This window comes from Enhydra lutris, unplaced genomic scaffold (assembly GCF_002288905.1).
Source record: "Enhydra lutris kenyoni isolate GAN:26980312 unplaced genomic scaffold, ASM228890v2 scaffoldscaffold1, whole genome shotgun sequence".
Classification (NCBI taxonomy): Eukaryota; Metazoa; Chordata; class Mammalia; order Carnivora; family Mustelidae; genus Enhydra; species Enhydra lutris.
Window position 1 is genome coordinate 23,386,153 of NW_019154085.1, and position 144,179 is coordinate 23,530,331.

Genomic DNA, 144,179 nt, shown 5'->3' on the forward strand with positions numbered 1-144,179 from the left:
TATTAAAAATTCAGTTTATACTTTTATACTTAGCTTTACCATGGCTTTTTCTCCTCTATATTCTTTTTATGTACAAAGAAAAGTAGTATGTAAATCAAGCTATTTCTGTTAATTAATGAAAAACTATACTTGTTCTAAAAGTAGTCTTCTCATGGATTATTTACATTCTAAGTCCCATGACACTAAAGTATGTGGTGCATTTTTCTTCTTTATGAATGTATATTAGATTTTAAATGACTTGAATAACCCAGATATAAAAATATTAAAACTATAAGAGATATATTAACATAGGGTAGACATTACAAAATGACAGGGAGCCTCTCTCTCTCCATATGTGTGTGTATTCACACATACATACACTTACACACACACACACACACACACACACACACACACACACACACACACACCAGACTGTATGTTTGTGTTCCTTCAAATTCATAGGTTGAAACCTAACCACTAATGTGATGGTACTGGGAGATAGGGACTTTGAGAAGTGATTAGGTCACAAGGTTGGAGCCCTTGTGAATTGGGTTAGTGGTCTTATAAGAGACCCCAGAAAGCTCTCTGCACCTTCTGCCATATGAGGAAACAATGAGAGATGAACCAGTAAGTGGGTTTTCAACAGACACCAAATCTGCTGGCACCTTTATCTTGGGTCTTCATAGCCTCTATAACTATGAGAAATAATATTTGTTGTTTAAGCCACTCAGCCTATGATATTCAGTTACAACAGTCCGAATGGACTAACACACACAATTTTTTCTTACTCTTTTAACTATTCTAAAAGTTTATAATTTCTTTCCTTAATAAATTCAACCATGAAGCAATGTTGTTCCATTATAACTTTCAAAATTAGCATCTGCTGCCTGGAAAGAAAACCAATTATATGTTGAGTTTATGTCCTATCTGCCCCCAAATTTAGGTCTGCTGAATAAATATTTATGTTTTCATTTGCTTTGGACAGCTGCTAAAATGCACAATTTTCTGGAAAGCTACATCTTATCATTCATAAAATAATCCCACTTTGAAAAATCACTTTGTTATTAAACTAAGCTAATGTCAAATAGAATCATATTTATTATGGATCATCATAGAATAAATAGCATTACCTAACAATAAAAATAAAAACTATCATTTTCAAGTATTTATAATTTTTGCTGCATTGTGCTAGGGACTTCATACACATTATATCACTTAATCTTTATACTAGTTCTGTGAGGTAGGTGTTATTTTCCTATTCTATAATTTAGTGCACTCTGGCAAATAAGATGAATAATTCGCCCAGGGTTACACAGATCATAAATGTCTGAGCTATATTTTTTTATCTTAAGTCTGCCTGACCTCAAATTTAAATCTCCACTTTTACAGAGCATCTCCTCATTAAGTTTCCTAGAGCAGAGTCTGCTGGCTATTTACCAAAACCACTTCTAAGCCTACAGCTTGAAAATATTTCCCTTGGAGTTGGGTACATCAATGAATTAAATTCTAGCCAAAAGAATGTGGGCAAAAATAATGTGTCATTTCCAGGCTTAGCTCACAGAAACTTGCCACATGCAACCTTCCATTTTATTTTCACCCATCTGGCTGCAGTCATCCACTAGCCTGCAGTGAGAATCAAATGAAACTGGTAGGACCCTAGACAAAAGTTCAACCAGAAACATCTGCACTGAACTGTTAGAGAATGAGAAATAAGCCCTAGTGGGTTAGGCAAACGTAATATAAGGATTATATGTTCTATTCCTTGGTATTAGCCAATAACCTTTTATCAATGATAGTTAACTAAATCAAAATGTGATTTTGATGCATTTTAAATTGAAATTTTCAATTAAAAGTTAAAATTATTTCTCTAATAGTCTAAATTTGTCCTGACAACATTTAGTGAAAGTATGACCTCTTCTACTCGGAAACACAGATTTTAAGTAAAAATGCTAACTCGAAGACAGAAAAATCTAAAAGAATTGCATTTTTATCACTTCAAAAGCAAGCGGCATCCAAATGTAGTTTTTAAGTGATGTCTAGGTACTTTCTTTTAGCAAATGCAGGTGTCAGGATAATAAATGAATCATTTATCTGATGCACCTAATACTTTAAAGGAATCTGTGCAAGCCCCCAAAGGAAAGAGAAAGCAACAGCATACTCAGAAGTATTTCATCATTTGAAGATGATATAACAATGCTGACAAGTACAAAAGGTAACTACTTTGTTCTGTCATGCTGTGTTGTAGAAAACACAAAGCATTATGTGACCTTTAGAGAAATAGCCGAAAAGTAACTTGCTTTGTGGTGCTTAACGTGGGTATTTTTTGAATATTTGAAGGTCTTGATTTTTGTCAGTTGTGGCCAGTTATGTCTTGTGAGATCTCAGGCATCTGAGAGAAGAATGCAGATACAGTAAACAATTTTAAGGGGACAGACTGAAATTCACTGCTTATGGAAAACAGACTTGTTGTAAGCATCTATGTATATGCAGGCTCCTTGGAAATTTCCATCCATTAAATATTAGCTCCAAAACTGACCTATATGTGTATGTATCGGCCATGATTGGCATTATATCATATGGAGACTGTCTCCTAATCATTACTTGTTTTTTACTCCTATTTCAAGGACTACTCTAACACTCTTCCCTGACTGACTAGAGACTTCTACTGCAACTAACCCAAATTCTATCAAACTTCAGGAGAGGGCATAGTCCTGAGACTGGAAGATAGTACATATAAGAGATAAGTTGCTATTAAGTCTTATTTTTAAATATATATCAGTACTTCCAGAAAAAACAGTTATATTTTTATCACTGCTAATTCCTTAATCAAATAAATAACAGAAAATTTTAGCCCTTTAGATTAGCATTCCTTAAAGTAAATTCACATATAATATGTATTGGAATTACCTGAATATAAATAAATATTTAATCTTCAGAGTAAGCATTAAAAAGATATGCCAAAAAGAAAACTATAGAGACTATATAATAGACTAGTAATAGGAATAAGGACAATAATAATACGGCATAAGTAATAATCCTTTGTTTCTGACCCAAGAGTCTCATTTCTTCTGACACCATCTATGATACAGTAGCAAGCTATTTATTAGCATGTAAGCATGGTAAAATCAAATCCCAGACCAAACATACATTATTATTACATAGAAATCAAATTTTGTTAATTTCAGTGTCACTAAAATGACTGATTAATATGTAAGTACAAACTTTTACACATAATTTACTTATGGGCTTATGCATTGTGCTATAATTTGACAGTCACATTTCATGGGTCCATTATCTAGAGAATTTTTTTAAAATTTCTGATTCATTGGCCAAAGTGATCTAAAGAGAAGCTCATTTACAATATATACACATGTCAAATCATGTTGTACACCTTAAATTTTACAATGTTATATGTCAATTATAAATCAATAAGGCTGGAAAAAAATAAATGCAAAGAGGTTAAGCTCTTACATTTGAAGGCATAAGGTTCTTTATATACTTAATCAAATAATCAGAGTCCACAAACTGGAATGCTATTAAAGAACCCAAGCCTATCATAAATTCAATCTCTTAAATGGTATATGGAGTCTAGAAGCATCTCTATCTATTCAGAATACATATATAGCTATCTTAGCAGGTAATGATCCTAATTTCAGCATTCTAGAACATTTTCTTTGGTAGTCTTTATAAAAGGCTCTTAAAATTCACAAATGGCAATTATATCATCTTCCCTCAAGCACTTTCTCGTGCTTTAAAAAATGAGTATATTTCTGAAATTTTTCCAGTATTGCTTTCATTGCATCTCCAAATTTCTTCTTCGTCATCTGCCAATTCCAATAATCAACCGCTTCCGCACTCTGAAGCTGCCAAGAACCTCTGAAAAACTATTTTTGAATTGAAGTGACAATTATTTTATTTTCTAATATCCTTAGACCTTGCATCTTTGCTTATTATGCTTTCTCATATATTCTGAAATTCTAGTTTCTTCTTCCAGAATATTTCCCTAAAAGTAGAAGCTAGGAGCCATCTACATAAAACTTTGCTCATAGTATTTTGTCAATCTCTTTGGAAATGATCATGAAAAGTAATTACCTAAAAATTCTGATACCCAAGCATGACAAGTCCAAAGCAAACAACTGCTGATTTTTAAAAATCTCAGAGTGAAAATATACAAGAATAGTGATATGTACTATACCATTTCATGACATATTGTTACAATTTCTCTTTTATTATAACTCTTATATTCATTTGATATACACTTTTTATAAAAATGCTTTTATAAATACTACTAAGGTCTTAAGAGCAATGAGGTTAAATTCTACTGATATTATTACTGGTCAACATTCAAGTATCTTAGTCTGGGGTCACAAAAGATTAAAACTTCAACACGCTTCTTTAATTTTGTATAAAAATTATTACACAGTGTTCTGTGGTTTATCATCATAAGTCATCACTGTTAGAATTACTTGTAAATAATTTATTTTAAATAAATTTGTGTTCTTCATTCCTAATATGCAGTGTTACAATGGGAGAAACTATACCTAGCGTTGGAGTCAGACAAACATGTATTTAAATAATGCTGCTACTGTTTTCTAGGTAGGTAAGCTTAGGTAAATTATTGTCCTCTAAATATCCTCATTTCTTCATTGATAGCATGTGAATAAAAATTCCTACAATGCAGGATGTTTTTCATATTTTTTTTAAAGATTTTATTTATTTGAAAGACAGCGATCACAAGTAGACAGAGAGGCAGGCAGAGAGAGAGGAGGAAGCAGGCTCCCTGCTGAGCAGAGACCCCGATTTGGGGCTCGATCCCAGCACCCTGGGATCATGACCTGAGCCAAAGGCAGAGGCTTTACCCCACTGAGCCACCCAGGCGCTCCTGTTTTTCATATTCTAATGAAATATTCTATGTAAAGCATCTATCACAGAGACTGACATATAATATGCATTCCAAAAACAGCAGAGAAAACTATTGCTACTGATAACACAAACTAATTATTAGGTGAGTTAGAAGTTGTTGATATATGCAATAAGGGCTTCATTTTCACTAGAACTTACCTGATCCTAATGAAGTAATTTATTAAATTTACACCTTTAGAATACTTTAAATGCTTAATTAACAATGAAATATCCCAAGAATTCACTATCAATTATCAGCATGTAGCATGTATTTATAGAAACACTTAAGTGTAACATTAAATAAACATTTAACATTTCTATTATTAGAAACATTTTACACCTGAAAAGACATAACACAAATTATTTCCATTCATTTTGCTCTCAAATGTATTTACTTACATAACACTTAACTACTAGATATGACACAAAAGCAAAATCATTTAGCTATAGGTATGATGATCATACAATTACTCTCATCTAATAGATCTGGATAATGATAAATTTGAGTACTTTCCAATACAACTATTGTGTAATATAAATAAAACTGAAGTGTACAAAGGTCTACATATTTATGTAAGCTGTAGAAGTAATAAACTGGTTTGACAAGGTACAGAAGCAGAAAAGTTTATCGTATTTTTTTTAATTTTCAACCATTTATTTTTTAATCAAAATTTCAATTAACATATAGTATATTATTAGTTTCAGAGGTAAAGTTCAGTGATTTCATCAGTTGCATATAACACCCAGTGCTCATTACATCATGTGCTTTCCTTAATGCCCACCACCCAGTCACCATATGCTCCCCATCCAACCCCCCTCCAACAACCTTCAGTTTGTTTCCTCTGATGGTTTGTCATCCTCTCTGACTTCATTTATTTTAGAAAAGTCTATGGTTTTGAAATATTTTAAAGACTAAGACCTTAGTGATCTTATGATTTCACATCTTCTGGTCCTAACTCATAAGTAGGATTTGAGTAAAATGTTTTTCATAATCAATGATACTATCTGTTAAGTTTGAAATATATATATAATTAAAATATATTATAAAATATAAAATATTATACAAAATATAATTAGAAAAATTATAGTAGAAACAAATTTCAGATAATATTATGATGGGTATTCATCCTTTCCGATGGCTGAGCAATAGTCCACTGTATATATGTATCACATGGATGGAACTGGAGGGGACTATGCTGAGTAAAATAAGTCAAGCAGAAAAAGACAATTATCGTATGGTTTCACTCATATGTGGAACATAGGAATAGCACGGAGGGTCACAGAGGAAGGGTGGGAAAACTGAAGAGGGAGAAATCAGAGAGGGAGATAAACCATGAGAGACTATAGACTCCGGGAAACAATATGAGAGTTTCAGAGGGGAAGAGTTTCACAGGATGGGGTAACCAGGGGATGGGTATTAAGGAGGGCACGTGTTGTGATGAGCACTGGGTGTTACATACAACTAATGAATCACTGAACACTATATCAAAAACTAGTGATGTACTAAACAGTAGCTACACGAACAAAATAAAAAAATAATATTACAGCATGGTAGGAACAAAATGAACTATCAGACTATGAAACTCCTTAATAGGAGACCACATAATTACCAGTAGGTAGAATAGCAGAATTGAAAAAAATTCAATTTTTTAGATTATATTTAATCTGATTGAAAAGCCTAAAATCATGTCAGTCTTCAATATTTTAAAAGTGGGACATTTGCTAACAAGTCATGACATTCATTCATATTCCACTAGTGAAATATCTATCTGGAAAAATAATATCTGGAAGAAGCAGACAGTCATTAGTCATAGCAGTTCAAATGCCTATTAATTAATAGAGAATTGAGGTAAAATTATTTTCCAAGTATATATGGAAAAATCAGGAGTATCAAATGACCTTATTATTTTGATGACTATTTGATTTATAGCCAATGAAATCATAATAAAATACCAAGAAGGAAACATTAAATGCAATGAAATGACCATATATCAATGATTAGTCCAGTTTCTTGTTAATGGTAAGGCTCAACAGATACTTTTAAAAGGGAAGAAAGCAGTTCTTCTTCCTCCAAATTAAATATTTCTACCTGCAAATACATTTAAAAAGTTTTACTTAATATAGATGTACAGAACCAAAGATGTCACATTAGTGTTAACTTTTTTTTTTTTATTTTGGGTATCTTCTCAAACAATTTTAGGTCCCTGCAAACAGTGTACTTTTTCTCTGAAAGCTGGTGAACATTCTATACTGGGCTTCTAAAGGCAACACTTTGTGGGAGGTAAAATACCTTCTCCCCTAAACACAAAATGTTCATGAGAATCAAATAACCTTACCTAAAGTTTAAGTATAGTGTTTAGGGAATAACGGATACTTAAGATACCCAAAGGAGGAGCCATATAGTTTTACTATTTCTCCCGTAACTACTACAAGAATTTAACATAAATTTATTTATTTATTTATTTATTTATTTTTTAAAGATTTTATTTATTTATTTGACAGAGATCACAAGTAGACAGAGAGGCAGGCAGAGAGAGAGAGAGAGAGAGGGAAGCAGGCTCCCTGCTGAGCAGAGAGCCTGATGCGGGACTCGATCCCAGGACCCTGAGATCATGACCTGAGCCGAAGGCAGCGGCTTAACCCACTGAGCCACCCAGGCGCCCCCCGAATTTAACATAAATTTAAAGCATAATGAAATTTTGTGATTATCTACACAACAACGATTTGGAATTTATAACTGTGTTCCTAACTCCGGCAACCCACCTTTTTATGTTAGTCACCATTCTCGCATCTCTTTCAGACCTGGTTTCTACAACACTACGAGGCACCTTTTTTTTTTTTTTTTTTTAAATGGCCTCATGCCCAGTGTGGAGTCCAGTGTGGGGCTTGAACTCACAACCCTGAGATCACGACCTGAGCTGGGATTGAGAGTTGGACACTTAACCAACTGAGCCTCCCAGGCGCCCCTAAGTAGAGACCCAATTTTTCCTTCAAACTTACTTAGTTCTTCCTAATGCCTACAAGGGATAGTCAGAGTGAAGAGGAAGACATTTGAATGAGTCTGCAACTTACATAATGGAACAAGTGAGGTTACTGTATTTGAAGATTTAGGGCTTGTATCAATTAAAGTAGTTTGGCTATAAATGTGGCTTAAAAAATAAGGGATTTAATTTCTTGCATGTAGAAGGTCCAGAGATAGAGATAATCCAGGGTTAGCTCAGGGGATCAACAAGGTCATGGAGAATCCAGTGTTTTCTGTCTTTCCACTTCACCTTTTTTGGGTTGTCACGAATGTCTTCACCTGGGACCACAGGATGAACTGCCGCAATTCCAGGCATCACGTGGTGACATGATGTCTAACCGAAAAGATGAATCTTCCCCTGTTTATCCCTTTTCCTTACTGAGGAACCTTCATCTTGAAGCCTATCATATTTGCCCTTCCACTGGCCAGTATTCTATCCCATTTTCATAACTGAATTAAGCACTAAGATGGGAAATGAAGTTGATTTAAAGTAATTATGGTTCTCCCCTCAGGAATGGGGGACAACTCAACTAAATGTTACTCTGCTAGTAAGAAATAAGTAAAAGAAGTCATTGTTGAAACACCCCATGGGGTATTTACCCCATGGGGTAATTTCTACCCCATGCCTTTGGAGTCAGAAAAATTTTGACTTAAATCCCCACTTTGTATCTTACAAACTTTTTGACTTTATACAATTATTTCATCTCTTTTGAGAGATAAATATAGATATAGAAGTATAATAGATTCAGATACCAGCACCTGGGTGGCTCAGTCAGTTAAGAACTGCCTTCAGCTCAAGTCATGATCCTAGAGTCCTGAGATGGAGCCCCATGTGGACTCCCTGCTCACTGGGGAGCCTGCTTCTCCCTCTCCCTCTGCCCCTCCCCCTGCTTCTGTACTTTCTCTCTCTCTCAAATAATCTTTAAAAAATCTTTAAAATCTTTAAAAAAACAGATACAGATACAAATACAGATAAAATATATTTTTTAAACAGGTCTGTACTGTCAGAAATACAGAGACAATTTATGTGGAAGTACCTAGCTCAGAGCCTGATATATGATGTAGGCCAACAAATATTATTTTAGTCTGTTTCCTTCATCTTAATGCCCTCATTTCCTTCCTTTCTGTAAACAAAGCCCAGTAGCTTTCCAAGACACATGACCTAAATTTGATTCTGTCTCCAAAATTTTCAAGTCCAAAGGTGGTTTACTTGGTATTTACTTTAATATTCCATTCTATGTATACTCCTGTATCTAAATATCAGGGTTATCAAATAGTAGCTTATTTGAACAGTAGGTCATGTACCATGATTCATACATGAACACACACGTACACACGTACTTTTTATTAGATAATAAGTTCTGTAAATCAAACCAGCACATAAACATCATCAATTATTTCAGGAAAGAAAAAAAAAAAGCAATCCCCTAGTTAGAGATAAAAGGTTCCTTATGAACTCTCTACATTTTCAGTCACATCCTTTGCCTATCTCTGACATTTATTCTTTAATCACACTAGATTAATTGTCCACTATACTTTCCAGTATAATTTACAGCTCCTTTAAGTCTGTGGTAAACTCCTCTATCTTGACCACTCCTCACCACTCTTCATTTGAATAATTCTTGTTCATCTTCATGACTCATTTCAGAAAACATCTCCCCCCAAAAATCTTCCCAGCTTCAAAGGTGGGCTAAATGTTCCTCTTATTTTTTGTTCATTCCAAGGCACCTCCTGCATACCACTTATCATAAAATATTGAAAGTAGCTTTTTTACATCTACCTTCTTCACCAGATTCTTTGACATGTTCCTGATTCAACACCTGGTTCAGAAGTAATTACTCAATAAATGTGTATTGTATGAAATGAATTTTGTTTTGTATATTCAGTATTTGAAATGGAATACTGAAGCCAAAGCACCTTACATAAATTGTTTTAAAAAATAATTATCTAAAGCATTAAATATAGCATTAAAATAATTATCTTAAAAAGATCTTCATATAAAAATACAGTAATATTTCTTAAGTACTTACCATGATCCAAATATCATGCTAAGTGCTTTATACACATTTCCCTATATAATCACCCAAACAATCCCAAGAAGTAGGAATGTATTTTCTGTCATTTTAAACATGAGGATACTAAGGCACAGAGAAGTTAACTTTTCCAAGATCACACAGCTAGCAACCCCTAAACATAGACCCTAATGTTCATATTTTAGTTATTATATCCTAGAACAGGCATTCTCTGTATGTAACCTGAATTGTTATCCATTCTTAATTGGAAATGGTTTCAGAAAGCTTTAAGACAGCTAAACTTCATAGGAATTAAAAAAAAAAATTTTCTATAGACATGAAAGACAACAGCATTTCATTCCAACTTTTTTCTCCCTTTACTGAAATCCATGTTTGTTCACCATCAATAGCACCTGTATTGATCTTCTGCACTGAAATTGTGGAATACAGTTGACCCTTGAACAGTGTGGGGGCTTGGGAACTGACCCCCACTGCAGTCAAAAATCTGCTTATAACTTTTGACTCTTGGCAAGTTTAACCTGTAATAGCCTCCTGTTGACCAGAAGCCTTACTGGTCTCTTCTACTGGTTGGATGCTTATGCTTAGGGAAAGGACTTCTCTGAGTCTTAAGTATATTTTCTGTAAAATAACTGGGGAAAATGATCATTCTGAGAGCTCTTCCTGCAAACAATTCCAAGTCTCATATATAATAGAAACAGAGCAAACATTAAAATGCATTTAATATTATAATAACCAAAATAATCTGCAACTTCACTGGAATGTGCTGAATTTATATGCTGATTAATAAAAATTACCCAGAGGTTCTGAGTATATCAAGTGTTGTAGTAACTGATGTGCTATCCTAGCTGGTAAATATATTAAAATCCTTTAGTCCTGACTTGTTTTTTTTAAAGATTTTATTTATTTATTTGACAGACAGAGATCACAAGTAGGCAGAGAAGCAGGCGGCGGGGGGCGGTAGGCTCCCTGCTGAGCAGAGAACCCGATGTGGGGCTCGATTCCAGGACCCTGAGATCATGACCTGAGCCGAAAGCAGAGGCTTTAAACCACTGAGCCACCCAGGCACCCCTAGTCCTGACTTTTTAATGTAGATTGATATAGTCTAATAGTGGAGCCAGAGCCAAATATTTTTAGTCTTGATCTTTGTATGCCAAGCTGTTTGATCCTACTGGTGGGCAATTCCTATTAGGTATTGGACAAATGAGTGGAAGAATGTATAAATAATTGCAATGGATTAAATCTCACTGAAGTATGTTTGCATGATTTTCATAAATTTAATATAAGACAAGTTGAGCAAAGGCTTTAATTTCAGGCCCCCAATCACTGCATATTATACTGTCTGTATAATATTGATTTAAAAATCTAAGAATAACTAAATGTGAATCACAATTTAAAACTGAAAATTGCCAAATCTTCCTAAATTTCATTAAGAAAAAATGTAAAGTTCTTAGTTTTAGTTTGTTCTACAGCACAGGGCTTATTTTTCCCTTATTAAACATTTCAAAATGCTATTAATGGAACTTTTTAGGAAGACTTGAGGACAATGTGAAGGAAATGATATTGTCGTATCTTGAATTAGAAAAGCTTAAACATGCATTATCACCTTTGCTCAAAAACTATTTGCAGTCACCACATCATTATATTCAATCAACAAAATGTTTTGCAGTTCAATGTTTTGCCAATTGATGAAAAGTTAACAGAAAAAATATCGAATTAAGGGAAATAGACTGTTTACTATATATCCACCACGTCACTGTTATCAATAGCTTTCCAATGCTTAGTATCCGGGGATTATTTGCTGTGTGTTGAGTGGTAAATTCAATCTAGTAAAAATAGTCTGTGCAAACTCCCCCTTGTTAGCATAAGAGTAACTACAATCCAAGGTCAGTTCTTTTCTTTCATTCTCTTCTTTCTTCTTCTCTCTCCAGCCATGGCAATAGAGCTCAGTTATTTCTGCATGGATGCAAGGTGAATGAGGCTGTCGCTTCTCCTTGCAGTGCTATTTATTACAGGTCACTGACAGAATACAGCTATTTTTTAAATGAAAAAAAAGTTATATAGCATTATCTCACTTACTCAGGTATTTGAAAAGAAAGTGCAGGGTGTTATTTATTTATACAGAAATCTGCTAACCAAGAAGCATCATCTTGCTTTGAAGGGCCTCCTGCTGACAAACTGAACAGCCCTGTTATTAGAAGAATTAAAACACTGCACCCTGTATGAAGGAAAATATAACACAATCCTACAGTGAAGAGCTGTTTCAATTTCTGACCTGTATAAATACACTAATACATTACTCCAAAGCGGAAAACTTAGGAAAGAAAACTTCAAAGTGCATCATTACTTGGGAATATCTATATAGTTTTTGTTGTCCTCCGCTATTATATATATGGTATGTAACATATATATACATCATACACACACAATTTGTTTAATGGATAGTTTTTGGTGACAATATCACTGGCCAATTTTGATCATAAATCAGTCTAGCATAATAAATCAATTGATAAGCAACGGATTCTCTATATATAAACCTCTCAGTTTATAATTTTCAAGGAATAAATAGAGAACATATCTAGAAAGATAATCTGAGAAAACATAATTCTCATCATTGCCTCTGATCTCAACCAAAGATAGGGTGTCAATTAGTTCTTCCTCCATAATACCCTCACTGCAAATTCTATTTAGGAATGAATGTTATTTCTCAATTACAAATTATATACCTTCACCTCAGAATTTCCCAAGACCCACCTAAAGATCTCAGGAAATAACTGGACATTTAATAGTGTCAGGGCTATTAAATATGCTTCAACATTTGCATACTTGTAAAAACTATAGAGCATAGATAATGCGCCAAGAGAATTGCAGTGATGCAGGAAACCACCACGAATCAAAATATTTGTATAAAAATAAACCATTTCTGGCACTACAAACCCCTATCAGGTACAATTTTAATCCTTGTTATGAAGGACAACTTCAGTAATCCACTTAGACTTAATTTCTAAATAGGTTAGAGAATAGAGAGCTCAAACTGTTAATTGATCTTTTGCATAGCTGAACTAAAGGAACATGAGGGAGAATTGGTAAAAAGGAATAATAACTGTTCTGAGGTAATAATATCTGCTAGCCCAGCCTCTAACTCCACATCAAACTCCTGCTGGAGAAACAGTGATCAGGGTAGAAGGTGGGGGATAAATGTGAGGTCTTAGGACATGAATAGTTGCACGTCAGGCAATAATCCTAGAGAAGATAGCTTTCACAACTTCTGGGACTATTCCAAATAGGGATCACAGTCAAAGGGACAGCTGCTTATAACCTCCTCTGAAAATAGTTATTTGGGACCTACCACTGCTGCCACTCTTGTGTGTTCCCAGAATCATATGCACTGGTGTTCTTAATCAAGATGTCTGGTGGAGAAGAATTAAAAACCTGCAAAACCTACACTACTTTTCTAAACGAACTTTATTTCTCAAAGAGCTTGCTATTTTTCTTCTTAGCAATATAATGTATGATAGATCATTCATCCCTAATTTTTTAAAAAAGGACAATAAATCCTACTTAATTGGAATAATTTAAAATATTAGAAATGTGAGAAATATGATTTAATCTATGAGTTATAAGGAGTCTGATGTAATGTAAATATACCAAAATTTAATTGCATAATACATACACCTTTCCAACTCTCTTTTTGGAAAAAATTACAAATCATCATGTTCTTTTTTAGAAACATATTGATGGTGATAGTGTACTTGATGATATTAAAGCTACTCCTGAAATGATAAAGGGTAAACAAAACGGCTATTTGAAATTGTCCTCACTGAAATCTGAGGGAAATAATTAATTTTAAAAATCAATAACTTTCTGCTTATATTCATTTCAAGCAGATATTTCCATAGACAACCCACTTTATTCAGTTTATATGTGAAAACTAAATAAGGGTACAAAATAGTTTGAAATAAAATAAAATTAAACAATATCAAAGCTAAAAATCCAAAGTGCTACACACAAATTAAGACCATATATCAAATCACGATGGAGGGAAATAAGTAACACAATTAGCACCTTTGTAAATTCCTCCAAATGTAAGGTCAGTAAGCGGAATATTTGACATTGGGTGGTAGGGGCTGGTGCAGGGTGTTAACTCTTAAACACAAAGAACAAATTCCATAATATTTTAAAATTATATGAGTTTTAAATAAGCAAATCAAAATTAGTAACAAAACTAAAAACTCTCTCTCATGGAAAAAGGCACTCTCTAGACTGGTTCTTAAGGAGGATATTGACTGGCAGTGAAAGATTAAGACTGCTTTGTAAGAACAGAATGAGTTGGTTCCTGATTCATGGATGCAATTAGAACCACTCAGGGGTGGCAGACAATAGGATCTAAAAGGAAAGCCAGCATGGAGGGAGATAAAGGAAGGAGACTGGCTGAATGTTATGTGGTGGTCATTTCATTTCTAGCAGTCTAATTTGCCCTGTTCAATATCCCTGCTTCCCTCATAAACTCAGCACATTGTCTTTTTTAAAAACTCCGGCCTTGAATATTAATTACACTCATTTCTATTACCTTGTGACCCTGTTGGTAGAATAGGACTAATCCAAATTACACCACCAAATACCTGGTTAAGGGTTACCATAGTAACTACTATCGTCATTTGTGAAATGCATTTACCTGCTCATAGTATCTTTGTTTAAAATACATCAGGACATCTTCATTGGATAAATATGTTTTTAAATTATTTGTATTCAAATATGCAGAAAACAAATCTGTCCTCTAAATATATGATCAACTATAGGTTAAAGAGAATGTAATATTAATGATGGATAATAACAAAAGGAATGGAGGAAAATCAGCAATACTGGCTGGGGTTATGGTTTAATATTCCAGTTTACTGGTTTGCATTTAAGTAAAAAGCATAGTCATAGATACAGGAGATCTTGGTCATAGTAATAGTCAACACCTGTACCTAATAAACAATTGCTATGTTAAAATGTCTTTATTTCAAGGGTATAACTCTGATAGAAAACAAATCATACATCTATACTACCCATATTATTATGAAGCACCACCTGTCAGCTGAATAAGATAACATGTAATGGAGCTTGTAAGCTAAATTTCTACCTACCCCTCACTCCAAAGAGAAATAAAAATAGTTATCTCTTTACTTTTATTTTTTGTTGCAATGGGAAATTCACAACATGCTTGAAAATTTTCAAGTAGGTAAATAGGAGAGATAACTATTTTCCTGATTGAACTCCCTGGCTGTGGGAAGTCTGCGGTATTGCAAGAAAGCAGTCAACTGTAGAAGAGCAAAACCTGCCCTTCCCATTAGTGATAGTTTTTCTCAACACATAAGGTTTTGAGGTCTTCCAGTGTTAATCAGTGAGTAAGCATTATTAGTACAACCCTGTGAATTAAACACCTTATTATGACATGCGTAGCACTTACCTGATTCCTTAATTATCTAAATAAATGTGTCCAAACTATGATAGAGGGAAAACATTTAATAATCACAACTTACAGACTTTCTTCTATGTGGTAAAATATGTTTAGTATTTTTCTATAGATCTTGAAGATTTTGCTCCAGCCTGCAAAATTTTTTTTCCAAAAATACATTCAGTCATACATTATACTAGTTCTGCCCTATCTTGAAAAGTTTAAATGCCTATAAAATGTAACATAAAAAGTTATCTCATGAATTTGATTAAAAACCATTTTCTCTTGAAAGCGCTTTAAAAAACAATAAGGACGAAAGGACAGAGGATTTGAGTTTGCCAGGTAAACATAAATCTTTGAAACAAAACTGTCTCTGTAAGCTTTTTTTTTAATACCAAAACTATAAAAACAGAATATGAAAGAAAAATGATTTGAGAAAACTGTCCCTCAGAGAGAGCCAAATGCTTTCCCAAATAGTCTATTTATAGTACACATGCCTGTCCATATATACAAAGAGTCTGCAAACCAATATTGCATACCTGTTTATAAACATAGGGCACAGAATTTAAACTATGAGAAAGTGTCAGAAAGTCCATGGTCTTCCCAGATTTAATATTTTGTAACTTTAATTTTTTGCTTTTAACTGCCTTAGGTATCATTCTACTGTTAATACCAGGACAGTATATTATATAGTTATCATTTATTGAGCATTTACTGTATGGTTGATACTGTTTTAAATATGCTGTCTCATTTAATCCTCACAACATGAGGCTGGTACTAGTATTAGTATCTAGCTTTCTAAGCTATCCAAAGCTTAGAAAGTTTAAGTGATTAACCCATCTTTATATGGTTAGGGCTCAAATTCAGGCCATTTATTTCTTAAGTTCCTCTACTGAACCTCAGCAATGTTTTACTTACTATTATCATTTTGAAAAGTGGGCTAAACTGATCAGTCTAGTTGAAATATTATAAGTATGCTTATAAAATTATGAGATTATTAGAAATTATGTGTATTACAATTAGAAATAATATGACAATAGAAAAGTAGCATATATTATTAATATATTTGACCTTGTTTCTAAGTCTGACATATTCGCATATACACCTGGTTAGGAAATAACTATTATGGACAGCAAGTAAAATAATTATAAATGGCCTAAAATAGCTAACAAACTAATCCATATTGTCAAGATCCTTCTTAGAAGTTTTATTTTCATATATAAAATGTCACGATTTGGACAATATGAAACTAAGAGGAACTGAGGCATCACAAATCCATCACCTGCACAGGTGTGTACCATTTGGTAAACTACTTAATCTCTCTAATCTTTCATTTCCTTTCCTGTAAAATGAGGAAAGCAATGTCTATGTTGTAAAATTTAGGTGAGATATTGTATGAAAAATGCTTAACTTCCTGACATATAGGCCTTTAATAAAGGGTAAATATTATGATTCCTTGGTTTTTTACCAATGAAGAGTTAATTGTGTTTTTCTTTAAAAAAAAAAAAATACACCAATTAAGAAAAGCATACTAAACTGTGAAAAGAAAAAAGTAAAATTTTGGACATCTTGAGTTGGAGACACTATGGTATATATGTATGGTATATATGGTTTATGGTATATATGCTATATATATATGGTCTATCCAAGTGAGGATATTCAGCAGAAAGTAAGAACAGGAGGACTGGGAGCTGCTGGGAAAAGGTAAGAGCTCAGAGCAGTCTACACAGTGGTGAGACCAGGGAAGTGAATAAGACACTAGACAAAAGTTAATTAAGAGGACCACAGCTAGATAGAAGCTTTAGAAAAACTTATTTTTGCTCAGTGTGTTGTCTTCACTCATTGTCTCTTTTTTTTTTTTTAATTTTTAAAAGACTTTATTTATTTGGCAGAGAAAGAGACAGTGAGAGAAGGAACAAAAGCAAGGGAGTGGGAGAGGGAGAAGCAGGTTTCCCACTGAGCAGGGAGCCCAATGCGATGCTAGGCGATGTGGCTCAATCCCAGGACCCTGGGATCATGACCTGAGCCGTAGGCAGATGCTTAACAACTGAGCCACTCCAGCATCCCTCATTGTCTCTTTAAAGATAGGTAACCAAAATCTAAGTCTAAAGTGTTCTCAATAATATTTAAGTCTATTATTAAATACTGTCCCTGCTGAGGAGTGGGTTTGTGATTTTGGCCAATTATATAATGAGTCTCAGTTTCCTTATCTACAAAATGGGAGTTCATAGCACATGCCTTGCAAGTTTTAGGGAACACTGAAATTAATGCATTGAGAGTACCAGCAGTCACAGTGCTCAGTGCACAGGAGGCATTATAATGGATACAGATGGCCGCCAGTGAAAAGAGGTGGTAAATCAGAACACTGTAAGGCAGAAGGTAGTATACGACAGGAATGCAATTTTCCTATCAGGGAAGCCTAAAAGAATGTTAAAAGAATGGCACACAAAAAAGTGAAAATTGTAGTTAGCGTGTTTCTTACAGGGTAGATATAAAAGTAGTAGTAAAAGAGATTGAAGTGTCAAAGGCCTTGAAGTAAAATATTTCCCAAGCTAATAAAGATCTACTTTCTTATTTGTAACTAAGTGAGGCACTCACACATAACTTCATCTTTTCACCACCTTTTGATTTTCGGTCCCTTTAGGAAAATGCTTATCTGTCGCTGCTATTTCTCCACACTGTATCCTCCACTCACACCTGGAGGTGCAGATTTCTAACTCCCTGCTCTGTCCATGCCCCACCACCTGCTTACACATTTCTCCCTCTGCTCTGGTTAGACACAGTCTTGTAAATACCTAGTGGCATAAAACCAGGAGCATAATGAAATACATATAATTGTAAGTTTGTAGACTTTTATTCCACATTGTACAATTTTTAAAATGGAGAATTATTTGTGGTAGTACATTGCTCAGAGGTATGAGTATCTAATATAGAGACTGTTGGGAAAAAACAAAAGCAAAGTATCTTATATATAAGAAAATAAATCTTTAAAAGATCCTTCATAGATCCATCCATCTATGAAGGGTAGTAGGATGGTAAAAAAGCGTTACCGTGGGATTCCTAGCCACAGAGACATGGAGTTTGGGTTTCATTGGTTCTATTTGTCGGTGACCCGGAAAGGATTTCTGGGCACAGTGTAGTTGTATTTGACCTCACCCTATGGGTGGAAAAGGCCCTCAGAAGTCACTGAACCCAAACCTCACCCCCCAACATCATGACCAGTTGTTCCTCAGCTGCCTCGTTCATTCCTTATCATAGAAGGTTAAATCAGAGCTCACCACCCCTCACATGAAGAAACTCACTACCTCCCAGGACAGACCATTCCAACACTGGGAAGCTCTAACTGTGAGAAACTCCTTGACGGTGTTCAATCGAAATCTGATGCCTTACAATTTCAAACAGCTGTTAATGTTTCTGTTCTCCAAGGCTACAGAGAACAGTGCTAATCCCTGTTCTATGTAACGGCCCTCTAACTTTTGAAGATGGTTATCACGCTCCCTTCCCAAGCCTCCTCTTTTCCATACTTCGCATCTCCTTCTTTCTTTAATCACTCTTCAAGGGAAATGGTACTCCATTATTCTGTTGTAACACAGTTTTCTTTGCAAAAAACAAATAAATAAATTACATGTCCAAATCTAAATTACCAAGAGTATCATAACGAAGTTGATACTCACAATTTCTTTCATGATACTACATTTTAACTATGTAAATATAAAATGTTAAATTGGATATTTTCTTCTCCTTACCTACCAGAAATGAAGACAGTATGTGTGGTGCCTCCAAGGAACACTCCCATGTCTTAAGTGACTTAATACACACATGGGATAGATGACACCTTGACAGATAACTATTCATTCTGGTTAATAATACAAGTATGTAATATGGTTATTATCGCATAAATTGTAGCAGTCACAAATTCAAACAGTTGTGATTCTTGAGCACCCCAATTTATAGACACATAATGCCACATCATCATCCACATCCATTCTCAGGAAAATTCATAGTACCCATTTTATTTGAGTCCCTTGGCCTGCCTCCCTCATGTGATTTTTATCCTAGGTGAATTCAGTATGTAGACAAATGACATCCTGTCTATCATTTTTCAAGCCCTTTCTTTTCAAATTGCGAGTCAAATAAGAAAGAACCTATGCTATTATACACTTAAGATGGAACGATGCTTTCTTCAAACTGGCTAATACTTAATTGTGGCAAAGTTAGTATGATACTATTCATATACTACTTTTTAAGATTTTATTTATTTATTTGACAGAGATCACAAGCAGTCAGAGAGGCAGGCAGAGAGAGAGAGAGTGGGAAGCAGGCTCCCTGCTGAGCAGAGAGCCCGATGCGGGACTCGATCCCAGGACCCTGGGATCATGACCTGAGCCGAAGGCAGAGGCTTTAACCCACTGAGCCACCCAGGTGCCCCCATATACTACTATTTTTTAAAAATTTATGGCGAAACTTTTATAATGTGTAAGCGTAATAGGGAAACTATTAGTGACCATAATGGCAGAAAGGCACATCAGAATGGATCACAGCAAATGCCTGAACAGAAACAGGCAGGTCCATGATTGTGCCAAGTATTAATTCCTTAGTTGATCAGGAAACTCTGAGAAGGGGGTGGGGGCGGTTCTGGGAAAGCCAATCAAGAAAGAATGTATTTCAATATTTTAACAATCAGTAAAACTGTAAGGAACATAGCACTTGAATAATAGTCCTAGTAGTGGTAAATACTTTCCTGCTCATACTCTTAAAGGACACAAGGATTCACAGGATTTTGAAAATACCAAAGAAAAGTCTTCACAGTCTTAGTTGAAATTAAGAATAAACATTATTTTTCATATATGTGAGTAGGAAGCATTGAAAGCATTTGATCTTGACTTGGTATGAAATCAAAGATGTCTTTAGTTTAAAACCTTCATGTGCTATATCAGCACATATACAATTACTACAGACTTTAATCAAGAGAGAAGCTGTCTGACAAAAATTAACCTTGAAATAACCACTGGAAATATGATGAGATGAACAATTCATGAATATGAGAATTATTCTCTATAGTGAGCTTGATTATGGGAGAATGTAGTCTTGAACCATGACAAAGTTCTAGCAGATATATAAATAACATTATAACCTTCAGACACCTTATAATTCACTGTGCTAGAAAAGACTTAGAAATGTTTGAGATAGTCCCAAATTATGGATATAATTGTACAGACTCCTGGCTTTTCCCTTATTTGTGCTTCTATCAAGTGTAACGCATTTTGTGACTTTTTTTTTTTTCATACAAATTAGCCTCATTCGGAAATTTTACTAAAATTTATTTTCTTTTGCATGATGGCACTATTTTTGCAAAAAACAAAGTTTGGGTTTCTTGCTTCTTTTGTTTTATAACCACTTCCTGATAATTACAGTGGATACTATCATGTTGGCTTATATAGCAGGTGAATGACTAGTTCCAGAACACGAGTTTCACACATGCCAGATTCAAATCACAAAATCACATAAAATAATGGGATTTCTGAGTCACTCACATGTAGTCAAAATCCTTGAATACCCAAAACTGACTGTATATGCCCTTGAAACAAAGGTAATTTGGATGTCTTGACATATTTTATTCTTTGCAGACCTAGAACAATTGAAATGTTTTTGTTTCCTTTTTTTTTTTTTCATTTATAAATCTACCTTCACAGTGCTCCTTCTGCCAGTGAGAAATATGGTACTTACAGAAATTTATTTTTATAGAGTCTATAAATATTGAGTGAAAGCTGTTAAAACTGTGGGAGACAAACTTCATCTGCACCTTTCAAAGAGTGACTGAATCAGTTTGTAGGAGTGCAATAGCATGTATCAGATCTAAATTTGCTAAACAAAATTAGCTGCGTGCCATTGTTTGTCTTATCTCTTTCTCTGGCTCATGGTGTGCTAATTCTGGCCACAAGCAATACAGTAAGCACAGAAATAACTAATGCCCCTTTCACCAACAGTTGCATAAAATGTTTTGTCTAGTTCAATTTATCTTAGAGCTTTTTATACTTTCAAATTTCATCCTGTACTTAAAGAAAAAAAAAAAAAGGCCACTAAAAAATGATACTGGAACACCAATCTCTTCAGTTTCTGTTAATTCTAAGTACACTTTTAGAGGTTTCGATGTATCACCAGGAATAATGGGCTGCTAAATTTGAAGTTTAAACAACTGGGAAATATTATTAACTGCTCAGTTGATATTTTTACGTAGTAAACCTGTAACTTGAAGTGCCAATCCTGTTATTGCTACTTAAATGTGTTAATATATTAGTTAAAATATTGCCATATATCTGAACTGAGTACTGATTTTAATTTAGATGCACTGTTTCATTCACAGCTAGTAATAATGTCTACTGTAGTTAAAATGGCCACATTTAACTTAGCCAGAGGGTAAAAGTCAACGACAGATTGTTATCCATGCTAAATAACAAATGATTAAAAATTCAATGAGCTATATGTTTCGAGGGGTAGGGCCTTAGTGATATAACTTTTACATACCAAAACTACAAGATTCCTTTAAATCACACATTATAAACTATAGAACTGTCCAAGGGACAGTATTACATGACCCATACTTTAAAATATGATATCAAGAAAATAGATATATACCTGGATTTGGCATGGTCATATTTAGAGAAAATATTCTGAAAATTGCCTGTATGTAGCACATATTTTCACCAAAAGACATACTGAAGTGCTTTACAGTGTGGTTTTACTCCAGTTTTTTTTTTCTTGAAACAATGTGTTCCTCTTCATTAACAGTGGACAACAACTACATACAGTAGAAAAAAATAATTAAAATTACACCCAAAGTTCTTAGTAAAAGAGGAATGACGTTATTTCTTAAAATATATAATTTTTAAATACAGGAAGAGTTATCATAAAGTTGTTTTGTTTTGTTTCAGCTTCAGAGAACTTCTCTTGAATTGGTGCATTCCAAGGCTCTGTTCTTATTTGCATTTTTATTTCTGAATTGTTTTAAAAGAAGTTCCCAAAATCGTATAAGTGCAAGACCCAAAACCTTGGATATACCTCTGCTTTGAAGCTTTTTCAATAAGACAAAGCTTACATGATTGTTTCCTTTAATATACAAAATACAAAGAACTACAGAGAATCCATCGGAGGAGGAGAAATACAATATAACCTAAAGGATTTATTGGACAGGTTTCTTCACATGACTGCAGGGAAAGCAAAAAGAACTGCTGACCTGAGGGCAGAAGGACTTGGTGCGCTAAACATCCTTTTCTCACACAGTGCGGTAAGTACAGTGGAGGGGCCGTGCCTTTCAGAGGCATCCCTAGCTTCTGTCACTTAAGCAGAAGGCAGAGCCAACTGGTCCTCAGGACAGGGCAGACATGTAATCACACCAGACTAATGCACCAGTCAGGCTTCACCCTCACATACTACTTCTTTATATCTCTATTTCCTCATCTACAAAGTAGGAACAATAATCCCTGACTCAAACTCTTCTCATGAATTCTTAGAGGGAAAACAATCAAGAAAGTTACAGGAGAATTCAGACAGAAGTGCTAACGTCTCCACGTCCAAGTCTCTCATTAACAGATTACTCTGCAGACTGTTAGATAATTTCGAAAGTTATATTAACTCTTTCAAGCCATTATAAACTAAGGTACAATTAGGGTGCTGCAGTGACCTAGAAAGGTTGACCTTCTTAGAACCTGGTAATTGAAGAAGAAATGTCTGGACAAGCATCTTTCACTCATAGAATCTGACCCTATAAATACTATAATCATTTCACCAATTTTCAGAATGCAGAGTAGATCATCTTAAAGAACAGCTGAGAGAATCCCAGTCACCTTTCAGTTTAGTTATGCTGAAGAGCTTTCTTCATAGGACACCTTTTAAATGGTAGGCACAGGTCTATTTGTCTATTTTAGGATACTAAGAAATCTCAGTTATAAGAAAGTTGTATTATCACATATATCTAGGTATAGAAAATATCACATTTGGTCTGGAACCCTTTTTTCATGAAATACTTATTAGCATCTCTCTGGAGGCAAATGTGCCTCCCAAAGGTTTGGAAAACTACTTAGTAACATATTTTTTATATTTTGTTTTACTGGCCTCATCTATCCTTCCTTAAAAGAAAGGAGAAAGTTGACACCTTAGTCTCCTTAAAGGTCCTCCTGTTCCTAACACTGTCCTGAAATATATTGAGGAATCAGTACATGCTTATTGCTTAAAAACTTATTAAAATTTTTAAACAGGAGATAAGAAATAGCAATGTAATGACATAAAAATAGTGGGCCACTAAAAGTTACATTTAAGAATGGTATTCACATATATTTAACTCACCAAAAATAAAGCCAACAGAAATACTTTGTACCACATTATGAACAGACTCTAAAAATGGGAATGGGGGCAAATGATATATTCTTGGAAACAATCCATTGAAAGAAATATCCTAGGATGCTCAAGAAAGCAACTAAAGAAATTCCCAGCATAAACATGTCTAATATCTATTATTAAGAATTCTATAATTATGTTTTTAGAACAGCTTATTTTGTGTACTATATGGTTTAATTACAAATAATAGCCACCCATGAATGAGCTTAAAATTGTTTCAGCAAATGTATGTTATTTTTTCACTTAAAAAGTATTTTTAAAGAGCTTACTATATATGTGGCACTGCATTTGTCTCTGCAGGGCATAAAAACTCCCGCTCTTAAAAAGTTAAAACTATGCTGTGGCTTAAGAGTAAAGGCCAGATATGGATAAGGATTATAGGCTAATCAGTGAAAAGAAAATGTAATGAAGAGGTATGATTTAAGGTAGAATTGAAAAGATTCAACTGTTTGAACAGGCAGAGTCACAGTGAGCCATGAATTCCAGGGAAGAGGCAAAGAAAACGCAGAGACAAGAAGCAAGGCACAGTTACGGAATACTGACTAGGTCAGTGTGGTTCTTAGACTACATCTTAAGAAAACTCTTAAGAATGGATTTTTAAAAATCTGAACACTATCTTAGTAGGCTTTGAACTTTACAGTAGGAATCCATTGAAGACTTCCAAATAGAAAGTAGGCTAATAAAAATATATTATAGATAGCCATCTGGCAATGAAATCTTGGAGGTGAGAGGACATCAGCAAGGGGACCAGTACAGAGGGTCTTGAAATAGCCCTGCTCTGAAGTTTGTTTGTTTTTTTTTAATTTTATTTATTTATTTATTTGACAGAGAGAGATATCACAAGTAGGCGGAGAGGCAGGCAGAGAGAGAGAGAGGAAGAAGCAGGCTCCCCGCTGAGCAGAGAGCCCGATGTGGGGCTCAATCCCAGGACCCTGGGATCATGACCTGAGCCGAAGGCAGAGGCTTTAACCCACTGAGCCACCCAGGCGCCCCTGCTCTGAAGTTTTTAAACACTAGATGAGGTTAACAAAAATCTTCGGGAGTAAACATTTATAAGCTATGTAATCGAATTCCCTTTTAAAAACACCAAAATGTGTTTAACAGCTTTAGTTCTAGACAACATGAAAGGACAAAAGGAACTCCTGAAAATGGAAAGTGTGTGACTAAAAGAAATACTGTTCTGTTTTATTTTTATTTGGTTTTCATAGGTCCCTATAGAAAAAAACTCATATTCTCATATTCTCTAATCCTATAGGGAAGAATACAAAATAATGACAAAGACAGATTTTAGTAAAAGGAGAGTTGGCCTAAAGCAAAATTGTCACTACCATCCATGACCTCAATTAGGCACTCCCCTGCTAGTGATGGCAACCATCCTGAAATAGAGAATTGTACTACTTATTATTGAAGCTCTAACTACACTAGATATAGTTACAGAACCTGGAGAGTCTATTGCCACTTTTTTCAGTCCTAACCAGCCTAACCATGAGATATCCTTAGCAGACCATCGATAACCAGGAGATGCATCTAGTTAAAGCAGGTTTAGAATCCCCATTTGTATCCTTAAGGCTTAAAACCTCAATGTTCACCTATACAGGATGTATATGGGACAAGACATTAGTAAAGGTCAGAAGAGTAGTAAAAATGGAGGTGAAACTGATTATTTACAAGTCTGATCATTGTGGGAAATACACGAGTGCTTATTGCACCATTCATTGTGTTTTCTTTAAACACCTTTACACTATGTTTAAAATGAAACATATATAAACATTCATACAGCCTTGATACCTATCACTCTAACTTCCTAGATTCAGAAACTAAGTCTTGCATATTCTTGCCGGTGTTTAGTATGCTTCACTAACCCCTACAATATTGGGAATAACATGATTAACAGTAATGACCCCGAGCTATTTCTCACGGGAGAGGTTTAATGATGTCGCATAGGAAGTCCCATGGCGTGTCTATGTTAATATTTTACAGGGGGTTCATTTTCATCTCAGATTCCTAACAGGAAGTGACTCTTCCTGTCAAAACAAGTTTCCAACCTCCCTTCTGTCTCTATGGCCCCTGAGAATGCTGATCAAATCCCAGAAAGCTTTGGCACTTAATGGAAAGACAGAGACAATCAGAAAGCGTTAAGGCGAAATCAACAACACTGCAAAGTAACAAGGTCCACAGGCAGCATCTTATAGAAGGAGGCAAATGTGCCACAGAAATACATTTATAAAGTCTTAGTACTTAAAGCTTAGCTTATATACTTAATCAAAGAATATAACTGCAATCTTAGCAGAGATCTGAAGAAAGAAGGCCCAACAAAGACAGTGGAAAAAATAAAGATCCTTGGGTCCAAGGAAGGGCCTGGAAGAATCTGAAGTATCCCCAGGATTTTCTGGTTAAGGGTCCCCACCAACTAACTGGTGGTGAAGAACTCATTGTCTATTCCTTATAAGCCATTTTATTTAAACTTGTATATTACTTAACACAGAACAAAGATATAACCATTCTCTACTTATTGGTCATCTTTATAAAGTCCCAGGTAAAAGAAAACCTTGAAGGTGCTACTATATACAGATAACAGTGCAGATGCTCTGATGTGACTTTCAGAATCAACACTCCCTCGATTCTTTTTTTAATCTTAATGTGTGGCAAGCTATAAATGCAATCAGTGATTATTTCCTAAATATAAATTAAGGATGATGATGATCCCACGGTCTTCCCCTTGAAAAGAACTTCTCAGTATGATAGTTAGGCCAATAATTCTGATCCATTTGTTTTCATTTCAACTTTGCAATTCTCTTTTAAAGCAAAACTACCTTGTATTTGTGTATTTTTTTAAGTGTCCACAACTTGAATTTTCAAGTACTTCTGTGTGTGTGTTAAGGAAAATGATACTGGTGTCAGAAGCTGCCAGCTAACTTACATCATCTCACTTCTGCATGCTTACAGTTTCCTCACTTAAAAAATGATCAGACTGCACTAGATAGTTTCTAACTAGTGCTAGATTTCTGCGAAGCAAGCACAGGAGAGTGGAGGCAATAGTGGAAGGAAAGTGGGGGAGTGACAAAGTCAGGGAGCACAAAGCTGTCATCTAGCTGCAGCTTTAAGAGAAGCAGCTCTCCTTCCCCCCCCTTTACCTGTTTTAGATACCAGGGTTACAAGTGAATTCACTTGAAAAGAGATCCACTAACAAGATTAATTAAAAACCAAAGGATTTCTTTCTAAAAGCTCTAAACACCATTTTACTGTCTAACTGAATTATTTTAAAATTCAAGATGTTAACCATTTAGGTTATCACCTTAGCCACCCTAAAAGAGACTCAGAAAACTGAGACACACAGCAAGAAGTCTAACCCAAGATCACCTAGAAAATGATTGTATGACCAGAATCCAATTCTTCTAACTTTTAGTGCTTTCCCCTGTAGCATCACACAACAGCAGGGCTGCTGTATAGCAACCCACAGTTCAGGTGTGCACTATTCCCATTAAATTCTATGTGGCTGCTGCCCCCTGGATTTGTGCAAAGCAACGGGCCTGCAGAGCAATCACTTAAAACGAAAACCACTGTAAAACAATTACTACACGTTCAAAGAAAAAAACACTTTACAATTCAGTCGCATATATTTCACCTGTGTCATAAAAGTGAGCCCATTCTCTTCCCTCCTAAAAAATTAATACAAAAAATTTTAATACAAATAGAAACCACTAGTTTAAGTGTCAAATATGAAAACAAGAAAGTGACTTTAAAGCTTTGATTAAAGATTTGGAAAATAGGCCAATTTATGTAGTAAATATGTCAGAATTATCAAGAATTCAGAAAGAGAGAAAAAGACATATACAATGAAATCTAAAAAGACCACAGAGCAATTCTGAAAAGTAATATTTTGGGGAAATGGCTTTCAAGTACAAATGCTTTGGTTTAATGACCAAAAGGTTTCTTTAGACAGAGATAGTCTGCTGAAAGTTTACATTATGTTACATTGTGTTTATTTATATATGCATGTGCATACACTTTTAAATATATCAATTAACTTGTTACTGGAATGTATCTCAATATCAGGGAAGACTTTAAAGCCAGCTTTCAGAAAACTGCTATGCAATGGACAAGTAGAGTATATTACATGCATTTTCCCCTCAGGCACAGAAGCCAAGTCACAAAGACATGGTGTGAGTGCTCAAGGTATTAATAAAAAACTGGAGGAATTTGTCCCCACAATGTAGAAATCCTGATTGAAAGCACTTAGCCATGCCCTATGTCAAACTTAACCACAAAACCGGCAGTTAATGTGTCCTTCAAAGTAGGTAGCACAGCTACAGGCTCAGGAAACATTGATGTAGGACCTTTTCCTTAAAAAGTAATAATAAAGAAAATTAAGGAACTGTCAGTATAAACTGTAAACTCCAGTCAACAACTGCGTTAGAAAGCGTGAAAAGTATGGCTTTACTCCAAGTGCCCAATATTTAAAATAATCCAGAAAATGAGTGTTAGATATAAGATGCAATTTTGTTCCATATGGTCAAATGTAGCACAGTAGAACATTCCTAAAATGATATAACCTGAAGAAAAGTTTATAATATGATTAGATTCTGCCCTGAATACATACTCAGATCATTATAAAAGATAACAGTGGAATATGCTTGACAATTAATTTTTGTAGAACAGCTGTAGTTTGAACATGTATAAGCTAATTTTAATGTAAGTATTAACATCTTTATAAAGCAGTATCTCTCAAAAGGGTGAAATCAAGCAGCAAGTGCCAACAAGGTTGCAGGTAACAGAACATCTTTTTGGATCATTTGCTTCATTTATGTTTTGGGCACTTACAAATTACACACAGATATCCAACAGCAGCAGAACACTGTAAAATAAAGCAAAAACTTGTTGCTATTTTTAATATGTTCAATTTTCTTAATAACTGGCTTGAAATAATATAAATACGACACCACTTTAAAGCACTGCAATGTTTAAGGCACTCTCATTCAATTTATTATCTAAAATGTGCACCTTGCATAGTCATTAATCTAAGGTGGTTCTAATCACAAGGCTTCAGAGAATATTTAGAGCATAATTCCTTACATCCCTAGTATTTCTTAAAAGAGGGTAGTCTACCTTCTATCCTTGGTCAAGAGGGGAAAAGAGAGAAAGAGAAAAGAAGGGACTTCTCTGTAGAAAGATCTGGCCTTGGAGTCAGGGTTTCTGAGATGTGCTAGTGATCTTGGATCGATGCCTTTTTATTTTCTTTCAGGAATAAATCTGCGCAATGGAACGGGTTGCAATTGTCCAGCCAACCAGCCATATCAGATTTATCAGAAAGAAAGAATGAAAACTGGCTCAGAGGACTCCTGCAGTGGCTGAGTGGCAGGTTGCTGGGAAAGGCACACACACAAAAAGAATACACTTGGTGGTGGAGAGGAAAATATATACATATTCACATGTGTAAACTCAATAAATAATAAGATGTAAAGAAAGAATCTACAGTAATGGAAAGGGTGAATGCATAAGACAGATGATAAATAGTACCTCTATTTAAGAACTAAAGGCATGAAAGCTCATGAATACTAAATATTTGAATCCACTTTAAGGAGGAAATATGATTTTTCCCTCAAATGAATGCAAACTCTAAAAATCAGTCAATGCAAACTTAGTGTGTTCAGGTTAGTGTAAAAAATACATAAATCTTCCATGAAGTGCGTGCCCTGGTAAATATTCTAATGTAATTTCTTAATTAAGACACATTTCCCATGACTAAATGAAAAAATATATAAAGCACTAAGTACTGATTTTTTTTAAATTGATTTTCTATGCACAAATTATAATAAAAGCAGTTTAGTTTAAATGGGAAAAAAATCAGAAGATGAGGAATCATGACACAACCAGTCATTCAATTTTATCCTGACAGTCCATATTATAGTATTTTCAACTTATTTGCAGTTATAATAGGTATAAATTGGTTTAGAAACATTCTACAGAAAAAATACCTTCTTCTAAAATGATTCCTTTTACATAATAAGAATTTCAAAGCTAAAAGAAAAAAAAATAAAACAAAACAGTATATCCCGTGGGTGTGCTTACAGTAAGCACGTGTAGGAAAAATTTCTTTTTCCTGTATTTATGTATTTGTATTTAACATGTACTTAAGATCTTTTTCATCATTTATCTAAGTTTTATTAACTTTTTTCTTCTCAAATGTATAAAAACTGACCTTAAGTTTGAAGATCTATCTTAAATATATAGGGGAAAAAATCTGTGTTATTTTATAGTATGAAAAGCAGAAATAAGTTACTTGCAAATAAGAAATGGAAACTGAACTTGTTTATCCCATATCTATTGAGGTATGTAAGAGCACTGCTTCAATATTATATATTGCATTTCAATACAAAGGTAGATACTATTTTTTAATCATGCCAGGAAAAGATAATTTTTGAAATTATCTCTTTTGGTGGTAAAGGCTTTATAATAGTCATATAAATGGCCTTTGGCTATATATACTATTTCGAGATAAAATGAATTACTGGAAATGAGACAAAATTCTTAAGACATTTAAAAATTGTCTTCTCTAAAGCTGATTTTTTTCCCCAAGCAAGAGGAGAAAAAAAATAAAAACAGATCCTTTTCCATTACAATTGTTTTAATAAATATCTTAGATCTATACAACGGAATCGTCCCCCCACCCGTATCTTTATTCTGTTCACATAGAGCAGTAAATAAGGTGCATTCCTTCTGCTTAAGAAATTAGCATTTCAAAAATATGCCACTTTCCCCTGAACTCCAAGCGTGTCTAATAATGCGAGAAGCAGATTGTCTTCCCTCGTTTCCTTAATTTGTTTCATCTAAAAGCAATTCACTCAACATCTTGTCGCCCTCTGGCAGCTTAGTTTACTTATCCGCACTTAATTTCTCATTTGGACCAAAACAAACTCCTCCAAACTGCTACTGACTGCTAACCGCGAGAGGGGAGACACGCAATATGTATTTACTTGGGAACACAGAGCCTCGCACACACAGCCACAAACACACACAGCCTCACTCACACTCCAGACAGTAACTTGGTTTTGCAAAAGCACTATATTAAAACCAGCTGAACTTTCCTTCCCAGGTGCGGCTGGGTGGGGGTGGCATAGGGTGAAAAAAAGAAGTCCCCGGGGGCATTTGCAGTTTCCAGTGGATCACCTTAGCATGCGTGTTGCAATTATACTAGGGATGCACCCGAGAGCTTTTCTTTGTGCGGCCCTTTCATCTAGATCACTTTGTGTTTTGAACAAGTGAGACTCGCCTTTGTGCCCCTAGAATTTCAAGTACACAGTCACACACGGAACAACAATGGCACGCTAATCCTCGCGTTCTAAATGGGCTCACTTGTGGGTCTGACAATTCGCGGGGGGAAGCGAGAAGAGACCAGCGAGGGCGCGAGGCGGTGTCGCCTGAGACGAGGAAGAGGACAGCTGCAGAACTAATTTGGATTACATTCTTTGCAGAAATTCTGAAAAGGGCTTTTCGGCATAGCTCAACCCTGAGCCACACAGTTGATACCAAATTGCTGCGGACTCGAGCCGGGTCCTCCAGTGGCTGAGGCTGAACCAGACAGCCCCCAGTAGGTTGCCTCGTAGAAATTCCTCTCGGCTAAGTCTGCATGTCGGTAGCAAATGCTTTTGAATGGGTCAATGTGCATAATCAACCCATTGAGGGAAAATATGAAGGGACTCGGAGTGGGGAGGGAGATAAAAAGGGATGTATCTAAGAGGCCGCTTGGAATCTCAAGTCCGTGTTGGTGTAATTCCGGAGGTGGCTGGAGCGCGGGACCTGGTATGCATGAAGAATTTCGGAGTATTTGGGAGGGTGCAAAAGGCTAGTACAAACGGCTCACACTGGTGGCATTCGAAGGTCATTTTAAAAGGCTCGATGATTGTAACTTGTTATTTACTAGGCTAGGAGGGGTAGGCGGCGGGGGCGGAGCGGGAAAAACCACAGCGCGTTGTTTTCTTGGTGAGGTCAGAAGGACACCCTCCGGGGGCCTGAATCTCTCCTATCGCCACTCTCGGGGGCTTTATCTCCTCTAGCTGCCTCCCACGCTCCCGCGACCAGCCCCGGATGGGTCCGGAAATCTCCCCCGCTCTCCAAAAGGCCACCTTTGGCTGCATCAGACACCGGTCCTCAGTCCTTTCCTGTCCCACTTTCATCCCCAGGAAACTCAAGTGTCAGAAACTTTGAACAACCTCGCACTGCAGGTGCTGTCATTAGCCCGGCCCGCCGCGGTGCGCCAGCCCCAGCCGGCTGCCTCTCGGGGGTCAATTAGCCTTCTGCATGTCCGGGTACCTGGGGCTCAAGCTTTCCTGCAAACACTGGCAGCGCGGTCGCGCCCGCCTCGGGTTAAATCAATTCGCGCAACGGGTCGGCTCGGCAGCCGCGCCGGGCAGTAAACAGAGAAGTTGGAGGGACTCCGGCCAATAGCAAGTCGAAGTACAGGAAGAACTCTTCCTGAAGCCAAACAGCAACCGACGGGAAGGCCGGGCTCCCGGCTCAAGTATGTCAACCCCCCCACCTTTTTTTTTTTTTTTTTAAAGAGAGCACGCAGGCAAGCAAGCTCCCTCAAGTCAATGGGGCGAAGGCTCCGGGACGCCGGCGTAGGAGGCCCGGAGTTCTGTGCCCTCCGGCCGAGGCGCGCCCTCCTGCCGCGCTCCAGCTGCCCAGGCTGGGCTCAAGTCGAGTCTGACCCCGCAAGCTCCGGCGACAGGGGACGCAGCGGCCTCCGGCAGCGCACACAGGTGCAAAGCCCCGCTCTCGGAGCTCCACGCCCCACAGCCCTCCCGCTCTCAAGAGGCCCAGCTGACACGGCCCGGGACTTCAGCCCTTTCGAAGCCCGGGCGGCGAGCGCTTCTTGGAAGCTTTTACTCTCGGGGGCCCGGACGGCCAGAGGACCGTCTCCTCTAACTCGGGAATTGGGTCTCCCATGTCCCACACAACAGGCGGGGCCAGAAGGGATCCCGCTTAGGCTCACAGAAAACATGCGAGAAAGAAAAAAAGGGGTGGGAGGGTTGAGGAGGAAGAGAAAAGGGGCAGGGTCGCAGAGTGATATATCACGGTAAATAAAACACAGGTACATAAAAAGGTTAAGTTTGGGGATAGAAAGAGGGATGAATGGAAGCCCAAGGAAGAGGCCCGGGTGGCGTGCTCCCTCCACGCCTGGGAGCCAGAGGGTCTCTGTTTGGGCGAAGGGGGCGAGGGAGCCTCCCGGGCGCAGCCAAGCCGGCGGCAGCAGGTTCAACAACTGAGCGCGAGAAGAACCGCGCGCGACCCACCTGACTGAGAAGCGTTGGGCTGGACGGTCCCCGCGGCCAGGAGAAGGCTCACCCAGACCCACAGTCCTGTCGCCAGCTTCATTTTTTGGAAGTCTCAGATCTCGTGCTGACAATTACATGTCCAAATGGCATATCCCCTTTCGGGCACGCGGAGGAGATCCCTCAGCCAGGCGCGCTTGGGGGCGCGAGGGGAACAGGCGCGCGACTTGCGCGGTGCACCCGCTCCAAGCAGGGGCGACCGAGTCAGCGCCCGCGGGTCCAGGGCCGGGGACCGGAGGAGGGGGTGAGTGTGCGCGCTGGTGTGCGCGTGTGGGAGTGTGCTCGAGTGTGTGCGCCTGGTGCTCCGGGCCGGACTGTGCAGCTATTTTCCTGCGTGAGCCTTTGCTTTCTCGCTCCCTCCTCACTTTCTCTCACTGGTTGGTCAACAATAAAAAGGAAGGGGGAAAAAGGTTTCCAAAAAAAGTTGATTGCAAAGAGGCGGTAGGTTTCCGGCCTCTCCCCCCTGCCGGGCTATGTTCGGCTCCCTTTTCAGTTTCCTTGCACCTCCAGTCCAAATTGGGAGGGAATGGGAGGGCGGTGGAGGGGAAGCTTCTCGCTTCTCCCCCGATCCTGTCCTTCTTTTTCCTGTCAGCTTTCCTCACACTTGTCCGGCGGCTGCGGTAATTAAAGCTCCGAGCGTCATTTCCAACGCTCCGCGGTCTCCAGCTGCAGCCCCACAGAGAAATTAATAAGACTCCGGGACCGGGGGGGAAAAAAAAAAAAAAAGTGGGGGAGGCGGATAAAACAACCCTCCACGCAACCAGGCTGGCTCTGCTCAGCCGCGAAAACCCCGCCCCCGCTCTGACCCAACTAGTCCCGCCTTTTCCCCCGCCCCCACCCTAAAGGGAAATCTTATTGGCTCAGATACTCCCCAAAATTCTCAGTCTCAGGAGTTGGGAAAACACCTGTCTGGGAGCGGGCGCGTGCTGGTGGGGGCGGGGGGAAGCGGGATTTAAAGGGCTCACCCGAGACAACAGACTGAAACAGAGGCCCGAGACAGCTGGTCTGCGGAGTGTGGAGACCACCAGAGAGTGGCTTATGGGTGTATATATATACACGTGTGTGTGTGTGTGTGTGTGTGTGTGTGTGTGTGTGTATTTTTTTTTACAAGAAAATCATCATTTTCTCTATTGTCCCACCGTGTTCATCCACAGACTGGACCTAGAAATAGAAGAAAAGAAAACGTTGCTTCAAGCATAAGGCCTTCACCCTTCTCTAACCTTTCCTGAGCTCCACACTCAAAATAATTTACCGGTTTAGCAACCGGTAGCCTCTGGTGGTTAGGTGGTCCTGGGAATATAATCACCTGTTTTCCCAACTATGCCATCTCGCCCATCATTCTCACCCTCCCAAACTAACCACATTTGCATAGCTACATCCTTTGATTTTCAGACTTTGTAAGTCTTTTCACCTTTTCTTTGGACTCTAGGATAACTTGGTTTGGGGGTCATTGCTATTGAGCAGATTCTCGTCCAAAGCTATGAATGTGGTTCTACAGACCTAGAAACTGTCCCACTCCTCAGCTGTTCAATGTGTTCAACTGAAGGCCATGCCAGGACATAATCAACACATATGATTAGGCTTATTCTACAGTGGACCCAACTTTAGGCCCTTTCTGTATTGTTACTCGGCAAGTCCACACTCCCCAAAACCCAGTTTATTCCTAACTATAAGAGTTCCTTTGCCTTTCTTGATTAAAAAAACAAAACAAACAAACAAACAAAAAAAAACCACCTGAGATTGGGTCATATCAGTGTACATATCCCTTGCCTTTTACAGCTCTGAAACTGTACGCTGGGCAGAGGCCAGCACCTCCTGGGGGTAGTAGGTTCTTGGTTTGCTATTTGCACAGGCATTCTATGTATGAACTATTTTACATTTTATGTTTCTCTAGAAGCAGAAATATATAAATAAAAAGTATCAGGGGACCTTAAAAATCAAGCCACCTCACTTCTCACTTGAGACCTTCCCATCCCTCCCCCACATCTTTTATCTATAGCCTTGTCCCTCAAGAATTTTCATGGAGCTGAGAACAGAGAGAAACAGCAGCCTCATCCCAGAAACCGAAAGCCTTCCCTTTCTTAGGTCCACAGCAAGGCACAGGCCCAGAGAGGAGGCCAAGCAAGCTGAGAATGCTGTTTCACCCAGAAGCAGCCTGGTGCCTGAAGAAACTAAACACAGAACAGATGATGGTGACTTGACCAGAGTGGTACTGATTGCTTCAGAACTGTGCACACTGCTCTTTGGGATTATCTTTGCTTTCCATTTTTATCACCCTCCCTCTCTATTTTCTTTCCTTTCATTCAGTCTCTTCTCAGTCTCCTTTCCTTAAATCTGCTTCTGCTCTTGATCATGATGCTCAAACACCTCTCTTTCATGAAAACTACTTATTTTTAAAACTTTCCTTCTGTGCCTAGAGTAACAACTTAAGTGTTTAAAAACAAAAACAAACAAAAAAACCTTCCTGCTTTGGGGAAAGTTTAAGTTTCTATATTAAAAAAGGTCTTGTTTCTGATAACAGTTATGTTATAAGAAGTTGAAGAAACTGATTGTGTATTTTAGCTTAAGTTGAGGAAAAAATTAAATGCCCTGGATAATTTAGGTTGTTGTTTTTCTACATGTGTCCATTGTGATAGTTTTTACTTTTTCATCAATTTTATAGATCTTCTGTAGGAATTCTCCTATATACCTTTGTCTCACCCATGCATCTACAATAACTCTTGGCAAAAGAGGGATTTCAATTAATATTCACTGGTTAAAAAACAATAGTCTAAAATTGTTTGGATGCTTGACAGTCTGTGCAAGGCCACCACCAATTAAATTACCTTGCATACCCATGGGGGAGGGGGATTCCGATTGAAACAATGATTGCTACCTAGTCGAAGTCGGATATGGATGAGCAGTCAATAAAATGAATTGGCATGAAAGTTCTACCCAACAAAAGCATCTCCTGTTGCTTTTGATGGTGACTGGTCTACTCAATCAAAGTCTAGTTTATATAATTTGATTATGAGACTACAGAGACTTAGCTAGGAAGCTAGTACCCTGTGTGGAACAACTGGAAAAGTGAGAATGTAAAAGCCATGAGCTAGAGTCAACAGTTAATTTTTTCTGTGTCTGGTCTCATTGGTTTCCCATCTCAACTGAATCATCATAAGAAAGGAACACCAGAGTAGGGGATATTTGCTATGGATGTGGACAGAGCACACTAAATCCTCTATGATTGCTAGGGGATTTCTGAAATGGATATTTTTATTTCTTCACCTTTCCACGTATCCTTATAATAATTCTTTATTAGCCAGATTAACAAAAATATGTTGCTATTATTTTCAAATTGGAAAAAAAAACAAATTTGAGTAACCCAAAATATTACTTAGAAAACCACAAGTTTGCATCTGAATTTACCTGCTCAGTATCCTTTTTCTAGTAACTCTCCACCCCTCGGTTCTACATTTTTAACTTGGATTTACCTCCATGCTACAACACCCTCAACTCCTTTGTGCCAAGTTGGGCCACTCAAAATACTAAGTTAGACCAGTCAAAATGCCTTGATCATTGTTAACTGGTTGATAGATGGTCACTCCCACAGAGTCTCTTCCCGGGGATTTTTGTGCATGGGAAAGAAAGAGTTCCTATTAACATTCACTGATGGCTTCTGAGACTGAAAAAAAAAAAAAAAAAAAAAATCCAGAACTGACCCATGTTTCCTTCTATGTAGGTATGACCAGGCTGCATTGAGAAAGAATGAAGGTGCCATTTGAAAGGAGCATGAGGGGGCGCTTCGCTGGCTCAGTTGGTGAAGCAACTGCCTTACACTCAGGCTCAGGTCATGACCTCGGAATCCAGTCCAGGGATCTGGAATCTAGCCTGTGTCAGGCTCCAGCTCAGTGGGGAGTCTGCTTCTCGTTCTCCCACTGCCCCCTCTCTCCCACTTGTGCTTTTGCCTGCCTTCTCTATCTCAAATAAATAAAATTAAAAATCTTAAAAAAAAAAAAAAGCACACACTCTTTCTGAACGTCTGAAGAATATTCAAGCTTTTTCTGTGGCTTTGTTATTTGAATCCCCCTTTTCTTAAATTAGTTCAATTTCTTATGTGTTACCTGAAACGAGAACACAATGAAATAGTAAAAGGAGTCCAACTTCAGTGAGATCATATAGGCCATCATGCCTCTTGAGGAAGATAACCTTGCTATCGCCCAAATTCTCCAATTTCCCTTCAGATTTTCTCATGCTTTCCTTGGCTAAAGCCATAACCCCAACATAGAGATTCCTTTGGTCTTTGCTACTTCCTCATATGGCACTTCCTAGTTCATGTTTTCCATTCATAATAGAATTCAAGGAGAATCTTGACGTCATGAGTGACAGAATGCTACTGGTGGGATAATGCTACTGGGGAGGAACACAGTGATCCCCGAGTTCAATGTTGAATTAGATATATAACTTTGTACCAGAGTCTTATAGTTCACTCCACTCTCCAGCTTGTTTCTAAGACTTCCCTAAAAGTATGATTAGAGCTTGCTGCTTTAGCCATTTTGCTATTGGACATAAATATAAATTTGGGACAAATATCAATGAAGAAAAGAAAACAAAATCTGGTCATAAATCAATTTTCTTCTCCTGAACATTCAAAAATAATATAGGATCCTAATTCTCTGCCCCCTGTCCATCATCATCTTCATCATCATCTTTCTAAGTTATTTTGTGATCACAAGCAATTCACTTCATATACCTGAGCCCTTTGCCTCATCTTTAGAGGAAGGAATTGCTAGGTCCCAAATCTAAGGCTTCATGAATCTATGATGTACTGATCACCTACAAAGTACAAGTCATAATTTTCACAGACTTCAATTGTTTCTTATATTCCTTCCTCCTTGTCCCCACTTACCCACTTCTTCATCTGGAGCACCAACACAACTACAGCCTTAGGAAATATTCAAATAAGCTCACTACATTACTGTGAAGTGCTCAAAAGACTTTAGACTTTCCTATTTCAAGCAAAAAGAAATTTTGATAAATGCCAATCAGATTCAGTATTATGACGATGAAGCAGATGATAGATGTAGTACTGGTAGTATTTTTTAACTGGTTTTTGTTTATTAACTAGTAATTAAAATAACATCTTAACCCTCAGAGTTCTGAAATTCTCTGATATTTTTGGTAATGTTCAATGTGTTAAAGCTAAAAAAAGCTTTAAAAGTTCAAACTTTTTTTTTTAAATGTGTGACTATACCGTAACAAAAGAAATGTTTTTGTTATTACCTTAGTGAATTTAACATCCAAAGAGGACCTCCCTGAGAATATTTTCATTTTGGTTAGTAAGCGTTATTTTCTGTCTATGTGTGTGATTAAGCCTTAATTTTTTAAATGCTAAGGAGAAGGAACTGAACATAAATAAATTAAATGTGTGTTGCTTTTATGTTCATTCACCAGTGTCTGTCCAAGTTCTTACAGACATTTTTTGGTTTGTGGTTGAAACTGCAAACCAATTTCAGCCCTGTGGACAGAGTAGTCTTTTCCAACAAAGTTATGCAAAAATGATTTTCCTAGTGAAACCTTTTCCTGTTGTGTATCTGCTTTATATATCTTCTTAAACTAAGTTCTTATGTCCACATAGCTTTTTCTACTGTTTTGTAAATTTTTAGATAAAGTAAAACTTCAGTAACAGTTGCCAATTGTAAACTAAGAAGAAAAAGGACATTTCTATTTTTGCATGTTTATATATTTATAAATGACTTAACTAGTGAACTTACTTATTGAGGCTATGATTGTACCTGGCCTAAAATCTGAACCAAGAAAAAGTTTGTTAGTTTCTTTTTCAGGTAGCTTCTTATTTGTACTTCCTTTTTTCTGTACTGCTAACTTGGCAAAGAGCTTGATCATGTTATGGCTAATACATAGATTTCTCAAAGGAATCTGAAGAAGTTGCCATGCACATGAAAATAGCTGTTATTCTAAGGTCACAAAGAGTTCTTGGAATTTTTCTTGAATTCCTGCCAAATAGTCAACTAACGTAATCTGTTAGAAACTGTGTATTTTTTTTCTTAATCTCAGATTTGTATAGGAATGGATGAATCTTCATAGTTTCAGCAAAAAAAGCTCAAATAGTTCAGAAAGGGCCCTAAACTTGTTGAATCTTCTTTCCACACTTGAATAGCCTGATCTATTATCTCTGAGTATTACTCCATTCCCTTTTCTTCAGTATAGTTCTCCAAGTCTCTTGGTGCCTGCCCCAACCAAGCCTCTCCTCATCACTGAAAGATCTGTCATGAGGCCCAAGACATCTGCCAGGTTCTCTTCTTGGTCTTGGTCCCTAATGAATCACAGTTTTCTAATTAGCCAGGTTTTGCATCTTAAGAGAATATCCAATGTTTCCAAAACATTTCAAAGAAATGGGCCCAGCAAAGAAGCTGCCCAAATTACTGAGTCACACAAAGTAGTAGCAAAAGAATTATAATAAATGGCAGAAGTTAAACTTTTCATCATGTTCGATGACAAGGGAGAAAGCACTAATAAAAGGATAAATGGTGTTTTTTATGTATTTTCTGCAGAAGGATGGTTATTAACTTATAGTGATTGATCTATAAATGTTTTTTCCTTTTGACTGGCTGTAAAGATCTGTAAAGATTCTAGAAAAACAAACTCTGGTTAGTATATCTTTGCTTATGAGGTCTTAGATTATCATTTGAAAAAACCAGCCTTGACTATAGTTTGATTCACATCCCCTTTGAATGAAACCCTCGAAACTGCTGATACTACAAACATATTAGTAATGTGCTACTAGAAGAAAGCAATACGGCTTAAGAAAGATACAAATATCCCAACAGCTGATAATATTGTACTTGGTGCAAAAAAATAGCAGCATCCAATTTAATTTTATTAAGATAGGGAAAGAAGTCAGACTGGACAATATTTTGAATCTGAGGTAAGAACATCAACTTAAAACAGTTTTAACAAGGAAAAAAAAATCTAAAAATCTAAAAAAATCTAAAGCTATATAAAGTCAGAGAAGTATTTTTTTTCAGTGAAAATTTTACCTAAGTATAATTGTGAACATTTACTTAAACAATGTTTTTTTAAGATTTTGTTTATTTATTTGGCAGACAGAGATCACAATTAGGCAGAGAGGCAGGCAGAGAGAGAGGAAGGGACGCAGGCTCCCTGCTGAGCAGAGAGCACCATGTGGGGCTCAATCCCAGGACCCTGGGATCATGACCTGAGCGGAAGGCAGAGGCTTTAACCCACTGAGCCACCCAGAGGCCCCTACTTAAACAATTTTTAAACAGCATAGACTTTTCCAAATATACGGTTTATTTAAAATCATTATAGGGGGGCACCTGGATGGCTCAGTGGGTTAAACCTCTGCCTTTAGCTCAGGTCATGGTCTCAGGGTCCTGGGATCGAGACCCACATCGGGCTCTCTGCTCAGTGGGGAGCCTGCTTCCTCCTCTCTCTCTCTGCCTGCCTCTCCGCCTACTTGAGATCTCTGTCTGTCAAATAAATAAATAATATCTTTAAAAAAATCATTATATGAAGAGGATATGATGCCATATTACATACTGTTCTGGCTTTCCATTATGACGCTAACTTACTTTTAAAATAAAACTAATTTATAAGCGATTGGTATTACTCAGTGTAAATTGTTGAATGAAGAAACATTCCACTAGATACTACTCTGTAATATTTACTTACACTGTATAAAGTATTGCCTTGGACAGCTTGTGTATTTTATGTATATTTTCAAGGAAATTATATTAACAGGTATTATGATGTAAGGTATTAATATTTATCTTAGCTAATACATGCATACTGACTCCACATTCTTTCTGTGTAGTCATTTCAGGTAAACACTGATACAGAAAGAAAAATGTTCTTTGTCTAATCAAATACTAGAAGAAAATAAAACAATTGTGATAATTTATTGTTGTCTGTTAGATAGAGTGAGAGGGTAAGAGAGGTCTGCTTCATACAGCTTAATGTGACTTTGTTAAATGAACACTTTTAGACAAATGGAATCACTACTTGTCTTACTGCATCTACTTATCACTCTACTCAGGAACTCCCCAACACGCTAGAGAAGAGGTTATGCCTTACACTGGAAAATAATGATCATTGTAGGTGTTTTCCGTCTCCATTATTTCTTTACAGAAGTGTTCCAAATACTGTCATTGTGTTCTTTGAATCATAACTCTAACAGAGTATTATTTAAGGACCATAAGTCAGTGAGAGTATTTACCCCTGCATCCAAAAGTCATTTTCATTTAGTCTTAATGCGATTACATTTAAGCATAACCTTACTTTCTACTATTTGCTATAAAATGGATACATATTAGCCACTGACATACACATTTATATATAGGTACATGCATATGTCCATAGTTTCACCCCAATTTTTGCTAGATATGAAAAACATTATTTTTTTACTTCCTTCTATCTGAAATAACTAGTATTCTATTGCCTTTTTTCAGTTTAGTATGACCTGACACTTAAAAATTCTAAATATTTCTAGAAGTATAGCCTCTTCCTTTTATCCCTTCCCAAATTTTCTCTCCTAAGAGATTACATTAAAAAAAAAAAAAAGAAAAGTATACTTTTATTTTTAAATGAAGAAGGAAGGAAGAAAATAAAAATGAGATTTTATGAGCACTGCATTTCACTACCCTAAGTAAGGTCAGCAAATATCAATGAGAGCAGAGTGTTAACTACAAAAGCAATCAAGAGGCAGACCATAAAAACATTATACTTTAATAATTTTTTTTTTTAAAGATTTTCATTTATTTGACAGAGCACAAGTAGGCAGAGAGGCAGGCAGAGAGAGAGAGGAGGAAGAGGCAGGCTCCCTGCCGAGCAGACAGCCCGATGTGAGGCTCGATCCCAGGACCCTGGGATCATGACCTGAGCCGAAGGCAGAGGCCTTAACCACTGAGCCACCCAGGCGCCCCAAAAACATTATACTTTAAAATAAAAATTAAAAATACATGTTTTAGGTAATCAAAATATTTTATGCATATATGCAGTTGTATCATATATTCAAAACTGTGACTTGAAAAGGTCGTCCTAATGAAACTCCCTGCCTCTTTCCTAAATATATTTGAAGTGAATGAAATTTACCAATAATATAAAATTGGCACTTTTATTTTTTTTAGCCACATAAATAAAATTAATACAGCTGTCAAGATAAATACAATTATTTCAAATATTTAAATAGGAACTGTGGCTCTATCTGCCTTTCAGTAAACAATGACTAATTGTGCTGGCTCAAACTATACCTTCAAGATTGGAAGGCACAGATCCTGGAAAGATACTGAAGTTGGTTCCCACTCCCGTGGCCTTCACTGTACATTAATCAGAAGTGTTTGCTATGCAAATCTTGTCATAGGAAGCAATTATGGTTGTTCCTAAACTGACCTCATGTTTATTTATTACTTGAGCTTTTTACTCCCAAACTTGTCTGATCTTTTCAAACACACACAATTTTTATATTGCTTTTAAAAGGTACACAATACAGTTATTTTTCATTATTTGCACCTAATATAAACGGAGAAGCAATGTAACTCTTTCAATCTGCAATGCAGTACTTAGTGAGTCTGAATAATATTCCAGTGACTGTTCATTCAAACTCTTTTCACCCCAGGGTCTCTGTTAGGATGAAGAGGCCCCTTTAATAGCTTAAGGCCATGACACCTTGTTTGGTCCTACTCTGCAACATTAGCTGATGACTAATGGAGATTGTCAGCTACCGTACACTAAGCAGAGAAAAAAAGTATTTCTATAGTAGAGTTGTTGAAAGTAAAAGATACCAAAAAATTCAATGCTAACCACTTATTTACATATTTTTTTCAACCTTACCTGCCCTCAGCAAGTGCAACTCCCGTAGAGGGATTGTGCTCATCAAGAAAAACAGTCTGAAGGCATAAATCCACAGTCGATAATAGCAATAATGCTCTTTAGCTGGCTGATATTACATTGCCATAGGAAGTCCCATTCTGTGACTTGTGGTTGAGCAAGAGTGGCATCCAGTGGCCAGATAATTGTTTCCATGATTAAAGTGTTATGGGCAGTTCAGGCAAACAATACTAAAGGCTTCAGATATATTTAGCTTAAACAAAGGAATTTACTAGGCAAAAACAAAGCAAATGCCTCTGTTTCCAGAGCAACCCTAGATCAAGTCTAGGTCATAAGACTTGGCTCTGATGACTAGTGAATACTGACCATCTCTCCACCCCTTAATAACCTCAATTTAGGATACCTGTTAACTGTCTACTATATTGAATCCATTAACAATAACCTTGATATACTAGAAAATTTCCCTATGATGAATAAGACATCAATTCTATGAAAAATAGCCCACAAAATCAAAAGGTGTAAAACAAAGCTGATAAGATGTTCAACGTTCCTTTTGAACAAAAGTGTTCTAACTATCCCCTGTGTCAAATATGACCCCTCCTTGTGGCATGTTACTGACATTTGGGATCGGGTTGGTGATGTGGTAGCATGACTGTATCCTGGATTTTTGCCCCAGAACTTTCACTTACTGGCAAACCCAAGGAATCCTCAGAAACCAATGATAACTACTTCCTGGGGTTTGTGAGGCTTCAATGTGATCAATAAAAAGCTTCCAACCCAATCTTTGGCCCAGAGTAGATACCAAATAATGAAAAGGCAAGGACAACTTCTGTATCTAGCTTTCTGCATTCAAATCCTGCCTCTGACCCTTACAAGGTGTGTGACCCAAGGTAAGTTGTTTCCACAGCCTGGGTATCAGTTTCCCCGTCTATATATGGGAAATAGTAATAGTGTCTGCCTCCTAGGATCATAATGAGTTTTAAATGAAATAGCACATTCAAATGTTTAGAAGAGGGCCTGGCATACAGAAAACACTCAGTACACATTACCCTTTATTCAGTCATAGCCTTCACATGCAAAAGAAAGTTTACTAATCATAACAGTAATAAATGCTCTGTAGCCCCCCCCATTCTGATTATACTTAGTCCTAAATGATTTCCCATCTGATATCTGTATAAGTAATGACATACATTTTTTCAGTGGGCAAACCATGAGAGAAGTAATACAACCTGATCAAAGTAAATCAGTACCATCTAAGCCAAACCTTAAGAAGCAGGAGGATTCTGCCCGATTCAGGGAAGAGTAGGTGAGGTAAAAGCAACGCAACAGCCTGAAAGGAGAGGTGGAAGTATACAAAATGTATCTTGGTGAGAGTGAAAGACAGAGAGATTCATAAATTGAAGAGGTAATTGGACCAATACTTATTTTATCAAAATGCTTTTCATACACAGCGTTATTAAGTAAGACACACCTGAGTACGACTTTCATTTTCCACTTTTGTTTTACCTTATTTGATATAGGATCACAGCTATTTAGAATTTTTAGGAACTTATGACATCATCAACACCATTCCTGTTTATTTACTGCTACCTGGAGATACTTTGTTTTTTTTTTTTTGGAGGAGGTGTGGGGGAGAAGATAAAATGCCCTATGTTGAAGGCTCTCACACGTAGATACACTGGGGAAGTTTCTTTGGAGTTTTAGCTGCTTCCTTCCACCCGCATGAGGCTGCAGGTGGTCTTAACTATTCTTGGCCATCTTCCTCCTTCCCCCTCTTGCAGTCTTACGACACCTTAACTCTCACTTCTCTCCATGACACTTCAATGAAAAAAAGTATTAGGAAAAAAATAACTTTTAGAATAATTATTAAAAATTTTCCCATAGCATGCCAGGTTGTCATATAGTCAAGGTTATTATTTGATTCTAATCTACATAATTATTTTTCAGTAAAAATAACTCATTTTTTTTTGAAAGACCAAAGTATATTATCAAAATCCAAACAAGACTGAGCAAGAGACATGTCTGGCTGTAATACAAGATGCTAACTGAGGAGATCGTAGAGCTGGGAGAACACTCATTCGTAGAATAAAGTGTAAGTTCTGACCAAGTAAAGAATGGTCCAAGAGCAGCTGGAAATAGACCAGTGGACCAAGGCACAAGGTCAAAAATGCTGAGTCAATTCCAACAAGAATCATTGGTACCATTGGACTCAGTCCAGAAAGCAGAAAGCAGCAATTAATCATCTAAGCTATTCCATTTAGAAATCAAACAAGGAAGCAATCTTAGTTATGTTCAGTAGGAACAGACAGTAAGGTTTAGTAGAACCTAAATCAAGGAAGGAGGGCTTCCCATCAGGACCAAGAAGCCCTTTTTGCCCCTCAAGATATTCCAGTCTGGAACAGTACATGACTGGAAATGCCATTATTACATTCTATGTGTTATTCACTTCTATATTTCTTATCTATTCAGATGTGAATAGCCTACAGAAATGAAAACATAAAATCAATAATTCCTTAGTATGAAGTTATTTCATCATATTTTTCAGTGTATCAATGAAGGGGAAGGACCAATGACAAATAAAAGTAGGTGAGAGTTGATGAACATAAAAGAAAAGGGAATTAGAGAACACTTTAGGCAAACATAATTTTTTAATTCAAAAATTAGTCTTCAAAGCTATCAAACCAAGCACATAATCAGGCAATTGCCTGAGAACATGCTACACTGTTGGCCAACACTTTTTTCCCTATAGACTAGACTCCATTTTTCTTACAGAAGTTCTCTTACAAGTACAGAAATATACAAACACTTATTCAGTGCTGACTATACACTGCTCATGCTATTACCAGAGAGCAGAAGGAGAAGGTCCAATGATCAAATGGTCCCTGGTATCATAGAGTTTACAACCAAAGAAAGAATTGTGTTTATTTTGTCCATGTCACCTGTAGAGCACACAGTCACCAATAGTGGCTACTTTTTACCTAAAACACAATAGCATTATAGAAACCTTCTAAAATTAATGCCATCTTCCTACTATTTCTTGCAACTTCACTTTCAGGAAGTAATATAAGCTTAAAGCATATTCTAACAGGCTAAAAGCAAGGAACTCAAATTAGAAATTTACTCTATGGCTACTTGGTTTTCAAAAACACTGTACAAATCATTCGGGATGAGGGTGCTGCTTCTCTGCTTTTCATGTACAATGGAACCCTATGCCAGGAAACAAAGAAGTAAGTGATCCGCTAAATAAACAGGCATTTCCCTTGTAGTCTCTCTTGAAGGGAAAGTGGTTGTTATTAAGTATGTACTATACTGAATAGGGCAATTCAATTGGAGAGAGCTTTATGGTAAAGAATTTTTTTTTTTAAAAAGTGTTTCTTGACTACTTAAAGATAGAACATATTTTCAAGAGTGTCTTGAAAACAGGTTGTGTGGGAGCTGTCAGCTTGCTTTGGTCTATTAAAGCAACTGTGATTCAGCATTCTTGGAAGAAAAACTGGGATGTAAAATTCCTCAATAAATATTTTCAAAACATGAGAAATACAGGAACGAATTCTGCTGTCTTTTTTGTGAAAGAGCTGGGGGAGAGAGACTAAGCTTAAAATTATGAGTCTGGATGTTCCTTTTCTGTTCTCTTCCAAATAGCACAGCAAAAGGCTGTGTGATGTATGATTTGTTTCCCTGCACTCTGCAGTTACTGGAGAGGATCTACAATGGATACAGTGTTGACATCAGATTTATTTTCAGGATTTAAGAGATGATGTCAGAACAAGTGGCAGAGCCACATGAAGCAGCAAGTGGGTTGTGAAGTCAGCTTGTTCTCATAGCACCTATTGTCACTTTGTTTACAAAACAATGGTTTGCTTATTTCAGGAACAAGAGTGTGTGCTTGTTGTGTATGTGTGCTTATGTGTTTGTTATTTTATTAGTGTAGAAAAGATTTCCAACATAGTAGGGGAGTTTCTTAGCTAAGAATGAATTATATTATGTGTGTGTGTGTGTGTGTGTGTGTGTGTGTGTGTATGAGTGTTGTGCTATCTTTTGCTTAAATATTGTTATTTAGGACTCTTTTATACTGCCAAATTATCAATCACTTAAAAAAATAACAAATAATGGGGGGTGACTCTTATATGAAGGTAGATATCTTTAAAAAGTAGCCTCGTAAAGTGATTATCTTTGACAGTATCTCTTTGGAGAGGCTACTTTTGAGGACAACTGTGAAAGCTAACACTATTAAGAGAAGAAAGGAAATGCTGATTTAATGAGAGTGGTGTGGTATTTGCCACTGAAGAAGTTATCATCAGCCCAAGGACGGTGAATTATATCCTGAAGATAGTACATCCTAATTAAAGGGGTCTAGGATTTAAGAGAGTGTCCGAATATAATTGGAAACCACACCATCAAGGAATTGCCTATTTTCTGAATTTAACTTTCAATATCAGACAAAACACATTACCTTGTGTGTCACAGACACATAGAATATGGGCAGTTTGGGCAAAGGTTGATCCCAAGAATTACAAGGCTTATAAACTTACATGAACATAAAGTGGACACTTCATAATCACTCTCGAGATTATCATCTCTTTCTGCAATGAAGAAACCAAAATCAGTTGTGCTTCAGTAACTTGTCAGAGATGGCGGAGCTAGTAAGGGCTGGCTTGAACCCAAGTTTTTAAATAATAAGACCTGTGATCTTTCTACTATTTCACAGAGGCCTGTGTTCTTCTGCCCTCTGCTTAATCTCGTGGATCTTTACATTTTCCACTCTCAGACTTAGAGGAGACCCCAAGTAGTGAAGCCAGAATTCAGGTGAAGGAGAAATTGATTTTTACCTGCCAAATTCAACTATAAAAGATTTAGGGACTCTTGTATACAGACACACAGCATTGGCATCAAGAGGCAGAGCTATTGTTTATGCAATCCTAAATACATCCTTTAAGAAAAAGTGCAATGCTTGATATAGAGAAGAAAACTTGTACTATATATAGAACCAGTAGTTATGCCTTAACTAACAAGTGTGTGTGTGAGTAGAAAATATTGTCAAAATATATATAGTTTGCCCTGGTCCATACCCCAGTCTGGGTGGACTTGATATTAATTTTTCAGACTTAACAGTGCAAGGCCCAAACAAGTACTTTGGATATTAAGACATCACTTATACCAAGAGAATCTCTCCATTCATTTTATTTAATAAATATCACAGGATTTTAATGAAACCATACCACCATGATTTTGTGACAGCAGTACTTGTAATTCATTGTTACTGCTGATAAACGATCTAGGCATCTGCTATGCTAGGTGTTTTATTAAACTGCCCCCTAGGACACACATAATAGGGTTAACATCTGGAGCATGGCACAATTACGTATCACTATGATTTCCAATGGATGACTATTTATGACATGTAAATGTTCTATAATGCCTGATTAACTCAGTTGGTTACTGTAAGGTTTTCATAAAATTGAGACAATGATTCTGCCAAATAAAAATTATGAAGGGCTTTTATACAACAAGTACCACAATTATGAAGATCAGTCCATTATTTTCTCATAAAGGACACCTTTGCTCATAACCAAACACCCCCCCCCTCCAAAAAAAAGAGGCCAGCACTAAGAAGGACACAAGAGCTGAATCACTAAATGTTACCTCCATCCTGATGTGTAATCAGGGAAAAAGAAGAGATTTGGGGGGAAAACTTAGGCGTACAATCCATGAAAATTACTTTCTTTTAGAACATGTGAATATGTTCATTGCTTAATTTCTTGGTTGACAACATGGTAGGATAAATTTGTAATGTTGGCATTGTTTCTGTATTTAAATCACTTAAGACAGAAATGACTTTTGCATAAGTAAACACTTTAACAGCTCTTCTCAGTTGCCTATCAGAAAAGGAAACAGCCAGATGAACTTTCTTATGTTTTAGGTGCTGTTGGCTTTTTACACAGTAGCGATCCAGATACGGCCAAAAGGCTCCCAAAACTGGTATGTAATGAATTTAGAGAAGTGGGATAGGGAGGAAGATTGTACATTCAACAAGCACACACCCAGACAAATGGTTGCTAGACCTTAATCTTTGAACAACGTGAATTATAAATTCTGTCTTCATTTGGAATATTTCACAACTACAAGCCCTCTAAGAGTGCCCAAAGAAAAGTCTTTGAAGTCTTCAAGCAACCACTCACTTCAGTAAGAAACGTATCAGTTATTCACGTTACAGAAATCTTCTCAGTTATCTTACTCTATGCTTTTATATCTTACTTTACAAATCACAAGGGTTTATTATCATTAGGGCTATCATATCTTCAGCTCATTACTATCACAGGAAGAGTTCAAGTCTTGCCTGAAATTATATAAAGCTGGAACAAAGATCTTCCCTGTTCTACTAAAAGTGATCTTGAATCTTGACAAACTGCTTCTCATACCTCTGCTCCAGAACTATCCCAATCCATAGCAAATGCCCTCAAACCAACCAACCAAGCAAGCAGGCCACCTAATATCCTACACATAAAACAAAGCCGTCTCAATCCACATTTTACAGCCCCCAACCAACCATCCAACCAACCAACCAACCCACCCACCCACGCAAAGCTGCATACCCACACCAAAGCTCCCATGGTACACATCAAATGCCAATCAACTGACGGACCGACCAACCAACCAATGAACAGACCCAATACACTACCCCACCCTCACCCCCACCAATTAAAATACTATCTGGAATGAACAAAAAAAGAACTAGATGACTCCCCAGTAATAAAAGTCAGTCAAGACAGCAGCATGACCAATAGATGAGCTATTTTAAATTTAACATTAGAAAACCAACTGGAAAAAAAATGGCCATAAAATCTAAATAGAACCTTTTAGCACCTGTTATTTTCTTGATTTAGTTTGAGTCTATCATACCACTCTGTTAATATGACATTTACCTTAATTTCACATTAACTGGCTGGAAAGAAATCTGAAATCTTCATTATATCTGATTTCTTATTCTCATGAGACACTGTGAAGCTTTAAGATTTCCTGTACTTCAGTTTCCATGATCTATAAAATCCAGATAGGTTTAGAATGAATAAATTAACATTTATAATTTTTGTGTACTGCTTCAACAAAAGAAATACAATATAAAATGTAGATATTATGAAGGAAAAACATACATAAGAAACATTTCTATGTACTACTTGATAAGCTTAATTTCTAAAATGCCCCCCCAATATTATTCTCAACAAATGTCTGAAGTAAACTGAAAGCAGAAAATGGCAATAATAGAAACTATTTGAATCTATAGTCCTTCCCACTTAACCACCATATAAAAATCTGATGGTTCCTCAACTAACTCACTAAGTAGATCATCATGCAGCAATCCAAAATCTAACAAATTTGTGATTCCGAGCACAAGCCATATTCATTATTTCTAGTGGGTAATTTGTTAATGGTTACCCTAGTTAAAATATGAAAAACAAGTAAAATAATAAAGGAAACATTTCCAAACTGAAGCACATTTAAAAAACATCCATGCCACCATTTCATGTGTCCCCATATTATACAAGGTCAGTACTGCCAGAAATTTGTACTGTATCTGTTTAAAATACAACATTTATGAGAAAAACCTCTGGGAATGGTCACTGAAATGCTTCTGATTTTCCAGACAAAAGCCAAGATGTATTTTTAAAAAATTCAACAACGGATGTTTACTTTGCTACCCAACAAATTGTTACCTTTTACTACCTAGGCCTTTTACCTTTTCTACCTTCCTTCTTTTATTTAAAAAGCAATCTACCTGTGTCATGCAAATAAATATTTAAACCTTCGTGTACTCCCATGATGCTTCTGAACAGAATATGGAGGTATGGTAACAGAATCACCGACAACGGTTAACAAGACTGGTCATTTTCTTTTTCCTTTGAAACTGTTACCTTGGATGTTGAATCCCTCCATAATTTCTGATAGTTTTAGCGATGGGAATGATGGCATATCAAGGAGAAATTGCATTTCATCATTTTGGCTTTAACACGTACACTATAAAAGTGACAGCTTGGTGCACTGTAGCTGACAGTTCCCATTAACTGGAAGCTAATGTTGCAGAGTCAGTCCAAACACCGAGTCACGGCCTCTGGCTATAGGAAGGTCCCCTTCATACTAGGATTCTCATACCCCCCATGGGAAAGAAAAGCTATAAATATTTTCCACTAGTTTCTTCCTCAAAGCGATATAATGAATATTTACACGCTGGGACCCTTCTCCTACCCTGAATCTTCTTGGAAACACACCTCCACTGATACAATGCATTGGTCTGAGCAGGTGACTGCAGCTTGCCCTCCCCCTTTCATAGTAAACTGTAAGTAGGTAGCAGTGTTTGAGGTTCTGTTTTTTGGAATCACTGGTAAAACAACAGAAAAAAGGGTAGGAAACTCATTTTGAGCATTTTTGTAGGGTTTTCTTTATTTGTTTGTTCTTTATGAATCGGTGGGAAAAAATGAAGCAAGTATCAGGAACAATCAGCTAAAATACCAAAAAGCAAGATGTTAGAAAGGAGAGGTGGCTTAAGGAATATTTTGAAGGAGATTTCAAAAGTAAAATAAATGCTAAATTGATTTGCTGAAATTGTAAGTGTGGGAGACTAATGAAAGAAAAAATGAATCCAATTTTTTTGAATGGGCTTATGTTCATTTAGTAAGTTAGGTGCTGCAAGTTTGTATGCATATGTAGTGGGAGGGGAGAAAGAGGTAGAAAGTACAAAGAACCTGTCACTGTTTACAAAGTGCTCACATTCTAGTTAAGGAAACTTGAAAATCACAAATTTTCCAGGAGATACCACAGAGGATACACATTAAGAGCAGACACAGAAGAGCCAGACTGCCTAGAGCCAAGGTTAGGGCCAGACAGGCACAGCCACCCACCAGTTATACACCTTTGAGTAAGTTTATTTAAATTTTCTATATTTATTTCCTCTCCTGCAAAATGGGATAATAATGGTACCCAGTTTAGTTTTAGAACTAAATGAGCTAATAATATTTGTAAAATGCTCAAAGTAGTGTAAATAGTGACATAATAGAATATTTAACAATATTATTAAGGAACTATATGGGGATACAATGATAAATAAAAGATAGCCCCTGCCCTTGTGGAGCTCATTGCTTACTCAGGCAGAGACAGAGAAGTAATTTACAAGTTTCTAAAAATTTGGGTAATTACAAAGTTCAAGGCACAAAGGCACAAGGTACCCTGGGAATACAAAAGAGAGATGTACATACCTAAAATAAGCTGATGGGGCTTAGAAGCACCCAAAAAGGGTGCCCAGGGAAGATAAAGCTTACTAGGAGACTTGAAGGATGAATATGAGTTCCCAGACAATGATAGCTCTAGGGGACTGGTTTGAGCATTTAAGGCAGAGGGACCAGCATGTGTCATAGTCATATGTGAATAGTTGGCATATTTGAGTCTTAGAGGGCATTTTGGCATACACAGACTGTCGGGTGCACTGGACAACAAGAAGATGGAAAGGCAGGCCAGCACCAGATTATGAAGGGCCTCATGCAAAGTTCAGACGTGGTCATGTAGGATGAAGGTGAACTTAGCAGTCTATAAGCAGGAGTGCTCTGGTAATATTTACATTTCAGAAAGATCACATGAGCAACAGAGTTGAGAATGAATGAGAGGAGAGTGACATTAGTGACCGAGGTATCAGTTGGTTGTTATGATCATCAAGGGGAATGCATACTCAAAGGAAGGACTCAAAGAGGCTGAAGAGCATCCACAGAACCTACTCCTTGGTTAGAAACACGGTCAAGTTAAGGGAGAGGAAGAACTGAATCTCCAGGTCTGGCTTGGGCGACTAGGCTGATGAAATATCTTTCTCTAAGAGAATACAAGGGAAAGCAACAATTCTACAGAATTATAATGAGTTAGACTTCCATTTGACATTGATGTCCAGAATAGATGCTTGAAATCAGAAAACAATTCTAGTCTTGGATTGGTGTCCAGGACTCAGTCCAGGCATCACCACCTCCAGGAATCTTACCTGAAACCCCGTATTGACTTAAAGTTGATTTTTCGTGCAGGATCCGTTGGCACCCATAACAGCATAATTTATTGCACTGTATTCTCATTTTATGTTTATATTTATAGCTCTTTACTCATTCTCTTGCTCATTCACTTATCAATCAATAAATTTTTTTTAAAGATTTTTATTTATTTATTTGACACAGAGAGAGAGATCACAAGTAGGCAGAGAGGCAAGCAGAGGGAAAGAGGGAAGCAGGCTCCCTGCTGAGCAGAGAGCCCGATGCGGGGCTCGATCCCAGGACCCTGAGACCATGACCTGAGCCGAAGGCAGAGGCTTTAACCCACTGAGCCACCCAGGTGCCCCAATCAATAAATATTTTTAAAATATTTCCCATGCTATACATGAGATAGATGCTTAGAATTCCCTGTCAACAGTACTGTTCTGATCCTTGCCATTCTGGAACATTCAGTCTGAGAGGAAAACCAGATCCTCAGTAAATGCTTGTTAAATTGGATGAGACAGATTGGGGATCATGAGTAATAGTGGTGTTGAAATCTTGAACATGGATAAAATCTTTCTACAAGTGAAAGACAGAAAGAGACTTATGCTGAGAGAGGATGGGAAACCCCAATATTTAAAAGGTGAATGAACTCAGGAAGGGAAGGGTATAAAGAAGTGTTAAAAAAAAAAAAAAAAAAAGGAAAGCTGCATCCCTCAGAAGAAACAACATAAAATTATTTTTTAATCTAACAAAGCAGAGGTTCAGTGAAGGAATAATTCAGTGTCAGATGTTTCAGAAAGGCCAGTGAGGATGAGACCTGAGGAGTACCAATGAGACCTGGTAGCAGGCAGAATTTGGTCTCCATGACCTTCGACCTCCAGTGCTATTCTTGTAAATGTGTTAGATTATGTAAGAGATATAAGTTAGGCTACCAACCAAATGGCCTTATAAAAGAGATATTATCCTGGATTATCCATGGGGGCCTAATCTAATCACATTACCTCTGAAAAGCAGAGATCTTTCTCCAGCTGACAGTGGAAAGGATAGCACCAAATCAAAGAAAAGGATTCCATGTACTGTTGTTGGATTGATGATGAAAGGAACATGCATCAGAAAAAATTGGGAACCTCAGTCCTACAACAACAAGGAATTGAGTTGTTCCAATAATCTAAATAAACTTGGTAATGGACTCTTCCCTCACACTTCCAGATAAGAGCTCAGCCCTGCTGACTCCTTGATTTCAGCAGAAAACCCAGCTAAGCTATGCTGTGCCCAGACTTCTGATCCACAGAACTGTGAGATAATCAATTTGTATTGTTTTCAGTCACATTGCTGTAATTTGTTAGGACAACTGTTGGGGAAGCAGCTGTCAGAGGACCTGCTGTCCCTCTCCAGAATTGTGCAATCAGCATTCTAGGCCTGGAACATTCCCCTATATGGAAAGCGGGTGTTGGAGCTTTGTACTGCTTGGCCCTAGATTATTCTTCCTTATTAGGAGAAATCGTCTACTTGTTCTAGCTACATGGTGAACTTCCTTGTATTGCTTTTATGTGTGTGTATTCTATGGCACTGGGCCAGCCCCACCAGTACAGTATTTCTGCCCTCCCTCACCTTGTGCTGGCCCTGTCCACGGGAGGCTGATACACACTACTGATGCTGATTGTGCCGCATCTTTTCTTTCTGTGAGAAAAGCACCGTCCCAGCCTTTGTGTGTTGAGGCCTCCTTGATGACTCCAACCCCATAAAAGAGGCGGTAGGCTGAGGTCTGTGAGCTGATCCTTGTGGTTCTCCATCCTCCCTGGGGACTGTTAGCTGGACCTTCCTGCTCTGCAACAGAAATAGAAAACCTAGTATAGTTAGTGTGATGGCTAATTTTATGTGCTAACTTGAGTGGGCTAACAGATGCCCAAATGGCTGGTAAAACATTACTTTTGGGTATGTCTATGAGGGTACCTCTGGAATAGATTATCATTTGAGTCAATAAATTGAATAAAGATGTCCTTCACCAATGTGGCCATCATCCAATCTCTGAGGTCCAGAAGAGAACCAAAATGTGAAGGAAGGGTGAATCCATTCTATCTGCTTGAGCTGAGACATCCATCCTCCCTGCTATTGGACATCAGTGTTCATGGTTCTTGGGCCTTCAGAACTGGGCTGAATTGCTTTCTAATTTTCTAATTTTCTTTCTACCTTTCTAATTTTCTAGTTTGCAGTCTGCAGATTATGGGACTTCTCTGCCTCCATACTCATGTGAGACAATTCCTATAATAAATCTACTTTCCTCATCCACTTAGTTGTTTCTCTGGAGAACACTGACAATACACCTGGCAACCATAAGTCAATAGAGGGTTGATACTGAGAACACCTTTAGTGGTATTCTGGGGCCGAGAAGCCATCTAGAGTTAGGAAAGGATGGGAGATGTGGACGTAGAGGAGAGTTTCCTTATTTATACTAGTTCCTACTGTGCTCCACATAAGCATGGATTTTTGTGAGATGATTTATGAAAGCAATTTGTTTTATTTTATTCCTATCTCCACCAAATAAAACTTAATTCAATGAATTTAAAACTGTTCATATATTTGATAAATGTTTCCCTAATCTCTGCATGGATAACTAACAAAGAATTGAGTCAAATAGAACAGGTCCAAAACCAACTTTCAAGTATCAAGATAAATTTAAAAATCTGCATTTAGGTGATATTTGCTAAATTTCAAAAGGTTTCAAAGAGACCTAAGTCGCTTCCCAAAATTCAATATAGAAAAACACATGATTGAAATGACTTCAATACTGCGCAATGAAGCAGATCTCTTTTTACTTGAATTCCCACTCTTTCTTTTTCCCAAAATTATATTTAAAGAAATAAAAATTATAGTGGCAATGTTTATGGAAAACACATAAAATGCATAATTAATTTCAATCTATGTTTCAAACTAAAAGTTAACTCCAAAAGTTGGAAAAATGAGACTCCTTCTGAAACATGCTTTCACATGTTTACCACATACATATATATACATGCATATATACGAGCACATGTGTATATTTAGTTATACAGATATGCATATATATATAATTCTTTAATAAAAATATGAAAACCATGTTGAGAAAATGTTTTCAATTTGTCTTTAGAGGATCTGATATAATACCATCTTCATAGACATTTATTTAGTTCCTACTATGTATGAAGTTCTCTCTACTAGATAAATTGGGGGGGACATAAAAATAAATAAAAGATAATCCTTGCTCTCCAAAGTCCATAGTTTAGATGTTTAGATGGAAATCCAAACACCTTTTATTAGTATACGTATGGGAACACCAAACGGAATTAGTATGGTTAATCAGGTTCAACCTATGCTTGTTAAGATGATCCCAGAAAGAGTGAAACTGGTTTTCTACCTCTTTCCAGGTGGGAATGTGTCATGTGTTTTGGTCTCACACAGTTCAACGGCTACTACAATAGTTGCTGCAGGGTGCCTGGGGGGCACGGTGGATGAAGCGTCCCACTAGTGGTTTCAGCTCAGATTGTGAGATCGAGCCCCACATTGGGCTTCATGCTCAGTATGGAGTCTGTTTGAGATTCTCTATCCCTCTACCCCTTCCACTTGTGCTCTCTCTCCCAAATAAATAAATAAATATTTTAAATATATATGTATGTATATAATATAAAATAATAAATTTTTTAATTTAACCCATAGTTGCTGCAATGGGTTTTCAACTGAACCTAACAAACATACTATCAGTTAGGTGTTGCATCAAACCTAAAGTTTAAAAGTCTTGTCATAAGACAAGAGCTTGCCCTAAAGGAGCTGAGTCTCAGATATCTACTTCACTACACACCACCTGCCAGGCTTACAAGCCAAGAAATATTTAGGCACTTGCCATTAATTCTTTTTACATGTCTTCTTTTGTGTTTTTTCTTTCTCACATAATTTTATTCTAACTGATAATATACCCACATAGCCTACAACTGAAGATTTTTGTCATCATTTTATCAATTTGGTGTATAAGAAGGTATCTAAAATGTGTTGTAATTTTTTCATAAAGGTGAAATCGTGCTAGTTTATGTTTATATTATCCATACTTCTAAACTTCAAAAGTATAAATGATAATTGGTAAGATGTCTTCAGACATGTGATATTATGATCTTAAAATCTGGAACCTAACACATTATTTATACCCTCTTCATGTAATTTATTAAATATTTTTCTCATATGTGTGGTATGTAATTTAATCCAATTTAATACAACTTATAAGTAATTTACAGAAACAAATCTACTAAGGCAGTATGCAGAAGCTATCAGATATTTTCATCTATACATATAGCTTTAGAGAAATCATGTTTTATTCCAAAAGATTTATTTGTTATACCTTACCATTGTGTTTTGTAAGCATACTATTCCTTGACTATAAAAAACAATGCCAGATTTAAAAAAAAAATGCCTTGCAATCTTAAAAAAAAGTAACTGAGGTTATTGCCTTATGCCATATACTTCATATATTTGGTAATTTAAGTTATGGCAAATCTTTAAAACAAAGCTACAATTTTCTTCATTTTTAAATAGTACACAAAAGCTCCAACTTAATTTAAGACAGAAGGGAAGGTAAAATCTGTTTGGATTTTACCTGTTTGTATTTTACTCTGACCTGGTAGACTGCTGAAAATGACTTTGTAAAGAAATTACTTTGGTATAACAATAACTCTCCCCACCTCCCTTCTTCTTCTTCTTTTTCTTCAACAACAGGATCATTGTAAGAGTCTGTGGAAATTATATCTTTAATTTTCAGCATATTGATATATTTTTTTTGTCATTGAAGGAAAATAGCAAAAATAATATGACTTTTAAAACAAACACATGGGTTTCTTAAACCAAAAATAATCTTGAGAAACACATTTGCCTTTACTCTTGGCTTTATATCCATTCAACTGGCTTCTTCCTTGTTTGTGTGCCTCGTCGTCAAAAATCTAATCCGAAATGAAACATGTTTTGTAACATCAATAAGAATCCCTGCTGCCACTATTTGTACAACATGTAAATTTCTAGGCTTTCTTTTTTTCTGCTTCATCCATGACATAAACAAATTAGTATTTCTCCACACAGAAAAGCATTATCTTCAACACTGAGCTTACTAATGGCCAGCTTGTGTCTTCAGAGCGTATTTCTAAAGCCAGAAGGAGTTCGTTTTAACTAAGAAGTCCATCGTAATCACATACCAGGTCCCTCATATTTCTACCAAGAATAAAAATACAACCTAGCCAACTCATTTGCATTGTAATCTAATTTTGAAATTACTTTATCAGTGCAATAACACATTCAATAGAGCTTTTGTCTTATTGATGAAAAGGAATCCACTTGGTTAGGGAGTACATAACATTTTTTAATTAAATTTGTGTTGTTATTGTCTTTACATTCAAAGGGCCAGGTGATGGCAATCTTCCATGGAGGAAAATAATATTGCTATAATAACAACAATAGGCATGAAAATTTAATAACATTTTCACTGAGACATGATGACATAGTAATAAATATGTAATCATTATTTAGGCACTTTGTAGTGTTAAAATAATCAATAAGGATATTTGCTAAATAAAGGCATTTCAAAAAATTGATGATAAGGAGAAGGGATGAATATGACTCCTACAACCTAGTTTAAGAGGCAGATTTTATTCTACAAACCAAGATAAATAACAGGGTGGCCAGTTATTAGACGTCTGTGATACAGGTTACTGGGTAACTCTTTAGAGCCTTAGAAATGAAAGGGAGTGGGACAGAGATTCTAGGCAGGAAAGGATACAGCAAGAGAAATATATGCAACATGTTGAAACAATGGCAATTTTGAATTTAAATAATAAATAAATAAATAAAACAAAGACAAGTGGACCAAGAAATGATGTGGAGAATTTAAATTGGAAGCCAATGGGAGCTGAACCTGGAAAGATAACCTTAGCCAGACTGTGGAATATTTTGAATGTCCAACCAAGGAGGAAGGAGCATATGGTCTAGGAATTTACATAGGACTAAACAACAATTTCAGTGGGAATTTAAAGGGACTGAAGGAGGCTCAGGTCATTATTTAGGAAGAATTTGTAGGATTTAGTGACTGAAGGACAGAATAATTGAGTAGAGTTAAGGATGACACAAAGATTTAAATATGGGTGACTACAAAAATGAAGACATCAATTCTCTGTAAATAATGCTTAAGGATATTTTCTCCAAGGTACAGCAAGGAGAAGTTTCAATAGGAAAGTCTGAACGTTTGGTGAAAAAAAAAAAAAAAATCACTCAAGCTATACAAGTGTTTATGTGAAAATCAAAACTGTTAATTTATAAATATTAACAATGACGGGCCTCAACATCATAGTGACAGTGCATATGAATTGTGTCTCTGAGTCTGCATTTACTTAGCCTTCTTATAATTAAGTCTAGAATTCTACATGTAATATTAAACATGTGCACTTACATTGAATTTTATACAATGAATAAAAATATTTATAAGAATTCTATGCATTAAAAAAAAGAATTCTATGCATAGAGTTTACCCAATCATACAGTTTTAACTACTTTTGAGTATTAATCACGTTTGAAAGTTAAAAAAAAATAAAAACCACTGAACCATAATTAAAACTTTTGAGAAACCTATAAGGAATGCTTATTAAACATTAAAAGAGTCATAAAATAACTCTAGGACCAAGAAGAACAGAGATTATTGAAGAAAGGAAAAAAAGAAACAGATTTAAGGAATGGGATGCCCTAAGATCAATCAAACAGCAATACCAGATGTGAACAATCAGCAAGCTTCAACAAAGGTGAAAGGGCAACTCATGAAATAAGTGTTAAACCCATGAGCATTGCAAGATAAGATATTAGAAACAAGAATTAAACACATTGAATAAATGCAATCTGATTTAAATTTATTTATTTATTTATTTATTTATTTATTTATTTTTTTTTTTTATTATTTGACAGAGATCACAAGTAGGCGGAGAGGCAGGCAGAGAGAGAGAGGAGGAAGCAGGCTCCCTGCCGAGCAGAGAGCCCCATGCAGGGCTTGATTCCAGGACCCCAAGATCATGACCTGAGCCGAAGGCACAGGCTTAACCCACGGAGCCACCCAGGCGCCCCTGCAATCTGATTTAAATAATAACAATCAACAAGATGTTACAGAATAATATTTTATGCCAAAAGTTACTGGTTACGTTGTAGCAGGCTATCCAACCCCAACTTTAAAAAAGTGATTTTGCTTTTAGCATAATTTAAAAGATTGCACAAGAGAAAATACCATGAGAAAAAGAAGAATTTCATTTAAAATACGGTCAAATAATTTGGTATGCCTCATTTTTTGCAAAGAACAAGTCTATTACAATTAAAAGCTCTTTATATTGGATTTTGTCAGGACCCAAGTTTATTTTGGATTTAGGTACAACATCCATGAAATATTCTCCACATACTGCTTTAATACAGAAATTGAGCTCCCTGTGCTGTTCTGAAGATTCCCAAAGTGAATAATAATAAACCAACATAATACCATGAAATAATTTAGGCACTTGTTGTTAGTAGGAGTAAAATACACACAAAATGAGCAAATATCCCTTATCTAGGAGATAAATGACTGGCAGCTCAGACAAACTCAAAAGCAGGTAAGTCTGGCATTTTTTAGCTTTATTTGACTCAGTATTTCTGGCTTCTGATCACAAAGTGCCTACTCAAGTGTTTGGTATGAAGAAGTATCTGATAGATATTTCGTAAGTAAATTAATGTATATGTGAATCAGAGATGTGCCCAAGAAGTGCGGATAGTCATAATCTTAAAAGCTAAAAAAAAAAAAAAAAAAAAAAAAGTTTCAGAAATACTTATTTTTGCATTCGTAGAGAGCACATTTTCCTGGAGGGGCTGGCAATCTGACAAGATCTTGTAGCGGTCATATGGAAATAACAAACTCTGTCACCCTTTCTGTTTTCTGACATATCTGAACTCATAAAGCTATTATAAGTTAGCTTCATAATTCTATTTTAATTCACACATCCTCAGGACAGCTGATTCTTCTTAGGCCAACTGTTCCTGAGTTCTTGTTTTAAGTCTCCATGACTAAAGGCTATCTTCTACATTATTATTTTTTTATGTTTTATTATTTTCCTTAAGCCTCCCCTTCCTGGAGAGCCAGCAACTCTAACACAGGGAATTGAAAACCCAATCTCAATCATCTTCCTTTTGTTCCTGAGCTTTTTAAATGGGATGGCCAAAATTATCTTTTATATACTTCATTTTACTGCACATTCACTTGCCCTTCAGGTTTTAACTGCAGAGAAGAAAAGGGAATGCTGGATGTTCCTTTAGAGTCCCAGAAATCGGAAGTATATCCAGAAGCATGTATGTGTGTGTAATAGCAAGGGCAGACATTGTCCTGTTTCACAATATGCAACATGCATTATAGACATATCTGTGAAACTAGAAAACTTGCCATCAAGGAATATTATACATTCCATAGAATGTCAGTGTCATGTAATTAAATACATTTTATTGATTAAATCAACTGCAGGTCATTTTAAATTATACATTTTGATCTTTCTTGGGCTATGACCGGAAAGTCCACGTGGAATGAGAAACAGAGCCAAAGTGCTAAGTAGAAGGGCAGCAACAATCACTCTATTATCAGCATATGGTACCTATTCCTGGTCTGTAATCATTTAAGGACTTATATAAGTCAGTCCTATTTGCAGTTTGTTCTAAGCAGCATTAACACATAAAGATCTAGGCCAGTATTTTTACTGGAAGCTTCCATATGGAAATACTACAGCACTGAGCCTATACAGTAACTACAGCTTTCTTCAAGGTCAGTTCTTTAAGTGACCATCATGGTAAAAGAAAAGTTTATATTTTGTCTAAGGGAAGAAAACGAGAGAGTACTAGCTTCATTGATTAATGTGGTGACTGACATTCCTAAAACATACAATCAAGAAGCTGTTCTACTTTAAATCTTTGTGCCCCAAAATTCTAAAACCAGGTGTAAAATAATTGTGTGTATCTTTCCTTTGCCAATGCTCAAGTAGTAGTAAGATATAGCAATAATACAGGCAAAGGAAGTATAATATAGCTAAATGAATGTCAAATACTATGAAAAGATTTGTATCAGATACTACTTGAAATATTTTTGACACTTTATATGTTAATCCGATCATCTAAAATACAAATATATTTAGTAGAACACATCAGGAAAGTAAAATAAAAGTGTTCACAGAATTTACCAAATGGTGTCTTTCTTAGATGCATGTAGATTAAAGCTAATTAAGACCACTGCAAGAAAAGCCAAGTATTATGTTTATCAATTGTTCACAAAGCAGATTTGTAATTTTTTCTTGTTTATACTTTATAGATTTTTTACAGTATCATTTAAAATTAATGAAGATAGTTTGTATATTGATATTCACATTTTTAAAAATTACTGTTCTTTGAAATAAGAATGAGAAATTACATTAACAATTAGGTCCTCTGTACAAATTCATTTTATATAATAGATGATACAGTAGCTCGTAGGTCTTTCTGACTAAAAGGTACGTTTTCCAAATATCTTTGATGACATAGATTAAAAACAATACCAATTTTAAATTAAATTTATAGTGTAACACAGTCAAGGGTAACTCATTGATCAGGTATTCTTAATTTGTATTTTTGTATAGCCTTTCAATTAAGAGTGATTAAAAGCAAACAGTTAAAAAATCTCTCTGTAAAACTGGCCTTTGCCATAATATGCAATCCCATCGTATTTTGAAAGTCTCTATTTTTTTCTCTTTCATTGCCAAAGTAGAGAAAGCTGTTCCTTCTTCCTCCCCAACCCCCAACTTTAAACAAGGAAAATCTGAGCTTGCCAAAGCTCTTTTCTAACAAAGGGCAGTACTGCCCCCTAGTGGTCATATGGCATAGCAAAATAGATGCTCAAAAGGGATAAATAGGAAGTTTTTAAATAAAAGAATTCAATAGAACGAATTTTAATGTATCAATGTGTCAGTTTTAGAATTGTGCCTGGATGCTGTCCATTTTTCAAATAGTAATGGTCTGCACATGTTATTGGTAGTCAACCACGATTTGTTAAAGCAAAAGAAATCAAAAGATCAAAGTTGATTCAAGTTCGGTACAAATATAAAATATATGTTATCGTTGCCATTGCTGTGAGCACGAGAAACATCACTCACTTAGAGTCCCGTGCCCCAGGGCTTTGTGATAATCATTTAAATGTAAACTCAAGGGATGCTTGGGTGGCTCAGTGGGTTAAGCATCTGCCTTCAGCTTGGGTCATGATCCCAGAGTCCTAAGATGGAGGCCCATGCTGGGCTCCCTGCTTTTTGGGGAGCCTGCTTCTCCCTCTCCCCTCTGCTTGTGGTCTCTGTTTTTCAAATATATAAATAAATAAAATATTTTAAAAAATAAATGTAAACTCAAATATCCAATGCCACACCCCCCACTAGATCATGTAACCTTCTTCCATGTTTCTATAACATGTTCTTTTCCTTGGTAACACTTTTCACAGGTTGTCATTATATTAGAGAGATAACTTGCTTAATGTCTGTTTTACCAACTATATGTATGAGGGCTGGAACTACCTCTTAATATTCACCACTGTATCCTCAGTACTTAACACTGTGCCTAGCACAAGAGAGGAACATTGGATATTCTGAGGAATTAATAAGTAAGCCAGAGAAACCATTTATTAGGGATACAGGTGGAGTAGAGGTATGCTCTCATAGTTTCATACTAATTTCCCATTTAATAAGGTGCTCCTTATTAAAAATGACACACTCTCAGGTCTCTTAATCTACTCCTCCAGGTTTCAATTCTCACAATATACTTCTTTCTTTCTTAGTATCCTTGTCCTTCAAAAGGGCATTATCATTTAGCTTTCGCTTTCCCCTCATTATTAGGCCTTGAAGTATTACTGCTTTTGGTATGGCCTCTTGACACAGGTGACTGGATTTTATAAGTTATAGTCTATCTCCTTTAGAGGGGACACATACCGAGTTCCTTGACATATGACTCCCCAGTATGCATGGTTATTTAAAATTCTGAAGTGACTTCATGATATTTCCTCCACAAATACTTCTTGGAGTATGCATAAGGTAATGCCAAAAATTCAGTTGTCCTCTTCCATGAAATATATTCAGCCCATAATGACTGACTCATAGTCATGAGTCATTGACAATGATGGTAAATTAATATCTTGGGACTTTGAAGTAACCTTGACTTTATTTGGTACTCCAAGCTTTGCAAGAAGCTTACGCACTGCAACACAATTTGCTTTTGAAGATATAATTAGAGGATTAGTTCAAATGCAATCGTCAAAAAGGGAAGATTTTGGTACAGCACAGAAAGTCCCTTGATTCTTACATAACTTTCTCAGCACATTAATGGTTTGGTCTACCAAGTGACAATGGCCAAACATAAAACAGACAACATGCCTGAATACAGAAAGCAGTGGTGGCACAGTCTACGCATGCCCTTTGAGCCATCGCTCTTGGTTCAGTTGGGCCACATGCCATGTGACTATTGGAAATGCTTATTATACGAATTCTCTTACCTTGTGCACATTTTGCTTTGACTTTGTAACTTTTAACTTTGTAACTCAGTAATTTCACCCATTCCTTACACCTGCTTCCATCCTGGTACATCTCTCCTCAGCCTGATTTTTTTTTTAAGATGTTTTAATTTATTTGACAGAGAGAGAGACAGCGAGAGAAGGAACACAAGCAGGGGGAGTGGGAGAGTGAGAAGCAGGCTTCCCGCAGAGCGGGGCGCCTGATGCTGAGTTCCATCCCAGTACTCTGGGATCATGACCTGAGCCAAAGGCAGACACTTAATGTCTGAGCCACCCAGTTGCCTACCCCAGCCTGAGTTTTAAAGTCAAGTCCTATATTTAAAGTAGTATATATTTATTAGAGATTCTGTATGTCATATTAACTAGTATTTTTTAAAGGATTTTTAGTGTTCTGGTCATTAAACTACATAGGTTTTTAATTGCCTCTTTCATGCCTGTACTTTTCCTACATGCCCTATCATTTTTAGTGTGTTACTTAACAGAACATGAGGCTTTTCAGGAATGTACATATCCTATGTAATAGACTCTAGTAAGCAGAATATTGGCTCCCCAAAGATAATCATGTCCTAATCCCTGGAATGTGTAAAAAATATTGCTTACATGGCAAAGGAAAATTAAGATTACTAAGCAACTAATCCTGAGATGGAGAAATTATTCTGAATGATCTAAGTGGGTTCAATGTAATTATTGAGTTCCTAAAAGGAGAAAAAGAAAAGAAAGGTCAGGGGAAAAAAAAAAAAAAAAAAACTAGAGCCACTACTGCTGGCTTTCCAGATGGAGGAAGGGGCCATGAGCCAAGAAATATACTCAGCATCTAGAAGGTGGAAAAGACAAAAAAATGGATTCTCCCCTAAAACTTCTAGAAAGCAGTGAAGCCTACCAAAGTTTGATGTTAGCCTGGAAAGACCCATGTCAGAACTACAGAACTGTAAGATAATGGACATGTATTAGTTAAGCCACCCCTCTTATGGCAATTCACTATAGCAGCAAGAGAAAACAAAAACAAACACACATCTTTAAACTGTCACTCTTATTTCTGCCATTAATGTACCATATCTAATATTGCACAATTGCATCAGAAAAAAATTTAAGTGAGAAATGCTTTTATCAGTTTAACAGGAGACGGGATATTTTAAAGTCTTCTTTCTAGGTTTATTTTCATTCAGGGATTTGCCAAGAACAATTAGATCTAGATTGTCATTAATTCAATACCAATACTCTTTTCACCAATACTCTTTTCGAGAAAGCAGGACAACTCTTGGTGAAATGACTGTATATACATATTTATTTATACATACACACACACACACACACACACACACACACACACACACACACACGTACTTTGGAGATGAATCACGACCCCTCCGCTACAAGGAAATAAACAGCAGGTGTATCGTTTTAATAACACTATCATGATCAGCTCATACCCTGACATCTGCACAGCAGACCCCACCTAATTTTTTACTTAAAGTTCCCTTCAGGGGGCTCCTGATGTAGGAAAGTTCCTCTCTATCCCCATCTCCTTAAAACGGTCCTGTCATCTATTCTGTTTTCTCTAATGGCTGAGAAGGAATGAATTGCTGTTAATGAATCAATGCAAATTGATATATCTACCTTAAATTAAACAATTTAATTTTAACTAGCTCCTTTAGGGGATATTCATTTAACCTTTGACTTTAATTCATATGACTTTCAGGAGATAATATTGAGCAGGTGGGATTTTTCATCCTGTAAATCACGTGCTCAACCTTACTTCTCAGGTTGGGTCTCATGCATCTAACAAACTCACTCTTTAACCCCAGCTAATTAGCAGTATTTTTTTTTTCTGTCTCCAAAACATTATTAATGGGATAACTAATGAAAATTCATTGTTATTAAAATGATACAAATCTCAGTTTTTTCTTGATTTTACTGAAAGTCTTATATAAATATATATGTATATATATACATACATCTTAAGATTTTATTTATTTATTTAACAGAGAGAGAGCAGAGAGGGCAGAGAGGCAGGCAGAGAGAGAGAGGGAGAAGCAGGCTCCCAGCTGAGCAGAGAGCCTGATGCAGGGCTCGATCCCAGGACCCTGAGACCATGACCTGAGCTGAAGGCAGAGGCTTAACCCACTGAGCCACCCAGGCACCCCATTAAAAATATATTTATAATCTTCTCAGTTGTAGCTGTTTCACAATAGAAGACTAAGAGGATGGGTGATATATCTATTTGATGGACTGTCCTATAAAAAAGACATTAGATTTACTTGCTTTATCACCCAAAGGCAGAGCATCAAAAGAGAAATTAGAAGAGAAACAAATTTGTGTTCAATACAATCGAAATCTGGAAACATACTGATGCTGAAAATGGCACTGGTTTCCTTCTGAGGTACAATGTTCCTGTAATTTGAAGTGTTTAATCAGATATTAATTAGATGGCAGTTAAACAGGAATAAATATGGTGACATTTATTGTTTTCAGTGGACTTTATGGATGGAGCTTATAGAGATCTATCCTGGGGCTCAAAACTTCATCCAGACTTGGTCTCTTTCCAGCTTTTGGCTTTGCTTTCCAACGTGTTGGTTTTATTCAGGCAAATGTTCTCATTCTCGAGTTGGCAGGACAGATCCCAACAGTCTGAAGTGGATGTCTAACACTCTTCAGCCCCTCCAGTGAGACAGAACTTTGCTTCCCAGACTGCAGTTCTGAAACTGCTGAGAATTACTATGATTGACCAGCCCTCAGTCATATATCAAAGCAGGGGACTGGAAGTATGATCAGTCCCACTCAATTACAAGGACTGAGCATGGAGAGCAGGGGATTCTCTAAGAAAACCAGAGCATCATTAGCAGAGAGGAGAGTGGATATTGGGCAGCCCAAAACCACAGATATTGTTTATAGTGGGACTTTGATTTCTAAAATTTCTTTCAGCTCAAAGATTCTATGGTTTGTAAATTTCTTTCCTTTTCAAATGCAATTGACATAAAAATTTTTCTCTGAAGACTTCCGATTTTGAAAGAAAATTAATGCCCTTTTCCCAATAATACATTTTAACTAATAGGAGATTTCTTTTTACTTTTTAAGGTTTATTTTGAGAGAGAGAGAGAAGTGCGTGAGCAGGGGTGGGGCAGAGGGAGAGGGAGACAACCGCAATCAGCAGATTGCCCTGAGCTCAGAGCCCCACGCAGAGCTCAATCTCATGACCCTGAGATCACAACCTGAGCCAAAACCAAGAATCCAAAGGTCAACTGACAGCCATCCAGGTGCCTAATAAGGGAGGATTTCCTAAATAAAATACTCAGTATTAGTTAGGATGAGAATTTAGATGCATTATCTTAAAAAAGGAGGTGCTCTAGAAACATGATTTATTATAGAATACTGTGTAATAATTGTGTAATATGTGATTATTGTGTAATAGACACAATATCGAATTATGTCTATTTGGCATCTGGTAGACGTTATGCATGGTATTTCTCTAAATTTCTGTTTGTGTTTCACAGAAACCCATAAGTACTACAAAAAAGAAAGTGATTATCTTTGGGGATTCTATTTGTCAAAATAAGATCCCCTTCCAACACCTACGCGGAAGAACTTGGAAATTTTATCGTGGAGTTCAGTTGGGATGATGGGACACGGGTTATTTAACTACATCCAGAAGTGTCATTCAGGGGCTGCATGGGTCACTCAGTCGGTAAAACAACCGACTCTTAGTTTCGGCTTAGGTCATGATCTCAGGGTCCTGGGATCAAGCCCCACTTGGGGCTCTGTGCTCAGTGGAGAGTCTGCTCTAAATTTTCTCTCCCTCTCACCCCTCCCCTCCACAACTGTACTCTCTCTCTCTCTCTCTCTCTCTCTCTCACAAATAAATCTTTAAAAAAATAAATAAATAAAGGAAGTGGCATCCAGGAATTCTAGAAGTCACCAAACTTTTTAGGCTAACATCCCATAGCGGCCGCATAGCATAGGGATTAAAAGTACAGAACTGGGTGCCCCATTGTCTGGGTTCAGATCCTAGCTCTAACACCTACCAGCTGGCTGACTTCCAGCAGAGGATAATAAAGGCTGCTACTACCTAAAAGGACTATTAAGATTAAATGAGCTAATATTCATAAAGCACTTACAACAGTGTGCAGCACAGTAAGTACGTAATGAAAGTAGTTCATTTTCTCTTTCCAACTCTGTTTCTATAGTTTGTAAAGATACAGACAGCACTAACCTGACCAGTGATGAACTCAATCTTGTCATCTTTTTTGCCTCTTTAACAAATGAGCACTTAACACCACTTAAGAAGTGGTGTGTTCGTAATAGTCTGCCTCTCTCTGGGGATTAATTGATATAATATGATATAACATGATATAATTTATAAGGAAAATAATACAGAACTCTAGAGAGAGAGGTCTTTTATTGTTTGTACTTTACCGCTTCCTCAAATAGATCTGTTGTGAAGATTAGATTATTCACTGAGTACACTGTCCTCAATGCTCTGAAGTATGAAAGTAAAACAATTGGCCATATTCATCTTGCCTCTTTTTTGGTGACTGGTTTTATAAATACGTGTTGTGTCACCTAAGAATGGAAAACTCAACAAATTTAATACATAGCAAGAAAATGTATGTTTTTTAAACTAGATGCCATTTTTAGATAAAGTCATTGCCAGTTTAACCTATTTTAAAAAATATTAGCTGAAGAAAATCTGGAAGTAAAAGAAAAAAATATTTATATTTGAAATGCAGTATTTTGTTTGGGTGTTTGGGTGGCTCAGTCAATTAAGGGTCTGCCTTTGGCTTGGGTCGAGATCCTAGGATCAGGCTCCCTGCTTAGCGGGGAGTCTGCTTCTCCTTCTCCCTCTGTCTGCTGCTCCTCTACTTGTGCTCCCTCTCTCTCTGTCAAATAAATAAAATCTTTTTAAAAAATTCTGAAATGCAATAGTTTTATTTAGTCTTATAGAGATAAAACCAAGTGAGGAGTTATCAGTAGATATTTTTACAATTCTCCTGATTCTCATCAGTCTAATTGCATTGCAATCATTGGTCTAGTCTACATGGGCAATTTGGGAGTAAAGGTTGGCACAAAACTCTGAGGGGAGGGGCAGAACAGATGCCAGTACGGATTCATGAGATGAGCTGTAAAGTTAATTGCATTCACATTGTTTCATCAATGTTTATACCCAGAATTATTATACAGCATCCTGGCTATTTGCTATTCATGGAGGGTGTTACTTCGTGCCAACCTTAAAACAGAAGCCTTGCCCATTTAATTTTAGCAAATGAGCTAATAGACCAGCAAATGGGGTTTTTTGTTTGTTTTATTGCTTGCTTGACATTGGTTAGTAAGGATTCTCTCTTGGATTTGATTGGTCTTGTTTAAAACATAGGGATCGCTGACCCAATCCTACTTTCAAGCAAGTCCAAAGAAAAATTTGGTTCCTGGGGGACCACAGAATGTATCATGATAGAAAAGATAATATATAATCTGCAATTATGTATTAAATTGTAGTTAAAGCTAAGAAATACTTCAGACCTATATTTTATAGAATTTTTCTTCTTTTAAAATATTCTTATATTTAGTACAGACATTGGCCTAAAAATTGCTTCTTTTTGAACATGCCTGCTAAAATACCTAGGCTACAAATGCTTGATTAGTTTCAAAACTGACCTAGAATATACTTTGTTTTCTCCCATGTAAATAAATGACATGGCAAAAAAAGAGTCTGACGAAATGATACCAAACACACACACACACACACACACACACACACACACACACACACACACACACTATTACATAAAGAGTTCATACATGTTACAAACCCATTTGGTCATATAAAATGTTACTTCTGTACACTTAACTTTGCAATGAACTGTGTACGTTATACGTTAGGGTTTGATACTTAAGTATTTGCAAATAAAAAAATCAATGTTTTGTTTTTAAAATTTATTTAATAATGTAATCTGAATGGTATAATAAAAAAGCCCGATTTTTAAAAAGGTAGGTGAACATACTTATACATAAACAAGTAACAAGGAAATAAGAAACACATAACTATAAGTCACATCTGAGTATGTCCTAACGATATGGTTTTATTATTTTACAAAGTGTAAGTGGCATTTATGGAAATTTCTAATAATGTTTTTATTCTGGCCAAGACTTTATACATTGAGTTCCAGTCTAGGAGAAACATTTTATAACTGAATTATAATCCCCAAAAGATAGGAATTTGACTTGAAAACTGTAAAAAAAAAAACTCCTTAGTTATAGCATCACAAATAGGAACCTATAAAAACTTGATGGCTGTATATGAATTAGAGTCGAGTGTACTATGTAATTATCTCAAACAGCCCTGCTGTTTCTTAGCTTCTCTTAAGAGTAGGGCAACTGCTCAGAAAAACTAAGCACAGCTAAATACTCAAGAATTCAGATGTATAAAGCACTCCATTTCCTGCCTTGTGATCCAACCAATTTAGTATGTGTATTTTGGGCTGTAATTTCTTCTTTTGAAAAATGAACTGTTTTTCTAAAATTATTTAACATCTTCAAACACTGTGTAAAATAAGCTAAAATCTGAAAGAAAGATGACAAGAACTTATCTCAGCTGGCCACCAACATTCAGGAAACAAGGTCCTTAGGAGAAAAAATTCAATTGACATTTTCATATTGCTATTAGATGAAAGAAAAATAATTTAGGATGGAGTAAGACACAGTTTAGGAAAGACAGACTACAGGATCACTTGCCTGCTTAGAAATCATTATTTCTTGTGTTATTTATATTTAAGTTTTCTCCAACTTCATTGCAAGATGACATCTTTGTAAAACAAACCACTTAGGTACAGTTTCATTTATACAATCAATTAACTACTGGTGATAACGGCCTTGGTGATACTGCTACTCACTGTCAATTTTTTCATCTGTTGATTGAGATAAATTCTATTAGTATTTTTGGGCCTTCATAATATTTTTGGGACAATTTTCATCTTTCTCTTAAATGTTTTTCTGAGATGTCTATATAGGGTTCTCTTTATACCTACATACATATATATATGAAGGAATATATATATGAATTAAAAGATATATACCTTCTAACATAGATCTAATAGTAAAGAGAAAATATTGATTTGTTCTCAACTTTGCATTTAAAGACCCAAATATAACCTCCTTCACTTTTCCCCACCAATGTTTCATATTTCAGGCTTACTGAGAAATCAGAAGCAGCTGTAATAAGAGACTAAGAAAATGAATTTAGTATTCTAAATGCAGATTTTTTTTTTTTTTAGATTAATGGAACATACTATTCTATTTTTTATGGGCTGAAATTTCATTTCTAGAAAAATGTGTCAGACAATATCTATTTAATTTTATAAGTACATCTCTTTTATAATTCAGAAAGATCTCTTTCTTGTAACTTGAAACTAAATTATGTCTTTCTGTATATTAATCTTCATATTGACAAGAGTCAGATTTTTTCTGAAGTTTGTACAGAAAATATGTTATATAGTAAATAGCGAAGTGACACTCATCCAGGTCATTGTCCCAGAAAGTTATGCATGGAGAACATAAAGAAGTCTTCAGTAATGTTTACTCTGATCTATAAGCAACAATCTACCAATAGTCTATATGATATGTGCATAGAAATATTGTACATTAGTAAATCACTGGTGGCATGACAATCTTTTATATGGGCTCAACAATCTTTGCCACCTTTCAGTGACTGATACTAGCATTTTAACGAGAAAAGGCAATTGAAACAGAATTCCTATTTAGAGATCAACTAGTGTAACCTTATCCATCCTTACCTGCAACATGAAAAGAATGGAGATAATCTCTAAAATCCTTTGCTGATTTTTAAAAACCTGTAATTCTTGTCACTGAGCAATTTATATGCTCTCTACTCCTAGATATCCCAGAGAATCTACTTTTATTGAATATTTATGATGCCTCAGGTTTATAAATGGAAATCTAGTTGTAATGCATAACCCCTATGAAACAATTAGTGGGCAAAACAGCACATTATTTAACCTATAAAAATCTCCACATTTATGATATAATTATCCAAATTCGTAAATGGATTGCTATTCACCAGGAATTCCTAAAGCTGTATGTGCATAAATTTGGGTTTGGAAACATACCGTCAAATGTGAAAAAATAGATTTGGAAATCGATGGTGATCATGATAATGAGAGACAATGAGATGACCAGTAAACATGCCCCCGCCCCCAGCAACCCCTTAACAGAAGCCTTTAAAAATCTAGGAAGTGAGGTGAAGGAATATTTTTCTAAAGTTGAGCCATTACAACTTTTTGTTTCATTTTTAATTTTAGGAGAACAATAAGTATCAGAACGGAAGCTTCTATACCTGGACACAGACTGTGTACCCATGTATCTTCTCCAAGGTAGGTGATTGTCTTGTTTTCATTTGCTAATGAAGATGAGATTGAATGAGACTTTCACATTCTTAATGCTTCAATCACATACCAAATAAGCTACAAAAAAGATAATAAATGTTACACGGCTATTCAATCCATTACAGAGGAGAAAAAAACAGGATCATTTCAATGGAAAGGAGGGTAGCAGGTAGAGGGGGGGACTTTTCTTTAGAGTCCAAAACAAAAATCTGCCAACCCCAAAATTCTTTTTTAGCCAAACCTGCTGTGCTCATACCAGTAGGAGCAAACTATCAGTGTGTGGTATACTGAGAATTTATGTGCAGTAGCTTGGTAAACCAGGACCAGTCAAGCGCTGTCTGGGTAGTAGAACAATCTTTAAGAAAAACATAGTAAAGGAGATTTAAAAAATTAAATGTCCTTTGGCAATCCATTTTAATCTAGCATTTTCTTTTCATTTTCTTAATTATTAAGATAACACCATACTATTTAACATCTCTTCTTGATTTTTTTTAAAAGGCTTTTAGTAAAGTAGGAATAGAAGAAAATTGTCTTAATGTAATTAAAAATCATTCTTTATATAAGAATAAGCATAGTACTATTGTTTATTAGTATAATGACATTTAGTATTAGTATTAGTATAATGGCACTAAATGCATTCCCATTAAAGGAATGAGAAAGATAGCAGGTTTTACCACAACATGTAGCATTATTTTGGAGATTCTAAACCATGTGGTAAGAAAAGAAAATGAATCAGGAAAGGTAAGTGTTATAAAAAATGAAACTATTGTTGTTTGTGCATGTAAATTCTTTAATTCAGAAATTCCAAAAATCAACTGAAGAGCTTTATGAAGCAATAAGAAAGCTTAGTTAAGGTGTCTAGTAACAATCGACATGCATAAACACATGCACAGATGTGTGTGGGTATACTTTTCCTAAAAGCAGTAATAACCAGTTAAAAAATATATAAAGAAAAAGCCCCTATTCACAATAGCATTGAATAAGCAATAAATGAAGTCTGGGACTAAATAAGCAGTGTGAAAGATTCTGCATAAAGAACCTTCTTAAACATTGCTGAAAGATGCAAAGAAGATATAAATAAATTATAATGGTGAGCATTAGGAGATTTGCTCTAACATATTATATTATATTAAATATAAATGTATTAAAACAAAGTAGAACTAGTACAGGAATAGAAAAATGTATCAGTGAAGCATAGCAGTGAGTCAAAAATAGACCCTTGTATGTATGATAAAGGCACCATTTTGAATCACTGGGAAAGTACAAATCATTGACTCTAGCATATTAGGATGCTGAATATTCACATGGAAAAAGAATTTAGTTAAAGTCCTAGCTTTCAAAATATATAAAAATAAATTCCAGAAGGATTAAAAGGTAAAAATCTTAAAAATAATAGACTAAGACACAGAATTGCATCTTGAGAAGGAAAAAAATAATCTTTTCTAATCATGAGATTAAAGCCAGAAACCATATAGGAAGACCAGATGTGGTGGGAAAAAAAATCCCTTTAAGACTTCCGTGTAGGATGGGACGCCTGGGTGGCTCAGTTGGTTAAGCCGCTGCCTTAGGCTCAGGTCATGATCCCAGCGTCCTGGGGTCGAGTCCCACATCGGGCTCCTTGCTCAGCGGGGAGCCTGCTTCTCCCTCTGCCTCTGCCTACCACTCTGTCTGCTTGTTCTCACTCTCTCTCTCTAACAAATAAATAAATAAAATTAAAAAAAAAAAAAGACTTCTGTGTAGGAAAAGACCCTATCTACAAAGTAAAAAAGATAGTGTCAAACTGGAAAAAAATAGTGTTATCTGTATACTTTAAAAATTTTCAAATATAAATTCCTCTTACAAATAAATAAGACTGATTTGGCTAAGTAGGATGCTTGGGCTCTTTCCTTTACTACTTTATATACTTTAAAATATTTTAATTTTTTAAAATGAATAAATGCTCAAAGGTCCAGAGATTTTGTGAGGGGTCAGAAGGTGAATGAGCGAAAATTTATAACAGGGAAGAAAACTGAGGACTGGGCTTTGTGATTTTGTAGTATTGATCTTAATATTCCTTCCCTAACTGCCCTTCACCACTTGACCTTGACATCCTTCTCATTCCCATGCCTATGTCATGGCCATTAGATGAAATATTGAGATACATATTTTTTTAGTCACAGTTTTTATTGAAACATGTACATTTCCTATGTTAGAAAAAAAAGTAGTTTATTGATTTGGGGGTGCCTGGGAGGCTCAGTCAGTTGAGCATCTGCCTTTGGCTTAGGTCATGACCCAAGATCAAATACCACATCTGCTTCTCCCTTTCACTCTGCCTACTGCTCCCCCTGCTTGTGCTCTTCCCCACCTCCGTGTGTGTCAAATAAAGAAATAAAATATTTTTAAGTAGTTTATTCATTTGTATAGTCTCTGCCATGTGAAAGTAACAGTACATTCTAAAATCATAGTGTTTTAATAAAAAGGTTTATTTCTTACTCAAGTAAGGTGCTGGTGATGCTCTTAAACAGCCCCTTTCCAAGCAGGAACACTGTTATATCTTATACCTGTCACCCCATACATGTTACTTCCAAGTTTGCCATCACATGACAAGACAGCGATGGAGGAGGGAGAGGGATGTAGGGAACATTTGTCAGAGAGAGGGATCCTAGAAACCCCTCAAAGAGAGCTGCTCCCTCTCAAAGCACCAGTATGCTAACTGTGTACAGAGTCCTTATTCAGAAGCTTATGTGTGCAAACGGAAGATCCTGTGATTAAGTTTAAGGCACTAAATGCTACAGAGAGTAAATGCATTAAAATAAAAAAGCCTTTGGTATTCTTCCCAAGATGCCAAGTCTATTTTTAACATGCAGCTACTAACTTTTATCATGACATTTTATATTGTTTAAATGGTTATTGTGGTATTGACTATTTGCCAAAATACACTAAGTGCTGGCAAACCCCATGTGTTTCAAATTATATTTGTCTCATGAAGGTCCTTCCTATAAATACAAGTTCTTCAGAAACTTTCTCAATTTATCTCCCAAATATGTTTATTCAATTATCACATTTGACCGTGGCAATGCCGTCAATAACCCATCATCTAGGTGCACTCACTGAACTATGTTTTAGAGCTCAAAGAAAGTAGGACAGTGACAAGAATAACTTAAATTTTATTGTGAAGTTCACAATCTGTAACACCAAACTGCAAAGGGAATGAGAGGTACTGATATTATTAGTTCAGATAACCTGGAGTTTTGCTAAACATGGGACACAGAATGAGATTAAATGTCCAACAGTCATTATTGCAAACCAAGTTTGCCAGGAGCCCAAAGATATTAGTATTTGATAAATATTTTTAAAGCACTTTCTATGAGAATAATCTGGTGTTCATGGTGTTATAAGGGGAACACTGTAAAATATGTCTTCTAATCCCAAACAAGATTATAATCCAGGTAAAACAGCAAGTAACTAACTAAAAATAGATCATGGTAAATATAATACAAGAGATACTAAGTTGCCACTAAGGGATTAAAGGAGGAAGTGAGAGCAATGCTCAAGGCAAAGAGTGCAGGATTCATCAACAGCATAACCTTGGATGACATTAGGTCCAGACTCAAGTCTGATAATCTAATCTTACACAAGGCCTGGAAATCTGGATTTTTATGTGCAATAGTTCTTCTACAATGTTGTAGATTTAAAAAATAAATAAACATGAAGATAATTTACAGGCCGAACTTGACCATCAGTGTGTCAATGTGAGGACAGAGCAGAGACATCATATTTGGAAATACTGTTAGAAGTAGCACAAGCTGCTTTGGGATCAGAATGTGGAAATCTTTGAAGTACTTAGGGTTTTATCCTCAATGGAGTAGGAAATGGGGACATTTGAGAGGTTGTTAACAGAAGCATGAAATGAAAGGACTAAAACAGTGCTTAAGAAAGCTGAGTTTAGCAGCAGTATGTACACTAGATTGGAAAGCTGACCTTCAAGGAGAGAAATCAATTACAGGTCTATTCCGATATGCCAATGAGAATGTGAACCAGGGTGACAAAACTGGTAATGGAAATAAGGGACAGAGATGGTGGTTAAAATGTGGAAACATGGGGCACCTGGGTGACTCAGTGGGTTAAGCCTCTGCCTTAAGCTCAGGTCATGATCTCAGGGTCCTGGGATGGAGGCCCCCATCGGGGTTCTCTGCTCAGCAGGGAGCCTGCTTCCCCCTCTCTCTCCTCCTGCCTCTCTGCCAACTTGTGATCTCTGTCAGTCAAATAAATAAATAAGAATCTTTAAAAAATAAAAAAATGCTTTAAAAAAAAGGGAAAACACATACAAAGTTCATAACACACTGCTCATGCTCTTTCTTCCAAATATAATACAAGTTCATATGAAAATTAATTTTCTGAAAAGCAGACTAGCCATATATACATATGTATATATGGGTAAATGAAAATACTAAAAGATTCCCCAAAAAGTAGGCATTATAATATGTGTTCAACTATTTAAACTGATAGTAACCATCGAGGTAGATAATCATTTTTTTTAAAATATGTATGGCATCTCCTCACTGACTTCCCTTACCAATCCTATTCACCTCCCTCTTTAAAATTGCTCCATCAAAAAGTAGGATTTCAGGAGATGTAGAAGACCCTGTTTCAACCGGTACCCTAAAGTGAGCTAAATATCTACCAGAACACTCTGAACACCCATGAAATCAGCCTGAGATGTAGGATTATACACTTCTGGATTTCTGCAGGGTCAGAAGACGCCAGTGGAGAGGTAAAGTGGAGTGGGAACCATCAGACTGATATTGGAGGATAAACAGAAGGGGGAGGGAGCCATCAGAAGTGACCCATTGGAAAGTAATACCCCAAGATGAAAGTGCCCTGTGATTGGGGACCAGCATTAACTTGGAGTCTGGTTAAAAGCACTCAAAAAGCACAAAAGATCTTAAGGGGCAGCTTGTGGAATCGGGCCATCATGGGCACAGGTCCAGGACAGCCACCGCGGGCGACCACCTGTGCCAGAGAGAGTGCAGTGGAGCCTCCAGGTCCTAGTCCCAGAGTCCCCGAGGTTGTGCAGCTTGTACCACTGCTGGGCTAGGTGCACTCCCACCCCTACATGAAGGGAGTCTGATGTGGCGCCAGCCACTGCTTTTTAGAGCTACAGTCTTTTGCCCTCTGTGGGCACTGCGTGACCAGGGTCTGAACTGCACTCCCTGCCAGTGCCTGAGAGAGCTCCCTGTGGGCACAGGCCAACGGTCTCTAGGACTGGCTAAGGGTCCGGATGCTCCCAGCCTGGGCCTGAAAGATCTCTGGTGAGGAACACCACCCCACCCTGCTCCCTGGCAGCGACCTGCACAACGGTGAGGTCTGGACCCCAAATAGCCAGATAGCAGTCAAAAGGCAGCCACCAGAAGCGAGTTCCCTGGACCAATACCACTCGCAGTTTTAGTAGCACGGGGGTGCAGAGACAAGTGGGTGTTTTGGGCGATCCCTGAGATGGTGGCTGGGGACATGCACCGCCTGTGGGAGTTTGCATGGCTCAGTGGAGTTTGCAGAGGGGGAGTCTGTGTGTTCTGGACCACCCAGAGGGGAGCAGACTGAGTCTTCTCTCTGAGACGGAGGTCTGGGTGCAGTTTGCTTTCCACGAAACCTCTGAAAAGCTGCAAAAAAGCCACCAAAGAAAGAAAACCTGAAAAACTGGTTTCCACAGAGCCCAGACCCGTGATAGAGGGCAGGAGGACTCAACCCAAGCAAGACTGACTGAAAGACAATGCGGCAGGCCCCTCTCCTGGAAAGCCAGCCAAAAGAATGAGAGGACAACCACCACAGGGTCCCCCCAAAACCGTAAAACCCCAACATGAGGGGGAAACAATATATTAAGCTCCCAGGATTGCCCTAAAACCTGTATATTTCATAGATACAACTTTTATTTTTAATTCATTCTCACTATCTTGTTCTTTTTAATTCTTTTAACCTACTTACCATTACAACTAGAGGTTCAATACAACATATTCCATAATAACCTTTTAACTTGAACTTTTTTCATAAATATACCTGTGTTTTTCTTTTTCTTTTCTATTTTTTAATATACATATAGAGATAAGCTTCAAGGTAATCCTCTTTCCTTAATCAATACTACCCCTATATATAAACCAGTGTTAATCTCCCTTTATCTCTGGAAAGTTGAGTCCTTTAACAAAGATATCAAGATACACCCAGGAAGAATCAAAATAACCTTCCTCACCCACATCCAAGATTTATAACCACCCTCCCATCTTTTTCTTCTGTCAGTGTTTCTGTGTATATCTTTTTGTTCTAGTATTATATATATATCTTATTCTTGGGGTTCATTTTGGCTGGGTTCTTTTTTTTTTTTTCTTGTCATTTACTTTTGTCAGTCTTTTTGTTTGTCTGTTTTTGTTTGTATACCTTATAAATCTTACTTTTGGGGCTCATTCTGGCTGGGTCTACTCTTTTTTTTTTTTTCCCTCTCTATCTTTCTCTCTTTTTTTCTTTTTTCTTTCTTTTTGGGGGTGACCTCCGATTGCTCCAAAGCCTTCCAGGGTGCACCTTGCCTGGATTGTGGTTGATATATTCAGCTATACATCCCCTCAACCACCTCACATCAAAATGACTAGCAGGAGGAACACCCAACAGAGGAAAAATTCAGAGATTGTGCCCTCTGCCACAGAACTATTGCATATGGACATAAACAGTATGTCAGAAAGGGAATTCAGGGTAATAATTATCCAGGCAATGCTAGGTTGGAGAAAACCATTAGTGACAACATAGAATCTCTAAAGGCAGAAGTGAAGCTGCCCCAGGAAGAAGTTAAACATGCTATCAATGAGATCCAACCTATTCTAAGTACTCTAACAGCTAGGGTAAGGGAGGCAGAAGAAATATTTAGTGATCTAGAGGACAATCTGATATAGAAAAAGGATCAGGAAGAGGCATGGAAAAAACAGCTTAGAAGCCATGAAAACAGAATTAGGGAAATAAATGATGCCATGAAACATCCCAACATCAGAATTACTGGGATCCCTGAGGGGATGGAGAAAGAGAGAAGACTAGAAGATATAGTTGAACAAGTTCTGGATGAAAATTTTCCCAATCTGGGCAATGGAACAAGTGTTCATGTCCTAGAGGCAGAGAGGACAGCCCCCAAGATCAACAAGTCTAGAAAGACCTCCAGACACATGGAAATTGTGAAATTCATGACTCATAAATTCAGAGAGGATGTTTTAAGGGCAGCTAGGGGGAAGAGATTCCTTATGTACAGAGGAAGGTCCATCAGAATAATGTCAGACCTGTCCGCAGAAACCTGGCAAGCCAGAAAAGACTGGCAATACATACTCAGGGCACTAAATGAGAGGAACATACAGCCAAGAATACTTTATCCAGCAAGGCTGACATTCAAAATGGATGGAGAGATAAAGAGCTTCCAGGACCAGCAAGGTTTAAAAGAGTATGTGACCACCAAGCTGGCACTACAAGAAATATTAAGGGGTGTTCCATAAAAGAAGAAAGAACCCAAGAGTGACACAGAACAGAAATTTATGGAGACAATCAACAGAAACAAGGACTTCACAGGCAACATGATGTCAATAAAAAGGTATCTTTCAATAATCACTCTAAACGTAAATGGCCTAAGCGCTCCCATAAAATGGCAGAGGGTTGCAGATTGGATAAAAACGACAGGACCTGTTGATATGCTGTCTACAAGAAACCTACTTGGAACCCAAAGATACAACCAAACTGAAAGTGAAGGGATGGAGAAACATCTTTCATGCCAATGGGCCTCAAAAGAAAGCTGGGGTAGTGATTCTCATATCAGATAAATTAGATTTTAAACTAAAGACTGTAGTCAGAGAACACACACACACACACACACACACACACACACACACACACACACACACACTATTACATAAAGAGTTCATACATGTTACAAACCCATTTGGTCATATAAAATGTTACTTCTGTACACTTAACTTTGCAATGAACTGTGTACGTTATACGTTAGGGTTTGATACTTAAGTATTTGCAAATAAAAAAATCAATGTTTTGTTTTTAAAATTTATTTAATAATGTAATCTGAATGGTATAATAAAAAAGCCCGATTTTTAAAAAGGTAGGTGAACATACTTATACATAAACAAGTAACAAGGAAATAAGAAACACATAACTATAAGTCACATCTGAGTATGTCCTAACGATATGGTTTTATTATTTTACAAAGTGTAAGTGGCATTTATGGAAATTTCTAATAATGTTTTTATTCTGGCCAAGACTTTATACATTGAGTTCCAGTCTAGGAGAAACATTTTATAACTGAATTATAATCCCCAAAAGATAGGAATTTGACTTGAAAACTGTAAAAAAAAAAACTCCTTAGTTATAGCATCACAAATAGGAACCTATAAAAACTTGATGGCTGTATATGAATTAGAGTCGAGTGTACTATGTAATTATCTCAAACAGCCCTGCTGTTTCTTAGCTTCTCTTAAGAGTAGGGCAACTGCTCAGAAAAACTAAGCACAGCTAAATACTCAAGAATTCAGATGTATAAAGCACTCCATTTCCTGCCTTGTGATCCAACCAATTTAGTATGTGTATTTTGGGCTGTAATTTCTTCTTTTGAAAAATGAACTGTTTTTCTAAAATTATTTAACATCTTCAAACACTGTGTAAAATAAGCTAAAATCTGAAAGAAAGATGACAAGAACTTATCTCAGCTGGCCACCAACATTCAGGAAACAAGGTCCTTAGGAGAAAAAATTCAATTGACATTTTCATATTGCTATTAGATGAAAGAAAAATAATTTAGGATGGAGTAAGACACAGTTTAGGAAAGACAGACTACAGGATCACTTGCCTGCTTAGAAATCATTATTTCTTGTGTTATTTATATTTAAGTTTTCTCCAACTTCATTGCAAGATGACATCTTTGTAAAACAAACCACTTAGGTACAGTTTCATTTATACAATCAATTAACTACTGGTGATAACGGCCTTGGTGATACTGCTACTCACTGTCAATTTTTTCATCTGTTGATTGAGATAAATTCTATTAGTATTTTTGGGCCTTCATAATATTTTTGGGACAATTTTCATCTTTCTCTTAAATGTTTTTCTGAGATGTCTATATAGGGTTCTCTTTATACCTACATACATATATATATGAAGGAATATATATATGAATTAAAAGATATATACCTTCTAACATAGATCTAATAGTAAAGAGAAAATATTGATTTGTTCTCAACTTTGCATTTAAAGACCCAAATATAACCTCCTTCACTTTTCCCCACCAATGTTTCATATTTCAGGCTTACTGAGAAATCAGAAGCAGCTGTAATAAGAGACTAAGAAAATGAATTTAGTATTCTAAATGCAGATTTTTTTTTTTTTTAGATTAATGGAACATACTATTCTATTTTTTATGGGCTGAAATTTCATTTCTAGAAAAATGTGTCAGACAATATCTATTTAATTTTATAAGTACATCTCTTTTATAATTCAGAAAGATCTCTTTCTTGTAACTTGAAACTAAATTATGTCTTTCTGTATATTAATCTTCATATTGACAAGAGTCAGATTTTTTCTGAAGTTTGTACAGAAAATATGTTATATAGTAAATAGCGAAGTGACACTCATCCAGGTCATTGTCCCAGAAAGTTATGCATGGAGAACATAAAGAAGTCTTCAGTAATGTTTACTCTGATCTATAAGCAACAATCTACCAATAGTCTATATGATATGTGCATAGAAATATTGTACATTAGTAAATCACTGGTGGCATGACAATCTTTTATATGGGCTCAACAATCTTTGCCACCTTTCAGTGACTGATACTAGCATTTTAACGAGAAAAGGCAATTGAAACAGAATTCCTATTTAGAGATCAACTAGTGTAACCTTATCCATCCTTACCTGCAACATGAAAAGAATGGAGATAATCTCTAAAATCCTTTGCTGATTTTTAAAAACCTGTAATTCTTGTCACTGAGCAATTTATATGCTCTCTACTCCTAGATATCCCAGAGAATCTACTTTTATTGAATATTTATGATGCCTCAGGTTTATAAATGGAAATCTAGTTGTAATGCATAACCCCTATGAAACAATTAGTGGGCAAAACAGCACATTATTTAACCTATAAAAATCTCCACATTTATGATATAATTATCCAAATTCGTAAATGGATTGCTATTCACCAGGAATTCCTAAAGCTGTATGTGCATAAATTTGGGTTTGGAAACATACCGTCAAATGTGAAAAAATAGATTTGGAAATCGATGGTGATCATGATAATGAGAGACAATGAGATGACCAGTAAACATGCCCCCGCCCCCAGCAACCCCTTAACAGAAGCCTTTAAAAATCTAGGAAGTGAGGTGAAGGAATATTTTTCTAAAGTTGAGCCATTACAACTTTTTGTTTCATTTTTAATTTTAGGAGAACAATAAGTATCAGAACGGAAGCTTCTATACCTGGACACAGACTGTGTACCCATGTATCTTCTCCAAGGTAGGTGATTGTCTTGTTTTCATTTGCTAATGAAGATGAGATTGAATGAGACTTTCACATTCTTAATGCTTCAATCACATACCAAATAAGCTACAAAAAAGATAATAAATGTTACACGGCTATTCAATCCATTACAGAGGAGAAAAAAACAGGATCATTTCAATGGAAAGGAGGGTAGCAGGTAGAGGGGGGGACTTTTCTTTAGAGTCCAAAACAAAAATCTGCCAACCCCAAAATTCTTTTTTAGCCAAACCTGCTGTGCTCATACCAGTAGGAGCAAACTATCAGTGTGTGGTATACTGAGAATTTATGTGCAGTAGCTTGGTAAACCAGGACCAGTCAAGCGCTGTCTGGGTAGTAGAACAATCTTTAAGAAAAACATAGTAAAGGAGATTTAAAAAATTAAATGTCCTTTGGCAATCCATTTTAATCTAGCATTTTCTTTTCATTTTCTTAATTATTAAGATAACACCATACTATTTAACATCTCTTCTTGATTTTTTTTAAAAGGCTTTTAGTAAAGTAGGAATAGAAGAAAATTGTCTTAATGTAATTAAAAATCATTCTTTATATAAGAATAAGCATAGTACTATTGTTTATTAGTATAATGACATTTAGTATTAGTATTAGTATAATGGCACTAAATGCATTCCCATTAAAGGAATGAGAAAGATAGCAGGTTTTACCACAACATGTAGCATTATTTTGGAGATTCTAAACCATGTGGTAAGAAAAGAAAATGAATCAGGAAAGGTAAGTGTTATAAAAAATGAAACTATTGTTGTTTGTGCATGTAAATTCTTTAATTCAGAAATTCCAAAAATCAACTGAAGAGCTTTATGAAGCAATAAGAAAGCTTAGTTAAGGTGTCTAGTAACAATCGACATGCATAAACACATGCACAGATGTGTGTGGGTATACTTTTCCTAAAAGCAGTAATAACCAGTTAAAAAATATATAAAGAAAAAGCCCCTATTCACAATAGCATTGAATAAGCAATAAATGAAGTCTGGGACTAAATAAGCAGTGTGAAAGATTCTGCATAAAGAACCTTCTTAAACATTGCTGAAAGATGCAAAGAAGATATAAATAAATTATAATGGTGAGCATTAGGAGATTTGCTCTAACATATTATATTATATTAAATATAAATGTATTAAAACAAAGTAGAACTAGTACAGGAATAGAAAAATGTATCAGTGAAGCATAGCAGTGAGTCAAAAATAGACCCTTGTATGTATGATAAAGGCACCATTTTGAATCACTGGGAAAGTACAAATCATTGACTCTAGCATATTAGGATGCTGAATATTCACATGGAAAAAGAATTTAGTTAAAGTCCTAGCTTTCAAAATATATAAAAATAAATTCCAGAAGGATTAAAAGGTAAAAATCTTAAAAATAATAGACTAAGACACAGAATTGCATCTTGAGAAGGAAAAAAATAATCTTTTCTAATCATGAGATTAAAGCCAGAAACCATATAGGAAGACCAGATGTGGTGGGAAAAAAAATCCCTTTAAGACTTCCGTGTAGGATGGGACGCCTGGGTGGCTCAGTTGGTTAAGCCGCTGCCTTAGGCTCAGGTCATGATCCCAGCGTCCTGGGGTCGAGTCCCACATCGGGCTCCTTGCTCAGCGGGGAGCCTGCTTCTCCCTCTGCCTCTGCCTACCACTCTGTCTGCTTGTTCTCACTCTCTCTCTCTAACAAATAAATAAATAAAATTAAAAAAAAAAAAAGACTTCTGTGTAGGAAAAGACCCTATCTACAAAGTAAAAAAGATAGTGTCAAACTGGAAAAAAATAGTGTTATCTGTATACTTTAAAAATTTTCAAATATAAATTCCTCTTACAAATAAATAAGACTGATTTGGCTAAGTAGGATGCTTGGGCTCTTTCCTTTACTACTTTATATACTTTAAAATATTTTAATTTTTTAAAATGAATAAATGCTCAAAGGTCCAGAGATTTTGTGAGGGGTCAGAAGGTGAATGAGCGAAAATTTATAACAGGGAAGAAAACTGAGGACTGGGCTTTGTGATTTTGTAGTATTGATCTTAATATTCCTTCCCTAACTGCCCTTCACCACTTGACCTTGACATCCTTCTCATTCCCATGCCTATGTCATGGCCATTAGATGAAATATTGAGATACATATTTTTTTAGTCACAGTTTTTATTGAAACATGTACATTTCCTATGTTAGAAAAAAAAGTAGTTTATTGATTTGGGGGTGCCTGGGAGGCTCAGTCAGTTGAGCATCTGCCTTTGGCTTAGGTCATGACCCAAGATCAAATACCACATCTGCTTCTCCCTTTCACTCTGCCTACTGCTCCCCCTGCTTGTGCTCTTCCCCACCTCCGTGTGTGTCAAATAAAGAAATAAAATATTTTTAAGTAGTTTATTCATTTGTATAGTCTCTGCCATGTGAAAGTAACAGTACATTCTAAAATCATAGTGTTTTAATAAAAAGGTTTATTTCTTACTCAAGTAAGGTGCTGGTGATGCTCTTAAACAGCCCCTTTCCAAGCAGGAACACTGTTATATCTTATACCTGTCACCCCATACATGTTACTTCCAAGTTTGCCATCACATGACAAGACAGCGATGGAGGAGGGAGAGGGATGTAGGGAACATTTGTCAGAGAGAGGGATCCTAGAAACCCCTCAAAGAGAGCTGCTCCCTCTCAAAGCACCAGTATGCTAACTGTGTACAGAGTCCTTATTCAGAAGCTTATGTGTGCAAACGGAAGATCCTGTGATTAAGTTTAAGGCACTAAATGCTACAGAGAGTAAATGCATTAAAATAAAAAAGCCTTTGGTATTCTTCCCAAGATGCCAAGTCTATTTTTAACATGCAGCTACTAACTTTTATCATGACATTTTATATTGTTTAAATGGTTATTGTGGTATTGACTATTTGCCAAAATACACTAAGTGCTGGCAAACCCCATGTGTTTCAAATTATATTTGTCTCATGAAGGTCCTTCCTATAAATACAAGTTCTTCAGAAACTTTCTCAATTTATCTCCCAAATATGTTTATTCAATTATCACATTTGACCGTGGCAATGCCGTCAATAACCCATCATCTAGGTGCACTCACTGAACTATGTTTTAGAGCTCAAAGAAAGTAGGACAGTGACAAGAATAACTTAAATTTTATTGTGAAGTTCACAATCTGTAACACCAAACTGCAAAGGGAATGAGAGGTACTGATATTATTAGTTCAGATAACCTGGAGTTTTGCTAAACATGGGACACAGAATGAGATTAAATGTCCAACAGTCATTATTGCAAACCAAGTTTGCCAGGAGCCCAAAGATATTAGTATTTGATAAATATTTTTAAAGCACTTTCTATGAGAATAATCTGGTGTTCATGGTGTTATAAGGGGAACACTGTAAAATATGTCTTCTAATCCCAAACAAGATTATAATCCAGGTAAAACAGCAAGTAACTAACTAAAAATAGATCATGGTAAATATAATACAAGAGATACTAAGTTGCCACTAAGGGATTAAAGGAGGAAGTGAGAGCAATGCTCAAGGCAAAGAGTGCAGGATTCATCAACAGCATAACCTTGGATGACATTAGGTCCAGACTCAAGTCTGATAATCTAATCTTACACAAGGCCTGGAAATCTGGATTTTTATGTGCAATAGTTCTTCTACAATGTTGTAGATTTAAAAAATAAATAAACATGAAGATAATTTACAGGCCGAACTTGACCATCAGTGTGTCAATGTGAGGACAGAGCAGAGACATCATATTTGGAAATACTGTTAGAAGTAGCACAAGCTGCTTTGGGATCAGAATGTGGAAATCTTTGAAGTACTTAGGGTTTTATCCTCAATGGAGTAGGAAATGGGGACATTTGAGAGGTTGTTAACAGAAGCATGAAATGAAAGGACTAAAACAGTGCTTAAGAAAGCTGAGTTTAGCAGCAGTATGTACACTAGATTGGAAAGCTGACCTTCAAGGAGAGAAATCAATTACAGGTCTATTCCGATATGCCAATGAGAATGTGAACCAGGGTGACAAAACTGGTAATGGAAATAAGGGACAGAGATGGTGGTTAAAATGTGGAAACATGGGGCACCTGGGTGACTCAGTGGGTTAAGCCTCTGCCTTAAGCTCAGGTCATGATCTCAGGGTCCTGGGATGGAGGCCCCCATCGGGGTTCTCTGCTCAGCAGGGAGCCTGCTTCCCCCTCTCTCTCCTCCTGCCTCTCTGCCAACTTGTGATCTCTGTCAGTCAAATAAATAAATAAGAATCTTTAAAAAATAAAAAAATGCTTTAAAAAAAAGGGAAAACACATACAAAGTTCATAACACACTGCTCATGCTCTTTCTTCCAAATATAATACAAGTTCATATGAAAATTAATTTTCTGAAAAGCAGACTAGCCATATATACATATGTATATATGGGTAAATGAAAATACTAAAAGATTCCCCAAAAAGTAGGCATTATAATATGTGTTCAACTATTTAAACTGATAGTAACCATCGAGGTAGATAATCATTTTTTTTAAAATATGTATGGCATCTCCTCACTGACTTCCCTTACCAATCCTATTCACCTCCCTCTTTAAAATTGCTCCATCAAAAAGTAGGATTTCAGGAGATGTAGAAGACCCTGTTTCAACCGGTACCCTAAAGTGAGCTAAATATCTACCAGAACACTCTGAACACCCATGAAATCAGCCTGAGATGTAGGATTATACACTTCTGGATTTCTGCAGGGTCAGAAGACGCCAGTGGAGAGGTAAAGTGGAGTGGGAACCATCAGACTGATATTGGAGGATAAACAGAAGGGGGAGGGAGCCATCAGAAGTGACCCATTGGAAAGTAATACCCCAAGATGAAAGTGCCCTGTGATTGGGGACCAGCATTAACTTGGAGTCTGGTTAAAAGCACTCAAAAAGCACAAAAGATCTTAAGGGGCAGCTTGTGGAATCGGGCCATCATGGGCACAGGTCCAGGACAGCCACCGCGGGCGACCACCTGTGCCAGAGAGAGTGCAGTGGAGCCTCCAGGTCCTAGTCCCAGAGTCCCCGAGGTTGTGCAGCTTGTACCACTGCTGGGCTAGGTGCACTCCCACCCCTACATGAAGGGAGTCTGATGTGGCGCCAGCCACTGCTTTTTAGAGCTACAGTCTTTTGCCCTCTGTGGGCACTGCGTGACCAGGGTCTGAACTGCACTCCCTGCCAGTGCCTGAGAGAGCTCCCTGTGGGCACAGGCCAACGGTCTCTAGGACTGGCTAAGGGTCCGGATGCTCCCAGCCTGGGCCTGAAAGATCTCTGGTGAGGAACACCACCCCACCCTGCTCCCTGGCAGCGACCTGCACAACGGTGAGGTCTGGACCCCAAATAGCCAGATAGCAGTCAAAAGGCAGCCACCAGAAGCGAGTTCCCTGGACCAATACCACTCGCAGTTTTAGTAGCACGGGGGTGCAGAGACAAGTGGGTGTTTTGGGCGATCCCTGAGATGGTGGCTGGGGACATGCACCGCCTGTGGGAGTTTGCATGGCTCAGTGGAGTTTGCAGAGGGGGAGTCTGTGTGTTCTGGACCACCCAGAGGGGAGCAGACTGAGTCTTCTCTCTGAGACGGAGGTCTGGGTGCAGTTTGCTTTCCACGAAACCTCTGAAAAGCTGCAAAAAAGCCACCAAAGAAAGAAAACCTGAAAAACTGGTTTCCACAGAGCCCAGACCCGTGATAGAGGGCAGGAGGACTCAACCCAAGCAAGACTGACTGAAAGACAATGCGGCAGGCCCCTCTCCTGGAAAGCCAGCCAAAAGAATGAGAGGACAACCACCACAGGGTCCCCCCAAAACCGTAAAACCCCAACATGAGGGGGAAACAATATATTAAGCTCCCAGGATTGCCCTAAAACCTGTATATTTCATAGATACAACTTTTATTTTTAATTCATTCTCACTATCTTGTTCTTTTTAATTCTTTTAACCTACTTACCATTACAACTAGAGGTTCAATACAACATATTCCATAATAACCTTTTAACTTGAACTTTTTTCATAAATATACCTGTGTTTTTCTTTTTCTTTTCTATTTTTTAATATACATATAGAGATAAGCTTCAAGGTAATCCTCTTTCCTTAATCAATACTACCCCTATATATAAACCAGTGTTAATCTCCCTTTATCTCTGGAAAGTTGAGTCCTTTAACAAAGATATCAAGATACACCCAGGAAGAATCAAAATAACCTTCCTCACCCACATCCAAGATTTATAACCACCCTCCCATCTTTTTCTTCTGTCAGTGTTTCTGTGTATATCTTTTTGTTCTAGTATTATATATATATCTTATTCTTGGGGTTCATTTTGGCTGGGTTCTTTTTTTTTTTTTCTTGTCATTTACTTTTGTCAGTCTTTTTGTTTGTCTGTTTTTGTTTGTATACCTTATAAATCTTACTTTTGGGGCTCATTCTGGCTGGGTCTACTCTTTTTTTTTTTTTCCCTCTCTATCTTTCTCTCTTTTTTTCTTTTTTCTTTCTTTTTGGGGGTGACCTCCGATTGCTCCAAAGCCTTCCAGGGTGCACCTTGCCTGGATTGTGGTTGATATATTCAGCTATACATCCCCTCAACCACCTCACATCAAAATGACTAGCAGGAGGAACACCCAACAGAGGAAAAATTCAGAGATTGTGCCCTCTGCCACAGAACTATTGCATATGGACATAAACAGTATGTCAGAAAGGGAATTCAGGGTAATAATTATCCAGGCAATGCTAGGTTGGAGAAAACCATTAGTGACAACATAGAATCTCTAAAGGCAGAAGTGAAGCTGCCCCAGGAAGAAGTTAAACATGCTATCAATGAGATCCAACCTATTCTAAGTACTCTAACAGCTAGGGTAAGGGAGGCAGAAGAAATATTTAGTGATCTAGAGGACAATCTGATATAGAAAAAGGATCAGGAAGAGGCATGGAAAAAACAGCTTAGAAGCCATGAAAACAGAATTAGGGAAATAAATGATGCCATGAAACATCCCAACATCAGAATTACTGGGATCCCTGAGGGGATGGAGAAAGAGAGAAGACTAGAAGATATAGTTGAACAAGTTCTGGATGAAAATTTTCCCAATCTGGGCAATGGAACAAGTGTTCATGTCCTAGAGGCAGAGAGGACAGCCCCCAAGATCAACAAGTCTAGAAAGACCTCCAGACACATGGAAATTGTGAAATTCATGACTCATAAATTCAGAGAGGATGTTTTAAGGGCAGCTAGGGGGAAGAGATTCCTTATGTACAGAGGAAGGTCCATCAGAATAATGTCAGACCTGTCCGCAGAAACCTGGCAAGCCAGAAAAGACTGGCAATACATACTCAGGGCACTAAATGAGAGGAACATACAGCCAAGAATACTTTATCCAGCAAGGCTGACATTCAAAATGGATGGAGAGATAAAGAGCTTCCAGGACCAGCAAGGTTTAAAAGAGTATGTGACCACCAAGCTGGCACTACAAGAAATATTAAGGGGTGTTCCATAAAAGAAGAAAGAACCCAAGAGTGACACAGAACAGAAATTTATGGAGACAATCAACAGAAACAAGGACTTCACAGGCAACATGATGTCAATAAAAAGGTATCTTTCAATAATCACTCTAAACGTAAATGGCCTAAGCGCTCCCATAAAATGGCAGAGGGTTGCAGATTGGATAAAAACGACAGGACCTGTTGATATGCTGTCTACAAGAAACCTACTTGGAACCCAAAGATACAACCAAACTGAAAGTGAAGGGATGGAGAAACATCTTTCATGCCAATGGGCCTCAAAAGAAAGCTGGGGTAGTGATTCTCATATCAGATAAATTAGATTTTAAACTAAAGACTGTAGTCAGAGATACAGAAGGACACTACATCATTCTTAAAGGGTCTATCCACCAAGAAGATATAACAATTGTAAATATTTATGTCCCCAATGTGGAAGCAGCCAACTACATAAGCCAGCTATTAATCAAGATAAAGAGTCATATTGATATGAATACATTAATAATAGGGGATCTTAACATGCCACTCTTAGTAATAGACAGATCATCCAAGCAGAAAATCAATAAAGAAGGGCATTGAATGACATATTGGACAAGATGGACCTCATAGATACATACAGAACATTCCACCCTTAAACAACAGAATACTCATTCTTCTCAAGCACACATGGAACTTTCTCCAGAATAGACCATATACTGGGCCACAAATCAGGGCTCAACAGATACCAGAAGATTTAGATTATCCCCTGCATATTTTCGGACCACAATGCTTTGAAACTGGAACTCAACCACAAGCAAAATTTTGGAAGGAATTCAAATACTTGGAAGCTAAAGACCACCCTGCTTAAGAATGTTTGGGTCAACCAGGAAATCAAAGAAGAACTTAAACAATTCATGGAAACCAAAGAGAATGAAGACACATCTGTCCAAAACCTATGGGATATAGCAAAGGTGGTCCTAAGGGGGAAATACATAGCCATCCAAGGCTCCCTCAAAAAAATTGAAAAATCCAAAATACATCAGCCCTCTTTCCACTTTAAAGAACTGGAAATTCAACAAGAAATTAGGCCAACCCGATGCACAAGAAGGGAAATAATCAAGATTAGAGCAGAGATCAATGAGGTAGAAACTAGAGATACAGTGGAACACATCAACAAAACTAGAAGTTGGTTTTTTGAAAGAATCAATGAGATCAATAAACCACTGGCCAAATTAATCCAAAAGAAAAGAAAGAGGACCCAAATTAATAAAATTGTGAATGAAAAGGGAGAGATCATGGCCAACACCAAGGAAATATAGAAACAATCATCAGAAATTATTATCTACAGTTATATGCCAATAACTTAAGCAATGTAGACAAAGTGGATACATTCCTGGAAACCTATAAACGTCTAAAACTGAATCAGGAAGAAACTAACAACCTGAATAGACCAATATCTAGTAACAAGATTGAAGCAGTGATCAAAATCCTCCCAAAAAACAAGAGTCCAGGACCTGATGGATTCCCTGGAGAATTCTACCAAACATTCAAAGAAGAAATAATACCTATTCTCCTAAAGCTGTTTCAAAAAAATAGAAACAGAAGGAAAACTCCCAGACTCTTTTTATGAAGCCAGCATTACCCTGATCCCTAAACCAGGCAAAGACCCCACCAAAAAGGAGAATTTCAGACCAATATCCCTGATGAATATGGATGCTGAGATTCTCAACAAGATTCTAGCTAATAGGATCCAACAGTACATTAAAAAGATTATCCACCATGAGCAGGTGGGATTTATCCATGGGATGCAAGGGTAGTTCAACATTCACAAATCAATCAATGTGATGAAACATATTAATAAGAGAAGAGAGAAGAAAAACATGGTCCTCTCAATTGATGCAGAAAAAGCATCTGACAAGATACAGCATCCGTTCCTGATTAAAATGCTTCAAAGTATAGGGATAGAGGGAACATTCCTCAACTTCATAAAATCTATCTATGAAAAACCCACAGCAAATATCATTCTCAGTGGGGAAAAGCTGACAGCCTTCCCTCTGAGATCAGGAACATGACAAGGATGTCCACTCTTGCCACTGTTGTTCAACATAGTACTAGAAGTCCTAGCAACAGCAATCAGACAATGGAAAGAAATAAAAGGCATTCAAATTGGCAAAGAAGCAGTCAAACTCTCTCTCTTTGCAGATGACATGATACTTTATATGGAAAACCCAAAAAGGACTCCACCCTCAAACTACTAGAACGCATACAGCAATTCAATAATGTGGCAGGATACAAAATCAATGTACAGAAATCAGTTGCTTTCTTATATACTAACAATGAAAATATAGAAAGGGAAATTAGAGAATCCATTCCATTTACTATAGTACCAAGAACCATAAGATACCTGGGAATAAACCTAACCAAAGAGGTAAAGGATATGTACTCAAGGAACTACAGAACACTCATGAAAGAAATTGAAGGAAAAAAAAAAAAAAAGAGAGCATTCCATGCTCATGGATCAGAAGAATAAACATTGTTAAAATATCTAGACTGCCTAGAGCAATCTATGCTTTTGATGCCATCCCACTCAGAATTCCACCTGCATTTTTCAAAGATCAAATAATCCTAAAATTTGTATGGAACCAGAAAAGACCCCAAATTGTTAAGGAAATGTTGAAAAAGAAAAACAAAACTGGGGGCATCACATTGCCTGATTTCAAGCTTTATTACAAAGCTGTGATCACCAAGACAGCATGGTACTGGCACAAAAACAGACATAGAGACCAGTGGAACAGAGTAGAGAGCCCAGATATGGACCCTCAACTCTATGGTTAAATAATCTTTGACAAAGCAGGAAAAATATACAGTGGGAAAAAAGATAGTCTCTTCAATAAATGGTTCTGGGAACATTGGACAGCTATGCATAGAAGAATGAAACTCGACCATTCTCCTATACCATACACAAAGATAAACTTGAAATGGATAAAAGACCTCAACATTAGGCAGGAATCTATCAAAATCCTAGAGGAGAACATAGGTAGTAACCTCTTTGACATCGGCCACAGGAACTTCTTTCAAGATATGTCTCCAAAGGCAAAGGAAACATAAGCAAAAATGAACTTTTGGGACTTCTTCAAGATCAAAAGTTTCTGCACAGTAAAGGAAACAGTCAACAAAATAAAGAGGCAACCAAGGAATGGGAGAAGATATTTGTAAATGACACTACAGGCAAAGGGCTGATATCTAAGATCTATAAAGAACTCCTCAAACTCAACACACACAAAACAGATAATCACATCAAAAAATGGGCAGAAGACATGAACAGACACTTCTCCAAAGAAGACATACAAATGGCTAACAGGCACATGAAAAAATGTTCATCATCATTAACCATCAGGGAGATTCAAATCAAAACCACATTGAAATACCACCTTACTCCACTTACAATGGCCAGAATCAACAAGATGGTAAACAAAAAATGTTGGAGAGGATGTGGAGAAAGGGGAGCCCTCTTACACTGTTGGTGGGAATGCAAGTTGGTGCAGCCACTTTGAAAAACAGTGTGGAGATTCCTTAAGAAATTAAAACTAGAGCTACCTTATGACCCCGCAATTGCACTACTGGGTATTTACCCCAAAGATACAGATGTAGTGAAAAGATGGGCCATCTGTACCCCAATGTTCATAGCAGCAATGGCCACAGTTGCCAAACTGTGTAAAGAACCAAGATGCCCTCCAACGGACGAATGGATAAGGAAGATGTGGTCCATAAACACTATGGAGTATTATGCCTCCATCAGAAAGGATGAATACCCAACTTTTGTATCCACATGGATGGGACTGGAAGAGATTATGCTGAGTGAAATTAGTGAAGCAGAGAAAGTCAATTATCATACGGTTTCACTTACTTGTAGAGCATGAGGAATAACACGGAGGACAACTGGGAGATGGAGAGGAGAAGTGAGTTAGGGGAAATCGGAGAGGGAGATGAACCACAAGAGACTGTGGGCTATGAGAAGCAAACTGAGGGTTTTGGAGGGGAGGGATGTGGGGGGTTGGATGAGGCTGGTGGTGGGTATTAAGGAGGGCACATATTACATGGAGCACTGGGTGTGGTGCACAATGAATCTTGGAACACTGAAAAAATAAAATAAAATAAAAATAAAATAAGATTTCAAATTACACAGTGACAAATGTTTATACTATATTAAAGATATAATTCATAGGAGAGAGAACTTCAGTCAACTCCTTAGTGAAACAATCCCTTAGTAAGAACTACTTTCTCCTCATTGTCCTTGGAACTGTTTGTTTATAGCTAACTTTCAGCCCTGACATAGGTAAAAAGAAATGTAGACACATTTTCTATTAAATATGTATATGTTATGTATATACACAGATGTATATATGCATATACATACCTTTTTATGTATATACACACATACTACAAATATACAATAGGAAAAATATGGCTGCTGCTTTAAAATCTAAGCTTTTTTTTTTTCATTTTATTGATTTCATGGTACCAAGTAGAGTGTTTCCATAATTATCACTTAATAAATGTTTGTTACACAAGAATAAATTTGTGATGTTTTAAGTAGCCCCCACCTTGCCAAGATATTTGGGTATTGATCTTATTCAAAAATATGGGGGAGGATGAGACAGAAAGTCTGTATTCATTCCCCTAGTTCATTTTATTGCCCCTTAAATCTGAAGCACCTAACTCCTCCCCCATTTCAGATACTCTGAACCCAAGACAAAGCCTTCACAGTTATTCACTATGTATCCATTGTCCCTGTGGGATCTGCAACTCAAAATATGCGATTTGGAATACGGAAATCCTACCTTCTTTTTTCCGTTTACTTTAGTCTGCGTCTATTGTGTGTCTACTATGTCCAAGAGAGCTAGGCAACCTAGGCAGACAAAGGGGTAAATCAAACACTCAATTTTTGTATCATAAGGAACACAATTCTAGAAAATTTTAAGGACAGATGTTAAGTGTTAGAATTAGCCAATTTTAGCCATAAAGAATTACAGTTCCAGTAGGTCATTTCGACTGAGTCAAAAGGATAAAATATCTGCAAAAGGTAGCTAAAAGTTGATGAAATAATGAATTTGTTACCCTCTCCACCCAGAGATTTCACTTATGAAAGTTAAGACACCAGCCAAAACCCTACAACTTTCTCTTTGACATAGTTGCAAAAGAGCTGCTCATACACAAACCAGCAAACAAACCCACCAACAGGTTCAGTTGCTTACTCAGACACTCCTGATTCAAAGAAAACGAACTTGCATTTTATGAAACCTGACTCACCTCTACATAGATACCCAGCGGGCTTCTTATCTTTCAACATGCCACGTGAACTATTCAGATTCTGTATTTATGCTGAATTGGGCATTTTTTTCATCTCCTCACTAGTTATATTTGCTATCTTTCCTTCAGAAAGTTACTAAGGTAATAATTGCAACACTTTTGGATCTCTAAATTTTCTTCTACTATAGATGTTTAAAAGCTGCTCTTTACTTAAAAGAGGTGATTTCATAGTTTGAAAGTCCAGTAACTTTAATGAGGAAAAAAATGGAGTTATGCAATCAAAATTATTTGCCATAATTAAAATGGAAAGATTTTTCTTCCAGACCACTCATTGCTATTAGATTAGAATTGTATAATGTGAATTTCAAATCTCTATTTTGGTAAATTCTTCTCTGCTTCTTGATGTTGTAGCTGTCCAGGTACACAGAGTATGAAACACTGAGTAGTATTGATTGGTACAATAAAGACTATAACATAAACAAGGAAAATGAAAGGAAATAAGAAAAAACAACAGGAGCCGATACCAAGACAAGTGCTTGTTTTTTGTTGTTTCAAGATGGATATCTTGGGAAGGAATGGTAATACAGGAATGGGGGCAGTGGTGTGGACGTATAAAAGAGGTACCAAAGAAAGTCCAAACCTCTCTACTTAAAAAGCAGAAAAGTGTTCACTCTACTACAAATTCTGTTTCTTCTGGGAACAACAGCCCATTTCCCAGTGAACACTGATACATCGGTTTAAATTTAAGAATGATCAATCTGGGAAGACTGGGGGGCTCACTCGGCTAAGTGTCTGCCTTCAGCTCAAGTCATGATCCCGGGGGTCCTGGGTTAGAGCCCCAAGTCAGGCTCCCTCCTCAGCAGGGAACCTGCCTCTCCCTCAGCCTCTACCTCTGCACCCTCCCTCCTCCACCCCTTGTGCTCCTGCTCTCCCTCTCTCTTGCTCTATCAAATAAATAAATAAAATAATTTTAAAAAAAAGAATGATAAAGCTAAGTTACTTTCTGTGGCTATTCTGTTTCAGCAAATTAAATGGCAAAATCATTTCCTGAGGAATAAGAACTGTACTTTCTTTGTAAGTTTATATGTGTTGTCATTAGATACCTCATTTCCAAAATAATTCCAAGCAAAGGTAACAACTTAACGTGGAAACAATTCTGCATTTTGAGACACAATTTCAGCCCCACTAGCAGGATCTCTGGCTATTATTGCGTGATCCTGGCTTCTTAAACTCTTCAGCTTCGGTTTCGTCTGCCAGACCCAAAGGAAAAACTCTCAAAGCCAGGGAGCCAAGTGCTACTCATCTTTGTACCCCAGCACCTAGCAGAACACCAGTTACAAAAAATATTTTAACAAGTGTATATAAAACATTTGCAAAATGGAGATCATTTACAGTGTGATTATAAAGATCAAAAGAGTCATCAGATGCAATAATTGCTCAATATGTAAAATATACATAAATATAAAATATTTCATTATCTCATGGCTAAAAAAATGTATTACATATTGTATAAAGTTTTGTAAGGAGCCTTAATTCTTTTTCTTGAATATGCTCTCAGTACATGTATATATAAAATATACTTATATATACATATACACATAAAATTCAATTAATTTAAGCCTGCATATCCTCATCTATAAATAAAGAATTATGTTAATTATATTCAGTAATTTCTTCCAGTTGTATCTTTTATGGACAATAAATTTATGATTTAATGTTTTATATACATATCAATCTACCTGTATAAATATCAGATAAAGAGAAATTCTTATAGTTTGTTTAACATCTTATCCAACTGATCAAGGTCATATGACTCTTTTTTTACCACATGGAATACTGTTTGTTGCATGCAGATACCAATATTATATTAAGCCTATCAAAATATATCAAACTAAACTATCAAAAATTATAGAAAATCAAAATTTCAACAAACCTATCAAAAGTTGTATTAATTATTAAATGACATGCTCAAACAATTTGAAAAGGGTATTTAGAAGAAGTATAGGAATTTCCCGAACTCAAGGAATTTATAGTCTAATTAATGCAACCAAATTATCCTATAAATAGAATCAACAGCAATTAATTCAAGACAGACTGTAACTAAACATCAAGGAGTTATAAACAGTGTAAACGCTACAGAAATTCAGATAAGAAAGAGTTTAGAAAGACAAGAGAAAGAGAAGACATGCTAAGAAAATAAAAATTGAAAGATAAGTAAAATTTGACAAACGACAGTGAGAAGTACCTTCCAGGCAAAGGGAATATAAATCAAGTTGTGGAAGTAAAAATAACCTGATTTTCTTTTTGAAAGTGAAGAAATCAAGTCTGACAAAACTGGGCATATGTTTTGAGAAATAACAGGAAAAAAGATTGGTAGGAAAGAGGGAGAGATACAATATAGGAAGCCCTTAAAGAATTGTAAATAGTAGAACAATATATTAGTATGCGGTGAGTCCAGAACTAAGGAAAACAGCGAGGAAGGAAGTGCAGTCATTAATGTGGTACCCATGAAAATGGAGAACAGACCAATCTCTGCAGATTAACTAGCAAATGATCCTTCATTCATCTTCAATCAACCTAAAGGCATGTCTATTTTCATCTTCCTTCAGATCCAGTGACATAATTTTGCAGGCACTAGATGTCACTGTTCCACTTAAGCAAAATAAAATCTGGTCATTTTGAAGTCAATTGCATCTACATAATTATATCTACCTGTATGTAGATCTGAGTCTGCTTTACTTGATTCAAACAATTTCAGAATAAAATACCAGTAGTGGTTTGTACCTACTGCAATCTGTTGAAAAATCAGCTCTGAAGTTCTCTTTAATATCTTCCCAAAGAGTCTTTTACAAAGAATAAAATCAAAATTAAAAAAAAATTAATTCAAGAGAAAAATGGGAGGGAAATTAACCATTTATATTATTAAGAAATTAGGAAAATTTATACCATATAAGGTTTTGTTCATTTTTACACACACACACACACACACACACCAAACACAATTTCTTCACAATGAATACATACTCAATTTGTCTTATGACTCTAACTATAAGGAACCACATAGAATTTTCTCTTACCTGTCTGGTCTCTCAGAGTTGGATCTTTGACCTCCTTTTTTGGAATTCCTCTTTGGGCCTATCTTGAAGGTATAACCAGTTTCACACAAAAAAGCCTAAGGGATTAATCTGTTCTCTTTCTGCTGACTTAGGGTTTGATCAACTGGACATTCTTTGGGACTCTGAGTCTTTAGTGAACGGTGCAGGCATATGGGAACTGTTGGAGGTATTCCTTTAGGAGCTGTGCTGATGTGAACTAGACTGAGTGTCTCTATTAAAAGGCTGTTGTTACACTTCTTGTGGCTGATTTCTCTAGAGCTCCTGCAATCCCTAGGTGTTCCCAAGGAAGCTTGGCCCTCCAGCTCATGAGTCCATGAGCCTGCTACACCAATACCACCCCAACCACAACACAGACACACAGACACATAGATATGCACACACACACACACACACACACACACACACACACACAGCTTTACAATAAATCTCCTTTTCCTTTCCTTTCCCTTTTCCTCATAGTAGCCATGGTCAGTTCCTGTTGCTTGCAGTCACACAAAACAAAAACCTAAATTCACAGTTGGAAGAGCAATACAATTACTGAGCTGGTATTAAACCACTGTCTTTGCTTTGTCAGATTCATGCTTGCTCAACTTCTAGGGTTGAGAAACACGAAGGAAAAGATTCTCAAGGAAGAAATCTCTTATATACTTCTCCACAAAATATCCCCATTCTGAACTTGAGCAATCTTTTATCCTAAAAGTATTCAAGTACTTAATCATCCTCAACCTCAAAGTTTCTATCCTTTTGGATATTAGTCTTCATATTTCTCTGAGAGACAGAAAGGAGTTGAAGGACAAAACAAAAGTATTTTGAAAACTACTAAAGATAGAGTCGCCTCTCAAAGCATTCTGAGAAACTACAGGAATGCAGGCTTCATTTTAGAACTGACACAAGGACAAGCAGCAAGAAGAGAAAATTGGCTTGGAAGCAGTTTCCTGTCCCCATCCTAGATATTATGATTTCTTTTTGAGAGGGAGCCTGGGATGGTAGAAAGGGCAGGGACTTTAGCTACAAGTATACCAGGGCTCCATTTCCCAACTCCACTATTTGTTAGTCATACTAACATTAATAACTTAATAATATCCCGATTCTTGGTTTTCTTTTTTTAAAACAGGAAAATAATGCTGCTTCTCAGGGTGGTTGTGAAGTAGAAGTAAAATTCCTTGCCAGGAGAACACTAAAAATGCTATTTCATTTTCTTTTTTCTGTCTCTCTCCCAACTCCCACCCACCCCAAGGAGCCGGGTCTGGATGCCTTAGATGTGGATAGAGAAGTAGGTGACTAATCGCATGAAAAAGAATCACACATTAGACTTGGGACAATCACAGAATTACTAACTTCTAGAGCTTGGAGGAATCTTATTGATCTTACACATATAAGGATGTAATTCATGCACAGAATTTTAGGATCTTTTCCAAGGTCACAGATAATAACTAAAAGCATTTACATGCCTTATTTCACACCAATTTCCAATCAATATTTTTACATTATGAAAAAGCATGATCTGAAAATCTGGCCCATTAAAAGGTATTTGTGACATAATGACCCTTGCCCAAAGCACTTGCATTTTAAAATACTGACAAAGAGATAAATATATATGATGTGGATGGCTTTTTTGTATGTGTGTGTGTAGGGGGTACATTCCTATCTGTCCTCAAATAACACAGTGCTGATGTCCACCTATCTGGATAGGTATAAAATTTGAGTCTCTGGAAACTATGAAGACAAATGTCTGAAGGCTCATTTCTTTTTTTAAAATATATATTGTTTTTGTTCAAAAAATTAAAAAGGAAAAATATAAAGAAGAAAATAAAAGTTTTTGCTACAGTAATTTGACCACCTAGGAATAACAGCTGTTAAATCATTGCCTTCTCTTGGCTTCACATTCTCTATCCTGTTCTTTTTTTCTCCATAATACATGAATATTGCAGAAAGATGTGATTATACAATGTATATGTTTCACAATATTTCCCACTTAGTCCGGATTTAGGGCAGGCTTCATTTGACGTGAATAATAGTCAGCAATCCAACAGTATTTCATAGTTTAAAAATACTTTCTGGTACAGTATTGTCTTTACACTTTGTGACCATAGGTATTTGAGGGAAAATGGACAATGGATTATATTTAGAAAAGCAAAGGGGATAGAGTTACATAAACAAGCACAAATCTTACTTTCTACCTAAAATGATCATTATGTGGAAGAAAATACTAGCACAATGCAGAGTGATTGCCCTTTATACTGAAAAATAAGATGCTCCTCCCCAACAGATTGATTTCAAAAAAGACCCCCCCCAATCCATGTTCAGATAAAGGACTGCAAGAATCAAAACAGAATCAGGAATGTCAGGCAGCCCTGATGTCTCACTCTGCTCTACATATGTGATATTAAATCTACAGCGGGGCACCTGGGAGGCTCAGTTAGTAGAGCGTGCGATTCTTGATTTCAGTGTCCTGAATTGAAGCCCCACACTGGGTGTGGAGCCTGATTTAAAATATATATATATATATATATATATATATATATATATATATATATATATAAAATCTCTACAGTAAAGTCATATCAACAATTTTAGAAAAAGTAATTTTAAGTATTAGGTGTATGTTAATTTAGAAATATTATGATTAAAAAAGAGAAAGTCAAAGATACTAATGAACTTTTTTATTAAGTTTTTTCTTAAATTCTGGTTAGTTAAAACATAGTGTAATATTAGTTTTCAGGTGTACCTGGAGGGCTCAGTCGGTAAGCATTCGACTCTTGGTCTTGAGATCATGAGTTCAAGCCCCAATTTGGGCATACAGATTACTTAAAAATAATAAGATACTAGTGAACTTTAAGCTTTAAAATAATGTGTCTGGGTGATTACTATAGTGGGTTACTTCAGTGTTGCCTTATTTTAAATCATTTTTTAATGTGAATGTATTTCACACCCAGGATCCATGTCCATCTTGTACACTGGTGTATCTCGAACACCTCGGTGTATCTCTAGCACCTAGCACAGACCCACAGTAAAGAAGCTGCTTAATGAATAGCTGTTTAAATTAAACATATTCAACTCAATATCTTTATCAATTAAGAAGTAATTAGCCCATGTTCCAAACTTATCTTTATGACTTTGAAATTAATTTCAATTTATTTGTATTAAGCATCAATTAGGGAACATACAATATTGAGACGCTACTTTTCTGCAATACATTATGGTAGGCAAAGGAAAAACACACACTATTCCTGCCTTCAAAGAGCATATTCTCTAGTTGAGAAATGTGTCCGATATATTGAGCAATGCACATTTGAAAGTAAATTAGCCATTTAGAGAAGACAGAGCTTATGATGTTTGGCAGGCAAATTTCTCATCTTGCTCCCCACAGATCTTAACTTCCTTCTGGGATTGCATGGCATTGCTTTCAGCTTACTTAATGCAACACAGCTTTAAATTTATGTTAAAGAGATGCAGCCAGGTCTTCAAGGGAAGTCGGGTGGAACTGTGTATGCCAAATGGGACTCTAAGCCTCTGATAAGGAAAAGGTGGACAAAATGCTGGGTTTCCTGGCACGGAGACACCCAAGAGAAGCAGGAAGCACAAAGAGAGAAGATGAGAGGTTATAAAACACATACTAACTTATCTGATAATTTAGCTATAAATTTCTCTGTTGGGCGATGTGGGTTGGCTGAAAATGAAACACGGCAAAGTACCCAAGGTTCTTAACTCTTACACAGGACCTGATAGGAAAAATCTTAAAGGTATTTGTTGAATTTCCTCTTACATGTGTTATATCATAAACTGTGTTGAAACAGTTTTTAAAGTCTAGGGCCAGGAATCATTTTGAAATGGTTTTTAATCTACACTGTTTCCCTCATCACATAAAATAAAATTTCTTCCTTTTTTTCTCTTTTCATGTGCTCTCTCATCACCTGTTCTGCCATATTGAAGAACAAACAGAGTATCTAGCTTTTTTTGATTAATGACATAGGGACTAATGGCTGATAAACAAAATCATTTATTAATTGCTATAGATAGCAAGCGGAGTATGGATTTTCAGGTAGAGTAGCTTATACTAATGCTGCCCACAAGGAAGAGAAAGCCTTAGAGGGAATTTGATGGAACATTAACAGAAAAGAAGATCAATGTTAACAGTGTTATGGTGTTCCTCAGCACATGGGTGGTACAAAGGTCATATAGATTCTCAGCGAAAGCAGAAAATTATAAAAATTTCCTAAAAGGGCAAGGCTACTGTTTATTTTTAAAATTAAATATAAGATAATGCTGAATTTTGTTTTAATGTTCTGCCAGTGGATGTATTTGTGTTTCTGTAAAGACAAATATAGCCAACTAATTGGTTCTGTTTTCTTGTGTTTTTAAGCTATTTTGTTTCAAAATATTTTTGGTTGGAAACACAGAATCTCTAAAAATCCAATTTCCTGTTTGTGTACCTGAAAACCCTAGATATTTGCCTATGATCAATTTATTAAAAAAATAGAAATGTATCACTGCTTTCATGATGAAACATAAATCATTAGAAAAAGACTAAGTTAAAAGAGATCCAAAAATTCCATCAATTGGGAAATGAAGTTTAGCCTTAGAATGCATTCTATGGGGAATAAGGAGTATGATTTTGACTTTTTTTCTCAGGGCCAAGCTATATTTAGAATGAATGAACACTTACAAATGTCTAACAAAAGACTCGAAAAACAGTGATCAATCATCAAAATTGATTATGGTATGGGAAAGGAATAAAAATGTGTATATTTGAGGAGGCTTTTCATATTGAGGTATGTTCCCTCTATCCCTATACCGTGAAGAGTTCTAATCAAGAAAGAATGCTGTACTTTGTCAAATACTTTTTCTTTATCTATTGACAGAATCATATGGTTCTTGTCCTTTTTTTAATTTATATAATGTATCAAATTGATTGATTTGTGGATATTAAACCACCCTTGCAGCCCAGGAATAAACCCCACTTGGTTGTGGTGAATAATCCTTTTAATGTACTGTGGATCCTATTGGCTAGTATCTTGACGAGAATGTTTGCATCCAAGTTCATCAGGGATATTGGTCCCTAATTCTTTTTGGTGGAGTCTTTGATTTGGGGATCAAAGTAATGCTGGCCTCATAGGAAAAATTTGGAAGTTTTCCTTCCATTTCTATGTTTTGAAACAGCTTCAGAAGAAAAGGTATTAATTATTTTTTAAATGTTTGGTAGAATACCTCTGGGAAACCATCCAACTCTGGACTATCGTTTGTTAAGATTTTTGATTACTGCTTCAATTTGCTTGCTGGTTATGGTCTGTTCAGTTTTTCTATTTCTTCCTGTTTCAGCTTTGGTAGTTCATGTATTTCTAGGAATGGATCCATTTCTTCCACATTTTCTAATTTGTGGGCATATAGTTGTTCATAATATGTTCTTATGCTTGCATTTCTTCGGTGTTGGTTGTGATCTCTCCTCTTTCATTCACAATTTTATTAATTTGGGTCCTTTTTCTCGTCTTCTTGGTAAGTCTGGCTAGGGGTTTATCCATCTTATTAATTCTTTCAGAGAACCACTTCCTAGATTTGTTTATCTGCTCTACTGTTTTTTTCTGTTTCCTGTTTCATTGATTTCTGCTCTAATCTTTATTAATTCTCTTCTTCTGCTAGGTTTAGGCTTTATTTGCTATTCTTACTCTAGCTCCTTTTATAAGGTCAGGTTTTTTTCCGAGACTTTACTTCTTTCTTGAGAAAGGCTTGTATTGCTATGTACTTCTCTCTTGGGACCACCCTTGCAGCATCCCAAAGGAGTTGAACAATTGTGTTTTCATGATTTTTTAAATTCTTCTTTAATCTCCTGGTCGACCCATTCATTCTTTAGTATGATGCTCTTTACCCTCGTATATTTCAGTTCTTTCCAAATTTCCTCTTATGATTGAGTTCAAGTTTCAAAGCACTGTGGTCTGAAAATATGCATGGAATGATCCCAATCTTTTGGTACCAGTTGAGACCTAACTTGTGATCTATACTGGAAAATATTCCAGTATGTGTTCTATAATGAAAAATATACCATATGCACTTAAGAAGACTATGTATTCTGTTGCTTTAGAATGGAATGCTCTGAATATATCTGTGAAGTCCATCTTGTTCAGTGTGTCATTTAAAACCCTGGTTTCCTTGTTGATTTTCTGCTTAGACGATCCATCCATTACAGTGAGTGGGGGGTTAAAATCCCCTGCTATCATTGTACTATTATCAAAGTGTTTCTTTAATTTTGTTATTAATTGGTTTATATAATTGGCTCCTCCCATATTAGCATAAATATTTACAATTGTTAGATCTTCTTGTTGGATAGACCCTTTAGTTATGATATAGTGTCCTTCCTCTTCGCTTATTACAGTTTGTGGTTTAAAATCTAATTTGTCTGGGGGCACCTGGATGACTCAGTGGGTTAAGCCTCTGCCTTCAGCTCAGGTCATGATCTCAGGGTCCTGGGACTGAGCCCCACATCAGGCTCTCTGCTCAGCAGGGAGACTGCTTCCCCCTCTCTCTCTCTGCTTGCCTCTCTGCCTGCCTCTACTTGTGATCTCCCTGTCAAATAAATAAATAAAATCTTTTAAAAAATAAATAAAATCTAATTTGTCTGATGTAAGGATTGCTACCCCAGCTTTCTTTTGATGTCCATTAACACAATAAATGGTTTTCCACCCCCTCACTTTCAATCTGGAGGTGTCTTTGGGTCTAAAATGACTCTCTTGCAAACCTCTTATCAATGGGTCTTGCTTTTTTATCCAATCTGATACCCTGTGTCTTTTGATTGGGGCATCTAGCCCATTTACATTCAGCGTAACTACTGAAAGATATGAATTTAGTGCCATTGTACTACCTGTAAAGTCATTGTTTCTGTATACTGTCTCTGTTCCTTTCTGGTCTATGTTAGTTTTGCGCTCTCTCTTCACTTAAAGGATCCCCTTTAATATTTCTTGCAGGTCTGGTTTAGTGATCACAAATTCTTTTAGTTTCTGTTTGTCCTGGAAGCTTTTTATTTCTCCTTCTATTTTGAATGACAGCCTTGCTGGATAAAGTATTCTTGGTTGCATATTTTTCTCATTTAGGACCCTAAATACATCATGTTAGTCCTTTCTTGCCCAGGTTTCTGTAGATAGGTCTTTTGCCAGTCTCATTTTTTCTACCCTTGTAGGTTACAGACCTCTTGTCCTGAGCCACTTTCAGGATTTTCTCTGTCTCTAAGATTTGCAAGTTTCACTATTACATATGGAGGTGTTGACCTATTTTTATTGATTTTGAGGGGAGTTCTCTGCCTCCTGGATTTTGATGCATGTTTCCTTCCCCAAATTAGGGAAGTTTTCTGCTACAATTTCCTTAAATATACCTTCTGCCCAGCCCCCAACCCCCAAATTCTTCTGGGATCCCCATTATTCTAATGTTTCACTTTATGGCATCACTTTGGGCTCTCCCCTCATTATTCAGTAGTTGTTTATCTATCCTTTTTTCTTTATTCTCCATCATTTTGTCTTTTATATTACTAATTCTCTCTTCTGCTTCCTTTATCCTAGCAGTTAGAGACTCCATTTGTTTATTACCTCTCATTAATAGCCTTGATTTTGACTTGATTAGATTTTAGTTCTTTTATTTCTCCAGAAAGGAATTTTCCAGGGTCTCCTATGTTTTTTCCAAGCCCATCTAGTATCTTTATAATCATTATTCTGTGACATCTTACTTATATCCATACTGATTAGGTCCCTGGCAGTCAGTACTACCTCTAATTCTCTTTCTTGAGGTGAGTTTTCTGTCATGTCATTCTGTCCAGAGAAGAACAGGTGAGTAAGAGAACAAAACACTGAAATGGCAACAATGACCCCCAAGAAATAAACACTAAACAAATCAGAAGAGACCTGAAACAAACAAACAAACAAACAAACAAAAAAAAAAAAAAAAAAAACAAGAAGAAGGAGGAGGAGGAGAGGAAGAAGAAGAAAAAGAAAAGCATACCATTAGGTGAACTGAACAGAGCAATACATTGGGTCCTGTGTACATTTTGTTCTGTTTGTTATAAAACTAGATCCCAAAATTTTAACAAGAGAAACTTATATATGTACAAAAATAAAATTAAATACAATGATATTCTCAATGGTATTTTCTCTAAGGTCAGGAACATGGTAGGGATATCCACTATCACCACTGCTGTTCAACATAGTATTTAAATTCCTAGCCTCAGCAATCAGACAAGAAAAAGATATAAAAGACATCTAGATCAACAAAGAAGAAGTCAAACTTTCACTCTTCACAGATGACATGATACTCCGTGGGGAGAACCCAAAAGACTCCACCCCCAAATTGTTAGAACTCATATAGGAATTCAGCAAAGTGTCAGGATAAAAAAATCCATGTACAGAAATTAGTCACATTTCTATATACTAACAATGAGACAGAAGAAATAGAAATTAAGGAGTTGATCCCATTTATAACTGCACCAAAAACCACAAATAATATACCGAGGAATAAACCTAACCAAAGATGCAAAGGATCTATACTCAGCAAATTATAGAACAGTCATGAAAGAAATTGAGGAAGACACAAAGAAATGGAAAAATGTTCCATACTGGGGCACCTGGGTGGCTCAGTGGGTTAAGCCTCTGCCTTCGGCTCAGGTCATAATCTCAGGGTCCTGCGATTGAGCCCCACATCGGGCTCTCTGCTCGGCGGGGAGCCTGCTTACCCCTCTCTCTGTGCCTGCCTCTCTGCCTATCTGTGATCTCTCTCTCTCTGTCAAATAAATCTTTAAAAAAAAAAAAATTTTCCATGCTAATGGATTGGAAGAACAAATATTGTTAAAGTTTCTATGCTACCTACAGCAATCTACACATTCAATGCAATCTTATCAAAATACCATCAACATTTTTCACAGAGCTGAAAGAGATAATCCTAAAGTTTGTATGGAACCAGAAAAGACCCCCAAATAGCCAAAGGAATGTTGAAAAAAAAAACACCAAAACTGGTGGCATCACAAGTCCAGACTTTAAGCTCTGTTACAAAGCTGTAATCCTCAAAACAGTATGCTACTGGCACAAAAATAGACACAGATCAATGGTACATGACAGAGAACCCAGAAATTGACTCTCAACTTTATGGTCAACTAATCTTTGACAAAGCAGAAAAGAATATCCAGTGGAAAAAAAGACAATCTGTTCAACAAATGGTGTTGGGCAGATTGGACAGCCACATGCAGAAGAATGAAACTGGACCATATCCTTACACCACCCACAAAAATAGACTCAAAATAGATGAAAGATCTAAGCGTGAGACAGGAAACCATCAAAATCCTAGAAAAGAACACAAGCAGCAACCTCTGTGACTTCAGCTGCAGCAACTTCTTTCTAGACACATGGCCAAGGCAAGGGAAACAAAGCCAAAAATGAACTACTGGACTTCATCAAGATGAAAAAAAATTTTGCACATCAAAGGAAATAGTCAACAAAACCAAAAGACAACTGACACAATGGAAGGAGATATTTAAAATTATCTTGTCAGATAAAGGACTACCCCCCAAAATCTATAAAGAACTTATCAAACTCAACACCCAAAGAACAAAAATAATCCAATTAAGAAATGGGCAGAACACATGAACAGACATTCCTCCAAAGAATGCTCAACCAAAGATATAAATGTAGTGATCCAAAGGGGCACCTGCACCCCAATGTTTATAGCAGCAATGTCCACATAGCCAAACTATGGAAAGAGCCCAGATGTCTATCAACAGATGAATGGATAAAGAAGATGTGGTATATATATGCAATAGAATACTACTCAGCCATCAAAAAAAAAAATCAAATCTTGCCATTTGCAATGACATGGATGGAACTAGAGGGTATTATGCTAAGTGAAATAAGTCAATCAGAGAAATAAAATTATCAAATGATCTCATTCATATGTATAATTTAAGAAACAAACAAGATCATAGGGGAAGGGTGGAAAAAATAAAACAAGACAAAATTAGACAGGGAGAAAAACCAGAAGAGACTCTTAATCATAGAAAACAAACTTGAGTGTTGCTGGAGGGGAGGGGTGTGGGGCAATGAGGTAAATGGGTGATGGACATTAAGGAGGGCATGTGATGTAATGAGCTATGGATATTATATAAGACTGATGAATCACTGAATTCTACCTCTGAAACTAATAATACGTTATGTTAATTAACTAAATTTAAATAAAAAATAAACAATAAATTTTAAAAATGATCTATTTTGGCATTATGCCATATACATTTTCTTTTATAGGGTTTTAGAGTTCCTCAATCATTCATCCACCTCCACTTTTCAATCAATGCTGTTGAACCCAGCAACACTGATCTCTGATGGGTTCTATTTTACTGGACTCCTCACTCAGCCAAAATATTGTTCACCGCTGGAATTACACATATTCTGCTATGTGTCAAGACACTTGGGCAAAAGCAAATCTTACTTCGAGCCCAGAAAAGAATGGTTGGGAGTACATTACGGGAGGAGATAGTGGGAAAAACCCAGGGTCCTTGAAAATGTACCTACTACATCTCTCTAGAGGATAGTCTTCTTCCCACTATAAGAGAAATTCTTAGGCTATAACTATGTATAAATTCATCCACTTCTGAAAATCCCTGAAAGATCAGGTAGAATCATCTGGCAGTATAGCCCATGATGAATATAATGAGACAGACTTGTATTTATTTCTATCAGAACAAAAAAGGGAAGTGCAGCTTCAAAGTTTTAAAATTAATCGTGAACTCATTTTTAACAATTGTTCTCAGAAAAATGAAATAAGAAGCAGAACTAATTGGCATTTTTTTGTCTATAATCTTTCTGTTTAATTTACACAGGTTCTAAAGTTCTAACCTATGGTATAAATGTGACCTACAAAATCATCTGGTATGTGCACCCACAATGTCCACATGACTGTTTTCATTTTCATAAACAAACTGAACACACTGAATATTCAAACCCAGTAAAACTTGGAGTTTGAATAGCATATTGAGGTTTTTTTTTTCTGACCTAAACAAGTGTTGCTTATGAACATCTAATGAATGGGTTAGTACAGAGAAAAGTATGGCAGAGGAAATACGTAGGAGAAATGAGCATTGTCATTATCCTTTTTCCAGAGCCTTCTAAGGAGCACATCCAACCTTATGAACATATCAAACAGTTAATTTGTAAAGAAATGACTCATCTATTCTTTATCAGAGATGGAAGAATAACCAGAAAGTTTCCTCAGCATTCTGAGTAGACCTTGTTAATTATAAAAATAGGTCCTCTTTAGTGAACACCTATGTCATAGACATTGTTAGTCACTTTACATATGTTCATCTTGTTAATTCTGCCACAAACTTTTGGTAAAATGCTTAATTTAGTTTTCTATTTTCAGAAGACCACATATTAAGGGACAAATAAAAAATAATAGCTGATAATATCACTACATGAATGTCTAATTAAATAGTGTGATTTCAGCTATGCCCTAATGGATACTCAGCTACAGCAGAATAATAAAACTGAGCCATTGCAAACCACAAAATGCCTTGGAGTAGGTCAATCCTAAAGTAGTAAGGATCTTAGAGATAATCTAATCTAATGCTTTCATTTTACAGGTGAGGAAACTAAAGCCTAAAGAGTTCATTTGATTTGTCCAAATGGTGAGTCAATGTTATGAATAAGATTAGCATTATAGTTTATTAATTAATTCTGAAACAGACTATTTTCAATTTGGAATTTTCCCCTTACAACTAAGATTTCTTCTATTTCTTTCAAATAATAATTCAGACCTTCAGAAATTGTTTTTTGGTTTGACTAATTTTTGTTATGTATATTTTGTGCTACCAAAGATTAAAAGTGTCACTAAAAGATCAAAAGAGTCACACATCATAAAATACTTTCTTTTCAGTTGTACTGATATTTTTGAACAGTTAAAATCTATTGAAATTCTCTTGGAAATCTATATGCATCAGTCTACATATCAAAGACAAATGATGTGCTCTTTCTTGCCTACATAATACTGAGTTCATCAGCCATAAAGGAATATCAAGTGAGGTATGGTTTATTGCCTTTACAGCCAAATGGATAATTTTAAGGCTCATTAAAATTATAATTTCATTCTGAATGGCTGAATGAGGATGTTGGTAGTTTCCCCAGCTGGTTTCTTTTAGTGTCATATTTGTTACCACAAAAGCTTTATTAATTATCTGCAGGTTTCCATCATGACAATGATAATCAAGTAAAGCAATTCTATTTTTCAAGAAATACATGAAAGCTATTAATTTGGCTGGAAGATTAAAACAAAACAGCAAGGAAGTAATGTTTATTTCTATATAAATTATTATATGGAACTTAGATGGGAACTTTGAGATAACTGATGAGTTTAAAAACCTTATTTTTATACTCTCACCAATGAGAAAGTTAAAATATAAACATCAGATTCCCAGTGTAAGTATTTCTTTAGATTTAATCTGATGAGAGAATATAGAGTTTGACACTTTTTTCCAATATAATTAAATAATATTATACGTAATAGGATGGTAAGCTCTAGAGTTGAGTTACCTTAAATAGTACCCTGACACCACCAGTAACTCACTATGTGACCTTGGATAAGTTACCTGAGTTTCCCATGCATCAATTTCAGGATAATATTAGCAACTATATCACTGGTTTAGAATGTGGGTTAAATGTAAAGCGGTTAGAATAGTGACTAGCACATAGTAAGCACTCAGTAAATGATGGCTATAATTATTATTATTATTATTATAATTTATTCACTGTTACCTACACTAATATATGCAAGGCTTGTATAGTTTTATATAGATTAAAGTAACAAGTGATCCACAAGCCTAATGATGTTTACTTTTACTATAAGTAACCCTCAATTATGAAATAAAAACTTAACTAAAAAAATCAATAAATAATCCAATTGACTCATTTGTCAGTCTAATTTTTGCTAATGGTAGTTGGGAGTATTTTTCTTTTGAACTAGACAAAAGTTCCCAAACTCTAGAATCCTCATTGCAAGATTGTGTGATTTCCCCTACCGTAGTCCCATCATACCACTAGAACAAATGGGGCCAGATTATTGTCTTCTTTTCCTAGATTAGCTGGCCAGTAGCCACCCATTTCTCACTGAGTGAAATGATGCCTCTGCAGATCTGGTTACTGACTTAAGTGCTGAGAGAAACAGGTTTTGTTTTGTTTTGTTTTTCCATCTATTTTAATAAATCGCAATAATTAATTGTCACTAAAAGCTGGTATAGTTAAAAGAAAAAAAAAGAATTGGTTGTGTATCTTCAAAAAACCAATAGTTTGAAAAAAAAAAGAAAAGCTAAACAACAGATGGGGTTAAAGATATTTGTAACAAATCTGAGAAAATATGGAATCTATATTAATTAATAAGAAAACACTAGAACACCAGAATAAATAACACACAAATGACAAAAAAATCATTTTTAAAAGTTTAACCTAATCAAGAAAATTGGAGTTAAAAATGAGATATTCTTTCACCTACACATTAATATTTTTAAGAATAATACTACTGAATGCATAGATGTGACAATATTGGTATGATAAGAGTGGTACACTTAATACTACTAGAAGCAATAAATGGTCTCATCTTTTCAAGAAGGAAGTTTGGATATATAATCAGTAACATTTAATGAGATATCTCCTTTTGACTCAATTTTACTTTCAGGGATCAACTTTAAGAGAGTAATAAAACATGCAGACAATTTACACTCAAAGATACTCATCATTGTAATACATCCAATAACAAAAACTAGAGAAAATCTGAAAATTCAAAAAGGCAAATTCCTAAAATAAATTAAGATATATCAATGTGGGGGCCCCTGGGCAGCTCAGAGGATTAAGCCTCTGCGTTCAGCTCGGGTCATGATCTTAAGGTCCTGGGATCGAGGCTCTCTGCTCAGCGGGGAGCCTGCTTCCCCCTCTCTCTCTGCCTGCTGCTCTGCTTACTTGTGATCTCTCTCTCTGTCAAATAAATTAAAAAAAAAATTCTTTAAAAAAGCTATATCAGTGTGATAGAATGATATACAATCATGAATAGATCCTTTTCTTCATTTCTCTACGTTGAATATTACCATTATCAACAAAACAATACTAGGTGTGTGGTAGGTGTGTGAGGTTTTTTTGCTTCATCTTTCATTCCACTCTTTTGTGCCATCTTTGTTTTCATTGATTCACCTCCGTTTTAATTCAGGATCCTTTATTGATTTTATGTGTCTTTGTAAATCACCTTAAATTCTTGCTAAAAATGTATACATTAAATAATAGATAAATAAATGGAAGGAATGCAAGGGATTAGACGAATGTATCAGGGAGTTGAGGCTAAATCATGCTGTTAAAATAAACCACTTCAATTTTTCAATGGTTTGCAAACAAAAAAGGTCAATACTTGCTCAAACCACAGGTTCATCAGAATGAGCTTCACCTAGGTTCCATATTGTTTTTATTCTGGGATCCAAGGTGAAAGAGTAGCCCTGATTTAGTACACTGCAGGTCTCATAGAAGAAGGAAAAAACTGTGGCTCTTAAAGCTTCTGCTCAGAATTGGTACTACCACTTTCACTCATATTTCATTAGCCAGGCATCTGGCACACCTGATGTCAGCAGGACAAAGATGTATACTCCTCCCACAAGGAGGGACCACAAATACATGCAGATACTCTAATGGATCTGCAAGAAGGAAGAGTGTACTCTTAGGTTTGTAAGGAAGCCAACAACTAGAGGACAGGATACATGTTTCATTTTTTATCTCCTATAATTTCTAGCCCATGTAAGCACTTAAAAATATTTATTCAGTTGGGATGCCTCAGTGGCTCAGTTGTTTAAGCATCTGGCTTAGGCTCAGATCATGATCCCAGGGTCCTGGGATCCAGTCCCTCATCGGGCTCCTTGCTCAGAGGGAAGCCTACTTCTTCCTCTGCCTGTTCTTCCTGCTCTGCCTGCTCTGCCTGCTGCTCCCCCTGCTTGTGCTCTCTCTCCCTGACAAATAAATAAATAAAATTTAAAAAAAATTAAAAATATATTTATTCAATTGAATAAAGGAAAATAAAGGTCAAACAAGGAAACTGTATTAATACAGAGTCTATATACACTGATTCACTGTGAACATCAAAATTCTTAGCTAACCAATTTAAATAAATTTCTGTATATTAAACCTATTTACATTAATGAAATTTTTCATTCAAAAGAGTAAAGATGATTTATACACTGAAAGCCTACAGAAAATGACTCTACAGTATTTCGTCTGGCCATCAGACCACACAGCTGATATATTCAATGGCAATACTTAATATTGGAAGGAAGATCAGACACATACACAGAACTGAAAGTCAAAGAGCATGAGACAAGGAATCAACAATAGATTTCCTCTGAGTAAATGTAAAAGGGAAAAAAGTGTAATGGATATCTGGACATTTGTAGGAAAACACTGGTGAGACTTCCTGAAGTAAAAAATAATGTCTAAACTGAACTTATTTCTCAATTTATAAACCAACTAGAAATTCTTAATGAGAGGTTGATATTAAGTACCAAAACAGTCACTAAGAACACCCTTTTAGGGGCACCTGGGGAGCTCAGTGGATTAAGCCTCTGCGTTCGGCTCAGGTCATGATCTCAGGGTCCTGGGATCGAGCCCCGCATCAGGCTCTCTGCTCAGCAGGGAGCCTGCTTCCCCCCACCTCTGCCTACTTGTGATCTCTCTCTCTCTATCAAATAAATAAATAAAATCTTAAAAAAAAAAAAAGAACACCCTTTTCTATGTAAAGGTGGATAGGATTACATTTTAGGGACATCTGAAAAAGTAAAAATTTCAGAAATCTTAGCAAAGTAAAAAACATTGTATTTTCCCACATATTAGCATTTTGAAAACATCTTCAAGAACTTCCCAGCCTTATGGATGAAAAGACATAATAAACTTAAAACCATCTTGAACACTTGGCATTTCTAGAAAATGCAGGGACACTATCCTAATAAACACTTATGTGGTTAGTTGCTAGCAGGTCGGCATAATCAGCCATTCATTTTCAGTATTCAGGTACTCAGAAGGAGAAATGTGATTAAAGTCATCAACAATATTGCTAATCTAAGACAATTCTTTCCTGTTTTCTGATTTAAAAAAAAAAAGGCAGTATGAATTAAAAGACCCACATTGGTCGTCCACTGTGTAATCATGGTTTTCAACACAAATCTAGGAAACTGAGTTTCTAAAAACAGAATGATAATAGAATTATGCCTTTGGTTCAGACAGATAATAGTGGATGCAATGACTTTCTATTTCTATTTTGATGGAAATTATTGAATTTCACACAAACTAAATAACTGAAAAAAGAAAACCCTTCATTTGCCACAATAGAAGGTGGTATTTTTTGTGATAACAATACAAGGAGATGGGGTACAAAGAGAAAAGAAGAAAATTGTTGAGGATGTAAACTATTAATATGGACACTTTTAAAAAGAGAAAATTTAAATATTGAAATTACATGGATTTAATATAATGCACTAGATATAATTTAGATATAGGAAAGACAATACTATATCCAGAGGTGAAAGTTACCATTCTTTCTCTTAATCTGTACAAACCAGAGTTACCACCTTTTTACTCTTTGAAGTAAAAGGATTGGAGGGGTTGGACACATAGTAGTCAGCAAATAATTTATTCAGTATTCACAGGAAACAAAATACTACAAAAGATTTTGGAGAATGAAGATTTTTTTTTTTATGAAAGGAGATAGCTTACCTGCTCTGGATTCTGGAAAAATCAACACACTATCTAAAAAGATGAATTTTAGTAAAATTTGATACAAATGCTTATGGGCACTTTTAGCATACAAAAGACCTTTTACAAGACACTCAAGCTCTCTGAACCTCAATTCTCCCATCTGTAAAAATGGGGAAATAATGGCTAATTGCTAGAATCTATGAAAAGTACATGAAAGAATATAGGAACATTCTCCAGAATATCTTCCAGTTAACATTTTCTTTGTGGAACTCATTTTGGTTTACAGTACCCAAATTTCAGAGAATTTGGCTGATGTTTACCAAAAATCAATGTATGTGCCCAAACTAACTACATTTTTAACAAAATATTTGGGGAAAATCTTGAATTACCTTCTAAATACAATTATTAGGCCATCGGAATCACATGTAGAAAATTTGAGAATAGATAAATGTCAACAAAGTGAATATATAGTATGTTTCCACCCACATAAAAAAACTGCATAGGAATCAAATATTGATTGGTCAACAATAATTGATAGTTTAATTTTTTACTTCCTAATGCGATTGTGTGTTCCTCACACATAGGCAGTTTCTTTATCTTGTTTACCTTTTAGGACACTGATTGAGGGCTTTGGGTGGGCAAGTAACACATTAAAATTGCTCACATATTTATAAAAAGGGAAATGGTCTATCAGCATATTGTGCAGAGCATCAGATTTTCATGAATGTGTCACTGACATTAAACAGTTGAAGCCTGTATCTCCACATAACTGCCACTTAGTAGGAGATCAAAATATGTGAGGAATCCTCCAGCAAACCATGATAAGAGAAAGAAAACATTCTTTATCACTATCAATTTTTGAGAATGTTGTTCCTAAACACAGTATAATAGAATACTTACCTCACAGGACTGTCGTGGAAAGAAATCTATGCTCAGAATTATAATTTCACTATTTTTACGTAAAACATACATATTTAAACCGATTTTTGATTGTTAAAAAGTGTTACTTTAAAAAAATACTTTAAGCTGCTTTCAATATTTTTGATGGATGTGCATAAAATATAAACATGTGTGCTCTTTTAATTGTCTGGAAATAGCTTGTGTTCCTGTAGAGTGGCCACATTTTCATGTAAGACTTTGCAATCTGTTGCCAAATTTTACTATTCCTATGTATCTGCTGTTATTGTCAAGCATCATATCAATAAACAAACTCTTTTAGAAAGAACCATACAGTATTATGCTTAGCGAAATAAGTCAATCAGAGAAAGACAATATCATATGATCTCCCTGATAAGAGAAAGTGGAGATGCAACATAGGGAGGTTGGGGGGTAGGAAAAAAATAAATGAAACAAGATGGGATCGGGAGGGAGACAAACCATAAGAGACTCTTAATGTCACAAAACAAACTGAGGGTTGTCGGGGGGAGGGGGGTAGGGAGAGGGTTGTGGGGTTATGGACATTGGGGAGGGTATGTGCTATGGTGAGTGCTGTGAAGTATGTAAACCTGGTGATTCACAGACCTTTACCCTGGGGCTAATAATACGTTATATGTTCATTAAAAAAAAAAAAGAAAGAAAGAAAGAAAGAACCATACAGTGCTACGAATAGCTAAATAAGCTACACAGAGGCTTGAATATCACAGCATAGCTATAGGTTTCAATTTTTGTGGAGAGGGTAAGGATCATCTTAAAAGGTCATAACCCCATTCACTTATTTGTGATTGCCCTGAGAAGTATTTTGCGATATTTAATCTATTCGTAATATTTAATGATGTTGCTGTTATGGAATTGAGACATCCTACATTTGAATTAATTTCTGATTATGTTTAATAATTAAAAATCATTTTGTTTTGTTTTTTCTTCCTATACAAATAAAATGTTTACTTAAAATCCTTGTGAAAATAATATGAAGAAACAGTCTGAAAGACAGCCAAGAAAAGGAAAGCAAAACTAGAAATGTGTCCTCAAGAGATAAACGATTATAAATAGTTGTAGCAAGAACTCCAGTATTTTCTTTCATAAGCCCCAATATTTTGTACTTTCCACATTCACTCAGTCATCTATACTCTCTCCTTTGATGTACTTATATTTTTGGCCAAAACCGGTCATACATGATAGAATTTTAGAGAAGATGTATTGCTTAGAGACCACTGAGGTGTGAGTTTTATTCACCTTTATATCCCCAGGATGTATTCCCAGATTTCCACAGTAGACATTCAAAACATGTTTTTGAATAAATATATTAACCAATCTTTTTCAGATCATAGAACACATGGAAAAACATAGAACACATGCCATTTTGTATGGCACTCTTGGGTAAATGGAGGAGGCTTCTCATGGCCAAAGATCACTGGTCCAAAGACTTTGGCTAGCCTAGGCCCTGTCCTGCTGCCTTGAGTGGCAGGAGAGGGACTAGAAGCCAAATCTACAGAACCCCATTTGGAGAGAACCATTGGAAGGAAGATGCCAAGACCTAACTATACTGAGGGGGAGAAAAAGACACCACTTCCGAAAGTGGCTAAAGTTCTAAAACCTAGCTCTTAATTTGTTCTGAAGAAAACTTAACCAAAAACACTAGACTAAGGTGTATTTTTTTTTTCAAACTACTTAGCATTTTTAAGTTACATATTAGTTTTGTTTTCCTGTGGCAATGACTCTTAATGACACCCAAATATATAGGCAGCAATAGCATGACATCAGAGACACCTTTGGCATTTGCTTATAAATACTATTGCCTTTGAATTTCAGCAGCCTGAAGTGTTGTCTGGGTACTACTTGACTTTTGAGTATCTAGTACACTCCCTAAATGTTTGCTGAGAATCTGTTTTCCTATGCCAGGGTCATTTCCAAGACTTTAAGGACTTGCCCAGATTAAGGAATTCATCCTGTGATCCATGACTTAGCACTAAATTTTGGATCCTGGCTGAATACACAAAGGAAAGAAGACAGTAAGTGGGTGGGAAAAGAAAACTTTTGGAATGCTATGCAGCGTGAGTGCCTTTCATCTTCTATCCTCTTGGCTCCATTAAGGATGAGACATAATCATGGGCTAAAATGTTTCATGTTCCATTTGGCATGTTTTTGTTCAATTATCAGAAAAATCAATTATCAGCAAAATAAATAAGTCCCCTTGGTTAGCATTCATCCCACTTAATTAATAAATAAGGGATAAGTCATCACTGCCTGAAATGACTGTTACCATAAGGGTGTTCCCTTTATTATGTTAACATTTAAATAATGTGCTCCCTTCATATAATCATCAAAGACAAAATCAACACGAAAAATGCTGTCAAGCTTGTCGAGCAGACATGAAATTATGCATGTATGGATGGAGTGAATCATTTACATAACAGGAGATAATGTATCAAATATAACATCAGAATATTGTGGCAAGGGTGGGAATAAAGTGAATGTGAACTGGCCTCTGAGAGGGAAAATAAATTCATTAAGTAAGAACCAGTGGAACATTCTGGATCAACAAAGTTCTGACTCATGTTGCAAGGGAGAACTTTCTAATTCTCACACTACACCCTTCTCTTTGAGTCAGTAATAATTAAACTGGGGTAGATATTCCATGAAGTTAATAGAACTTTTCATTGTTCACTTAATAAATATTATTGAACATCTATTCTATGTTTCAGAAGCTATACAAGAAAATAGACAAAGTGTATGATTTCATGGGGTCTGCATTATAAATACACAATAGGCCACAATAGTTATGATGATCATAACTATGAAGAAAAATAAAACAAGGGATAGAATTAGAATTAGGGGGTCAAGGTGAGTTTTTGAGAGGGTTGTCAAGGGTCTCCTTACAAAAAGAAGGCAAAGCGTAAGGAGCTGGTGAAGGGAGGGAGGTGGATACAGAAGTTGGAAAATAAGGAGCTTATTTTTCACTGATGTATTTTCTCAGTGGGGAAAAAAAAAAAGCAACATACTGAGCTGAGGTGGGGAGGAAAGAAGGAATGTTGGAAGTTTGAGGATCGAAGAGAAGGTATAAATGACTGGGGAACTGATCGACCTGAGGAAAGTAGGAAGGCTGCTGGACAACACTGAGGACCTGCCTTACAGCTGTGATCATTTTAAACTATGACCAGTCCCTGTAGCCATGCATTGTTCTCCAGCCCCACAGAGCAGCTCAGATACAGGTGCAGGACAAGGAGAAGGATGGTTTTAATTAGTTTTGGGGTCTGGGGGCAAGAACTTCAGGAGAAAGTAGCAAAGAAGGGGAGTAAGGTCACAATGACGGATCCTAGAATGTGAGGTAATGAAATGAGGCTGGGCTGGTAGGACAGATAGTGAAAAGGTGACTGAGCAATGGATCAGAAATCCCTGTGATTGAAGTGAACTTGGAGCATTGCCTAGGGAGCTGAAAGATCACTTCTGTGCCAGAAAGTATGAAAAGACCTTGAGAAGGTTGGAAACGCAGACTAAATACTGAATAAACATGGTGATAAAGTCTTTCTCCTGAGTGCCTAGCAAAGCTCTTAGGAGAAATAAGCAAACAAAAGAAACAAAACGAAAGAATAATGACTCTACCCAGAGAAATACAAACATGATCATTGCTTTTTTGTCCCCTAGTGACCAGTGGTGGTGAGTGTGTGTGTGTGTGTACATATGTATTTTTATGTCTCATGCTGCTAGAGATTGAAATAAAAATTGTACACTTAGATTGACTTCCTGAAGACAATTCCTTTCAACACTGAACAAAATTCTAAAATATTCTCTTTATCTATATTCTTGACACAGATCATTGTTCAGGGTGGGTTACCTGTCTCCCTGCCCCCCATCCCGCCCTTAATTCTGATGGTTAGAATTTCTTAGCCAGCCTAAAAGATCATTGTTTGCTTTATATTACCTAGCCAAATTATCTTTTTCTGTGATTACCGAATGCTGACAATGGCAGTTTGCTTTCTTTCCCTGTCCTTATTGTATAATTTAAGTCTTTTCTCAAATTTCATATTTCAAAAGATAATTTTGACATCCAGACTTTCTTAGCAGGTGGGGGAGTGATTCTGAAAACAATGAATAAAACTTGCATGATTTTCCTAATTACAATTAGGGATACAAAGATTTCTGTCAACATTCTCAAGTTGGGTAAAATAAAGAAGTACATTGTAATGACAGTGAGGCGACTCACCACACCTCCCCGCAAATGTAACTTTGAAATTAGATGTTCTTCCAAAAATTGGACTAATGTTCTACACATAACAGATAATACTAAGCACTCCTATGAGTGCAGAGTTCTGGGTACCCCAATCACAATGCATTAAGTCTCATCAGACAGTACAAGTACGATCTAATTGTAGCCAAGAAAGGTATGCTCTAGTCATTATGTTTCAGGGCTGAAGAAAAACTAGGTAACAGAGGGATATATTATAGCACCTTGAAAAAAAAAGGAAATAGGGTTGCCTGGGTGGCTCAGTGGGTTAAAGCCTCGGCCTTCGGCTCAGGTCATGATCCCAGGGTCCTGGAATCGAGCCCCGCATCGGGCTCTCTGCTTAGTGGGGAGCCTGCTTCCTCCTGTCTCTTTCTGCCTGCCTCTCTGCCTACTTGTAATCTCTGTCAAATAAATAAATAAAATCTTTAAAAAAAAAAAAAAAAAAGGAAGTAGTTCCCCAGCTGTGATTCTCACCCCCTGTTGTAACATCTGACAGCAAAATAGGGGAAACTTATCTTGAACTTTGAAAGGAACACTGAGAATAAACACACATAAAATAAAAGAATTTAGGCCCCCAATACCTTGTATACATAGTGTTGCAATGGTGATCTCTTTAAACGTTTTTTTTTGTTTTTTGTTTTTTGTTTTTTTAGTGTAGTTGACACAAAATGTTCCATTAGTTTCAGCTGTACAACTTAGTGATTTGATAGGTTTATTCATTGTGCTATGTTCACTACAAGTATAGTCACCATCTATCCTGTTACATCACTATTATGGTATCATTGACTGTATTCCTTATGCTGTGTCTTTTATTCCTGTGGCATATTCATTCCATACCTGGAAACCTGAATCCCCCACCTCCCTTCACCCACCCACCTTCCCTCTGGCAACCATCAGTATTTCAGCAATAAAGCAGCAGCTAGTTATGAATGAAGCCTTTTCTATTTTACAAAAGTAAACCTAGCATTATGTTTTTATAAACATTTTATTATGGGAAAAGCAACCCACAAACCTAACAGAAAATCAGACCGTAGGCACTTACATATCCACCATCAGGATTAGCATGACCTTGACCTTCTGTGCTCCTCTTCTCCCACTCATTATTCTTCTCTTTCTTTCCCCTGCGCCATTCCCCTGCACAACAATTTCTCCCCTCTTTTTCCTCTCTCTAAAACTAAACTCTTACAAAAAGGGCCATCCTTTGTCTCTCTCCCTGCTTCCATGCTCAGAAAACAGTCTCCTCTGTCCCAGAGTTCTTATTCATTATTCCTATGTATTTTTTTTTAATTTATTTACTACTTAGAACTGCTTCCACAAATGATGCACTCTCTTATTTTAGAGGTTTCTAAATAAGATAAATTATATCGCACTGTATGTACCATTTTGCAATGAAACATAGTATTTTTGAAATAACACATAGAGATCTTACTGAGAGGTATATAGAGAGTGGTGTGCACTGAAGGTTTATATCCTCCCAGTTTGACGTGCTGAAGCCCTAATCCCCAATACAATAGTATCTGGAGGTGTAAACTTGGGGAGGCAATTAGATTTAGATGAAGTCAGGAGGGTGGGTGGAGCCCCGATGATGGGATTAGTGCCTTTATAAGAAGAGACCATAGAACTTGCCTCTCTTTCCACTCTGTGAAGATACATCAGGAAGGCAACCATCAGCAAACCAAGAGGGCTCTCACCAGACACTGGATGTGTGGGCACTTTGATCTTGGACGTTCTAGTCTCCTGAACTGTGAGAAAGAGGCACCAGAAGAGAAATTGCTGGGCTTAAGTATGTGAATATTCCCCTATACTAAGTATCATTAAATGCTGGATTTAAGTGTAAGAACATTTTATGCTAGGTATTATAAAATTGCTCTCTGAAGTGTTTGGAATTTACATTCTAACAGCAAGAGTTAAGGGTTCCTGTTTCCCCCACCTTCACTAATACCAACAGTTAGTAATATGGTTATTATTATTAAATTTTCCATTCTGTTGGATATGAAAAGGTATCTTATTGTAATTTCCCTTGGCATTTCCTTGGCTGTGAGTAAAGTCCAGCACCACATTTTCCTAAGCAATGTATTAAGTGGTTCTATATAATAATTCCATGAGATGGCCTATCAGTGTATTAATACGTTTCTCATGTTGGTTCAGTATGTGAGCACTACTAATGATTCTGGGTGGAGGAAAGAGAAGGTCCTAATCTCTGAACTTCAAACTGGAACTACAAGTCTTGAGGGCTGTTGACAAAATGAGAACCTGAAGAAAGAAAGAAAAATAGAGTCATGAGGATTCCTTCAACTCCCCCTAACAACCTTAAAGGACTTATATGACAACGTGAGCGGTCTTTAATGAATTTAATTTTCAGGTTGTGCAGAGGTGAACTATTAGAGCTGTCTTACTTGCACAATAAAGACTAATAATTAACTCATTGCTAGTTGTGGGTAACAATTAATACGATGCCAGTTGGAGATTTCTGAAGAGAACAATGGGCTCTTAGAGCTACCAAGGCACGGCATGAAGCAGGCTGTTGTCTGTATCAGATACCATCAATGCCCCTGCCACAGCCTCAGATCAATTGTGAAGAATTTTTTTTTTTTTATTAAAGCCATCAGAACTCTCTGTATAGGTAAGTCATGGAATCGACTCCCCTCGTGCACCAAATCAAAGCTTCTCAGCTCTACTTCTTATTCTGTCTAGCCACTGCTATAGAGACAGGTCTGTAACATAGACGCAACCTGACCATACCTTCCATCAGGCCCAGATGGAGGGCCTCTGCCTACCTTCCTGTACAGCCAAAGCTTTCTTTGACACCACATTGTGGGACACCTGAGGAAACCCACCTGTCACTCATGCACCTGCAACTTGGAGTGCATGAGAGTTGATGATTCATGGGGCAGCCCTGGGCTAATGGGGATGGGATCCAATCGGTAAGTGCTTCTCTCCTCCAAGTGAACTATCCTGGCACATTATGAGGATCCAGGAATCAGTCTGGTCTTTAAGGTTGATTAAAATAAAAATTAAAAAAAAAAAAAAGGAGACTTCAGCAAAGCAGACTATGAATGAAATACAGGTGAGATAAGAAGAAAATCAGAAGACAGAAAGGAATAACTGTGGGAGCAAATTCTTATGTGGGCGGGAGTGAGATGCAGTATGAAAGTGGAGGGATTAGCTACAGACTGGAACAGGGAAAGTGCATCCATTGTAACAAGATGAAAACATGAAAACCAGCTGGTAAATACGGCAGCAGGAGGATGAATTTCTCTTCTGATTTCCTGAATTAATTCAGGCAAATTTAAAGCACTGTTATCAGCTAAGAGTGGGGAAAGATGAAGGGACTTGGGATGTTTGAGAAAAGAAAAGAAGAGATGTTTAATAAAAAGAAGAGAAGAGAGAAGAGGAGGGGAATAAGTAGTCCTGGAGAGTGAGGGAGTGAGGCGATCGGGGAAAGTATTAGAATTAATGGCAACCCCTGTCTTTATATCTTTTCCCATGCACTAACCCATTTTAAAAAGACTTTCCATAATTATTACAACTTTAAGCCTTGCATTCTTAGAACATTTGAGTATACTGCAGTAGTTCTCAAAGTGTGGTCTCTGGACTAGCAACATCAGCAACACCTGGAAACTTACTAGAATGGAAAATACTGAGGCCCTCCCCAGACCTCCTGAAACTGAAACTGTGTGGCTGGGCCCAGTGACCTGTGCTTTAATAAACCCTCCAGGTGATTCTTACAAGAGCTAAAGGTTGAGATCCACTGGCCTACGGTATATCTTTACTTATATTACCTTTACACAAATTATCTGTGCACATATGATTCATAAAATTACTTTTAAAATAAAAATGCTATAAGATGATGAACACAAACTTTCATTGCAGAGTGAGTTAATATCTAGAACCAACCATTTTCTTTCAATTATAAAATCAACATATTTAGTAAAATACCAATTATACCACCAAAGCTATTCTAATTAGTATGAATTGAATTTGAGGCATTACAAATATTCCTATAAAATGTAAAAAAATAATTTCTAAATTGGTTAACTAATGTATAGCCTAATTTTCTTACTATATTTTTTTAATTTTTTTTAAAGATTTTATTTATTTATTTGACAGACAGAGATCACAAGTAGGCAGAGAAGCAGGCAGAGAGAGAGGAGGAAGCAGGCTCCCTGCTGAGCAGAGAGCCCAATGTGGGGCTCGATCCCAGGAGCCCGGGATCGTGACCTGAGCCGAAGGCAGAGGCTTTAACCCGCTGAGCCGCCCAGGTGCCCCTCTTACTACATTTTTAAGAACTGACAGCTGTTGGTTCACATTGTCATAACATTGAAATTAATACTGGATGTTAATGAAGCATAAATTTGCCCAGATTTAACACTGATATTTTAGATTGACTTTTCAAAAATAATAATTAATATATTGAAAATCTTATTATTTGATTTTTTGATATGCTAAATTACTAACCAATTTATATGTGTTTTCAATGCCATCATTAGACTGAGAACAGAAACATTTTTTTGAAAAATTAGACACATTCTACAAAATAAGAAGAACTATAATGCAGATAGGGTATTTTCATTATCATTCAAATTCATGTTAAAAATAATAACTTGATATTTAAAAGCATTATCAATTGCAGCTCTGTTATTGGTAGTTATTAATGAGAAATACAAAAGCAAACAAAATCTAACATACCTTTTCTATAAGTCTCAGTAAAGAAGCTTTAATGTCAGAGTTGTTTGGATGCTAGAGATTATCTTTAATATAATATATAGTATACAAAAAGATTCTGTTGCCAAGAACATCTCCCCCAGTACACTATAAGAAAATACCCCCTTGATTTGGTCAGTAATAGAAAACACACTAGTGCTTTATATTGCAAACTCATCACTGATTCCCAATTTCTTACCATCTGGGAATTGCTACAATCTATCTCCATCAGTGTTCGATACCCACTCAGGAATTATTTGCTACACATTTTAGCAAAGTTATCATCATCATAACCATTATCAAAAATATATATTAAGTATTGACTGCTGTAAAAATGAATAAAAGATACATGGCTTATCTGCTTGGAATAAAATAAAAACAAGAAATTTCACTGCATTTTGCTGGGGGTTTTGTATTGTTCCCATGTTTTCTTCCTCATTTTTCTCTTTGCCCAATTGCTCCTATGACATTACCATTTAAATAAAATTTAACCAAACTGACATGAGATGATATCTGAAATTTGCTATAAAGTACTCTTGAGGTAGGTATGGGGGAGGGGTGGGAGTGAATATAAATGAAATAAGATTTGATATTTATTAGTAACTGTCCAACATGGATCAATGGGCACATAGAGGTTCGTTTCTCTCCTATTACTATTGAATATGTTTGAGTTCTTTCATAATAAAAGGTTAAAGCAAAGTTTAACTACATATAATATTGTTAGGAAATTAAGAATTTCACTGCAAACCTTGAAATAACTGGAGGTATACAGGAGTGTTACAAAACAAAGATTGGGAATTAATGTTGATGCCTATGGAACAAATTCTCACAGCAAGAATAAAAAAAAACCAAAACCCCAAACCTGGTAGTAAGTAGATAGCATAATAATCTTTCTAGAGATTGATAGGGAAATAGCACCAATTTTCTCATCACTTTCAATTTGTAGTAATTATGAATAATTCCAAAGTCTCCCCAGGGTGTTTCCAGGGTGATCTGACATCCCAACTGAACCCAGTCTCTGATGCAGCTTGTTACCACGGGCAACAGCTCTGATCCAGCGTGGGTCTGTGCTGTCTACCAAGGCACCACGTTGGACAAGGCATGCATGGGAATAGAGACTGGTGGAATGAGGTGAGGGTTAGGATTCTGAAAGAGAATTATACTAATGAGCTCAACAACTAGACAGAATCACAGAGCTTTCATAGGTAAGCCACCAAAGCATAACGTACACAAATTTTAGAGTCCCCAGGCCTGTGTTTGAATTCCTTGTCTGTCTCTTACTTTGTGTCACAAGGGATAACTTTTCCTCTAAAGTTTTGTTTTTTATTTGTTCCCACTTGTAAAATGGGAATGATAATACATATCAAAAAGAGGTGTTGTAAGGATTGAATAATATTTGTGCCTGTAACACTCCTGGTACACTCGAGATGATATAGGAGACGATGATGATTTCAGCTAACGTGAATTACATGCTACTATATCTGGAATAGACTAAGTTCTGATGAGCTAAATTCTGATCCATGCTATCATGGATGCAAACGATACAAAAAGGGAGTGTGTGCAAATTCTAAATACCTCTTCGAAGATAGCTGTGGGTACATGCTTGAGGTTCAACCACGGAGCTTCAGAGCTGGCCATGGTAATAGTGTCCAGAGGGGCAGCATTTAGATGGGTTGGTCAAGTACAAAGGGGAAAAATTCTAAAGCGAGTAGTGGATATCTTTTTTGATCTATCGATTTCTAATGACAGATCGAGCCACATTAAACAGGAGCTGAATAGAGAAAATACCTATCTTGGACTGCCATGGAGCTGTAAGGCCAACATTGTGTTTTATGTTTTTTGTTTTTGTTTTTGTTTTCTTAAAAAATGAAGACCTTCTTGTTTAGACAACAGTTATGGAGATGGCAAAGTTAATGTGAACGATTTTTGCTTATGCCGATGAGGGTTTAAGTGATTATTATATCCCCAACACCAAACACTGGCCCTTAGAACATCCCTTTATTCACAAACAAATAATTATTGAGTGTGTACTAAGTTCAAGGTACTCCTCCAGGTGCTCAGGATACAGCAGGAAATGAAATACATAAAAGTCTCCCATAGAGCTCACATTTTATTTAGAAGGCGAAGGCAAAAAATTAATGTTTTCTAAATGAATGTGTACTTCAAGAAGCCCCTGCAAACAGGTCCTAATTAAGCATCTACCCTGTGGCAGGCACTGAGAACACTGAAAATTCTTCAAGACTTAAATATTACCATATTTGACACTTTTATCTGTAGCTCTCTTCCTTCCTGCCGGAATGTAAACTCCAGGAAGGCAGAGATCTTTGTTTTGTTCACTGGTGATGACTTTCACTATGCTTTAGTGACTTATTTCTTTAAAAAGTACTATGAGGGGCACCTGGGTGGCTCAGTGGGTTAAAGCCTCTGCCTTCGGCTCAGGTCATGATCCCAGGGTCCTGGGATCGAGCCCCGCATGGGGCTCTCTACTCAGCAGGGAGCCTGCTTCCTCCTCTCTCTCTGCCTGCCTCTTTGCCTACTTGTGATCTCTGTCTGTCAAATAAATAAATAAAATCTTAAAAAAAAAAAAATATATATATATATATAAATAAAAAGTACTATGAGCCATCTTCTCTATTAGTCTTTCTGTCTTTGGCAGTTCCACAGATGGCTCAAAGGCACACCGATAGCTTCAGGGTAGCTGGTATTGTCAAGAACTAAGAGTTCCTACCCATGCCTGCCTTTCACACAGTGGAAAATCCTAGCCATCTTTCTTTTTCCTTCTATTCATGATTTTATCCACCTACCCACAACTTTTCATTAGTGGGTGATGTTCTGAAGGTCACTATTTGTCCAGTAAAATTCTGGGTCATCACCCCAGAAAATGCACTACTCATATACATGCACACATGCATTTGATTTCAAGGGTTTCATTGAACCTAAAAACCTCTGGACCATGGAACCAGGGTTAAGAAGTCCTGATTTAAAGCTATGGCATGGGGTGCCTTGGTGGCTCAGTTCAGGATTCTGGGTTCCTAGGATGGAGACCCTGCTCAGCAGGGAGCCTGCTTCTTCCTCTCCCTCTCTCCTTCCCCCTGCTCATTCTCTCTCTTGCTCCCTCTCTCTCATATAAATAAAATCTTTAAAAAAATAAAATTAAAATTAAAAATTAAAAGTATGGCATAATATACATAAAGACATATGAAGAGAATAGAGTTTTACCCACACATGCGCACACGCACACACACACACACACACACACACACACACACACACACACACACCAGAAATCTACACTGTGTCATTTACTTTTGTCTCATTTTATCAAATTTCTCCTAGTTCTTCTGTAATATAAAATTACTCACAGAAGAAAGTAAAATCACTCAATTTATATTTCAGCCTGGATGTCTAAGTGGTTTGGAAGCCGTACTATTAAGATTTAAAAATTTAAAAAAAACATTTTAAAAACAGTTAAAATTTATATTCACAGCTGCTCTGATTGATGTAAGATTTATTTGTAGTTGTCCATGTCTGAAAGTGATACTGTATAAAGAGTTGTTTCTGTTGTACCAAATCCATTTAGCTTGAAGCTGTTTCCTTCAAAACTCCTTTGTTAGATACCTGTAAATGCTTCTGGTGTGCTTCTAGACTGACACTCCATCTGATGTTCCTGATAATAATGACAATAACAACTTAGTTACAACACAATAGGGCACTCCTGTTTGTTCAATCAAGGTGCCCCAGTGTTTCCATAGCAACTCTCTCCTCTGTTCCCCTGTTCAACCTTTCCCATCCAGCAATGATACAGTGAAATTCTTTGACTTATTAATGCCAACCTCCTTTTCCATATTTACTTTATTTGCTTTTTTTCCTTTTTGCCTTCTCTCATTCCTTGTCTTCCATTTCCCAACCTCATTCTCACATCTCTTTTCCTACTTTGATATGTATCTGTCTCTCTTCTCAGACTCTGAAATGCTATTTATTTTGTGTCTATTTTCAAAACAGTGATCATCTTTCTGAATCATATATATGATTCTATATATATAGAAGTCCAATCATCTTAACCAGAAGTCCAATCAACTTAAAACCAGTTTAACTGGTGAAGTAAGTGACATCTCATTCATGAAGTCAGGCTGTCATGTTGCCAGGACAACTGCAAGTATGATCATGCTCAAATCTTTCCTCAAGGAATACTACTCATGTTGTCATGACAACCTATAAAACTTGGTTTAAGTGTCATTTCTATATGGAAGATCTGCATATACTTTGGTTAAAATCAGGAGCATTTGATAAAATTCTGTAAATTTTCACACTTCAAATTCACCTCACTTCCAAATAAAAGTAATCAAATTGTGAACAGTTTAAAACATGAGAATTCTACTATTCTAGTGAAAAACATTACATTGTTGATACAGAAGCTACGACAATGGAAGCTAAGACTTACAAATGATATTTTAAAAGCTACTGGTAAGTTGTGGATCTTTTTTGGGGGGAGTGATTAATCTTTGAAATTGGGATATGCAGTGATGAAATCCATGGGTCCTCACTATCTATGGAGGCAGTAGTGGAATAAGTTTTGAATTAGTGGTATTTATGTCTTAAGTAAATCCAATGATCCTTCAAATAGTAATACATAATGAACATTAAATGTTAAACAAAGGCAAGCTTTGATAAGAGTGAAATTTTATTACTGCTCTGCTAATCATCTCTCTCTCTTCTGAAAGATTTCAATGATTCACTGATACAGAAGGCTTTAAATGTCTGCTTTTGTGATTAAAAAGAAAACAAAAAACCTTCTCTTTTCATTTCATTCAGTGCTGTACTACTAATATCGACATTTGATAGTGAATTACTGACAGAGTAAAAACTGCTTTGAAAATCTGTCTTCTCAAAAACAATCTATTCTTATTCTTTGTCATCTCTAGAATGTATCACATATCACATCTCTTTACAAATAATTCTACTATGGCTTTTGATTATTCCTTTCTTTCCTCTCTTATAAATCTCAAATTGATCCCACTTCTGATCCCTTGGCCTCATTTCTTTGGCACTTATGTGGAAGAATTGTGATTCAGATAATATCCAGTGGCCTCTCTAATGCCAGGCTCCACCTTGTCCTCTCAGGATCCCAGTTACATGAATTTATAGCAAAGCTTCTGACAGAGTTCATGCACGGGTTTTAGAGTGTCTAAAAACACACCTGTAATGTATGCAAAATTCTGAGTGTATATTCCCATATGTATTTTTTAAATATTTTATTTATTTATTTATTTATTTAGATAGTGCAGATGGGGGGTGGGGGAGAGGTACAGAGAGAAGGAGACTGAGAATCCCAAGCAGACTCCACCTTCAGTGCACAGCCCTTTCCCATGACCCTGAGATCAAGACCTGAGTTCAAACCAAGAATCAGATGCTTAACCAACTGAGCCACCCAGGCGCCCCTACTGTTTTTGAGAAGAAAAAGCCTCCATAAATGGCATCACATTAGCAAAGGCAGTAGGACCACTACTTTAGGGCATAATGTGGCATTGAAAAGCATCCATGGTAAAGTGGGAAAATCTAACTGTAAGTCAAAAGAGCTGGTTTTCGGGGTGCCTGGGTGGCTCAGTGGGTTACGCCGCTGCCTTCGGCTCAGGTCATGATCTCAGAGTCCTAGGATCGAGCCCTGCGTGAGGCTCTCTGCTCAGCAGGGAGCCTGCTTCTCTCTCTCTCTCTCTCTCTCTCTCTGCCTGCCTCTCTGTCTACTTATGATCTCTCTCTGTCAAATAAATAAATAAAATCTTTAAAAAAAAAAAAAGAGCTGGTTTTCAAATCCCAAGTTTTTCCTATTAGTATATAGCCATTATACATCATAGTATAAATTTTAGAACATACCAATGATTGATAATTCTGAAAAACAGTGATGTCTATTAAAGGAAATTAAAAATTAAATGCAAGTAAAATCATTAATAGTAATTAATTTAGAGAGTATTACTAATATAAATTAACTTCCACATAATATTCCTCTAAGAATTGAAAAGGAAGATTTTTTTTAAGAGCAACATTGTCGCCAAGAGACATGAATAGAAAAAATAAATGAAATAAATTCTAGAAAAATAAACTGAAAGTGTTTAATATAGTTTGTATTACAGATACTTGGATAAGTTATTGTCCCTAGATTATAAATTCTTTAAAATGAAAAACTTTAACAAACCTCTTTATAATTACAATGTGTGATTAGCATCGACTGAATTCGGCAGGTTCCCAATAAACCAATGGACACATTTCCTAAGGAATCTTCCAAATCAAATTAGGTGTTCTCTCTGTACATAGGAAGAACTTCTCTAGTACACATGAAGAATGATTTCACTTTAGGTAAAGACAGAAAGTGAATCTTAGGTAGAAAAAACTAAAGCAATAGAAAACCCTCTGGCAAATCCCTGTAACAGCCATAAACAGGACCAAACCAAAAGAAATAACATCCCTTAAACTTAGCGGGGTCTCAGTAGATAAACTGAACATGAAAAACCAATAGATTGGCTACAAGGAAAAAAAATCTTCCCAAGAAAATGATAAATCAGGAAGAAAATCAAGTTAAGAAAATAGTACTTATATAAAACAAATATTCCTTGAACATTTTATTTGCTAGAGTAGTAAGCTAATGTTCAGTGCATTAAATTTAGCACTGGACTTAGAACTCCACCCAAGGGAGTTTGTTTGGAAGGAGAAAACTGTGTCTCAGGTGACCTGGATTCCAGTTAACTATCTCACAAACACATAGGAGAGCCAGGAAGCAGCACATGAAGCAGGAGCTCAGGGAGGAAAACCAGAACCTCCTCGGAGGTGCTGGAACCCAGGTTTGCAAGAAAGTTTCTTGGAGGAAAAAAACATTTTTGGGGGGGTGCACTTGGCGACTGCCACATGTCCTTGAAGTGGCTCACCTCTGTTGCATGCATAATTTGCGAGAACTAAACAGGCAGCTGTGAGAAGAGGAAATGAGAACCACGAAACTCACTGTGATACCATCAGTCTCGCCAACCAACTGTCCGTCCATTGACGTTTCTGGCTGGAGTTACATGGCACGAGATTATATATGCTATGACTTGTTCGTAAAAATAAAGCAATGCAAGAAGAGTGAGGAGCCCACCATGCCCATGCCCAAGCCTACACTCTACAGAGACCCTGACCTGACAGAAAACTGTTCTGAGTGCCAGCAAAACCTTACAGGAAGGTGCGTGGCTTTGTAGGAAGTGCTGGAAGTCTGTAAGCTTCAGGTAATTTCTCGCTTGCAAGAATAGTTGAGAAGCTAGAACACATGGTACAGGAGAAGAAAGCCAGATGGAAGGAGAGCCCGGGGATAGAAGCAGTTCGCCATTCCCTATCCTGTTAGTGGTAACTTGTTCAAGCCCAAAGAAAGGTAGATTTCAGAGAAGGAGATGCACAGGTGATCTAAAAGAATCTATAATCATGTGCCGAAATTTAAAAGAAAAAAGAACAAAAGAAAAGGGTGATGTTACAGAATAACAGACTCCATGCCAAAATTTTAAAAAAACAATTACTGGACCAGGTCCTTCACAGGGACCCAGTCTCATCTAACCACAGGCTGCCCCGCTGTCCCACTACCTGCACCTGGAATGACTTCAAACCCTGCATAAACTTCACAAACTGCACAAACATTCACCTTCATGATGCAAAACACTTATTTTTCTTCTCTTTTTTTTTTTTTTTTTCATAAAAGGAAACATAGCTTCCTGAATTGCTGACCCAGACCAAGCAGACACAATAACTCTCGGGGAAATGTATCAACAGACTATTGTGGGGTAGTTAACTCAAAGTAAACTACTAGATACTGTCCCTTCAATTTTTACTTCTGAATTTTCCCCCACCATTGGTTTTTCCTCCCTACTATTCCCACCCAAGGAGAAAGGACTTATATGCTTATGTGCCCTTAGATCTCTGGGTTTGATTTTTTTTTTTCCATCAAATTTCTGGGACTCAAATGTATCACTTTTTAAATATCAATCCCAAATCCTGCCAGTTCGGCAAACTCCAACTTTGAGGTCATCACACAGTAAATTTTAAAACTTTCTGGATGTGTGTACCACATGATACTGGATGTTGACTTTGAAATCAAGAGGTGCTCTGTCAGAGACTCCGGACCAAGTGGTCTGTTTCTTTGTGACCCGGGGTGGTCAGACCAGCCCCACTAGCCGCACTCCACTCACGGTATGTTTCTTCATTTATCAGGAGTGTGTTTCCATGGAAGTCATGAGGGCAGAATTGGCTGAAAAAATTATGGGTAACTACAGGGTTTTCTGCAAACTCCCCACCCCCTCAAAAAAAAGTTGTATAGCTTAAAAAAAAAAAAAAAAAGTCTGACGGTTCCAACTCTGCCGTGTATTCTTCTAAACATTTACAATGTCCATTATTTATAAATGTGTGCTTGGGGAGTTCAGAACTAACTTTTACCAAAAATGGAAAAAAATACAATTATCACCCAAAAAAGCACAGGTGAATGACAAAAATTATTTGGAGTTTGGTGGTGGGAGTTGAAGGAGGGTTCCCTATCAGCCTCCACTCCGTTACAATAAACATTTGCTCTTTTTATCTAAAATCTATTGGATGTCTTCTAAGCACATAGCATTATGTTAGGTGCTGGCGATTTCAACAACTGCTGGAACGTGTCACAAAAACCAGTGTGAGGAAGGACTGGGGACAGACAGCTGCAGAGAGCACTGAGAGCTCCATTTACTTAGTAGAGTGAAGCAAGGATATTGACTTTGTGGCAGTCAGCACATACGGGGTGGTTGACTCAGGGGCTGAGTCAGACTAATTAGCTCTCAGCCTGGGAAGCCCTGACAAGGAGTGAAGACTGAGAAAGCCACAGTAATGGGCCAGAGTGTTCCAGCTCAGGCATGACAATTCAAGCTAGCTTGGGCTGAGAAAGATGAATACTCGGTCAAGTGGACCGTGGTTGGAAAGTAAAAAAAAAAAAAAAAAGAAAGAAAGAAAGAAAAGAAAACTGAGCACATCAGGCCAAGGAACAAGAGCAGAAGGCAGTGGGTCAGGATCTACGGCAAGAGTAAATAGAGGAAGTAAGTTTCTGTAGCAAGGCTTGAGGTTAAGTAACCTTCAGCATAGGATTTTTAATGGGAAATAACCATACATAATGGGAGCCCATCTTGTCTTACAGGAACCACTTTGTAAAGGTGAAAGGGAGCTTTAGACAAAATCTTAACAGATGTAAGTCACTGCCCTTGCTGTCGTGGAACTAGCTCCAGAGACAAGATATGCACAGAGAAAATCAAATTAAAAAATGCTATTGTGCTTATTTTGCAAATAAGACCTCATGGTAAGCCTTAGAAAGGATTCAAGGATGAAACTAATGTGGTCACTGTCCTTTATAGTCTAAAGAAAAGATGAATATGAAGACAAAGTTCATCACTTTATGAGAGAAATGCCAGATAAGTAGAAGCCAGGTCTAAAATGACAAAACCTTGAACTGCTAGGGACATAAAGTGGCACTTAGATTTCAATGGCAAACAGTATTTTAAACACAGAGTTAATCATCTCAAGCAAATGTTTCCTTCAGGGAAAGAAAAGTCCTGCCAATAACAGATAGAGACCTGAAAAGATTGCCCATTTAGTTAAGCAGTAATGGAAGCCTGTGTTGTTGACAATCACTTCAGCCACACCTGCATCAAGAAAAATGACACTTGGGTGCCAAATTGTGTGAGTGCTCATTTGTGTGTGTGTGTGTGTGTGTGTTTGAACACTCTTAAAAATTGACAATCTTCCTTAAATACCTCTATTCCTGTGCTTATTCAGAAGAAATTTTATTGACCTCAAATTTTAAGAAGTATATGTCATTTATTGTATATCTGTTCGCATTTACTTTCATTTTTTTCTAGAATTAAAAAGATTTTACCTTGGAATCTCACAAATTAGACTTCTTTGTTACTTCTCTCCTTTCAACAGGAAACCATCTTTGTGTTCTTAAACAAATTGACAAATACAAAAGTCCAATGAAACTCAAATGGACCAGTTGAAAATAACAGATTATATCCAAATAAACCGTAAATACTAAACAGAAATTTTGCTTTTCCATTTGTTTTAGATTATGCCAGTCAACACATACTAAATAAAGACTAGAAACTTGGTAAATGTGATTTTATTAAAAAAAAAAAAAAGATCCATTTAAGTAGTTGAAAAACTGATTCCCAAGTATGTCCTAAAGGAATTGGTTTTATCATAGAATCTCTAGAGACTCTGAATCTAGTTGCTCAAGAAAATCAATACTCTCTCATAAGTCAGAAATTATGGGTGCGGCAATGGAGCATTACAAACATTGGAAAGAAAGCAAAATTATTTCAGAAGACATAATTATATGACTGGGAATTCAAGCAAATCAACTGAAAAACTTCTGTGGATGGAAAAAAGAAAGGGAGTTAGGTCCTCTATGCCTCCATAACGACTGAGAAGTTCAAGAATTACCAAGTAAGCCTTATCGCTTTAGGTAGGTGTCCAATACCACGTCCATGGGTCTTCCAACAGTCAGTTCATCACTCCTTTTTCATGGTAGGTTGACCATTTTACACTTTTAAAGTTATATTTATTCTTAGCTACACAACTGACCTGGGGGTTAGGGACACTTAACCCCCATACATTTGAAAATCCATCTACAATTTTTGATTCCCCAAAATCTTAACTATTAATAGCCTACTGCTGACCAGAAGCAATAACACAGTTGCTTAACATATATTTTGTATGTCATATATATATATATAACATAAAAATACAATAAAGTAAGCCAGAGCAAAGAAAATATCATTAAATATATCACGAGGAAGAGAAAATGCATTTACAGTACATGTAAAAAAATCCACATGTAAATTGATGTGCACAGTTCAAACCCATGTTGTTCAGAGGTCAACTGCATATTACAGTACATTCATGATGGACTGTTAATTAAAAACAGGAAGCATGGGGCACAGACACAGTGACAGGTGGGGCCTCCAGCAGCTGATGGGGACAAGAGGCACATGGGCTGGGTCCTTGGGCGGCCTGGGCACCCTGGTGCCGGCTCTGGGCTAGGTGGAGACCAGAGGGGCTGCACGTTTTGGGGGTTGGGGACCGGAGGCAACATAATACCTCTGTGGCAGTGGAGAGCAAAAATGGAGACCAGGCATCCTTGCCTCAGTTTTAGTGGAAATGCTGTCAGTCTCTTCCCATTAAATAAGATGCTGGTTTATTAATAGGGTTTATTAATATGGTGAATGATACTGAAACTCAACTTTCATTTCTGGAAAAAGTTCTGCTTGGTCATGGAACAGGAATGCAAGAGATTAGAAGCCAAGCATCTGGGCAGGAAGGGGGTTCCCCACCCCATTTAAAGTGAGCACCCGTTGTCCTGGAGCAGCTGGTGGCCACCATGTTGGGGGAGTCCTCCCAATCCTGGAAGGAACTTGGCCCAGCCTTGCAGGAGAACTGTTGCAGGGGAAACTGCTACTGTGTTTTATAATGACAAACAATGATTTCATCTTAAACAAAGACCTAAAACTGTGTCACTTATCACCCACGTGAACCTCTGATCATCAGAAGTCATTGGAGAAATATGAAAACAAAGCTTAGTGACTGACTCATTCCAGGAGAGTATACTTTTTTACTTTTTGTACTCTTATTTTCAGGAAAATTTCTGCATATTATGTTGCATTCCACAGCATAATCCTCAACCCTGAATCAAAGACCCAGCAATTTGAACTTACTGTATTTTAGGTTGATTCATATAACAGCCAGACATGCTCTGGGATACAACTAATAATGTTTAACCTGAAAAATATAGCCCCATTATGAGTAAATTGTGTTAATGCTGGTGACTAACTGGTAACCTTCCTTATTCTCATCCCATTTCCATGGAATCTATCTTTCAAATCCCCCCATCTGTTGGGCAAACACTTGGAATGTAATATGGATTCTTAACGCTCTGAGAGGCTGTGTTCTGGCATGAACAGCTTAAAGAAAAAAATTTGGCTCAAGCAACCGATTGGATCATTTTAGCTAATATTCTGTTTGAACAACAGTTTCTATTTGATTAGGATTTTTCCTTCCTTTGTAATTCCCCAAGCTTGCCTCTGTTATGTTTCATAGGAAATGAATCTGTGAGCAGAGAACCTATATTGATATGTAAATTTATCATTTTTTTCACTAGTGCTAGATATTCTTTTCATCTAAATTTCAGAAACTGACTTTAAAAACTCAGTTTCCCTTTATCTGTATTCTCAATAAAATTTCACCCAGTCTTGGGTGATTTAATATTAATACCCCTAGTTTCTAAAAGTCTTATGTAAATAAAGATTGAAATGTTAATTTGAAAAAAAAGAAAAGAAGCATGGATGTTGAAATACAACCTCCTTTTAGATGATTGTAGAAAATTTGATATTTTTGTAAATATACTTAAGATGAGTCATTCATTTGCTCAGCAAATATAGAACGAATGATCACTATATTTCAGATATTAGGCTAAATGTTAGGTCTAAAATAAACAAAACAGAGAATATTTCTACTCTCCAGGATTTTATAGTTTAGTTGGTGAGATCATAAATATAGAAATAAATATATAATTTTAATTTCTTACAATCACGATGAAGAAAAGGAATAAGGGGCATCTGGGTGGCTCAGTGGGTTAAAGCCTCTGCCTTCAGCTCAGGTCATGATCCCAGGGTCCTGGGATCAAGCCCCGCATCGGGCTCTCTGCTCAGCGGGGAGCCTGCTTCTCCTCTCTCTCTCTCTGCCTACTTGTGATCTCTGTTGTCAAATAAATAAATAATTAAAAAATCTTTTAAAAAAAAAAAGAAAAGAAAAGGAATAAGATACAATAAGAACGTAGTGTAAGTTGTAAGGTAAAAACATCCTTTAAAAAAGTGAATATTGAAGATGAAATGAGATGAGATTGATGAAAATTGAGAAAAAGAAATGAAAAAAGGGTAGGGAAAACCAAAACCAAAACACAACAACAACAACACCCTTCTGGTGAGAGCATGGTACCCAGAGGAAAATTGCACTTAAGAGAGTTAGGCAATGAAGAGACCCTTGTTGCCTCTCAAAAATACAAAATTTGAGTTTTATTTTAAATAGAGTCGGAACCATTAAGCAGTGGAATCAATTTATTTATATTTTCAATGAGGGTTATGACTTCTGTGTAGAAATGGCTATTGGGTGGCAAGGATGAGGCTCCTGTTGCATTCCAGGGAAGAATTCACTTTTATAATACTATAAGCAAATATACTGAGTGACTTAAACTATGGTGGGTGACAGTGGAGATGGACAGAAGTAGATATATTTGAGGGGCGCCCGGGTGGCTTGATTGGTTAAGCATCTGTCTTTGGTTTAGGTCATGATCCCTGGGTCATGGGACTGAGACGCCTACTGGACTCCCTGCTCAGCAGGGAGTCTACTTCAACCTTTCCCTGCTTGTGCGCTCTCTCTCTCTCACTCTTTCTCTCAAATAAATAAATAAAATCTTTAAAAAAAAAAGAAATAGATATATTTGAGAAAGTTTTGGCAGTGGACTGAACAGGATTTGATAATGGATTCTTGGATATGAACAATAGAAAAATGAAAAGGTAAGGTTTGTCTGTAAGTCCAACACCTAGAACATAACCTAGCACAAAACAGATACTTTAAATAAATAATTGTTGAATGAATGAATGAATAAATGAATGCCTGTATAAATCAGTGCAGGTGTCACTTACTAAAATGACTGAATTTTTGAAATTTCTTCACAGTAGCTAAGACTACTGTGACTCATATATAGAACTGAAAACCAAAAGAACAACAAAAAGTCTTCCTTAAAGCTCTTTGTTTATCATGCAAAATGCAAAAATAATGGAACAATATTCAAAATTCTAAAGAAAGTTTTGAGATTTATATCACAATGAAATGGGTCAATAAATGGTTGGGAACCCAAACTCTGTAGAAAATGTTTTAATTTTCTACTGCTGATGTTCTTGGAGATGCCTTGGTTCCTATTCTTTTTGTGATTTGTCCTCTCCCTCAATTAAGTTTCCCTATTTTTTAACTTATAAGCTAGTTTGAGTTAGCTCCCTGAACCACAAAAATATCTAACCAATGCATCTCATTTTTAGTAGTAGCAAGGAAAAGGAAAAATTGAGAGACTGCATTCTTCAAATACTAGTGTTTGGTTGAGGAAGGACTAGGCCATATAAGAACTGATTGATGGACTATGCCATTTAGTCCAGAGAAGGAATACAGTGACTATCCTCAAACATTTGAAAGGCCAGGTACCCAGGGTAGTGAGGTCAGAGTACACCATTAGGGCCTCAGATCCTGGAAACACTTGGCTTCAGATTACAGAACTTAGAGCTAACACACGCAAATCAAAACTTGTCAACAGTTGGACCAGTACTGGTGGGCCATCCAAACAAGCTGTTAATCTGAAAGGACTACACCAAACATGGACGATAAATAAGACAAAATTGATCATATATATTAGAGCTCAAATGAGGACAAAGGTTAAAGATAAGACAGAAGTGGAAGCCGGGCTTGAAATAGGTTCATTATTTAGAGCCAGTTATCACTTTGCTCAAATTTTATTTTTGTGGTTTCAGAAAGAGGTGATGAGGGAAATCCCCAAAATGCTAAAGGAATACTTGAGCTTCAACATAATAAACCTAATATGTCTTATAAGTTTATAACATATATATTAGAAGTAATACATAAGTTTATAACTTTATAAGTACCAGGAATTTTACAAATATCACCTCATTTAACCCTCACCAACATTTTACTGTCAGATGCATTATTGTGACTATTATCCTGATTTTATTCATGAGACTTAGCTACTATACCTCCTCTCTACAAGAAATCATAACGATTATGTAAGACATCTGTGAGTAGAACCAGGTCCTACCCACATCAGTATAGTAGTGAATACCTGTAATTCTCGGTAGAACATTCTAAAAATGGAAGAAGCTCCCTCAGGATGAAGTGAGGTTCGCATCACTTAATGGGTTCCAGAAGAGCTGGGAGACAGAGTAGTTATGCACTATATCAGATGAGAAAATCCTTAAGGTCCCTTCCCACTTGAAGATTCTAATTCTACATACTTAGTAAAAGGAGTTAATGAAGTGTTTAAGTATTTTCAGCAAGGGAATAAGGTTAAGATAACCTGGATCCAAATCTTACATAGCCTCTTCACTACCAACTGTTTGATTCTGATCAAGTTGCGTAACCTTCTTAAGCACCAGTGCCCTATCTTTACTAATGGAGAGAACAGTATTGACCTCACAGAGTTTTACATAAAATTATGAGACAATATTGATAACTTGCTAAGCAGACTGTCTGAAGCACAGCGAGCATCAATAAATGGTAGCTGGTATTAATACAATTCAGTGAATGGCATATTGCTTAAATTTTGTCCTCAAACAGAATTATTATACCTTTTTATGATTAAGGGGAAGTAAACTCTAGCTTCCAAGCCTCTGTTTCATCATTAGAGTTAAACTCTAACAGATCTGGGGTACTAAAGAGAAGAAAGAAAAAAATAAAAATAATGAAAAAAGATAGGAAGCCTTGTATAAACTTTCCCATTACTCATCTTGATCAGATTCCCTGAGTTACCCAAGTGGTAATTGTTGCTGATAAGGTAATCAGATGAAAGAAACCAATATGAAACAATGTGGAAGCACCACACTGAGAACTAAAATTCTTCCAGCCAGAAATTAACTACAGGACTGGCAGTGTACTGACAGCAAGATGGTTTCAATCGTTTAATAAAAATCTTATTCTAGCAAGAAATCATTTTACTGTTCTGTATCAATTTTGACCATTTCCTTTTTCTTTCCTTTTTTCTCTCCAGTATATCCACGATCATAGAATCATTATCTGCCCAGAAGTTTAAAAAAAAAAAATGTAGTTTGGGGGAGGAGAGATACAGAGATTTGATGACATTTTTAAATCTCCTACTCTTACACTTAAAGCTATGGTATCAATGTAGGCTCAACATTAGAATCATTTGAGGAAATCTAGAAGACATTCATGCATGAGTTCCATTCCCAGAAATTCTGCTTCTATTCAGCGTAAGTTAAGGCTGTGCATCAGGAATTTTTTAAACATCTCCCAGGTGACTCTATCACTTAGCTGAATTTTAGAACCATGGACTTACACCAACCCTAAAAAAATTAGAGCTTCCTTATAATGCTGCATAGTTGAGGCACCTGATGGCTCAGTCATTAAGCATCCAGCTTTGGCTCAGGTCATGATCCCAGGCTCCTGGGATCGAGCATCACATTGGGCTCCCTGCTCCTCAGGAAGCCTGCTTCTCCCTCTCCCACCCACCCGTGCTTGTGTTCCCTCTCTCACTGTGTCTCTCTCTGTCAAATAAATAAATAAAACCTTTTTTAAAAAAAATGCTACACAGTCACCTAAAGATCTACTGTACAAAGCTGGCCTTTCCTTTGGGGCTCTGGTATAGAACGGACTGCATGAGTGGCTTGGGAAGTCATTCTTTTGAGCAATATGGGTCACCTTGATGCACTGGAGGGGTTATGTCTTTTTATCCAAAGATACTACAATTCCTGTTAACCTGATAACCATGGAGGAGAGCTGTCTTGTTGAGCCCTGCTTGCCTTTAAGAATAAAAGATTCTTCCAATATGCTTCAACGATGTGTGTGGCTAGACTACCCACTAGAAAAAAAAAAATAATAATTCCCACCATCTTTCTCTTTCCAAGAGGTCTCATGAGCTGATCTAGACAGGTGTGGAAGTTTCCCACATATTCTGATGCAAGTAGCCAAAGAAAGACTGAAAGGCATTTAAGGAGACATCACCGAAAAAGAAAAAGAAAAAGATTAAAACTAAGGGACTTATACGGAAGCAGAAGAAGAAATAAGACACATACACAGGTACTCACATTCCTATAAGCATTACATATTCAATCTTGGGTGCATAGCACTGGATTAATCTCCACACTTGGTTCATAAAACATCACTCTCAGGCATGGACTTCTCATTTAATTTTATTATTTTACTTGTTTTTTAATCAATAAAGTGAACACTCATAAGCACCATTACCTAACCCAAGATCAAGACTACTACCAATTACTTAAATTTATTTACATGTTATTCCTTTATCTCTTCTTGTCACTCCTCTTACACAGATATAGCTGCCATTCTGAATTCTGTGCTTTTATTTTACTTATAGATTTATTACTTAGGTTCACCTAGTATTGTTTAATTTTGTTTGTCTTGGGAACTTTTGAAAAAACGGAATCTTCTGGTACTTGCTTTAGGACTCAACCTAATGTTCCTAAGATGGATGCATAAATTTTCTGTGCATTAATTCATTTTCATTTTTATATAATAAAATTTAATGAACTACAATTTACCTATTCATTCACCCAATTAATGAGGATTTGGATTGTTTCCAGTTCTTGCTATTACCAACAGTGCTGCCATAACATTCTTTTCCAGGTCTGCTAGTGCACATAAGCCAGGGTTCCTCTTTGGTTTTATGCCAGTTCCTCTTGGGGACTGATGAGCCCAATTCATGGAAATAGTCAACTTACAAAATAAAGTCAAACTGTTCTCCAATAAATAAAAGGTCTCAATGATTTCAAAATTGGGGTCAATGTTTGTCAATCCAAAACGTGAAAAACTGCATTTCAATGAGATCTTAGGGTTCTTCAGAAGATATCACTAGAGTCTAAAAAGGCTTAATTTAGCATGAAAAAAGATCCTGAATCTAGACGAATTCCATCCTACAACACAGAAACATCCTGAAAGCAGCTCCACACTTAAGTTTACAAACTTTGGCACCTAAATTTAATTTTAGAATACTGCAAAAAGGGAAGCTGTAGATTCCTTTCGCTTATGGTCACTAATGAAAATTTCTGAATACCTGCTCCATCAGCAACTTGAACCCAGTGGTGTATTAATAAAATCAGGCATCATGACTAAGTGAGATTTTCCTGGGAATGTAGGAATTTTTCACTATTAGGAAATTGATTGATGTGATTTATTCCATCAGAAAATTAAAAGAGAAAAAAACAAATGAATACCTCACTACGTGTTGAAGTCTGAGAAAACTCAGCCGGCTATATATTTAATGGAATGAAACTCTCCAACATGAGACATATTCATACATCCGTATATCGGAAAATTCTTTAAGGACAATTATAGTATTTGTTGATTTCTATCCTCATTATCCAAGGTTTGTCACCTAATGGAAACTCAAAGAGGG